The sequence below is a fragment of the Erpetoichthys calabaricus genome, chromosome 4, assembly GCF_900747795.2.
Source record: "Erpetoichthys calabaricus chromosome 4, fErpCal1.3, whole genome shotgun sequence".
Lineage (NCBI taxonomy): Eukaryota > Metazoa > Chordata > Cladistia > Polypteriformes > Polypteridae > Erpetoichthys > Erpetoichthys calabaricus.
The window spans coordinates 177,604,921-177,749,099 of NC_041397.2; the positions used below are offsets into that span (position 1 = coordinate 177,604,921).

At 39.2% G+C, this 144,179-nt stretch overlaps 3 protein-coding genes across 3 annotated transcripts; 1 reads left to right on the forward strand and 2 right to left on the reverse strand.

The window, feature by feature from the left end:
• Positions 1 to 12,443: 12,443 nt before the first annotated feature.
• Positions 12,444 to 42,836, reverse strand: LOC114651169 (F-box only protein 36-like). The gene is made up of 4 exons (XM_028801123.2): positions 42,649 to 42,836; positions 39,586 to 39,694; positions 27,736 to 27,908; positions 12,444 to 12,681 (listed from the first exon to the last, which is right to left on the reverse strand). The coding sequence occupies exons 1-4, from the start codon at positions 42,742 to 42,744 to the stop codon at positions 12,502 to 12,504; spliced, it is 558 nt and encodes a 185-aa protein (XP_028656956.2). The 5' UTR covers positions 42,745 to 42,836; the 3' UTR covers positions 12,444 to 12,501.
• Positions 42,837 to 71,492: 28,656 nt separating this feature from the next.
• Positions 71,493 to 86,119, forward strand: LOC114650388 (chromosome alignment-maintaining phosphoprotein 1-like). Its single transcript, XM_028799978.2, has 2 exons — positions 71,493 to 71,603; positions 84,580 to 86,119. Exon 2 carries the CDS (start codon positions 84,646 to 84,648, stop codon positions 85,681 to 85,683), a length of 1,038 nt encoding a protein of 345 aa, XP_028655811.1. The 5' UTR covers positions 71,493 to 71,603; positions 84,580 to 84,645; the 3' UTR covers positions 85,684 to 86,119.
• Positions 86,120 to 91,532: 5,413 nt separating this feature from the next.
• Positions 91,533 to 115,725, reverse strand: LOC114651170 (eukaryotic initiation factor 4A-II-like). The gene is made up of 10 exons (XM_028801124.2): positions 115,660 to 115,725; positions 106,206 to 106,338; positions 105,472 to 105,611; positions 104,178 to 104,346; positions 103,855 to 103,964; positions 99,741 to 99,884; positions 98,764 to 98,901; positions 97,537 to 97,626; positions 93,213 to 93,292; positions 91,533 to 91,741 (listed from the first exon to the last, which is right to left on the reverse strand). Exons 1-10 carry the CDS (start codon positions 115,723 to 115,725, stop codon positions 91,597 to 91,599), a joined length of 1,215 nt encoding a protein of 404 aa, XP_028656957.1. The 3' UTR covers positions 91,533 to 91,596.
• Between the last annotated feature and the right edge of the window lie 28,454 nt (positions 115,726 to 144,179).

The window sequence follows — 144,179 nt, forward strand, 5'->3', positions numbered from 1 at the left end:
TGCTGAGTTCACCAGTGCTTGCTTTCTTTCTCAGGGTTTACCAAACTGTAGATTTTGCCACTCGTAATATTGTAGCAATTTCTCAGATGGGTTTTTTCTGTTTTCGCAGCTTAAGGATGGCTTCTTTCACCTGCATGGAGAGCTCCTTTGACCTCATGTTGTCTGTTCACAGCAAAATCTTCCGCATGCAAGCACCACACCTCAAATCAACTCCAGGCCTTTTATCTGCTTAATTGATAATGGCATAACGACAGACTTGCCCACACCTGCCCATGAAATTGCCTTTGAGTCAATTGTCCAATTACTTTTGAGCCCCTGAAATGAAGGGATTGTGTTAAAAAATGCTTTAGAGTTGCCTCACATTTTTATGTAATCGTTTTCTTCACCCCACTGAATTAAAGCTGAAAGTTTGCACTTCAACTGCATCTGAGTTGTTTCATTTAAAATTCATTGTGGTAATGTACAGAACCAAAATTAGAAAAAAGTTGTCTCTTTATTCTGAATTTCAAAAATGTCAACTTGTTCAGTCAAAATTGTGTCAATCCCCTATCATATCTAACAGCTGTTTTTCCAGCTTCTCATTGTTGGATGATCCTGCAATTCCTAAGCTTGTCATGACAAGCAGGCCAACTACCTATACTCTTGACCCCATGTCTTTGTTTTTGGTTAAGGCTGCTTTGCCTTTTCTTCTAACTTTTATCACCAGTATCGTCTCTTTATACTGGCTTGGTCCCTTCCAGCCTAAAGATGGCTGTTGTTGTACCTTTCTTCAAAAAACCTGGACTTGACCCTGAGGATTTGAAAAACTATAGGCCTATTTCAGACCTTCCTCTTTTTTAGTAAAATCCAACAACGTGTTGTTGTGGGTCATTTAAAACACCATCTTGCCTTTGGTGACCTATCTGAGGAATTTCAGTGTGGTTTTAGGCCCAATCACAGTACAGATACAGCACTTGTCAAGGTAACTAATGATCTCCTAATTGCAGCTCATCATGGTCTTTTAATACTAATGATCTTTTTAGACCTTACTGCTGCTTTTGATATGGTGCATTATGTGTGGCAGGCGGCCGGGGTCCATGCCCGGTTGGGACGCCCCTGCACACTATATCCAGGGGGAGCAGCCCTGGACAGTGCAATACCTACCCCTGGACGCTAGATGGCTGCCCCCTGGGTTGGAGCGATGCCTTGGTTTCCCACAGGGCTCCATGGGAATTGGAGTTGGGTGCAGCCCTGTTGGGTTCTGCAGGCCCCGCCAGGGGTTGCTGTGTTGGGGACTCCTGAGCCCATGTGGGTAGCATATCCATCATACCCGGAAGTGCCCCCAAAAACAGGTGATCAAGCTCCTGAAGCACTTCCAGGTGGGCTATAAAAGGGGCCAGTAACCACCACTCAAGAGCCAGAGTTGGGAGGAGGAGGTCAAAGCTAGATGGGAGGAGTGGTGGTGCCAAAAGGGAGGGTTGTGTTATTTGTGCTTATTTGGACTGTATTGTGCCTGTGGGGTTCATGGGGAAGATGTGCCCCACAGGTGAAGAAAATAAAGTCTTGTGTTTTTACACATGCCTCAATGTGAGTCTGTGCCAATATAGCGTCTTATATCACATATGACATTCTTGTGTTTAGACTTGAGAATGAGTTAAATATTGCTGGAAAAGTTCTTGCTTGGCTTAAATCATACCTTAAGGACCGTCTGCAATTTGCTGCTGTCGGTAGGTTTAGGTCTGATCCATCTTATTTGTTCCAGGGTGTCCCTCAGGGATCAGTCCTTATGCTTCCTTTCAGTGTTATTATTAGATGGTACTGTCTACGGTTTCATTGTTATGCTGATGGTACACAGATTTATTTACACACAGGGCTTAGGCAAACATTATCTCCTCCTGCTTTAGTTGACTGTTCGGCTGACATCAAACACTGGTTGCCTGAAAACTTTCTCAGAATAAATAGTGATAAAACTAAGGCTTTAATTATTGCATCTCCAGGCACTTTAAATAAAATTAATAATTCCTCAGTTGAAATCCCTGGCTTTATTACATCCTTGCCTGCACAGGTTAAAAATCTTGGTGATATTTTTAATCCTACACTCTCCTTTGATCCTCATATTAATAATATTACCAAGGTTGCCTTTTTCCACCTTATGCAAATTTCAAGCCTGCGTCCATTGCTCACTGATACTGCAACTGAGACACTTATTTGTGCTTTTGTCACCTCGTGACTTAACTATTGTAATGCAGTGCTGTTTAGTATCCCTATTCGGAGTTCACAAATTACAATATCTACAAAATTCAGTAGCAATAGTGGTTATCCACTTAAAACCCTGGGAGCATATTACTCCTACACGTCTGATATTGCACTGGCTACCTGTTCCCATCCATATTCAATATAAACTTCTCCTTTTAATTTTGAAGGCTGTTTATGGTCTAGCCCCACCTTACTTGTCTTCTTTAATTTGACCCTATACTTCATCACGTACACTCCATTCTTCTGACTCTTTGCAATTAATTATTTTATTATGCAGATTGCACAATATGGGTTGCAGGGCTTTTAGTGTATCAGGGCCACAGCTATGGAATGCCCTGCCTTTGGAGCGCTGTGCATGTACAGCATTTTCTGTTTTTAAATCTAATATTAAAACCTGTCTTTTTAAAATTGCCTTTTGTTGTTCTCATTAATTTTGTTTGTATATTGAACTGCTTGATTGTATGCATATTGTTGTACAGTGGCCTTAGGTACCTTGAAAGGTGCTTTTAAATAAAATGTATCTATTATAAAAAAAATCTTGGAAAGGAAAACCAGGGAGACGAGACATGATCTTTTCGGAAAACACTTAAAAGATTCGTGAGACGAAAGAGATTGGCCATGGAGCGTCTCGCTGGGACCATAAACATGAGACTTGGTGCCAAGAGCTTGCCCGAGGACCATCTCGCGGGGACGTGGAACATGAGATTCATGCAAGACACACCGTACTTTCAACCAATATTAAATAAGACCATGAGGGAAAAAACGATGGTTCGATATACATGCAGAGAAAGGTAAAGAATATGAAAGCAGTAAAATTCGAAAGTATTGTAGCGTCCCAGCCAGGTTGAAGCCTTTTTCTTTTTTGAGTGACTGTTAGGTCCGATTGAGGGAGAGCGGAGTACAGCATGGAAGACTGACAACAGGGTATTGATTGATGCAGTAAGGGGGGGGACCCAGGACGGGAGGAGGAGGTTGGAGAGGGTGCTAGAAGGTTGTGTTTGGGGTTACGCAGTCGGCGTTCTTTTTCTTAATTGTTCAAGTAAAACTTTTGTGAGACTTAACTATGTCTGTCTGTTTTTTTTTTACTTCTTCTCTTTTCGAGCTGGACACGGAGGTTGCTATAGTATCAAAAAAAGATAGTAAAGATCGCATTAGCACAAACAAAAGGAAATTATTACTCGAAAAAAGGGAAAATAATCATTATGGACCAGGTGTAATTGAAAAAATAGCAGGACAAAGCAAGAGTAGAAAACAAAGTAAAACGTCATAAAGAGGTTCAAAAACGAGGGGGCGAAACACATGCAGAGCAGATTAGAGATAATGAAAACAGTGGAATTCAAAAGACACAAAAAAACGTAGGCGCGATATACATGTAGAGCAAGTTACAGAATATAAAAGCAGAAAAATTCGAAAATATCAAAAAAAGATAAAGATCGCATTAGAACTAAAAAAGAGAAATTATTAATCGGTGAAATAATGGAAAGGTGAATAGAGATCGAATATATGGACATGATATATCAGAAGTATGGAAATATTGTAAAGCTTTGAAGTTTAAGTCAGAGACTTGTAGATCGTCTAATTCATGTTGCCATTAGGGAAAAGTAGTGTTTCTACACAACGAGGAGGCGTATCCAAGAGAATTAAAAGATTTGATGTTTGGGGAAAGTGAAATCCACAAACAGTCAGTCAGTCATTTTCCAACCCGCATTTTCCAGGGTCACGGGGGTCTGCTGGAGCCAATCCCAGTCAGCACAGGGCGCCAGCCCACTGCTGAATCCACAAACACTACAGGCAAAATATAGGAGTCTACAATAATCTTTTCGCCTTCGCATCATTCAATGCTCAAAACGTAGATTTACACAATAATGGACCATACGCTATGAGAATCTGTGGTCCCGCAACAGTTAAAGCAACGACAAGTTTAATTTCGAAGAAAACACAATTCGGGGTGGTGTATATTTATGATCATGGAGAAGCGATGCAAATTTTAACAGGTGACAAGAAAGGTAATGTAGTATATATTCCGCTGATAACATTATACACCAAAGGAGATCTTGATATGCCATTTATATTAAAATGTTTACAGTTTCCTGTGAGAATAGCGTTTGCTATGACAATTAACAAATCACAGAGACAAACATTAGAAAAAGTTGGATTATTTATTAGAGAAATAGAAATGATATTCACTCACGGGCAGTTATACGTTGCATTGTCACAATGTATCTCCAAAAACGGAATCAAAATTCAATACGATCTTGAAGAAAAGGTAATTCCAAATATTGTTTTTAATGAAGCTTTAAAGTAAAAGTGCAAATAATGAAACTGAAACAATTCCAAGGAAAAAAACAAGCTTTTAAAATTGTACATCCGATTAACCAAACACGGGGGTTGGCGAGTGAAGCGAGCAGGGAGCGGATCCCCCTAGTTATTATTATTATTATTAGAAATATAGTTAGACAGACATCTAAATACCTATATTTATACAGTATACTGAATGTACACAACTGAAAACCAATAACTTTCTTAAAATGTCACTTTACGCGTTTTCTCATGACAATGATCTATCTACTGTGGGAGATGGCAGCAGGGAATTATGCAGCAGGGAATTATGGACAATGGAGTTTTTATTCCCAACCCTGCTGGACACCGTGGGGCCCACCAGAGGACGCTGCAGGGAGGCTCACGGACTGATACATGCCCTATAACCCGGAAGTACGTCGTGATCACATGACCAGAAGGAACGACGTGCTTCCGGATTGAAGAAAAAGACTTTTTTATCTGACCTGGAAGTGATAAGGAATCATGGACTGTAGGATGGGAAACACTTCCGGGTCAGGGAATATAAAAGGACTGTGGGAAAGCCCAGACGCTGAGCTGAGCTGAGCTGGGAGGAAGGGTGGCGAAGTGCCTGGGAGAGGAGGATTGATATTGGATTAAAGAGTATTGATTATTATATGTGTAGTGTGGAGTGGAGGGTGCTTTGTGCATGTAATTATTATAAAATAAAGAAGTCTTGGACTTTTACCTGGTGTTTGGTGTGGTACCTGAGGGTTTAAGAGGTCGATAACAGCCTCTACTGCTACACTGGCGTAGTTGGCAGGATTCTCTGGCCGTCGGTTGGCAGAGGACCTGTATTTAAAACAAATATTGTGTGGGCAGAAAACCCTAAGAAGGTCGCGCTCGAACGTACGGAGGTGGAAACACTACCCTCTACAGAGAGAGCTGTGACTGTGAGCCTTGCTAGACTTCGGACCGCGATGGGGAAGAAATCCGGCAAAAAGAATGGGAGTCGCCCAAAGGAGCAGACCCTAACGGACGCCGACTAAATGTGGACCTACCTGACGGGCAGTGAGGAAGACAGGACGCTGATTAAAGCTGAGCAAGCCCGAGCGGCACGACAGCAGGAATGCTGGACTGGCCTAAAGGACCTTGGAACACACCATCAAAAGCCGGAGGTATGTGCCGAGAAAACGGCCATTGCGCCGGGACCTTTCTTTAGTTATTTTGCAGAGGCCTGCCGGCGCGAAGCGCACTGTGAATTGGACACTTACCTCATACCTAGGCAAGATGGCCACAATTTGGAGAAGGTGAACCACTCTAGGAGTCTGCAGGGGAGCCTATTCGATGAGAACAGTCACGTGATCTCACGCGAAGGATGTCGGGAAGGAGAAGGTCACTTTCGGTCCTTCGGTGAGGTTGGTTATTCCCCGACGGATCTGAGCTCCCTGAAAGGGAAGGGGGAGGCGAGTGAAGCAGCGCCAACAAGGACAAAAGGTAAAGAGGAGTGGGAGGTGACTGAGCGGTCCTCCGATAAATTATAAAAGGAGGATTGCAGTCGGCCGGTAGCGGCCACCCGATCCTCTACAGACTCCAAGTCCCAAGAGCTTTGCGCGACCCAACCAAGCACGTGCCAGGAGCGGACGTGCTTATTGGCTCCCGGCCGGCAGGTAAGGAGAAGGCGGAAGCAAACTTACCTCCGGCCGAAGTAAATAACTTTGTGGACGTGCGGGCACTCGAAGAGGTAATCAAGCCCGTACGCAGTTTATTACAGATGCTGCTGGGACTGAAAAAACAAGTACAGGAGCTGGGAGCAACAGCCGAGGCGTCGCTGAGGAGAATGGAGGAGTACCTGCGGCGATTAGGCCGAGAAGCCCCGGTCCTGATTAATTCGGCGGTACAGGTAAGTCCAAACCGTACCGTACATTATAAGGGGACGCGGTGTGATTCGGGCCCGCAATTAATAAGTAGCAGGTGCCAAGTCACTGCGAACCCAACAAGGGAATGTGGTGTGATGATAGAAGGGGCGGAGGAAGCACCAGTCAAACCGGAGCAGCTGAAAAGTGCTGTCTCTTGGGGCGATGCGGTGCTGAAGACGCCGCCCCTAATTAGGGTAAAAGTGAAGGGCGTGCAGACAGTAAAAGGGCTCTCTTGTGTTAATAGAGAGACCCAAACTGGACACAAGCCCCAGATTAAACAGGAGATCCCTACAATAAAACGGGGGTTTCCTGACAGGTTGGGAAACGTAAGGGCGGCCGATAAACCTGTCTCAGCGGAGAGAAGGACGGAGCCAGAGGTACCGAGGTGCTTTCAGTCTCGCAGGGGGAGAATATCAAGGGGACCATGGCTCTGCTACGAATGTCACAGGCCGGGTCATCTATGGCGAAATTGTCCTTGGAGGACAGGGGATCAGAAGAGTTGGCGATACCACATTCCCCCTAGGTTCTCCGGGGAGCCTAGACGACGAAGCCCAAGCCCGGCACGTGGATCCTCTTGGAGAAAGACGTTCCTCTCGGGATTGGTCGCTCAGAAATATAATTCTTCGCTGAGGGGGGAATACTATGGGAGATGGCCGGCTGTTCATCCCGACCAATACCCCCAGGCCGCTAGATGGAGCCTTCCCTGTAGCATGGAAGTGCCCTGAAGACCAGCAGGGAATTATGGACAATGGAGTTTTTATTCCCAACCCTGCTGGACACCATGGGGCCCACCAGAGGACGCTGCAGGGAGGCTCAAGAACTTATACGTGCCCTATAACCCGGAAGTGCGTCATGATCACATGACCAGAAGGAACGACGTGCTTCCGGGTTGAAGAAAAGGACTTTTTATCTGACCCGGAAGTGATAAGGAACCATGGACTGTATGATGGGAAACACTTCCGGGTCAGGGAATATAAAAGGACTGTGGGAAAGCCCAGATGCTGAGCTGAGCTGGGAGGAAGGGTGGTGAAGTGTCTGGGAGAGAAGGATTGGTATTGGATTAAAGAGTATTGATTGTTATACAGTATGTGTCGTGTGGAGTGGAGGGTGCTTTGTGCACATAATTATTATAAAATAAAGAAGTCTTGGACTTTTACCTGGTGTTTGGCGTGGTACCTGAGGGTTCAAGAGGTTGATAACAGCCTCTACTGCTACACTAGTTACCTTCTCACAACAATTCACTTCCCAGTAGATTTTCTCATCACAATTCCCTGGGCTTGAAAGACATATTTGCCACCTGCAGGTGACCATCACCCAGTCACCTTTCCATTAATTCTCACATTCCTAATCTTGGGCTGTTAAAAATTGGTGGCATTTTAGTTAATCAGTTCTCACCATTTAGTTAGAATCCGGAGGACCCACAAGTGAAAACTGGACTGTACAATTGATAGTTACTTGTTGCGCACCAGCATTCCTCACTGCTAAAATCATAGGCAGTTAAGCCATTAGGCAGTAGCGCACAGCCTCACACTATCTCTGACTTGCCAGCACAGAGGCCAAACTGCTGGGAACGGAAGCAGCCAGCCTTGAGCTAAGAGGCATCTGCTTAAAAGAGGTGTGAACGGCGCTATATAGCGCCCGACCCAGCACAGACTCAGACAGAGGTACGTACTTAAATAAAGCACACTCCTTTATTTTTCTTCAGCCATGGGGCACGCCTTCCCCGTGTCTCACAGGCCCAACACACTCCCAGAACACTCACAATATCACAATACAATTCTCTCTTCTTTCTTTACCACCACTCCTCCTCAGGCTTAGTCCTCCTCCTCCTCCCGACTCTGGCTCTCCTGAGTGGTGGTGGCTGGCCTTTTTTATACCCCACCCGGAAGTATTCCAGGTGCTTAATCACCTGGGCCTAATTGCATTTCCGGGTGGGGCTGAGGAATTGACCAGCCGGGCTGCAAAGTCCATGCAGCTCCCCCTGGCGACCATCCAAGCCCCCAACCAGGCTGTGGAGGACTCCATGTCCCATGGAGCCATGCGCCAGGTTGGGGAATCATCGTCCGCCAGGGAGACTGCCACCAAGCGTCCCGGGGGAGGTATTGAGCTGCCCACGGTGGCTCCCCCGGAACAGATGCAGCAGGGGCGTCCCTGCCGGGCATGGGACCCGGCTGTCCTTTACAGAGGGAAAAACAAAAGCCTTTTATAATCAAACCTTAAACTTGTATAAAGCTCAAACCAGCTAGTACAATGTGTTTTGCTTTAACTTGATTGCCTAAGGTATTGATAAGCCTTGATATATTTAAATGCCATCTAAAATGTCTATATGTATAAATACTAACATGAAAGTCTGCTTAGTTTTCTTAAATTAATTGCTTCTGAAAGTTTGTAAAAGCTTGTTTAGTCTTCTTTTAGTTAGAGGCATCTGCAGCTGTGTTCCCAAAACAAAAATCTGCAAGTCTGCTCAGTTGCCTCAGAGAACACAACGTCCTTGACTCACTGAAGTGTAAAACATAACAAATGAAAGGACAGGCAGGATGCAAAAAACAGCGGCCCTTATGCTAATAAATTGTGACCTACAAGCATAAGCTTTTAATAAGTAATAGCTCTAAAACTAATAACAAAGCACTTTGATCCTTAATCTAAATTCTCAATACCAACTAAACTGACTGCTCTAATTATTATTGAAAATCAGTATGAAAATTTTCACAGACAGACAGACAGACAGACAGACAGACAGACAGACAGACAGACAGACAGACAGACAGACAGACAGATAGATAGATAGATAGATAGATAGATAGATAGATAGATAGATAGATAGATAGATAGATAGATAGATAGATAGATAGATAGATAGATAGATAGACAGGGAAATTTAATTATCAGTAGCCAAGAATTATACCAAGTTAAGATACAAATATTTAAGTACATACTATACAAATAACTTTAAGTAAGCACACTGAGGTAATGTAGATGGTGCATACAGCAATGATTTGCAATCGTGCAAATAATAATTAGTTTGGATGTATGAGTTTAGGAGTTCCCAGTGATGTACTGGCAGCTTGTCCAGAGTTAGTACCCATATTCTGGCAGATGCTCATCCCAGAAGTAAGATTAACCAGAAGTAGAATTAAGTTGGTTTAACAGACTAATAATATTTGTATAGTCATAATTTGTACTATAATGCCAACATTTTACATAAGGAAGATTGTGCATTTGTGGATTTGCTCCAAAACCAAATAATGATGTTCTCTGAAAGAGAGAGAAGTACTAATCCTGAAGAAAACTTAGTGGAATGACATACCAGTTGGTGTCTGCTTCAGATGAAACAGATCACTAATTTGATGTCATATCATTTTCAGTTCTGCTTAATCTAGACCAGGGTTGCAGAGGTTGCTGGACCCTAACCCAGATATTATAGTGCAAAAAGGCAGGAAAAAACCCTGGTCAGGGCACCAGTCTAGTACAGGGCAAACACACACACCCCAAACATACACTAGGGCCAATTTAGCTTTGCCAAGGCAGGTCTTCAGACAGTGGGTGGAAACGAGAGCCTCCAGAGGAAACCCTCATAGACACGGGTAAAACATGCAAAGTCCATGCAGGGAGGACCTGGGAGGCGGACCCTGCTTTCCTTACTGCAAGACAGCAGCGCTACCACTGCACCAACCCTCTCTGAGTTGATGACATTTTTAAATGATTTTTATAGCAATTTAAAAGAAAAAATTAAAATTAAATAATTTATTGCGATTGGATTTCTGCCAGATTATGAAGCATATACGGAGTTATTGAAAAAAATATTTAAGCTCTTTCAGAATTATCCATCTGTGATTTGCTTGTTTTTTTTTTTTGTGATCAAATTTTTATTGAAATACAAAACAAACACTTTAAAAGGGAAACTTAAGCCATTCTGAAATGAATTAGAATAAGGTATAACCCCATGTTCATCACCCACCTCAACACCCTAACACCCCATAACACACCCCAACTTGGCACAGACCTTGCTACATTAAAAATAGATAGCAACAACAAAAGAGTACAGGAGCCTATGAGTACTAGGAAGTGAGGGAACAGCAGCATCGCTCCATTAAGAAACAGAAGAAGAGCTAAGGTTTAGTGTCGCTGACAGGACCTGATTACATCCATGCATGCATTGCTTTTTCCATTAGAAGCTTTAAGGGATTTAGAGCCTATTCTGGCAGCAGTAGGCACAAGGGAGAAGAGAGCAGCACAGACCTACACTCACTCATACAAGAACAGTTTTTAGGGGACTTTAAAAACCAACAACACCATGCTGTCCCAGTGTTATACTTCACATAAATTAAATCCAGCCTGGCAAAACTCACCATCCTCGTACATTTACTGATGCCAAACATTATAGCAGAAATAAGCACGCCCATTCCCCTAGGTGACTCTCAAATAAGTTTCATACTTTCTTTTCACCTTCTATTCTGGCTGTTATATCTATTTTCCTTAAACTCAACTTCTTTAAATTTAGAGGCATCTTCTGAATACAGAGTACTCGCCTTTAAGTAATGTAGCACAGCACTCTGAATTCAAGTTCTTTTTAGAGAACACACTTTGGTGTTGGAGGAGTTATGTACTTTAGATTGTGTTTTGCACTTTAAATACACTGTACTTTTGTCTGAGTTTGGTTTTCTTTAAATATAAGCTGTAATTTAATCTATATGCTTTAACTTTGGTTCTTAGACTGATAATTAATATAGTGTCGCAACAATCTGCAGATTAAGCTAACTGGTGATTCTTTTTTGGCACTGTAGATGTGTGTGCATGTTGGTGTGTGTGTCCATAACTGTTTCTTGCCTTATGTACAGTTTTGCCAGCATAGACTGTGGCCTACTGTGACCCTGAAGTGGATTAAGTGGCTTTAAGAATCTTATGTTATTTTAAACACTGGAAGTCTTTGGGTTTGAATGTTGTATATACTGTATTTACATTTAAATTTTTTTTGCTTAGTAGACACTTTTATCCAAAGCAACTTACGAAAGAGGTTAACATAACCGAGTAACATCAGTCTGTGGGACTGTTTGGAAACAAGTGCTACAGTACAATGTTACAAAATTGATTATCATAAGTGGAGAGCTCACAATTCCTAGATAATAAAACCTACAGAGTCTTCAAATACTTCTTGAACAAACTGAGGAAGTCAGAATTCCAAACAGAGGTGGGCAGCTCATTAAACCAGCCAGGAGCTACACATAAAAAGTGTCTGGATTGAGATTTAATACCACACAGAGTTGGCAACATCAGATGACATTCATGGGCAGAACTGAGTGATTGAGAAGGAGCAAAGGACCTCACAAGTGTCTCCATATATATATAGCTGCTGATCCATTGATTACTTTGTAGGCAAGCATCAAGGACATGAATTTAATATGTGCCACTAATGGAAGTTGATGTGATCTGAAGAGAGGAGTTGCATGTGCCCACTTTGACTGGTTTAACACCAGACTGCCACAGTGTTTATATCATCTGCAGTGGCTTGGTGACATATGCCGATATTCTGGCCAACAGCAAGTAGCAGTAGTGCGTACATGACAAGACCATAGCCTGGACCAAGAGTTGGGCTGCATACTCTATTTGATACAACCTGATCTTGCGGATGTTGTACAAAGTGAATCTGCAAGGCCGAGAGACTATAGCAGCATAGTCTCTGAAAGACAGCTGGTCCTCAGTCCTCATCCTAAGGTTTTGTATTGGCTCTGTAGGAGTTAGCAATAACGAATCAGGATGAACAGATATGGGGTGCTGAGCAGACTAGCAAGCTGGGATGACAAGAAGATCTATCTTTGCCAAGCTATACTGGAGATGGTATTTTTTTATCTAGGTTACAATATCAGTGAGACATGCAAAGATTCTAGCTGACACCATGGAGTGCTCTGAAGGGAATGACAGGTACAGCTGTGTATCATCATCATAGCACTTACAAGATTACAATTTATTAACATCAAAATATTTGAATTGAACAAATCCCATTTGAAGAATGAGTATTATTTAGAGTAACATGAGTATTTTATTGGAAGTAAATGAAATAAACAAATATTTTCTAAATGTATCCCTTTGTGCTCATTCTTCTCTGGGTCCTTGCCAGGTTCATCAGGGCACGTTTCCTGTGAAAAATGACCAGCTTCCTCTGGATTGCTGAACTCACTCCCTCCATGGCCACATTGGTTTTGCTGTAACAAGCGTGTTCTGCTTGTTCCCAAAATGCATCACTCTTGCACACCTAATTGAGAAAAAGTGAATTTTATATTAGCTGAAAATCATAACAAAGGAAATTTGGTCACACTTTACTGTATGTATCAAGCTGGCCCTGCGCTTTGACTTCCAAAGGTCAAATGAGAAAACAGTTTCCCCATGTTAATTAACAAATGAGAGAGAGAGAAGGTTGGATAATGTGGAGATAGTGAATCAGGAAGCAGCAAGGAGGACCCACAAGTAAAACTGGACTGTACAATTGATAGTTACTTGTTGCGCACCAGCATCCCTCACTGCTAAAATCATAGGCAGTTAAGTCATTAGGCAGTAGCACACAGCCTCACACTATCTCTGACTTGCCAGCACAGAAGCCAAGCTGCTGGGAATGGAAGCAGCCGGCCTTGAGCTAAGAGGCATCTGCTTAAAAGAGGAAAAAACGAAAGCCTTTTATAATCAACCATTAAACTCGTATAAAGCTCAAGCCAGCTAGTACAATGTGTTTTGCTTTAACTTGATTGCCTAAGGTATTGATAAGCCTTGATATATTTAAATGCCATCTAAAATGTCTATATGTATAAATACTAACATGAAAGTCTGCATAGGGCGGCACGGTGGCACAGTGGGTATTGCTGCTGCCTCGCAGTTAGGAGACCTGGGTTCGCTTCCCGGGTCCTCCCTGCGTGGAGTTTGCATGTTCTCCCCGTGTCTGCGTGGGTTTCCTCCGGGCGCTCCGGTTTCCTCCCACAGTCCAAAGACATGCAGGTTAGGTGGATTGGCAATTCTAAACTGGCCCTAGTTGGTGCTTGGTGTGTGGGTGTGTTTGTGTGTGTCCTGCGGTGGGTTGGCACCCTGCCCGGGATTGTTTCCTGCCTTGTGCCCTGTGTTGGCTGGGATTGGCTCCAGCAGACTCCCGTGACCCTGTGTTCAGAATCAACGGGTTGGAAAATGGATGGAAGGATGGAAGTCTGCTTAGTTCTCTTAAATTAATTTCTTCTGAAAGTGTGTAAAAGCTTGTTTAGTCTTCTTTCAGTTAGAGGCTTCTGCAGCTGTGTTCCCAAAACAAAAATCTGCAAGTCTGCTCAGTTGCCTCAGAGAACACAATGTCCTTGACTCACTGAAGTGTAAAACATAACAAATGAAAGGACAGGCAGGATGCAAAAAACAGTGGCCCTTATGCTAATAAATTGTGACCTACAAGCATAAGCTTTTAATAAGTAATAGCTCTAAAAGTAATAACAAAGCACTTTGATCCTTAATCTAAAATCTCAGTACCAACTAAACTGACTGCTCTAATTATTATTGAAAATCGGTATGAAAATTTTCAGAGATAGATAGATAGATAGATAGATAGATAGATAGATAGATAGATAGATAGATAGATAGATAGATAGATAGATAGATAGATAGATAGATAGATAGATAGATAGATAGATAGATAGATAGATAGATAGATAGATAGATAGATAGATAGGGAAATTTAATTATCAGTAACCAAGAATTATACCAAGTTAAGATACAAATGTTTAAGTACATACTATACAAATAACATTAAGTAAGTACACTGAGGTAATGTAGATGGTGCATACAGTAATGCCATTGCAATCGTGCAAATAATAATTAGTATGGATGTATGAGTTTAGGAGTACCCAGTGATGTACTGGCAGCTTGTCCAGAGTTGGTTCCCATATTCTAGCAGATGCTTATCCCAGAAGTAAGATTAACCAGAAGTAGAATTAAGTTGGTTTAACAGACTAATAATATTAGTATAGTCATAATTTGTACTATAATGCCAACATTTTACATAAGGAAGATTGTGCATTTGTGGATCTGCTCCAAAACCAAATAATGATGTTGTTCTCTGAAAGAGAGAGAAGTTCTAATCCTGGAGAAAACTTGGTGGAATGACATACTAGTTGGTGTCTGCTTCAGATGAAACAGATCACTAATTTGATGTCATATCATTTTCAGTTCCGCTTAATCCAGACCAGGGTGGCAGGAGTTGCTGGACCCTAACCCAGATATTATAGTGCAAAAAGGCAGGAACAAACCCTGGACAGGGCACCAGTCCATTGCAGGACGAACACACAATCCCCAAACACACACTAGGGCCAGTTTAGTTTTGCCAAGGCAGGTCTTCGGACAGTGAGTGGAAACGAGAGCCTCCAGAGGAAACCCTCATAGATGCGGGTAAAACATGCAAAGTCCATGCAGGGAGGACCTGGGAGGCAGACCCTGCTTTCCTTACTGCAAGACAGCAGCGCCACCACTGCACCAACCCTCAGGAATCAGGAAGCAGCAAGGAGGAAATAAGGACAGCTATGAAGAGGATGCAAATTGGAAAGGCCGTTGGTCCAGATGACATACCTGTGGAAGCATGGAGGGGTTTAGGAGAGATGGTAGTGGAGTTTTTAACCACATTGTTTAATGGAATCTTGGAAAGTGAGAGGATGCCTGAGGAGTGGAGAAGAAGTGTACTGTTGTTGATATTTAAGAATAAGTGGGATGTACAGAACTGTAGTAACTACAGGGGGATAAAATTGATGAGCCACAGTATGAAGTTATGGGACAGAGTAGTGGAAGCTTAGTTAAGAAGGGAGGTGATGATTAGTGAGCAGCAGTATGGTTTTATGCCAAGAAAGAGTACCACAGATGTGATGTTTGCTCTGAGGATGTTGATGGAGAAGTATAGAGAAAACCAGAAAGAGTTGCATTGCATCTTTGTGGACCTGGAGAAAGCATATGACAGGGTGCCTTGAGAGGAGCTCTGGTATTGTATGAGGAAGTCGGGAGTGGCAGAGAAGTATGAAAGAGTTGTACAGGATATGTATGAGGGAAGTGTGACAGTGGTGAGGTCTGTGGTAGGAGTGATGGATGCATTCAAGATGGAGGTAGGATTACATCAGGGATTGGCTCTGAGCCCTTTCTTATTTGCTATAATGATGTACAGGCTGACAGATGAGATTGGAATAGGTGGAGTAGAATATCAGAAGTAATTTCTGACAGATGGTTATCAGCAAGAGTGAAAGGGAAAGTCTACAGGACGGTAGTGAGACCAGCTATGTTATATGGGTTGGAGAAGGTGGCACTGACCAGAAAGCAGGAGATAGAGCTGGAGGTGGCAGAATTAAAGATGCTAAGATTTGCACTGGGTGTGACGAGGCTGGATAGGATTAGAAATGAGTACATTAGAGGGTCAGCTCAAGTTGGACAGTTGGGAGACAAAGTCAAAGAGGTGAGATTGCGTTGGTTTGGACATGTGCAGAGGAGAGATGCTGGGTATATTGGGAAAAGGATGTTAAAGATAGAGCTACCAGGTAAGAGGAAAAGAGGAAGGCCTAAGAGAAAGTTTATGGATGTGGTGAGAAAGGACATGCAGGTGATGGGTGTAACAGAACAAGACAGGAAGATATGGAAGAAGATGATCCGCTGTGGCAACCCTTAACAAGAGCAGCCGAAAGAACAAGAAGACTCAAATCAATTTATATACTGTATATATAAACAAGCTTTTAAGAATCTATAAAATGTTACTAGCTGTACTATTAATAATAATACTGTAAATCATAATGAATAAGGAAATGCAATTTTTCATTGTTTTACATCATATTAAAAATGCTAATAATATGTTTATAACATTAGGACTATTAATACCTGCTTATAATGGAAACATAAACTAAAGTGTTACTGACAGAGGTTATCATTTTTCAATTTTTTATATCCTGTGAAGCAGAAGAGGTATCGATCCACCTCTTGAACCCTCAGGTACCACTCCAAACACCAGGTAAAAGTACAAGTCTTCTTTATTTTCTTATAGTACAGTGCACCAAACACCCTCCACTCCACACTACTCATATAACTACTAATCACTAATCACAATTACCAATCCTCCACTCCCAGACACTTAGCCACTCTACCTCCCAGCTCAGCTCAGTGTACTGGGCTTTCCCAGAGTCCTTTATACTCCCTGACCCGAAGGTGTTCCTGTTCCATTACCCACAAGTCCTTATTCCTTCCGGGTCAGGGTAGAAGTCCTTTTCTTCAACCTGGAAGTACGTCATCTCTCCAGGACGTGACCAGGACGTACTTCCAGGTTATAGGGCACATATGAGTCCATGGGCCTCCCGACAGCGACTCCCAGTGGTCCCCAAGGTATCCAGCAGGGCTGTGTATAAAATCTACATAGTCCATGAGGCCCTGCTGGAATTCGGGGTACGTCTATGCTGTTGGGAGAGCTCATCCTGGTGGCTTGGGGGTGAGGGCCGGAATATGAAGCCAGCAATCCATCACAATCCCCCCCCCCCCCCTTAGCGATGACAACTGGGGCAGAGCGTCCAGCCCCGCGAGGGACGTCCTCCTCCAGGAGGACGCGTCAGTCGGGCCTCGGCCGTGTTGTCTAGGTCCCCCAAAGAACCTAGGGGGAATGGAGTAGTGGTTGTTTCTCCGTTCCCCTGTCCTCCGAGGACAACTTCTCCAAATGTGGCCCGGCTGATGACAGTTGTAACACCGCCGTCGTCCTCCCAGTTGTCTTTCTCCCCAAGACCGGAAACGTCTCTGGAATTCTGTCAACTCCACCCTTTCCTCCGCCAAGGGAGGTTTTACGGCCGCCTCGCTGATCTCAGCCTGTCTCTCCATCTTGTCAGGAGACCTGCATTTTACTTTGGGGATCTCCTGCTTACTCTGGGGCTTGGGCACAGCTGGGGACTCTACTGGAAAAAGAGAGTCCCTTTGCTGTCTGCACGCCCTTTGACTTATGCTTCTTAGGAGGTGGTGTCATCAGCACCGCATCGCTCCGGGTAACAGCACTTTTCAACTGAACCGGTGTGATCGGCACTTCCCCCGCCCCTCCGGTTACCAGCGACACCTCGCTCAACACACAGGCCGGAGTCTGGAGGTTCGATTTGCTCTGGGAGGCCGCGTCATACGCTTGCACCGGCTCGTTCGTTCCTCCCCCCGACCACTCGGTTATCTTGCCACAATCCCTTGTCGGGTTCGCTGTGACTTGGCACCCGCTACTTTTGAATTGCAGGCCCGGATCGCACTGCGTCCCCTTATTATATACGGTACGGCTTAGGCTTACCTGTACCGCCGAATCCATCAAGACCGGGGCTTCTCGGCCTAATCGCCGCAGGTATTCCTGGAGTCCTTTCAGCGGCGCCTCGGCTGTAGCTCCCAGCTCCTCCACACGTTTTTTCAATTCCTTCAGTCCCTGAAAGAAAGTATATACGGGCTCGAGGTACTTCTCCAGATCCCGTAAGTCCACAAAGTTATTTACTTCGGCCGGAGGTAATTTCGCTTCCTCATTCTCTTTACCTGCCGGCCGAAAGCCAATGAGCACGTCCGCTTCTGGCACGTGTTCTGCTGGGTCGCGCAAAGGCTCCTGGGATTTGGAGTCCGAAGAGGATCGGGTAGCCTCCAGCGGCTGACTGCGATCTGCCTTTTCTAATTTGTCGGCAGACCGTTCAGTCACATCCCGCTCCTCTTTCTCTTTATTTAATTTCAGCGCTGCTTCGCTCGCCTCCCCCTTCCTTTTCAGGGAGCTCAGAACCGTCGGGGAAATAATGACCTTACCGAAGGACCCAAACTGACCTTCTCCGTCCCGTCATCCATCGCGCGAGGTCACGTGGTCGTTTTCCTCGAATGGGCTCGTCGCTTCCCGACTCCTAGCCTCGCCTGCCTTCTGGGTATCGCGGCCATCTTGCTGAGGTATGAGGCAGGCATCTGACTTACCGCTTGCTTTCTGGAAGCAGGCTTCTGTAAAATAGGAAAAAAAACTTCCCTGCACTTCGGGCGTTTTCCCGGCACATACCTCCAGAGTTGGCAGCAGTGTTCCCAATCCATTTAGGGATTCCGGCGCGTCCGATGGCTGACAGCGTTCCTGCTGTTGCGCCACTCGAGCTCATTCAGCCTTTATCAGTGCCCGGTCCTCCGCACTCCCAGTCAGGTAAGTCCAGGTCATCTCGACTTCGGTTAGGTTCTGAACCCAGTTGGTATTGCCCTTCTTTTTTCCGGATTTCTTCCCCATCACGGTCTGAAGTATAACAAGGCTCACTAACGCAGCGCTCTCTGTAGTGGGTGGTGTTTTCACCTCCGTGCTTTTGAGCGGGACCTTCTTAGGGTCGTCTGCATACACACTATTTATTTGAAATTCAGGTCCCCTGCCAACAGACGGCCAGAGAATCCTGCCGACTACGCCAGTGTAGCAGTAGAGGTATCGATCCACCTCTTGAACCCTCAAGTACCACTCCAAACACCAGGTAAAAGTACAAGACTTCTTTATTTTCTTATAGTACAGTGCACTAAGCACCCTCCACTCCACACTACTCATATAACTACTAATCACTAATCACAATTACCAATCCTCCACTCCCAGACACTTAGCCACCCTACCTCCCAGCTCAGCTCAGTGTACTGGGCTTTCCCAGAGTCCTTTATACTCCCTGACCCGGAGGTGTTCCTGTTCCATTACCCACAAGTCCTTATTCCTTCCGGGTCAGGGTAGAAGTCCTTTTCTTCAACCTGGAAGTACGTCATCTCTCCTGTTCACATGACCAGGACATACTTCCAGGTTATAGGGCACATATGAGTCTACGGGCCTCCCGACAGCGACTCCCAGTGGTCCCCAAGGTATCCAGCAGGGCTGTGTATAAAAACTACATAGTCCATTAGGCCCTGCTGGAATTCGGGGCACGTCCATGCTGCTGGGAGAGCTCATCCTGGTGGCCTGGTGCTGAGGGCTGGAATATGAAGCCGGCAATCCATCACACCTGTTAAAAAAGTTTATAATGTATTTTATACCATGCAGACTGTTAATGCCTGCTTTTAATGAATACTTTAACTAAAACTCATTCACAGACTTGAGCTTAAGGTTATTACCAGTGTTATACTATACATATACATTAAGTAAGGTATATTTCTTTAACAATTTATAGTTACCTGAGGGTTTACCCCCACAAGGTTTCATGTGATATGAGCATAGAAACAGGAGGAAGGAGTATATCAGGTAAGTTTATTTTTCTTTTTTCCATCCATCCATCCATCCATCCATCCATCCATCCATCCATCCATCCATCCATTCTCTTCCGCTTATCCGAGGTTGGGTCGCGGGGGCAGCAGCTTGAGCAGAGATGCCCAGACTTCCCTCTCCCCGGCCACTTCTTCTAGCTCTTCCGGGAGAATCCCAAGGCGTTCCCAGGCCAGCCGGGAGACATAGTCCCTCCAGCGTGTCCTGGGTCTTCCCTGGGGCCTCCTCCCGGTTAGACGTGCCCAGAACACCTCACCAGGGAGGCGTCCAGGAGGCATCCTGATCAGATGCCCGAGCCACCTCATCTGACTCCTCTCGATGCAGAGGAGCAGCGGCACTACTCTGAGCCCCTCCTGGATGACTGAGCTTCTCACCCTATCTTTAAGGGAGAGTCCAGACATCCTGCGGAGGAAACTCATTTCAGCCGCTTGTATTCGCAATCTCGTTCTTTCGGTCACTACCCATAGCTCATGACCATAGGTGAGGGTAGGAACATAGATCGACTGGTAAATTGAGAGCTTTGCCTTGCGGCTCAGCTCCTGTTTCACCTCGACAGACCGATGCAGAGCCTGCATCACTGCGGACACCGCACCAATCCGCCTGTCGATCTCACACTCCATTCTTCCCTCACTCGTGAACAAGACCCCGAGATACTTGAACTCCTCCACTTGAGGCAGGATCTCACTCCCAACCCTGATTGGGCACTCCACCCTTTTCTGGCTGAGGACCATGGTCTCGGATTTGGAGGTGCTGATTTCCATCCCAGCCGCTTCACACTCAGCTGCGAACTGATCCAGAGAGAGCTGAAGATCACGGCCTGATGAAGCAAACAGGACAACATCATCTGCAAAAATCAGTGACCCAATCCTGAGTCCACCAAACCGGACCCCCTCAACACCCTGGCTGCGCTTAGAAATTCTGTCCATAAAAGTTATGAACAGAATCTGTGACAAAGGACAGCCCTGGCGGAGTCCAACTCTCACTGGAAACGGGTTCAACTTACTGCCGGCAATGCGGACCAAGCTCTGACACTGGTTGTACAGGGACCGAACAGCCCTTATCAGGGGGTCTGGTACCCCATACTCCCGGAGCACCCCCCACAGGATTCCCCGAGGAACACGGTCGAACGCCTTTTCCAAGTCCACAAAACACATGTAGACAGGTTGGGCAAACTCCCATGCACCCTCCAAGACTCTGCTAAGGGTGTAGAGCTGGTCCACTGTTCCGCAACCAGGACGAAAACCACACTGTTCCTCCTGAATCCGAGGTTCGACAATCCGATAGACCCTCCTCTCCAGAACCCCCGAATAGACTTTTCCAGGGAGGCTGAGGAGTGTGATCCCTCTGTAGTTGGAACACACCCTCCGGTCCCCCTTCTTAAAGAGGGGGACCACCACCCTGGTCTGCCAATCCAGAGGCACTGTCCCTGATGTCCATGCGATGTTGCAGTGACGTGTCAACCAAGACAGCCCTACAACATCTAGAGTCTTGAGGAACTCCGGGTGTATCTCATCCACCCCCGGGGCCCTGCCACCAAGGAGTTTTTTGACCACCTCGGTGACCTCAGTCCCAGAGATGGGGGAGCCCACCTCCGAGTCTCCAGGCTCTGCTTCCTCATTGGAAGGCATGTTAGTGGGATTGAGGAGGTCTTCGAAGTACTCTCCCCACCGACCCACAACGTCCCGAGTCAAGGTCAGCAGTGCACCATCCCCACCATATACAGTGTTGACACTGCACTGCTTCCCCCTCCTGAGATGCCGGACGGTGGACCAGAATCTCCTTGAAGCTGTCCGAAAGTCGTTCTCCGTGGCCTCCCCAAACTCCTCCCATGCCAGAGTTTTTGCCTCAGCAACCACCAAAGCCGCATTCCGCTTGGCCTGCCGGTACCTATCAGCTGCCTCCAGAATCCCACAGGACAAAAGGGACTGGTAGGACTCCTTCTTCAGCTTGACAGCATCCTTCACCGCCAGTGTCCACCAACGGGTTCGGAGATTGCCGCCACGACAGGCACCGACCACCTTATGGCCACAGCTCTGGTCAGCCGCCTCAACAATAGAGGCACGGAACATGGCCCATTCGGACTCAATGTCCCCCACCTCCCTCGGGACATGGTCGAAGTTCTGCCGGAGGTGGGAGTTGAAGCTACTTCTGACAGGGGGCTCTGCCAGACGTTCCCAGCAGACCCTCACAACACGTTTGGGCCTACCAGGCCTGACCAGCATTCTCCCCCACCATCGAAGCCAACTCACCACCAGGTGGTGATCAGTTGACAGTTCTGCCCCTCTCTTCACCCGAGTGTCCAAGACATGTGGCCGCAAGTCCGACGACATGACCACAAAGTTGATCATCGAACTGAGGCCTAGGGTGTCCTGGTGCCAAGTGCACATATGAACACCCCTATGCTTGAACATGGTGTTTGTTATGGACAATCCATGATGAGCACAGAAGTCCAATAACAAAACACCACTCGGGTTCAGATCGGGGGGGCCATTCCTCCCAATCACGCCCTTCCAGGTCTCACTGTCATTGCCCACGTGAGCATTGAAGTCTCCCAGCAGTACGAGGGAGTCCCCAGAAGGTATGCCCTCTAGCACCCCTCCAGGGACTCCAAAAAGGGTGGGTACTCCAAACTGCTGTTTGGTGCATACGCACAAACAACAGTTAGGACCCGTCCTCCTACCCGAAGGCAGAGGGAGTCTTCCCTCTCATCCACCGGGGTAAACCCCAATGTACAGGCTCCAAGTTGGGGGGCAATAAGTATGCCAACACCTGCTTGCCGCCTCTCACCGGGGGCAACTCAAGAGTGGCACAGAGTCCAGCCCCTCTCAAGGAGATTGGTTCCAGAGTCCAAGCTGTGCGTCGAGGTGAGCCCGACTATATCTAGCCAGAACCTCTCTACCTCGCGCACTAGCTCAGGCTCCTTCCCCTTCAGAGAGGTGACATTCCACGTCCCAAGAGCCAGCTTCTGTAGCCGAGGATCGGACCACCAAGGTCCCCGCCTTCGGCCACCACTATTTTTCTTCTTTACTAATTAAATATGGGTTATCTATTTTAATAATTTCTTGTGTTTGATGGTACTGGAGAGTGTCAACATGTTGCATGTAATGGACATGCAAGTAGGAAATTCACTATTCTCTGTACACATGACAAAATTACTACATACTATACTATACTGTAAAACGTTTTGTATTATTTAATGTAACCTCTGAATGTTTAAGGCTGAATGCGTTCCAGCTTTTTTACATATACTTAAAAGAACTGTGGGATAGAATTACCTTCTTCAGTCATATTTTTGATTTCTCATTTTCTCTTTGAAGGGAATGAGTTTTATAGTTAATTCATTTTTTATTATTATAATTCAACTTGAATGATGTATCCCGCATTGTTGATTCAGTTTTTTTTCCATGGTTGTGGTATCTCCATCCATCCACCCATCCTTCTTTGGAACTTTCAATTTCAATTACAGGTTTTGTGGCAGAATTTTGAAACAAAGCAAACATTATTTTTCCCACTGATATCAGGGCCAACACACCTAAAATGCACATACTGTACTGATTTTTGGGATGTGAAACCAAATCACATTATCTGAAGACCCTTGCAAATGTGTCACTGTGATGCACTTTTAGGCTTCTTAATAAATGCAAATGTGCAATTTCTACTGTATATGACTGAATTTTTTATAGTGTGTTACCTTGCAAATTTAACTTCCCTAATGTACTGTTTTTGTAGACTATTAATAAATGAAAATAATTATCACTGCAGAAAGTTTTTTTTTATTGTAACAGGGAACACCAGACTTAAGTACTCTGAACATTTCACTAAACAAATGACCTGGTCATTTATTAACTAAGAGTGTACCTTAGTAACATTGTTTTGTAGAACCTTTGAAAGTCATAAATGATTTGTTTCTACACAAAGTGCTCTAGTTACCTAAGGATGCATTTGTTGACTAAGCTTTGTTGGAATGTGAGATAAAATACACCACTTACATTTGGGTGAGTATTTGCTTCCCTTAATAAAAGTATAACATGTCATACATGAAATATAACACTCTGCTGCAACCACTATTTTATTTTCATTTCAACTAATAGTTACCTGACCAGTGGCGAGGTGACACACTGGTTATCATTTCTGGACTCAAATCCTATGTTAGCCACCATCTTCAAGGAATTTCCATGTTTTGCCCCTGCTTGTGGCTCTTTTTTTTTCCTGGTGAGCTGGCTGTCTTTAAATATCCCAAAGATGTGTGTGTGATGTTTTTGTGTGCGTGTGTGTGTGCGTGTGTGATGTATTGGCAACTCCACACTGACCTGGTATGAGATGAGAGGGTGAGGGTATTTGTGAGCATGCCCTGTTATGGAGTTGTTCTCTGTCCTAGATTGGTTACTTCCTTGAAGAAGACTTCAGCCTCCTGTGAGCCTGAACTTGATTAGCAAATATGGAACGGTGGATGCTCAGGCAGCACAAGACAGTAGTGTGAATTAAAAATAGACCCAGCTTAAAAAAAGAGATATAGAACTGCCTATTGTTCATTCAGCCTGCTGTGAATATTTAATCTCTTTGTCTTTTCTCTCCTGTGCAGCTAGTGTTGTGTGAATATATATATATATATATATATATATATATATATATATATATATATATATATATATATATATATATATATTCTCCTTGTAAACAGTTTGTTAAAGCAGTAAAATTCATTTAAACCTTTAACAATATTTTATGTTCTGCTTCCACCTGATGATAAATGAGTCAGATTGGGTCATTTACAGCCTTTATCAAGGCTGAGCTGGGTTGACTAAAATTTTTTTTCCCATCTCCTGCTAGATTCCCAGGTTAGCTGTGAGTATTTCATTTAGCACATCCCAAGCTGTGCTGCATTTTGTGTAAAGCTGCCATGTGAGATCATCAATCATCAAAAGTGTAAAATGGGAGTTAGAATAATTCTTGTCAGGGCAAATACAAGTATCTTAAAGCCAAAAATGTATTGTTTTGATAGACCTAGTTACATGAAGGATAACTTATTAGATAGATAGATAGATAGATAGATAGATAGATAGATAGATAGATAGATAGATAGATAGATAGATAGATAGATAGATAGATAGATAGATAGATAGATAGATAGATAGATAGATAGATAGATGAGTAATGGATGTTTTTTCAGTAAATCTTTTGCATCAATGAATATTACTGGTATCAAAATTCTAGAACCAACCAAAATATTTTTCTTACAATTCAAAAAATGTACATTGAACCTACTCTCCTTATACAGTCGTGACCGAAATTATCGGCACCCCTGGAATTTTCTCAGAAAATGCACCATTTCTCCCAGAAAATTGTTGCAATTACAAATGTTTTGGTATACACATATTTATTTACTTTATGTGCATTGGAACAACACAAAACAACAGAGAAAAAAAGCCAAATCTGACATCATGTCATACAAGACTCAAAAACTGGGCTGGACAAAATTATTGGCACCTTTTCAAAATTGTGGGTAAATCGTTTTATTTCAAGCATATCATGCTCGTTTGAACTCACCTGTGGCAAGAAACAGGTGCTGGCAATACAGCAATCACACCTGAAGCCAGTTAAAATGGAGAAAAGTTGATTCAACCTTTCTGTTGTGTGTCTGTATGAAGTTATCAAATTTCATGGTGCTAGCAAAAGTTGTGTCAGTATAGGCTCCCTTCTCTGTAGCAAAACACAGCTAACTGCTGCCTCCAACCTCTTACCTTCATTTTCATAGACAGAGAAGTAGTTAGGTGAGGATATATCAAATATATTACTTGTGTTCTGACAACAAACTCATTTGTACATTTGCATCACAATGGAGGGATTATGATACATTATTCTATCTGTCACAAAACAACATGTGAAAAAGTAAGCATACCCTATCATGTTTTTTTTCTTTTTTAACATATATGGAAATATCAAGATGTGATCTTCATTTAAACAGTATCTTTAAACAAAGGTGATGTAAAAATGTTTCTGCAAGAACTTATTTCCTGTAACTGTCTACCAGTCTCTGACATTGAATGGGACAAAGACATCCCCATTCCTCCATGTAGAATTCTTTCTGCTGTACAATGTTTGAGGAGTGTCTTGCATGCACAATCCATTTCAAATTCCTCATCTTTTCTTGATGGGATTTAAATCTGGGCTTTGGCTAGGCCATTCTAGAACCTTCCATTTCTTTCTTTTCAGTCATTTCTTGGTAGATTTACTGTTATGATTTGACTCGTTGTGATGTTGCAAAGTCTACTTTCATTTGAGCTTCAACCTTCTGACAGTCTTGCATTATCCTCAAGTAATACAGTGTACAATAAAGAATTCATATTGGATGGCCCCAAGTCATAAAATTTCCACCACCATGCTATACAGTTGGTGTCAGGTTCTTGCGGTCAAACACTGTCTGGTTTTTACCAAACATGTCTTTTGGCACTGTGGCCAAATAACTTTATCTTGTGTATCCACAGCACATTGTTCCAGAGGTTCTGGTCTTTGACTACATGTTAGCTGGTGAACTTTGGTCTTGCCCTGATGCTCTTTCTGGACAGCAAAGGTTTCCTCCTTGCACACCTCTCTATGTAAATCTAATTTGAGTAGCTTCATTCTACTGGTAGACCCCTGCACTTTGACATCAACATTGGTAAGAGCTACATGACAAATTCTGAGGTTCTTAAAGACTTCTTTCAGCATTCCAAGTTCTGCTCTCATGCTGAAGTTGCAGATGGTGGCCTGGTCTAGACAGGTGGACAGTTTTTCTTCTTCTCTACTTGTAGATAATCTTGCAGACAGTAGAACAGTTTTCAAAATCCCAAGCATCTATAACCCTCTTTCTGATGGCTCCTGACAGCTGTTTTGATCTACAGTACACTCTACATTGAAAGTGCCACTGTGGTTACTTCAGAAAAATGCTAAATGATGCATCTATACGAAGGTTTCAAAAGGAACCTTAATTTAATAAGATACGTAATAGGCTGCATAAATAATAATGATTAGATGGTATCAGATCTATGAAAAATCAGTGTGTTTCTGATTGTAAAAGGACTCACGCTGCAAGCAATCACACAGGCTAAGTTCAGATTTTCCTGACTTGTTTAAATCCTGCTAGGCAGCCCTCTGGACATTAAAGGTTTCGGTTTTGTTCACATATTAAGGAAATTTTCAAAGCCCAAAGAACCAATGTCATATGTAATGAACTAATTTTAGAATTAAATGATTCTTTATCAAGAAGTGGAGCTCTGAGTAACCAAATAACCCAGGAAAGCACCATTAAAGAACTGTTTTTTTTTAAAGGGTAGGCATGGTGATAACACACATTTCAATAGCAAAGAACAAAAAACACTAAGTATCTGAGGTTTAAATAAGACAAATTCAAATAAGATCCTCTCTAATAATGTTCTAATCATTTGCACCTGATCTGGTGCATCTGATTCTTATTTTAGGTATTTGAGATGGTGATAAATATACAGTTCTGCTTACTTTTTCTACATGCAAACTTTGCATTTATGTTTATTTAAATTATACAATGAACTACAAAATATACAGTATATGCAGTATGCTGTTTTTATATTATATCACCTTATAAATACTGTTTTAATGAAGAATATAATCTTGCTGTGTGTGCATGTGTTAAAAAAGAAAAAACATTTCATTGGACGTACTTACTTTTTAAGATGACTGTATTGAGCACTCTCTGATATATTTTTGATGATTTTGCTTAGTCTTTTATTGTGGCATAAATTTCAGTCCAGACAGAGATTCGGCCTGGTATTTGTGTATATGTGTAAATGTGTTTGTGTGTGCAGGTTTATGTGTGCATGAGTGTGTGCTTTCATTGACAACCCATCTAGGGCTGATAGCTGTCTTGTTGCCAGTGTTGTAGTTTCTAATGGACTATTTTGGCAGTCAGAAAACAAATACATAGATTTCTGGATAGCAGTGGCCAATAGATTAAGCATACCCCAAGGTAATGATTCTTTTTAATAGGCCATTATTTAATAGTTATTTAGAAGTAACACATTCTGATGAGAAATACTCATAAAAACCTACCTTCTGAAACTTTTTACAAGTCTTGGATACCTGTTTTACATCTTGCCAATCCAAAAATGAAAAGATGTGCATAAGTAAGGCTTCAGGTAGACGGACAATGTAATCAATATGCTTCTGGCAGAGGTTAGTGACATATCTCAGCATGTCATCACCAAAGACTCGCTTTATGTGTTCTATTGGGAAAAAAAACAAAACATACAGCAGTTATAAAAATAAAGTTAACTTATAGTCACTGACATATTAAAGAAATTTGTATGTTTTTAACTCGATATTTTCATTCTAGTGCCTTTTTCCAAGAATATAACGTCACACAAAGAAACAAGTTTGCAATATACTTCATTGTGAAGTGCAGTAAATGAGTTTTTCATAAAATAAATGAGTATCTAAACTGCAGGTCAATGCTATCACTATACAGTGCATCCGGAAAGTATTCACAGCGCATCACTTTTGCCGCATTTTGTTATGTTACAGCCTTATTCCAAAATGAATTAAATTCATTTTTTTCCTCAGAATTCTACACACAACACCCCATAATGACAACGTGAAAAACGTTTACTTGACATTTTTGCAAATTTATTAAAAATAAAAAAATTGAGAAAGCACATGTACATAAGTATTCACAGCCTTTGCCATGAAGCTCAAAATTGAGCTCAGGTGCATCCTGTTTCTCCTGATCATCCTTGAGATGTTTCTGCAGCTTAATTGGAGTCCACCTGTGGTAAATTCAGTTGATTGGACATGATTTGGAAAGGCACACACCTGTCTATATAAGGTCCCACATTTGACAGTTCATGTCAGAGCACAAACCAAGCATGAAGTCAAAGGAATTGTCTGTAGACCTCCGAGACAGGATTGTCTCGAGGCACAAATCTGGGGAAGGTTACAGAAAAATTTCTGCTGCTTTGAAGGTCCCAATGAGCACAGTGGCCTCCATCATCCATAAGTGGAAGAAGTTTGAAACCACCAGGACTCTTCCTAGAGCTGGCCGGCCAACTAAACTGAGCGATTGGGGTATAAGGGCCTTAGTCAGGGAGGTGACCAAGAACCCGATGGTCACTCTGTCAGAGCTCTAGAGGTCCTCTGTGGAGAGAGGAGAACCTTCCAGAAGGACAACCATCTCTGCAGCAATCCACCAATCAGGCCTGTATGGTAGAGTGGCCTGACGGAAGCCACTCCTTAGTAAAAGGCACATGGCAGCCCACCTGGAGTTTGCCAAAAGGCACCTGAAGGACTTTCAGACCATGAGAAAGAAAATTCTCTGGTCTGATGAGACAAAGATTGAACTCTTTGGTGTGAATGCCAGGCATCACATTTTGGGGAAACCTGGCACCATCCCTACAGTGAAGCATGGTGGTGGCAGCATCATGCTGTGGGGATGTTTTTCAGCGGCAGGAACTGGGCGACTAGTCAGGATAAAGGGAAAGATGACTGCAGCAATGTACAGAGACATCCTGGATGAAAACCTGCTCCAGAGCGCTCTTGACCTCAGACTGGGGCGATGGTTCATCTTTCAGCAGGACAACGACCCTAAGCACACAGCCAAGATATCAAAGGAGTGGCTTCAGGACAACTCTGTGAATGTCCTTGAGTGGCCCAGCCAGAGCCCAGACTTGAATCCGATTGAACATCTCTGGAGAGATCTTAAAATGGCTGTGCACCGACGCTTCCCATCCAACCTGATGGAGCTTGAGAGGTGCTGCAAAGAGGAATGAGCGAAACTGGCCAAGGATAGGTGTGCCAAGCTTGTGGCATCATATTCAAAAAGACTTGAGGCTGCAATTGCTGCCAAAGGTGCATCGACAAAGTATTGAGCAAAAGCTGTGAATACTTATGTACATGTGATTTCTCAGTTTTTTTATTTTTAATACATTTTCAAAAACCTCAAGTAAACTTTTTTGCATGTTGTCATTATGGGGTGTTGTGTATAGAATTCTGAGGAAAAAAATGAATTTAATCCATTTTGGAATAAGGCTGTAACATAACAAAATGTGAAAAAAGTGATGCGCTGTGAATACTTTCCGGATGCACTGTAATAACATAACACATTATTCTCATACCTGCTTAATCCAGTTCACGGCCTCACTGACCTGGGGCCAACATTGGCCACAAGGACAGCCCATGAATGGCTCCAGTCCACCTCAAGGCCCAACATATATGTAATAACAAGTTTGTTTATTTTTTATCTTTCAAGAAAAACAATATATTGTAGACACAATAAAAAAGCAGTTTTACAAAATTAATTAGTGGGTGCATTTCCAAGTTTTTTTTTTTGTTATTTTTTTATGGAAAGCAAGAATGCCACATTCTCCACAACCAGTGTTCACTGCTTTGTGACAAGCATTTCCAGAAATGGAGATACAGTATATACTATAGATGTTTAGAAATGTATGTGTGTGTGTGTGTATGGTGGGGTTGACCATTCAAAGAGAAATGAGGGCAACATGCATTGTTACAGTTTGTGAAATATGCCCTAATATGCTCTAAAGAATCACAATAACTGAAAGTTTACATCAAAATATCTATAGCATCTGACAATATGGTAAATGTTACAATTTATGATTTCACCCTCAGAAGAAAACTAAACAAATATGGCTTTCATAGAAGGGTAATTAGGAAAAAAAAACTTTTCTGCAAAAAGAATATTGCAGCATGGCTTAGGTTTCAAAAGAACTATTTGAACAAGTCACAAGATGTCTTGAACAATGTAGTCTGAACAGATGAGACAAAGTGGAGTTATTTGGTCATTATGTACAACTAGCTGCTTGTGATCTTCGGGACAAAGAACAACCCAAAGACTCCCTAGCAGTTTTACTATATTGATGAACTTACAGAAGTGTCAGCTAAGTGGGCTGGGACAGGTTGCATCTTGTCCGAGACGAACGTGTAGTCAAGTGCACAAACATACATATCTTTCGTAGTGAGAACTGAGGTACATGGAAGCACCGAAAAAATTTAAAAATGCATGCATGTGCCATCTAGTGGCTGTGGTTAAGCATGAGTAGAGCAGACACCCACACACACACACACAGGTCTTTTGTTTGTATATGTCTAATGCCAAGCATGGCAAAAAGAAAGCATAGCATATTCAAACAGGAACTTCATATCAGCCATCGTGAAGGGGTGATGACTTGGGGTTGTTCTGCAGCTGCAGAATCTGAATGTCCCACCATCCATAGGTTCATCATTAACTATTACTAATACCTGAGTATTTTAGAAGAAAATGTGAGGCCATCTGGCTGAGAGCTGGAAAACTGGATCTTGTGAAATGATAATGTTCCTAAACAGGCCAACAAATTGTCAAAAATGGCTTTACACATAATAAAATAAATACACTGAAGCAGTTTCAAAATGATTAGTGGACTAAATCTCCCTCTGTATAATATATGAAACTGATGACTCATGGAAGAAATGATTAATTCATGGATCCTGCTAAAAACTACTGAATACTTGTAATGGGGAAAACTTTCATTTTTCCATGTGGCTGTTGAATACAAAAGTGATAAAATAAAGCTGGTTATGTGTTGGTTGTTCCCTGAATTTAGATTTACTATGCTTCTCAAAAAAATTAAAGGAACACTTTTTAATCAGAGTGTAGCATCAAGTCAATGAAACTTCTGGGATATTGATCTGGTCAGTTAAGTATCAGAGGGGGTTGTTAATCAGTTTCAGCTGCTTTGGTGTTAATGAAATTAACAACAGGTGCACTAGAGGGGCAACAATGAGATGACCTCCAAAACAGGAATGGTTTAACAGGTGGAGGCGACTGACATTTTTCCCTCCTCATCTTTTCTGACTGTTTTTTCACTAGTTTTGTATTTGGCTATGGTCAGTGTCATTACTGGTAGCATGAGGCGATACCTGGACCCTACAGAGGTCACACACATAATCCATCTTCTCCAGCATGGCACATCAATATGTGCCATTGCCAGAAGGTTTGCTGTATCTCCCAGCACAGTCTCAATGGCATAGAGGAGATCCCAGGTGACATGCAGTTACTCTAAGAGAGCTGGACAGGGCAGTAGAAGGTCCTTAACCCATCAGCAGAACTGGTATCTGCTCCGTCAGGGAAGGAGGAACAGGTTGAGCACTGCCAGAGCCCTACAAAATGACCTCCAGCAGGCCACTGGTGTGAATGTCTCTGACCAAACAATCAGAAACAGACTCCATGAGGGTGGCCTGAGAGCCCGAAGTCCTCTAGTGGGCCCTTTTGCTCACTGCCTGGCACCGTGGAGCTCGATTGACATTTACCATAGAATACCAGAATTGGCAGGTCCACCACTGGTGCCCTGTGCTTTTCACAGATGACAGCAGGTTCACCCAAAGCACATGTGACAGACATGAAAGGGTCTGGAGAAGCCATGGAGAATGTTATGCTGCCTGTAACATCATTCAGCATGACCGGTTTGGTGGTGGGTCAGTGATGGTCTGGGGAGGCATATCTATGGAGGGACGCACAGACCTCTAAAGACTAGACAACGGCACCTTGACTGCCATTAGGTATCGGGATGAAATCTTTGGACCCATTGTCAGACCCTATACTGGTGCAGTGGGTCCTGCGTTCTTCCTGATGCATGACAATGCCGGCCTCATGTGGCAAGAGTATGCAGGCAGTTCCTGGAGGATGAAGGAATTGATACCATTGACTGGGCCCCACACCTGAGCTAAATCCAATAGAACACCTCTGGGACATTATGTTTCAGTCCATCCTATGCCACCAGGTTGCACCTCAAACTGTCCAGGATCTCAGTGATGCCCTGGTCCAGATCTGGGAGGAGATTCCCCAGGACACCATCCGTCGTCTCATTAGAAGCATGCCCTGACATTGTCAGGCATGCATACAAGAACATGGGGGCCATACAAACTACTGAGTATGATTGTGAGTTGCTGCATTGAAATTTCAGCAAAATGGTGTAGCCTGCCACATCATATTTTCACTTCGATTTCCGGGGTGTCTTCGAATTCAGACCTCTGTAGGTTGATAATTTTCATTTACATCAAACGATGTGGCATCCTTTCATTCATAACACATTACTCAGTCCATATCAGTATAGATATCCAGCATGATTTTTTTTCCTGTTGAGATCTGCTGTGTTTTCAAAGTGTTCCTTTAATTTTTTGAGCAGTTTATATTTAAAAACTGGGTGGGGACTAGATGATTTTAAGATGTATCCTGTGTCACACATGCAAGTCGGAGGATCTCTACATGAACTCAAACGAGGTATGCAATAACTCCTTCTCTTCTTGCGGCACAGAGGAACTGCCCAGTAATGGCATGTAGCCCCACCCCATCTGGTTCACCAGCTGAAAGGAATGAAAGATAGAAGGAGGCGTCATTTAAGACCAGAGTGATCCAATGGGCAGTGCTCCTGTCTGATAGACCCTAAATCTTTGGCCATAGCCAAATTTATTTGTTTGCCTGATGCCAAGAAGCCTAATCGCCAAAAGGTGTTATTGTGTTGGGCATTTCAGTTAGTTAAATTGGACAACCCAGATGGTGGTGCGGCATGGTGGGGCAGTGGGTACTGCTGCTGCCTCACAGTTAGGAGACCCATGTTTACTTCCCGGGTCCTCCCTGCGTGAAGTTTGCATGTTCTCCTCGTGTCTGTGTGGGTTTCCTCCGGGTACTCCAGTTTCCTCCCACAGTCCAAAGACATGCAGGTTAGGTGCACTGGCAATCCTAAATTGTCCCTAGTGTGTGCTTGGTGTGTGGGTGTGTGTGTGCCCTGCGGTGGGCTGACGCCCTGTCCGGGGTTTGTTTCCTGCCTTGCACCCTGTGTTGGCTGGGATTGGCTCCAGCAGACTCCCGTGATCCTGTGTTAGGATATAGCGGGTTGGATAATGGATGGATGGAACCCAGTTGGCATTTCAGCTTTTACTTTTGCGTGACCTGTCATTCTTACACCTGGCCACAACTGATATGTGAAGTCATATAACTGAAAGAGGATGCATTTTCTTTTTCATATCATGGCGAAGAAAGTTGTTGAGCTTATATGTATCATAGCAAATGAGAGAACACAATATATAGGATGGAAATGTAGAATTTCATGAGGAAGCTAATATACAGAAGAGAAGGGAGCAGAGAAGTGTCCTATCTGCTTGGTTAATTAACCTATGTAAATCCAAACATTTGTAATACCATCATAATTGCATTTAGGATGTAGAAATGCCAATAGTGTAAGTATTCATTTATGATGATATCACACGTGTTGAAGTTAAAAAAAAAATGTATGTCACTTAATACCATAAAGTAGTCACTTCCATGGTGTACTCTGATATACTGTATATACCTCACTAATTATACACAGTGCCAGAGTGTGAAAGAGAGCTCTACAAATCCAGGCAGTTATTGTACAGTTAGGTCCATAAATATTTGGACAGAGACAACTTTTTTCTAATTTTGGTTCTGTACATTACCACAATGAATTTTAAATGAAACAACTCAGATGCAGTTGAAGTACAGACTTTAAGCTTTAATTCAGTGGGGTGAACAAAACGATTGAATAAAAATGTAAGGCAACTAAAGCATTTTTTTAACACAATCCCTTCATTTCAGGGGCTCAAAAGTAATTGGACAAATTAAATAACTGGAAATAAAATGTTCATTTCTAATACTTGGTTGAAAACCCTTTGCTGGCAATAACAGCCTGAAGTCTTGAACTCATGGACATCACCAGATGCTGGGTTCCCTCCTTTTTAATGCTCTGCCAGGCCTTTACTGCAGCGGCTTTCAGTTACTGTTTGTTTGTGGGCCTTTCTGTCTAAAGTTTAGTCTTCAACAAGTGAATATACATGATCAATTGGGTTAAGATCAGGTGACTGACTTGGCCATTCAAGAATTTTCCACTTCTTTGCTTTAATAAACTCCTGGGTTGCTTTGGCTGTATGTTTTGGGTCATTGTCCATCTGTATCATGAAACGCCGCCCAATCAATTTGACTGCATTTAGTTGGATTTGAGCAGACAGTATGTCTCTGAACACCTCAGAATTCATTTGGCTGCTTCTGTCTTGTGTCACATCATCAATAAACACTATTGTCCCAGTGCCACTGGCAGCCATGCGCGCCCAAGCCATCACACTGCCTCCACCGTGTTTTACAGATGATGTGGTATGCTTTGGATAATGAGCTGTTCCACGCCTTCTCCATACTTTTTTCTTGCCATCATTCTGGTAGAGGTTGATCTTGGTTTCATCTGTCCAAAGAATATTTTTCCAGAACTGTGCTGGCTTTTTTAGTTGTTCTTTAGCAAAGTCCAATCTAACTTTTCTATTCTTCAGGCTTATGAGTGGCTTGCACCTTGCAGTGCACCCTCTGTATTTACTTTCATGCAGTCTTCTCTTTATGGTAGACTTGGATATCGATACACCTACCCCCTGGAGAGTGTTGTTCACTTGGTTGGCTGTTGTGAAGGGGTTTCTCTTCACCATGTAAATGATTCTGTGATCATCCACCACTGTTGTCTTCTGTGGACGTCCAGGTCTTTTTGCGTTGCTGAGTTCACCAGAGCTTGCTTTCTTTCTCAGGATGTACCAAACTGTAGATTTTGCCACTCATAATATTGTAGCAATTTCTCAGATGGGTTTTTTCTGTTTTCGCAGCTTAAGGATGGCTTATTTCACCTGCATGGAGAGCTCCTTTGACCGCATGTTGTCTGTTCACAGCAAAATCTTCCACATGCAAGCACCACACCTCAAATCAACTCCAGGCCTTTTATCTGCTTAATTGATAATGACATAATGACGGACTTGCCCACACCTGCCCATGAAATTACCTTTGAGTCAATTGTCCAATTACTTTTGAGCCCCTGAAATGAAGGGATTGTGTTAAAAAAATGCTTTAGTTGCCTCACATTTTGATGCAATCGTTTTGTTCACCCCACTGAATTAAAGCTGAAAGTCTGCACTTCAACTGCATCTAAGTTGTTTCATTTAAAATTCATTGTGGTAATGTACAGAACCAAAATGAGAAAAAAGTTGTCTCTGTCCAAATATTTATGGACCTAACTGTATATGAGCCCAATACAATAGTCCTTAGCACTAGGAATGGGCAAAGTAGCATGAAGGAGACATACAGACTGAGCACAGCCACAAAGTTAAACTACAGAAAATGGTACAAATGATAAATGGAAATATAATATACTAGTGGATGGAATTAATGTGCAGTGATAAAGTGGCAGAACAATGAGTTTGGGTCCAGACAGCAATTAAGAAATCAGCCAGTACAGAATAATCTGAGACAATTGTGGAGTTTAGTTTCATTTGTAAATCATGTTAGTGTGCACCTTGGCCACCTGAACATCCCCTATGGCAACCTAATCATCCCCCAGGGCTCCCTCTTTGTTTTCCTCCTGTAAATCATTCCATTTTCAGATTTCTGAATGTAAAATAAACAAGGCTTGTATTAACACAAGTCTGTTAGCTGGCATGTCAGCTTATCAGTTAGTTGTGTCATTAAGTAAACAACCTGCATGGCTGCACTTTAATGCTGTCTAAGGGCACTTGCCATAATGTACTACAATACTTGAAAACAATAATTTTTGTTCATTCATGGCCAAAGTCTATTCCAGCAAAATTAGGTACAAGACTTAATGATTTGTTTAAAAACAAACAAGTTGGTTGTTTTTTCAAGTGATAAGAACACAAAAGGAGTATAGGGTACTGACTGAATTCATGATAACATGAATTCACTTTTAATTTCGATCTTCACCGCATGCACTGCCAGGATTCATTGTTGACTTGTGAGCTTATCTTTATAATAGTCTAATCTTCTTAAATTTTATAGACAAATAATGGCAAGAGATATATTCTCCTTAGGTCAATAACTTGTCAAACCTCATTCTCTAATAATAGGAGGGTTAGGATTTGTCCAAACATGCTTGTAGTAGAATTATTCAGTTATTTTCTGGATACTGCATTAGGACTCTTTGTCTGCAAGGACATAGTATATTGAGTTAATAGTGTTAAAATTACACAGTATACGTTTAAAACAAGACTTTCTTTTATGTGGCATGTTTCTACAGTAAACCTTCTCTCAAAGCCCTCTACAAATATAAATCTATAGCACAATTACACAAGGTCAGTGGTCACTTCATTAGGTACACAATTAGGTACACAATTACACATTAGGTACACCACAATAATTAGCATACACTCAGTGGCCTCTTCATTAGGTAGACAAGATCAATAACACAAACAGAATGCTTCTCTAAATGGCCCACCATATGGCTGTAGTTTAATATTTACAATGTACCAGACATGGTCAACAGTTAAATTTTTGTTCAACCAAAAGTAAGATGAGTAACTTTGACTATGGTAAGATTGTTGTTTCCAGACATGGTAGTTTAGCATCACAAAAATCCTGTTATTTTCACACACACACTACAGTTTCTACAGTTTAGAGACAACTGTATGATGAATAAAAAAACATTCATTTAACAGCAATGCTATTGGCAATAACACCTTGCTAATGACGTAAAGCTGAGGAGTATAGCTTAAGTCAGTCAAGCTAATAGAAAGGCCACAAGTACTCAAATGACAGTTCTTTACAAAAGTGGTGTGCAGAGAAGCATTTCAGAATGCACAACATGTAGGTCCTTGAAACAGCAGAGGATCACACTAGGTTCCATTCATGTCAGCTAAGCACAGGAAGACAAGTCTACAATGGATATGTGTTCACCAAAACTGGATGACTGAAGACTGGAAAATGTCACCTGGTCTGATGATCTGTTGATGTTAATGTAAAGCTACATGGAAAGTTTTCTTGGTATACATTACACCTCCTAATACCAATTGAATTTAATTTGAATGCTCAGGTTACCAAAGCATTGCTGTTGACTTTGTTTCATTCCATTATGGGCACAGTAGATCCTTTTTCAAATGGATATCTCCAAAATAATATTGTGCCACATCCAGTGCCAGTGCTAGGTTCTTTTGTGACCTAGGCCAAGCTTACTTGGCCCCTTATGACCTGTGCCCTAGGTGAATGCCTAATTCATCTTAATGGTGGCGCCGGCCCTGGCCACATCAATGAACATACATTATCTCGGTCAGATTGTACAAATGACACTACTTTACTTGTAAAGCCTGAACTGTATGTAGATCTCAATCCAACCGAGGGCTATTGGGATAAAGAAGAATTGTGTGATGACCTGTCAGTTCTCTTTATTATAATTGTTTCTTTACATTCTTGATATGTTCCACTCTCGCTATGATCTAAATTGTTATAATTGTTGTTTACTATTAGTTTCTTTGTTGCTTTCTCTCTCAGTTGTCATCATGGGAATTCCATTTCATGGCAGTTGCTTACAATGGCAATGTTTATTGCCATGAATGTTAAGAAAGAATTCGCATGATGTTTTAAATAATTACGTTCCACCTATACAAGATGGCAGAATGCAGGGCTTTTGTATACAAACTGTGGGATTAAAACAAAAAAATCTGCTCAAACAATCACTGTTAGTTAAACTGGAATGTCTTACCAGAATCATAGGTCCTTGGGCAATGTAGTGCCCTGGGGCCCCTGTTTTGATAGCAAAGCAGAAACATACATATGCATCAGAAACATTGTGGGCTCCTATGCTCCTGGAGCCCCTGGCCATTGGCCATTGTGCCCATACATTAAGTCAGCCCTAACTTGAAAGGAATTCATAACTATGTTTAGGACCTTTTTCTCATCTTTTGATCTTCTGTTTTATTGCCTCATGATAGTGTTTGTTGTTGGTTTTTTTTAGCCATTATGTTCACTTCTTACAACTTGCTGCCAATTTTGTAAGGACCTTTATCTGTCTCAGGTCACAGTATATTGATAGTTCTTGGCATGTGGTTGAAAGATTTACAGAAATGGTTTGATCCTGTTGAGTCAGTAGGGACCAAAATCCCTAAGGAATGTCTCCAGCAGTTTGATGAATCCAAGCCTTAATGATATTATGCTCATTTGGAGACTAAAGGGAGCATCCATTGTATGGAATTTACAATTTTGAACATATTCACATGGCAACTTAGAGGCAAGGACAGAACTAGCAGATTTGTGCTTTGAAGAAAAAAAATGTTAACCATAAGGCTAATCCAGACTGCCTGCAAGAATTTTATATAACATTAAATTATTACTTTAACAAAAAAAATATTATTTAACTAGGTGGCTTATTTTCCGTTTGTTTGCGCTAATGCGATCTTTACTCTCATTTTTTTGAGAGTTTCAAATTTTCCTATTTCCATTATCTCTAACCTGCTCTGCATGTGTATCATGGGACTTACTTCCAAAGGTTGTAAATATGGCATGACTTGTCCATCTTGCGGGACATGAAAGTGTCTCTCTCTGTCTCTCTTCCAAAGTTCACATTCATCGCAGGAAAAAAGTCTTGTATTGTTTTTTATAATAGAGAGATTACACAGATGAATTTGGTTTCAGGAATGATTATTGAAATCATACTATTTTATAATATAGTAGCATGCTGTATATAATTTATTTCATTTTATCATTTTTCTTGATGCAATTAGAAAAAAAAACAGCTTGCTGGATAAATGAAAGCCAGTGGTATACAGTACAATATCGTTGATTTTAATTTTAGTAGTGTCATATCGTTATTTTTAAAGCTCAGATAAATATCCACACTTTATGAGAGCACATCTTGTTGCTTGTTTTAGATTTTGAATGTAAAAAAGACACTTTCTTAAAGATGATTGTGTGATTTGATGCAATCTTAAAACCAAAAACATTTCACAAGCAAGAGAAAACCATTTGATGAATCAAATTCATTTAGATAAGCTACCCCATTAAATAATTCAGCTACTGAGGAGGAAGCTGTTCTCCACATTTTAATTGAAATTGTTAACTAAAGAAATGTAAATACTTGCCCTGTAAATAGTCATCCACCAAAAATTCATTGTGGAATTTTTTGTCTTCTGTTGGCCAGACCTTTTCCCGTTTACAGGGGTTGGACACTTTCCAAGTTCTTAGAATAACCTGTAAGTAACATCCAAACATGTCATTCTAGTACTTTTATAACAATAATTTGCATAACCTTTGATATCAATCTTTCCTTTGAATGAAACTTTCCCAGCATTTTAGAAATCTGAAGAGATAAAGATGAACTGTCAGTATTATTACCATGATAGTAGCTGAGTCATTATCCAGATGACCCCCTTCATCACATTAATGACCTGCCTAATACACTGAATATTCTGTTATTTTCTACATTTTCATTATTAAGCTTATCTCTAATCATATTGTTAGTTGTATTAAACCCTTATTCCCAGTAAGTTTAATTTTGGAACCTTTGACTACCAATGGATCTTTTTATATTCTGGGCAGTAGATGATCAATTTGTTTTTGACATATCATCAGAATTGGTACAATCATTTTTTGGAGTCCTAAAATACATTTATGCATTTTTATTTTGGAATGTATTATTTACATTTTGCATCACTTTATCTTTATTTTCGTGACTTCACTTCAGCACCATTTTGCCCAGATTTTTCTTGTGGGCGCTGCTGTTTTCTGATTTTTCATTTCATGGAAGTAGCCAATTTGCTCATAGGAACTACAGTATGTCCACGGCCACAAGGTAGCATGATGTCATATGGGTGAGGTGTGAGACATCATTACCATGCTATTATAAAAGATGGAAATGCACACACTCTGCCATCCAAGATTTGGATCCCTCTCTCTCAAATCAAGTAACCTTTCAATGTAATTAAGGCTAAAGATTTTAAGAGTTTTTGGAGCTTTTTGGGTTCTTTTTTTAATTTTGTCACACAAATTTGTTTTTGTAATTGCACCATTGATAATCTGTTCTGGTTGTCTCTACAAGAAATACCTAATTAATTGCTTATTTTCTTGTTAAAAAAAAGAAAAACATAGTCCTTTAGACACGCCTTTTCCAATTAATCGTAATAAAAATATCCAAATATCCATGTGGAACCTATATACTAGATACTAGTGGCTGCTCTACATAGTTATGCATACGTTAATTTTCTTGGCAGTTCTGTTCTGTGAATAATGCAATAAGCAAGGACCTCACTGCATCCTCAGTTACTTAACAAAGATGCAGTAATGTACTGTTTTCTTTTCAAGGTCATGTTATCCACTAATGCTTTCCATTGTTAATAACCTCAGTGAGGTTTGGTGCTGTTAGACTACAGATCCAAATAGATCCTCCTAGAATTGACACATTTATGCTTGCCCTTGGCCAACCAGGTGATTAGTTGTGATGGGTGGTTAGGGCTCTTACCCAGCTGGGACGCCTCCATGATGGAAGGACCAATGGAGAGAGCTTGCATGGGGCATTACATCCCCCAGAATGGAAGAGGGCAGCCCCCATGAGTTGCAGCAGTGCCACAAACTTGGTGCCTGGAAACTCAGCCCTGTTGGGGTCCGTGGCTACTGCCAGGGAGCACAAGAAGAACTGCAGAACCCTTCTCCACAGGACTGCTGCCACACCTGGAAGTGTGGCCGGAAGGAGTTAACGGGACATCTGGAGCAATTCTGGGAACCCTATTAAAGGAGCCTCCTCACTCCATTCGGGGAGCCAGAGTCAGGAGGTGGAGGACTAAGCTTGCTGGAAGAGGCGCAGAGGCGAACAAGAGACAGAGAGAGACAGAGGGAGAGAGAAAGTGCTTTGTACTATATTGTTTACTGCTTATTGTGCTGGGCTGCCTTGGTGGGAAACGAAGGAAAAGCGTTTCCCACAGCTGAATAAAAACTTTGTGTTGTGCTGCACTTGTGTCTGTGCCTGTTGTGTCCAGTGTTTGGCAAGCTGGCACATACTTGGTGGTCACATAAATGGCATCTGGCGATACCACTTTTTTGTGGCATCAAATCTCAATTCAGACTCTTTTCATGTCTAGCTCCCAGCTGGTGAGAATAAGCTGCCTAATTCCATCCAATCCATTATCTCCCTTACTGTATTTAAGAAGCACATGAAGTCCTTCTTGTTCTGAAAATATCTTTTTAATTGATAATAGTTTCAATGCTATATTCTTAGTAGCTAAGTAAAGAGTAACTAGTCTCGTGTTTTGTCTGCAATACTTGGATCAAAATAGTCGAGAAACTGATGCATACTTGATTATGAGCAAGTCGCTTTAGATAAAAAACATCCACTAGTTAAGTAAACGTAAATGTAACAAAAGAAGGATACTGGGTTGAATAAACATCCATAAAACCTATTGACTTTTAATAAAATTAGCGAGAGTGGGAGACGTTTTAGATTTTGTGGTCAATTTCCAGGTTTTTGTCTCCTACCCTATGCGCAAAACACACAGAAAAGAAGTTGAAAACACTTTTAATAGCTTTCAAGTCTGATTACTGACAAAATATTTAATAAGATTGTTAAGTTTTAGCACTATGCATTACTATATCATGTCAGTTGATATTATTTAAGCAGCATAAAACAGAAATAAAACTATACATACAATATATTGTACATGCATGTGGTGATATCTGTGAAAAATAGGAAAACAAAATAAAATGAATATATATTTTTAAATTGTTTCCTGGTAGCTTTCCAATATTGATTCAACATTTCATGCACCCACTTGCTTACCTCTCCTTCTAAAAATGTTCCCAATTATTGTTACTTTAGGTATGTAATAATTAATGCTGAAATATATGTTAAATCTAAAGCTGTTGTCAGAGCTCACAGGAAATAAAGATGTACTGTAACCCAGCAATACATTAATAACTAAAGTCATAACAGATACTTTAGTATAAGACTACATAGAGCTAGAATGTAATTTACATTGTTGAATTTGCAATTTTTGACAGTAATTCAAATTGAAGAAAATAAACAAAACAAAATTACATCAGTACATAGCAACAGAAAATAACACTGCCAAAGTTGTTCTGCATGTGATTTTTCCTGAGAAATGGCACACAGTATACTTGAAAAACAATAATCCACTCATATACACAATTCCTACCTCTTTCTTGGTAACTAAAAGCTGGTAGAAATCTTTGCAAGGTGCTGTTGCTTGCTGACTGATTTCAAAAAGTTGATCTTGCAGTAACGCTGCCATGGATCTGATCTAAACTAAAGTCAAAGGCAAACTAACTGCTTGAAGTTGTTTCTCTCTTATCAGTAAGGAGAGGCAGTTTCAGTAAAATGCAAACAACAACACACAACCATGACAATTCAGTGCTATTCACCTACTGTAACTCGTGTTACATCCAAAACCTATCTATCTATCTATCTATCTATCTATCTATCTATCTATCTATCTATCTATCTATCTATCTATCTATCTATCTATCTATCTATCTATCTATCTATCTATCTATCTATCTATCTATCTATCTATCTATCTATCTATCTATCTAGTCGAGACAGAGAAGCAATTCAATAGATATAAAAATATTATACACTATACTATGTGTTTTAAAACTGAAGAAAATAACTCAAGTATAACTGCCCAAACTGTACAAGTCTCCAGTACAGGACTTGTGCAGTCCTCCCATTATAAACAAGATACTGGCATTCAGCATTTCAATGCACTTCATAGGGACCTGTCTGAGTTTTGACACTTTGCAAAAAACATCAACAGAGTGAAAGCTAATGCATGCAACTGTGGACGCAAATTTAAACAAACGAAAACAGAGATAATGTCACTTAGGTAGAAATAGTAAAACACAGTCATGTTTTTGATCTTGAGATCCTGACAGCAGACCCAAAAAGGTATAGTATTTGCATCAGTTAGCTACTAAGGTTACTAATGTGACTATTCCTTATGTATTTTCTTGCAATGATTGTTTTCATTACAATGATTGCTTTATAATGATATTTTTATTTAATATTTATATCATTAAATGAGATACTAATGTCAAAATGTACCAACATCTTACATGTGCTATTACAATTATCATTTTTCTTGTTTAACCAACTCGTTTTTTGAGGTGTAATATACAAAAGAAATGAGAAATGGCATTTATTCTTTAAGTGAGTCAAACCTAGCAAATTCCTTTGAAAAGGAACAAAATGTAACATTCAAAAATGTCATTGTTGTCTGTGCTTCACATGGGCCTTCAGGACAGTTACAGTAGTTTAGAGCACTTAGTAGGGTTGACCAATATTTTATCTGATTGATTGCTGCATTAAAAGTAAGCTCACTTGTTGTCAATTATGACTTTCCTCTTTCAAGAAGTTATTTCAGTTACTGATGTAATTCTATATTTGTTTTTATATTTCAATTAGTGGAAGCAAACATTGCTGCCTAATTCTTTAGAAATAAAATAAAGCAATTATTATTGTCATTACATCAAATATTGGTAGTTAATTGCTTAGTTAGGTGCTTTATGTATTGCATGTCATTAGGGCATCAGAATTCTTACTCGTGCTCTCTTCACCATGTTATTTGATGACATTTGGGTGCAGGCTAGGTGAAGAGCCATATATCTCCTTGTTGATTCAAAACCCAGTTTCCCTATAAACTTAGGCTAGGTTATCATAACCACTGACTATAGTCTTTAATAAATAGAACAAACATTTTATATGAAAAATAAAAATGTAGTAAATACATTTTGCAATAATCTCTTAAAGGCAATTATGGTATTTATTCACTCATTTTCATTTAACATTCAGCCTTGCATTACAGAGTATCATAGTCATCCAAACCAGTTGACATTTGCAGAAATGAAGATTTATTAATGACTGGTGTTACTGCGCCCTCTGCTGCACCCACAATTTATTATTCTGAATTCATCGAGATACATTTGGAATATAAATGTAAAATAAATTGTCTATCAATGCGATCTGTGTAATACAAAGACAATGTGTGTGCTGTAGCAGAATATGTCACAATGAATCTATAATGAACTGCTATCCTAAAAATGTAAGCTTTTATTATAGATAGATAGATAGATAGATAGATAGATAGATAGATAGATAGATAGATAGATAGATAGATAGATAGATAGATAGATAGATAGATAGATAGATAGATAGATAGATAGATAGATAGATAGATAGATAGATACTTTATTAATCCCAGGGGGAAATTCACATCTATCTATCTATCTATCTATCTATCTATCTATCTATCTATCTATCTATCTATCTATCTATCTATCTATCTATCTATCTATCTATCTATCTATCTATCTATCTATCTATCTCTAATTCATGACAGTATCATCTTGTTGCTTTAAACTAACAGAAATGTTTTAAGTTCTGTCTACATTATTCTTGCTGTTTGCCATAGTTCTTTGATAGATTACTGTAATTTCTTTCATAGGTATCATGTTTCATCCTTACCATGACTACAGTTAGAATTTCTGCTTAACCTTTCTTTTGCAGATACTATATATTCATTCATCCAATCACCAAGAGGCAAAAAGGTTTAAATTTCAAGAATTCAGTTACACTAGTTGTCTTGGTAAAAAAAAAAAAAACTATTCAATTACAATAACAAAGTAAATTTAATAGGTGTATGAGAACCCTTCCAGCTATGTTTTTGTTCCTTGAAACATATCATATGCCAGACTCACAAGCACAAATGGACAAAAATTAGGCAGTTGTGAAAAGGAAGGAACACATTTAAAGGCTTTGTGATCTTTAATATGTTAAATGCATTGTTAATGTGTCATGTAAGTGCCTGACCCGCCTGCATTGACTGGATTCTCATTCATTGAATGAAGTTGAACATCCTCTTTTCAAACTGAAATGCAGCCTGATAGATTATCACACAATCAAAAGTATATAGTATCTACTGGTAGTCAGCAGCATTCTGCGCCATGCCTGTCACAAGGCCATTTTTATCATTTTTTAAATGCCTTTTATGCTGTCATTAAATAGCTGATCACTACTGGGCTCATTCATTTACTTTCCGGAATTCCTGGATTGAGGGTTTTATAATTCTGGTTTAGAGGTATTTCACATAATAGTTTTATTGTGTTTGAATACATTGACCTATGCTTGTGTTTGACCTAGATGTTTAACTTTTCTTTGGTATTACTTGTTTACTGTTACCTACTGTTATGTATTTGTATTTAATTTTTTTCTAGCTTCATTTTTTTTCTATCCTCTATATTCAAACAAATCATTTTAGGAGACCAGATGAAAATGCAGAACGATTGTTTATTTGCACATAGATATGTACAAATGTCTCAGTCTATGGAGTGATCAATCAAAAAAACAATTAATCTCCTTTTATGCTTTTTTGTTACATTTTATTTAATATATCATGTCATCTGACATTTAATATGCAAAATTCTATCATCTTAGCCAATCGTTTACAGTCACCAGTAACTTCGTATACATGTCAATTCTTCCATTATTCTAACCATTGCTTCATTAATAGGGGTGTTGTAGGGTTTTCCCATTGATCTTATCACTGTTTCATAATAGAGTTATTTGGGCTTTCTCACTAGTTTGTTCTCACTTTTTAAGGGGGTCTTCATACACGTCTACTTCATTTTAACGTTAGCGACTATCTTGGTAGCTCCTTTAGATGAGGCAACACTCACGTGCCGCGATTTGTTAACCCTTTAGTTAACTTCAGTCATTTCCCTTATGCTTTTAATAATCCATTGTTACAACTTCATTTAAGTATATGCTGTGATAAAGGCGCTATATGAGCGCCGACCCGACACAGACTGACACTGGAGGCACATGTAAAATAAATAAACTTTTCATTTTTCTTCACCTGGGGGCCACATCTTCCCCCAGGCACAACACAGTCCCACAAACACACAAAAATACAAGCACAAATCTTCTCCTTTAAATCCTCCACTCCACCCCGGCAGCTTTGTCTCCCTCCTCCTGACTCTGGCTCCTTGAGTGGTGGCTGCTGGCTCCTTTTATAAGGCACCCGGAATTGCTTTAGGTGCTTGATTGCCCATTTCCGGCTGCACTTCCGGGTGTGGTGAAAGCACTGCTCATAAGGGTTCAGCAGCTCCTGCTACAGCACCCCCTGGTAGCACTGGAAATGCGGCTTCCAACAAGGCTGCACCAAACTCCAAATTCCATGAAGCCCTGCGAGAGTCCGAGGCACCAGGGGGGTTGTCATCTAGCTTCCCAGGGGAGGTATTGGGTAGCCCATGCTTGCTCCCTCAGAACATATACTGAAGGGGCGTCCCGGCCCGCCACAATGCTTATATTATATTGTAAAAATTACCATGTATTGATTAGAAATATTTGATTAAGATTCTATATATTTAACTTTTTTCAATCTTTTTGTTCTTCTGTTAGAGATTTTGGTACCTGTAGATTTCATTTCTGCTCTTAAAAAGTAAATTTAAACAATACTTTACAATGTTGAATTTTGTTCACATCTTTTATCCTTGTTTTTTTGTTTATTTATTTTGCAGGCACCAATATTTTGTGGTGCGGTTACTACTGCGTTGCTATGAAAAACAACTGAAAGTATGCAGTGAGTGACATCACTGTCACTATGGTGTAAAGTTCAGCATCATATACTTCCTGTTATCTCAGATCAAACAGACAAAAAAATCATAAGTGTGCACTTTCTTGTTTCACTTTCTGGTTAGAAAAGACTCCTTGCATTGATCTCTGACTTTGATTTTTCATTACAGTTTCTGATTCTGGTGAAAGAAAGGGCAGATTTTAGGTTGCAGAAACAATGATTTGCTGAAGTTACTGTTTCATCTTCTGGTCATGCTACTTTTTCCTGCTTGTCTTATCATAAAAATAACAGCCTACTCTAAATGTTTTATTTGCCAGTGTCTTCCCTGTCCTTCTGTTGCCAGACTCACTATGAATCCTTACACTCCGCAGCCTCACCCCCAATGTGGGATTAGTCATAAGATGGTGAGGATCTATCATGGGCTTTACTGAGCCTCCAGCAACATGACAACTGTAGTTTATTTGTACTCACAGGAACCCCAGTGACAAGTGAATTGCACCAATTCATATGAGACATAATAAAAACATGGCTATGGTCCAGTGACAGACAGATGCAGTTGCTCTATATTATTGATAATACACACTATGGTAAATCCACTTCAGCCTTGGAGAAAAACATGTTTTGAAGCCAAAGTTTTATTTATAGACAATGGACATGAAAATCAACTTATTGTTTTACTAGTTATTGTTTGTATAGAGTGTTATATAGAAAATTTAATAAGACACCATGTCACTGACACAAAGGAATTGAATTGTAAGCATTAACTAAAGTTGTCTATTATTGCAAAATAATTGATTACTATGGAGTAAGCATGGGAGTGGTATCATTTTAAGGCTTAAAAATAACCAGAAATGCAAGTAAATGCACTTTAATTAAAAAAAAACATTATGGTTAGAAATGTTATTTCAAAGCTAAATTCTGAACAAGACATTGTACCTCTATCAACGTAAGTTACCTATACCCTTAGTGAGCACAACCAATAACCATTTTCCAATTCAAGTCAAAATGTTAAGTTCAGAATATCTGTTTAACAAATTTGCTTATTTTGTGTATAAAGAAAGAGAAATACAATTTGCTTTACCTTTTTCTCCATCCCTGCTAAGTAAACTGTGAGGAAATATTTAAAGAATGTGACTTGAATGAATGCCATATTATTAGCATACCTCAGTTAGGCTCTGTTTAACAAAAGCAAACAGCAAAATTGCCAATGCAAATGAACTGTTATGGTATTAAATTAACATTCAACAATCCCTATATGAAAACATTGTTTTCATATATACACTTTCAACTTTTAATTTAACATCAGAGATTTTAATGTCACGGTGGTGCAGTGGTAGCGCTGCTGCCTCGCAGTTAGGAGACCCGGGTTCGCTTCCCGGGTCCACCCTGCGTGGAGTTTGCATGTTCTCCCCGTGTCTGCGTGGGTTTCCTCCGGGCGCTCCGGTTTCCTCCCACAGTCCAAAGACATGCTGGTTAGGTGGATTGGCGATTCTAAATTGGCCCTAGTGTGTGCTTGGTGTGTGGGTGTGTTTGTGTGTGTCCTGCGGTGGGTTGGCACCCTGCCCGGGATTGGTTCCCTGCCTTGTGCCCTGTGTTGGCTGGGATTGGCTCCAGCAGACCCCCGTGACCCTGTGTTCGGATTCAGCGGGTTGGAAAATGGATGGATGGATGGATGGATTTTAATGTGCACTTAAGAGTAAATTTGGAAAAATCTACTTTTCCAGAAGAAAACCACAAGAGAAGACAAAGAAATGTTGAAACTGTGAGAAATGTTGGATGTGTGTTATTATTGTAATTTGTTTCATTAAATGTTATACTTTTCAACAAAATATACCATAGTGGCTACACTGCTATTGGAGGGAAGGAAGGAGATAGAAAATATCACCAAGTTAGGGCAACTGTGCTTTCTGTGATTTTATTCAATACATAAGGTTAAAAGTTAACTTTGTATTATTTGTGTTCAATTGTTAACTGCAGGAAGAAGCAGAAATTCTAATCATGCAAAATTCATTGAGAGGGTTACTAAGATGGTGTTCAGATACGTCAATCCTTTATTACAACTAAAGCATACTTTTGCAAATAAAAAGCTGTGCAGAATACAGGCAGTAGTGTTCTGAGCAATGGAAAAATGTTGTACAGTCAGATAACTCATCCTTCACTTCAGTCTCAACAAGTAGATTTGTTTGTGCACATTGCAGACCAAAAGAATTCAACAAACCCAAATGTTTTGTCTAACAACAAAGAGTTGTAGTGGCTCTTTTATTGCATGGTGAGCAATTTTTTGGCGTGGCTTAAGGACACGGAGTCCCTTAGAGGGGAAGGTAAATGGCAATGAATACAAAGCAGTTGTTGTGAGCTGTCTGGTGGCAAGATGCTCAAAGAGTTTTATATAAAGGGAACACAAATCAGGAAATGTAGTTCACAAAGTGACAGCTCAAAAGATGAGATTTTAAAACAGACTGGGGTTTGAAAAACCCAGAAAGACTAAACCTGAACTCATCATCAAAACCAAACAAGCAAAACAAGAATCAAAATTTAGGTGAACCTAACAAAGGGCCTTCAACTAATGTATTTTAATTTCCTTTGACTGACAACAGGCTTTATTTCATAATTTTTTTTTAGTTATTTATTCAGTACAGTCCTCCTGCAATGCCCTCTTAAATTAAGTTTTCAGTGATGACGTCATGTGCAACAGTGATGCCCAACCTCATGCCTAGCAATGAACATCACAGTAAACAACATCACCATGGCGGTAATAGGAACATAGAAAATGCATGTGAAAGACCCTCTGGCACGCATCTCTCTGAAGCACTATGCAGTTTACAGACCAAGATGAGGACAAATGGAAGGAATGACGGAAGTCAAAAAACCTCAGCTAACCTTGGGGAGCTTCAATAACTTTTACTTTCTTTCTCATCTGTCACTAATAGCAACAAAGTCATCTTTGATGGGAGATGGGATTAGTAACACCTCTGACATATGTAGCTTGTTCTTCCCCCTCCTCAACCCATCACTACCTCTACTTCCAATCATCTTAATTGTTGATGACTTTGTTACCTTCTTTCATTAAAAAGTAATTGCTATTAGTGGCCATTTCTCACCATCTTAGACAGTTAGTTTGTGCTCTCCCACTCACAGTCCCACATTTTCCACTTTCTCTCTGTCTCTCTACTTTCTAACTACGGGTGCATTCCCACTGCAAGAACTTTTTCAAGAACCAAGGACTTTTTAGAAATTCAGGAACTTTTGTAGCGGTCCCACTGCAGGAACAATTTGTAATACCTGGCCTTTGTTAGTGCAAACTGTCTGATCCTCCATGTTACCATCTGTAACATGGGTAACACTAAGACTTCTCTTAAATGTACAACTTTGGCAGATATTATCGAGTGCAATAGAGGGGAGAGGTGTTAAGCACATCAGGTAAGCACGTGGGTGCGCTGAAGATTGGTGTAGGGTGTTTTCTTCTTCTCCTTTTACACTTACTCCTAGGTTTCTATTATCTATTATCCAATCTTATAAATTCTCATATCACTACTATGCTGATAATACTCAGTTGTATCTGTGGTTCCCTCCTCAGGACAGCATGACCTTAGGCAGAGTTTCAACATGTCTTAGTGACATCTCAGCCTGGAGGTAGGAATTTTATTTCCAACACAACCTGTCAAAGACTGAGCATCTAATTGTCCTAGCCACTCTATTGATTCATCATTACATCTCTGTAAAGCTTGCTTCATTATCATTTGAACATACCAGGTCAGCACGTTACATTGAGGTGATGACTGATGACCAGCTAACTTTCACCGATCACACTGTGGCAGTCTCACGTTCATTCAGACTCACTCTGCACATCATACGCAGGTTCAGACTGCAATTGGTGGATTATACTGCTCAATTTCTTGTCCAGGCATTGGTCTAGTTATGCCTTGACTACTGCAGCTCCTGACTGACAGGGGTGCCTGCATAAACTGTCAAGTTATACAGATGCTCAAAATGCCGGGAAATGTCTTGTTTTCAGCTAGCCGAGATGGGAGCCTGTCATTTTCCTTCTCAGGTCATTACACTGGCTCCTGGTTGCAGAACACATTAAGTTCAAGTCATTGATACCTTGCAGCAGGGAAGTCAGTGGCTCAACACATACAGTATTTATTTGGAGATTCTTAGTAAGAACTATGCTCTATCTGGCATACTCAAATCAGCCAACGAATGGCATCTAGTGTTACAACTTCCACATGACATCAGTATTCTATCTATCTATCTATCTATCTATCTATCTATCTATCTATCTATCTATCTATCTATCTATCTATCTATCTATCTATCTATCTATCTATCTATCTATCTATCTATCTATCTATCTATCTATCTATCTATCTATCTATCTATCTATCTATCTATTCAATACAGACGCTTTTCATGTATAGTCCCTTGAAGGTGGGTTATGCTGGCCACATTCATCCAAACAACTGACTTACTCAGTGTATTTGAAAGACTATTCTGTTTTTTTAGATTCAATTCCAATTGCAAATGGTTCTGTTGCTAGATTCTTCTTTTAGTTAAGGTAAGGTTTACTACTCTAGAACTTTCATTTATTTAACGATTGCTTACTTATAAGGCCATTTTAATGTTACTTTGGTCAATTTTTGTATTTTAGTCTTGTACCAATTGTTTCAGAACAGACCCGTAATGTTGACTCGATTATGTTTAACTCATTTGTAAGTCACTTTGGATAAAAGCATCTTCTACATTAATAAATAAAGGTAAAATATAATAAATGAATTAATATTCTAACATCAGCTCTAAACTTAACTGTAGGCTAATGACATGATTTATGTCCTAGTAGTATGTAGTTGTACTTCTTGTTTCTAGTTCTGAACTTAGTTCTAGTCAAGATCCAGGTTGTTCACTTTTAATTAACTGTATATTGGTAGCCAAATGATTTGAACAGGCTGAAAATAAATAATGACAGAAAAATTAGCTTTACGTGAAACAAATGGATGAACCAGATTTTTAAAAACCAGTTATGAAACAACCTATACTTTCCACTACTTCTAAGATTGAGAAACCAGGTGTTAGGAAGTGTGGAAATGTAATGAGTAAAAGATGAATCTGTCCCAAGGAGGCACCAAAACTTCAGCTTAATTCAGCAAAACAAAATTCAGACCTGTGTATTTAAGAGGTGTTAGTATTGCCTTACTATTTGCAGAATTACCATCCAATAAAAGAACCTTTTTTATTTTTCTAAATTTAAAGACATATGGTTTTCACTCTTTTTTTCTGACTTATGGAAGCAGGTACTTAATGAAGAAGTGTTATTTGATTTAACTGATAAATAAAACTAAGTTACATCAGGATATAAATGACTGTTCATATTTTTCTTTCAAAACAAATCTCTTAATGACAAAATACGTATATAGAGAAAAGGGAATTAGTCTCAGCACTAGCACAATGAGGGTTGTCATGTCTAAGTGAAAACAGGAACAAGAATGAACTGTTATCAGACTTACTTATGAACTCAAACATATTTAAAAAAAATATAAGGTAAACCAACCAAGAACAGAGGCTGTCAGTCTGACTAAATTCTCAAGCTTTTGTGGTATAAAGCATCCAAACTGGGCTTAAATCTAAAAGAATAATGATGGTGGCACTTTCTGCAATGAATAAAATAATTTACAACACAATGTAAGGTTGTTTCCATGTTGTGACTGGAACCTAAAATTTTCAACAAATTGTTTAGATTTGTGCCTAAAGATTGGCAAAACTTTTTATTTTAGGAATCACTAGGGGGCTTTGCCCCCTGCTTGCTTTGCTCACACACCCCCCTTTCCTCCAAGCAAGGTTATTATAGTTTTGCCTTTTTATATTAGTTTTTATTTCTATATTTTTTCTGACCTTACTTGGAAATTCAGTTTAGTTTTAGTTTTCCTTCATCGTGTATTTTTAGTTTTAGTTTAGTTTTTATTTCACAAAGACATTTCTAATTTATTTTTATATATATTAGTTTCAGTTTTAGTTTTAGTAATTATGACATGGAGCGCCTACAGAGTTAGTTTTGTGTCACAATCAGACAGAACTGTAAACTTAACAGATTTGGATATGAGTTTAATGTTAGTGGAAGCTTACTACACCACATAGTTTATTATCTGGTCTTGCTTTTGTCTGATAAAAACAAGCATAATCAAAACTAGACACTGAATATGAACAATTTTACACAATTTTATACTTTTTAAAATATTTTCTCATGAAAATCACAGGGGCTTAGGAAGAACAGGGCTCTTAGACGTGAATGAGTGTGCTTGCCCCACCTAGCTGTATTGAGGGAAACAAAGAACAACAAGCATATAGTGTGAAGGTTAAGGGCAGTGAGTCTTGAATAGACCACCATAAAGGACAGTAAACCCATAATGAGCAGAGCAAGAGCAGGTAATAGGAGTACGGATAGGCATAAAACAACAGAGACAGCGTCTGAGATTAAGAACAACATATACATTATCTAAACCTGTTTATCCAGAGCAGGATCACAGGAAACCTGGAGTCTACCACAGCAGGTTTGGATGCAAGGCAGGAAAAATCCCTGGTATGCAATATGTATGATAAGGCTGATGTTAAGAACAAAAAGAATATGATGATTTCAACTATCTATTTTGAGAGAGGGAGAGAAAAACATTGAAAAAAGGGAGACAAATATTTTAAAATATAATTCTGCTAATGGATTACTTTCACAATATCAGGTATTGTGAGTTGTGAATATGAACTAAAAAAGATAAATTAATAAATATGGAATAAATACAAAAACCCATTAGTATGTTTAGTTTTTCATCACTTGTCAGACTCTCTACCTTTGTTTGTATCGCTTTGTTGTTAAATGATGTTTTTAAAGCAAAAGTGATTGATCAGCAACAATATGCTGATCTTGTATGATGACCTAGTCAGTCTCGATCAGTGCCGTTTTATTTTCAACAACCGGGAGTGGTCTCCTCGAGACTTTCTTGTATACTCAGATATGGGGATGGATATTTGTGGAGTAAACCGCAAGACAATGATTATATTTTTATATTATGTACATTAAGGAACCATCAACAACAAATCAAATTAATAATATATTGAACAATTATTATAAAAGTAAAATTGAATAAATCGGACTCTGCAGCTGTATTTAAAAAAAAAATTGAGTATGTGTTCAGGTAAAGTACCACTTCCGGGTGATGGATTTGGCCCAAAAGTTAATACAGATCTATGGTGTAACAACCACATGCCGAATTTCATCCATCTATCTAGTTGCATTTTTGAGTTATCGTGTTTACACACACACAGACACACACACAAACACACACATGCACGTGCGTACACACACAATTCCAAAAAATAGTATTGTTGGACACTGGTTAGTCTATAACGTCAAGATTCATCAAAATATCGAGGTTGAATTTTTTCATGATTACTATACTTTCTCTATACTTCATATATGAGAAAGTAAAAACGATTTCTCCTTTGCGAAGAGGCAGGTGAATCGCTGTCAACAAAAAGCATACACCTGAGAAATAAACTGAAATGTTACTCACTCGTGATTTTTCTGTCCATATAGTAAACATTTTGTTGACCAGTACATTCTGATTTCAGCCGTTTGAATTACATCTTGATATACAACAAGCACAAAGAAAGGCGGCACGCATATCGCTTTCTATTTCACACGCTTTATGCACCCGCACTCAGCTTGCTCTGTCACCGCAAATGCTGTGTGAACAGCTGCCCTCCGTCACCAGCCACCGTTCACTGGATGAATATGTGCGGGCGGTTCGTGGTGGATGACTTTCTGTTTTAGAGTTAAAACTTACAAGGGTTAAAGACTAACGGCAAGAATATTCATTCAAAAACGAAAACTAAAAATATTTTAGTAAATTATTATTTTATTTCAGTTAGTCTTTCCAGCTACTTTAATAGTTTCGTTTAGTTTTAGTTTTTCATTTCGGTTTTGTTAATTATTTTATTTCAGTTTACGAAAATGTTTTTTTAATAATAGTTTCAGTTTTGATTTTAGTTTTAGTTAACTATAATAACCTTGCCTCCAAGGGGAGTGTTACGCGCCAGCCACTTCGTGTCTCTGCCTCTCGTGTTGTGAAGAGGGGGGCTGAATGCACACTAAGGAGATGTGGTCGTTCCTCCGAAACCCCCTCTTAAATGGTGATACAATGGGAAACAAATACATTTCTTTTTACCTCCTTTATGCTCAATTAGCTGGCTTGCTGCTGCTGCTGCTGCTGCTTGAGCTGTGCTGCGTGATCTGCATGTCGCACAATGCTTCAAACATTAAAAAGTCTGTACAGCAGCTTTCCTCCTTGTCTCATGGGACATTAAAGTGTCTCCAAGAAAATCACGTCTTGACCCAAGATTTTTTTATATAATAGAGAGACATGTAAAATTAACTACATTAAAAATCTACTTAGGCAGTAACTGGAAACAGTAACTATAAGGGCCGGTTTATACTTCACGCTCAGAACGTGCACGTACACGCACACACATCATGGCTGCCACGCGTTTGCAGCATTCATTTGACACGTCCTCTGAGCAGATCCTCAGAAATTAAAGTGACGCTTGCACGAGTTGCAGTACCAGAAAAAAGTCGGAGGGTGCAGTGTGATCAAGTTGGAACGTGACGTCAGAGTCTCTATTTACTATCTACATGTGACAGAAAGCCACTTTGTAGATCGTACAGGATCGATGTGCCCACTTCGATGTTTGATGAATGGTTCGATGTGGTGAAACAAAATGCTGACATACAAATGCATTTGTGGTGCTTTTATATTCAAGCGTCACATATTCCTCAACGTAATAACCTGATACATTTTAAAAGTCTCACATACCATCTTCTGTGCCATCTTTTTTTTTTTGCACCTTCACAACAGCATCAGAATGTACGGCAGCGTATTTGAGCCACAGAGAAAAAAATTAAGGACACAGTGAAAAGCTCTATTTTGTGATTAAAGTGGAAATTTCGTCTTTAATTATGAAATGTCCACTTTAATCCTGTAGATTATTTTATCATTAAAGTAGACTATCGTAAACATCATCTTAAAACCGACCCAGTTGTTAATCGCTACATGCTTCTGGGGCTTCCTTCTGAACTGACAGCAGCAGAACACTGATATTCTAGCACTCTGCACATTTAGAATCCTTTGATTTATATTTGATATCACTTTCATGATGGAATGCATTACAGTATGTATGTTATATTATATAGATAAGTCGTTAACTTCATCTAAATAATGAATACTGTTAATAATTACACATGTGGGGGCAGCACATAGCGGAGCGGTAGCGCTGCTGTCTCACAGGGAGTCACGTCGCTGGTGTTCCCTGCCTGGAGTTTGCACATTTTCCTGGTGGGTTTTCATGGTGTGTTGTGGCTTCCTTCCAATGACATGAAGGTTTGGGAATTTGGTGACGCTAAAATTACACTAGTGTATGTGTGGGCTTGTATTCACCTTGCGATGAGATAATGCCCCGTCCAGGGATTGTTTCTGTCTCACGCCTGATGCTTGCTGGAATGGGCGCATCCCTGTATTGATGGATGTAATCATTAAACATTCTTTTCAGAGATATTGTGGCAAGGAGTCCTCAGAATTTAATGGATGTTTCAGACAATTCATAACACATCGAAGCCGAACGTTTTCTCACTATGATGATATCTCGTACTGCCACGTGGTGGAATCTTCCAGATTTATGTAAAGTACGTGCACAAGTATAAACAGTACAACGCTTGTGTAGCAGCAGCATCCGCTGGATCATGTGTCGTGTCACGTGAAGTATAAACCTGGCCTTATGATACCATGCCACTAGATCTAGAATATGACCGTATATTAAGTATTAAGTATATTAAGGAGGGCATAAGCACTCTCCAAGCTGACATTAAAATCCGTCTGGCATCCCTCCGTAGAGCAGAGAATCTACGGAAACGAAGAAGGAAGAAAGAACAAACAAGAAGTCAGTTCTACAAAGATCCCTTCAAATTCCTAAAGACTCTCTTCACCAAGGAAAAAAGTGGAGTTCTAAAAACAACAAAGAACAACCTGGAGGAGCACTTGAGAACAACACACTCTGATCCATGGCGCTATGAACACCTGGCCATCCCCTCAGACATTCCACCAATCGACCCCCCAGTACATCAATTTGAGATTGGCCCTCCAACATGGAAAGAGGTGCAGAAGACAGTCCATCGGGCGAGAACAGCATCAGCTCCTGGGCCAAATGGAGTCCCATACAAAGTGTACAAGAATGCACCAGATGTTTGTAGGTTTCTTTGGAGGCTCATGAGAACAGTATGGCAGGAGGACCATTCCCAAAGTGTGGCGTAGGGCAGGTGGAGTCTTGATCCCAAAGGAAAAGGACGCAATGAACATCAGCCAGTTCCGTCCAATTTTCCTGCTTAATGTGGAGGGTAAAGTCTTCTTCAGTGTCATTGCATGGAGGATGGCCGAGTATCTGCATAGAAATGAATACATTGACACATCTGTACAGAAGGCGGGGATATCGGCTTCTCTGGGTGTCTAGAACATGCTAGCATGATCTGGCACCAGATCCAAATGGCAAAGCTGGAGAAAAGGGACCTACATGTAATCTTTTTGGACCTCACTAATGCCTTTGGCTCTGTGCCCCATGAGCTCCTTTGGTCTGCGTTCAGCTTCTTCAACATCCCAGACACCATCACAACTTTGGTTAAAGCCTACTTTCAGGACTTGCAGTTCTGCTTTTACAACTTCATGGCAGTGCTTGGAGGTGGGCATTATGACTGGATGTACAATCTCTCCCTTGGCGTTTACCATGGCAATGGAGATCATCATTTGAGCCTCAAAATGGGTCGTAGGGGGGGAAACGAGTTAGCTCTTGTCTGCACCTCTCTCCCCTCAGAGCCTACATGGATGATATTAAGACCTTAACTACCATCGTCCCATGTTCCAGGAGATTGCTCAGAGAACTGGAGGAGAATATCAGTTGGGCCCGGATGAAGGTAAAGCCATCTAAGTCGCGCAGCATCTCAGTGGTGAAGGGAGTGCTTGCTGACCAGAGGTTCTTCATCGGAGATGAGCCAATCCCCACAGTATCGGAACAGCTGCAAAGAGCCTCGGAAGGTGCTACGAAAGGCCTGAAAGACAGAGACCAGGTGAAACAAATGCGCAAGAACATTAATGCTGGCCTACGGTCCATTGACAACACCCAGCGACCTGGTGCTTCCAGTTTGGTCTCCTGCCCCGGGCATTGTGGCCCCTTTCAGTTTATGAGGTCCCCATCTCAATAGTAGAGAAGCTGGAAAGAGGAGTCACAGCCTACATTAAAAAATGGCTCGGAGTTCCGTGGAGCCTCACCACCATAGGCCTCTACGGAGACGGTGTCCTCAAGCTGCCCCTCACCAGCCTCACTGAGGAGTACAAGTGCACTAAAACATGACTGCAGATGACATTGAATGATTCTCAGGACAAAGTGTTGAGGAGCAACGCACCAACCTTGGCTACTGAGCGAAAATGGAGACCAGCAACAACGGTGAAGGAGGCAATATCAGCTCTCAGATATGCTGACATTGTGGGGAATGTTCAGCATGGAAGAGGAGGCCTTGGCCTTACAACTAGCCACTGCTCAAGCACGGAGGAGGATGGTGGTGGAGGAAATACGTCATCAGGAGGAGGCTGCAAGGTGGGCCAAGGCAGTCTCCCTTGGCAAACAGGGGCAGTGGACATGGTGGGACAGTGTCATTAGGAGGAAGCTTAGCTGGAACGATGTGTGGGGCATAGAGGCGAGGAGCCTGAGCTTTACCATCAGAGCCACTTATGACGTCCTGCCAACACCAACTAATCTCCATCAGTGGATTGGTGAAGATCCAGGGTGTGCCCTTTGCTCCAGGCCAGCCTCCCTCCGGCATACACTCACAGGGTGTAAGGCCAGTCTTACCCAAGGGCGATACACTTGGCGCCACAACCAGGTCCTAAAGAGCCTTGCGTCCACAATGGAGGAAAAACAATCTCTCATTAATGCCCTTTCACCATCAATATCTAAGCACCCATGGACGACTGCCTTTGTCCAAGAAGGTGCTACAGTTACCAGGAGCAACTCCACATCATCGGAGATAGGCCAGCTGTGCTTAGCACGCGACTGGAAACTGCTGGTAGATATTACCCAACAGTTAGTGTTTCCTCCGGAGATTACCACTACTACCTTGAGACCTGACATGGTGCTCTGGTCCCCTTCCTTAAGGAAGGGTTACATTATCGAGCTCACCGTACCCTGGGAGGATTCCGCGGATGAGGCATATGAGCGGAAATATATATGCTATGCTGAGTTAACTGCTGAAGCGCAACATCGCGGCTGGACCATGGAAGTTCGCCCAGTGGAAGTTGGATGCAGAGGGTTTGTGGCAACATCTACCATCAAACTGCTGAGAGACCTGGGAATTAGGAGCCAGAGCCAGCGCGCAGCCATCAAAGCTGCATTAGAGGCAGCGGAGAGAAGTAGCCAGTGGCTTTGGATGAAGAGGAATGCCCCCTGCTGGGCCCCCAAGTAACAAGCTTAGGCTGCCATACATAGGTTCATGAGATGTCAGTCATTTGACACCAAAGCGACTCTCATGACTAAGTGGGCATGGGACGCAAGCTTAGGGCTGATCATCCTATAGCTGGCCGCCTCTGGTGAGGGTGTATAGTGTGAAAGGCCGAAACACCCCATGAGCCAGGGGAACACTACTGATGATGCGTCCCAATATTCTACAAACTACTCCAAGTCTACCATTCACCATTCACCGACAAGCGTAACTGAACCTATTGTACGTGCTTGCACAAGGATAGTAACATCTCATTCTGTGTTTCATAATCTGATCAGTAATATTATGTTAACTTACTGGAACTGTATTTCATGTACAGTCATGCACCAACTTACGGTTCCATTTGGGAGCTAACTAACCATATGTCGGTCACAAATTGTACAAATCAGACCAACCTCGGGACAGCCAAAAGCAAATGGAGGAAGTCAAAGGCACAGAAAGATCTGGCTAAGTAGCAATCCCTTCTTGCATCTTTTACTTCTGCCACCATCAACACTAAGGTAATGTTTTATCACACTAGAATTAACAGCACCCCCAACACACACTCTCTGCTTTCTGGATTCACTTCCCTTCTTAACCCTCCTCCACTTCCTCCCCCATCCTCCTTGTCTGCTGATGACTTTGCCATCTTTGTTCAGGATAAAATGGCTGCCACCAGCAGTCAGTTCTTTCCTTCGCTGCTACCCATTATGCCTTCATCCAAACATCACCCAACATTATCCACATTCTCTCCACTCCCTACCACTGACATTTCCAGGCTCCTCTCCAATCACCCCACTACCTGTCCACTTGACCCTATCTCCTTCAGGCCATCTCCCCCTCACTCATTCCTGCAATTGTACACATCATTAACACCTCACTCAGCTCAGGCTTGTCTCTCTATTTTCTTTTCTTTCCAAAACACTTCAATGCGCTGTTTCTAATCAGATCTCTTCCTTCTTTGTACAGAATGGATTGCTCGATACCAGCCAGTCCAGCTTCAAGAGGAAACTCAACTGAGATGGCTCTACTAACAATGGTCGACCAGCTACCACTTGCTAGAGCTACCAACATGTCATTGGTCCTGATCCTTCTAGATCTCTCTTCACAGTCAACTATGACATCTTTCTTGCTACCCTCTCTGACACTGGCATCACTGTAAATCCTCTCAGATGGTCTGAGTCCTACATCTCGGGCAGATCCTACAGCATGTCCTGGTGAGGAGAGTTGTCAAAGGCACACCAGACATGCACAGCTGTATCCCAAGGATGGTAATGAGTCATCTACTTTTCTCTCTGTACACCACCTTGCTAGGCTCCATCATCCAATCCCACGGGTTCTCTTATAAGGGCTATGTTGATGATACACAGCTGTACCTGTCGGTCCCTCCTGAAGGGCAATATGGTATCAGCTAGAATCTTTGCATATCTTTCTGATTTCTCAGCCTAGATGAAGGATTCTCAGCCTAGATGAAGGACCACCATCTATGGCTTAACCTGACTAAAACCGAGACTCTTGTGATTCTGGCCTGCCAGTCTGTTCAACTCCCCATTTCTGCACAGCTTAGCTCATTGTCACTAACACCTGCCAAGTGTGTACTCGATCTTGGGGTGGTGATTGATGAGCAGCTATCTTTTTCTGACCAGATTTATACTGTTTCTCATTCATGCAGCTTCACTCTGTACAACTTTTGCAAGATCAGAACTTATCTGACCGTGTATGCTGCACTACTTCTGGTCCAGGCTCTGGTCTTGTTGCGTCTGGGCAACTACAGCTTGCCTCTGGCGGGAGTACCCGTATGTGTTATCAAGCTGCTGCAGATGATCCAGCATGCAGTGGCCTGTCTTGTATTTAACCACCTGAGACAGGCACATGTCACTCCTCTCTTCAGGTCGCTAACATTGGCTCCCTGTAGCAGCACACATTAAGTTCAAATCCCTGATGCTCGCCTATAGAGTAATCAGTAGGTCAACACCTGTGTATCTGAAAACACTGGTGAGGTGCTATGCTCCTTCTCGTCCAATCAGCTCTGCCAGTGAACAGCATCAGTTGATGGTACCACTGTGTGATATCAAATCCCAATCCAGACTCTTTTCCTGTGTAGTTCCCAGTTAATAGAAATCACTACCAACCTCCATCCATACTGCTAGCTCCCTTAATCTATTTAAGAAGCAACTGAAGACCTTCTGTTTTGTGAATATCTGTATAATTGATAGAAAGAAAAAAAAGACATGCTCAGTGATCGTTTATATTGTTGGTTAATTTGTTGTTGAAGTTTAATCACCTTATCGATTATAATCTATGTTGTGTGGCGGGGGAGGAAGCGTGGTCAGAGCATTACCTCCCCTGGAACACTAGGTGGCAGCCCCCCTAGGTTGCAGTGGTGCTTCTTACTTCCGCGAGGCTCCATGGGAGTAGGAGTTGGATACAGCTCTGTTGGGAACCGGGGGCACCGCCAGGGGGTGCTACAGCTGCTGCAGAGCCCGTATGGAGAAAGAGAGAAGGGACTGAGCTTTATTGTGAAGAGTTGTGTGCATTGTGTACTGTAAGAGCAACAAAAATGATTAAAAGGTGTGATACTTTTGGACTTGTGTCTCTCTACCAGTCTGTGTTCAGGTTTGGCGAGCTGTATGTCCCCGATATACCACAGTTGTAAATTATTACTATTACCTATTTTTATTTGTGACAATTAGCTTCTGTTACCTGTCCTATTACACTTGCTCACTAGCCTAATGTTACTAGATCATGTTTACCTCTGTTGTAAGTCACTTTGGATAAAAACATCTGCCAAGCAAATAAATGTAAATGTAAGATCATTGCAACTGAGACTGTGTGGTTCTGGTGTGGGCCACCAGTATGTGTAGTTTTACTGCCATGAACAAACCAATTTTTGAGTCTCTGTGTCCTTTTTTCATAGTGCCATGCAGCACTTTTGAACCACCACTCACCTGTTATCATGCTGCTTGCTTCTGATTAATGATCAATTCTTCATGGTGGAAAGCTCTTGCAGTGTAGTGGGATTGAAGAAATACAATTAATCAGCAATTAAGATTAATTAAGGTAAAAACAATACTAAAAACCCAAACCCAACCCAAGACAGACAGCTAATTTGTAAAAAAGACCCATTATATTATACTTGCTTAAAGTAATCAAAACAACAGGTGTTAAACCAAGACATTGGCAGGAACCCAGCAGACTTATTTTATAATATCATTAATTAATTCTTGCCAGGTTCCAGGTTCTCAAGATGTTCTTCACAATTTCATGGAAAGTAAATGTGATTTTTTTGTAATTTCAGCTAATACTGTATAAGATATTGATTTCCTATAGAATTCAGAGGATACATTAGGATTCTTCCAACTGAACTAGATTAATCAATGTACTAACAAGTCACTAGATAGTCTATTCTCATTCCATATTACTCCCAAAACTCTCTAAGAGGATTTGCTATTAATCAGACACTATCTGATAAATAGGCAGATATCTTTGCCTGTGAAGGTCTTAATTTAGACCAGTCCCAAAACATATGACCTAATGATAATAGTCTGCAAATGTTACTACTACTAGATTATTTTCCAGCATGGACATGGTTATATAATTAGGAACGTTAAACAGATTCTTCTTAACAAAGTTTTCCAAAGGCACTACTATTTGCTATGCTAAGTGATAACTTATTCAGTTTGTCTATGGTTATCTGTATGAAGAAAAACCTTCTAACATTTGCGTAAAATTTGCTCTTGACAAGTTTCCATTTGTGTGCTTGTTTTCTTGTTTAAAAATTAATTTTAAAGGAACAGTTGGGATTCACTGTAGTAACATTCACTTCTTAGTTTTCTAAACTCTTCAATCATGTCAACTCTAAATGTTTAATTACTTAAATGGAACAGGTTCAAGTCCTTCTGTCTCTCCTCATCACTCTTCTCTAGACTTTCTCTTGCACTGCAATATTTTTTTTGAACTATGGAGATTAAAACTGCACATTGTGTTCCCACAGAACTGAAGTGCAGTAGATAGATAGATAATGTGGACACACCAAGAACATGTTTATTTTTGTCAGGCTCTTTACAATACGCTCTAGCACCACAGCCACAAGTAAACAGGCAATACAGCTCACAGTTATTCTTTCTTTTTTTCTTTCTTTCTTTCTCTCTATTTCTTTTATTTTCTCCTCCATAACTCCCAGCAAGCTTTGTCCACCTTCCACCCAACTCTGGCTCGTCAATGGGGTTTAAGGCGATTCTTTAAATATTGTCCAACCTGGAAGTGCTTCAACTCTTCTACCCCCACATGACCTGCCAGTACTTCCGGGTCAGGCGGATACCTCATGTCCCCCGGTTCATTCACAGCAATCCCTGGCGGCACCCACAGCACCCAACGGGGCTGAGATACAAAACTTCAACTCCCATGGTGCCCTGTGTGAATCCAGGGCACCACTGTAAACCAAGGGAGCTGCCTTCTAGTGTCTTGGGGGAGGCAGTACCCTAAAAAAGCTGCATTCCCCCATCCTTCCATATCCAGGGTGTCCTGGCCATCTCATACAATAGATAGATAGATAGATAGATAGATAGATAGATAGATAGATAGATAGATAGATAGATAGATAGATAGATAGATAGATAGATAGATAGATAGATAGATAGATAGATAGATAGATAGATAGATAGATAGATAGATAGATAGATAGATAGATAGATGCACTGAGGTGAAATCACTGTTAACGTAACTAAACACAGTAGTACAATAAATCATTATAGCAGTTAAACCACTCTTTCATAAATATACTAAGTAAAACATACTAAAAATGTTGTAAGTGTGAAATTGCTAAAACCGATTTTAACAGCTGTACCATTCCTTAATTAAACTCCTGTTAGGGCAAATTTAGCCTTTTGTAACAAAAATACATTGGATTCAAATAACTGTGCAAGATATTTCTACTAAAAACATTAAAATGCTTCCTGCATAAATAATGGGTACTGTCTGATAAAACAACAAATTCTTACACTGAAGAGACGACACGTTTTTGATATTTTTGTAAGAAACCATAATTTGTTTTCAGTCAAATAAAGAAAGAAAACTGAAATACTGCATAATTAAATTTTATTTTAATAAGAAAGGAAGTAACATACTTTTTGTTCTGGAAAACTGTGGGTTTGTCATGATGTAAATATAATTATGGTTTTCTCATGTAGAGAAAAGCCAAGCAAATAGACACCTTTTATTGGCTAACTTTAAAAAGATTACAATATGCAGGCTTTCGAGGCAACTCAGGCCCCTTATTCAGGCAAGATGTAATCAATTTTCTCATTTAATTCAGATAAGCTTTTTTTCTTTCTTTCATTTTTTCGGAGAGCATAACAGAAACACATCAGTGCTAAACAGAATTTAGATTTAGAAGCCATGACAGATGATTACATTTTTTTACTTTTTACCAATTTTAACGTAATACACAGTAAACTAGAGCTTAATACATTTTACTTCACCGTATCTAGGATTAATGATTATTTGACATTTCCTAACAGATATGATTCATTCGTTCATGTATATCTATGAAAAACTCCAGGCATCTATACATATTAATAAAAGGCAAAGCCCTCACTGACTCACTGACTGACTGACTGACTGACTGATTGACTGACTGACTGACTGACTCACTCATCACTAATTCTCGAACTTCCCGTGTAGGTGGAAGGCTGAAATTTGGCAGGCTCATTCCTTACAGCTTACTTACAAAAGTTAGGCAGGTTTCATTTCGAAATTCTACGCGTAATGGTCATAACTGGAACATATTTTTTGTCCATATACTGTAATGGAGGAGGCGGAGTCACGTATCGCGTCATCACGCCTCCTACGTAATCACGTGAACTAAAAACAAGGAAGAGATTTACAGCACGAGTCAAACGCGGGAACGAAGGTAAATGACGTTAATTTTTGACTGTCTTTTAATACTGTGTAAGCATACATATTAACACATGTGCAATTAAACGTGTGCATTTACGGGGTGATTTCTCAGGCTTAAAAGCTCGCCTTTTATCAAACGCGGGAACAAAGGTAACTGACATTGTTCACTGTCTTTTAATACTGTGTAACCATACATATTAACACATGTGCAATTAAACGTGTGCATTTACGGGGTGATTTCTCAGGCTTAAAAGCTCGCCTTTTACTAAAAAGGTAAATGCAAAACTATTTTCAATCAGTTTATTGAAACGCTCCCGTTAAGGATTGCAATAACATATTCACGAGATAAAAGAACGAAGTAGGGGGAAATGAAGGAAGAGCCGCAAACAGCGAAGAGCAAAAAATTCATTAAACAATTGAGAAGGGAGCGAGTGAAGCATACAAGCATGTTCATAAGGGAAACAAAGCACGGTGTAAAACGTAAGTTTAAATTAAGTTTATAGAAACGCTCCCGCTGCAGATTGCAATAACATATTCGCGAGATAAAAGTTTAATGAGAAGACACGAGGTATAAACGAACCACACGCCGTGGCGCAACGTTAGGGGCAACAGTTTCAACCATTCTATGATCTGCTTCTCGCAACTGAAAGACGGCACATGGCGGATGTTAGCCGACTTGCTGACTGCAACGTTAGGGGCTTCAACTCTGGCGCTGACGATAGAGATTCGATTCACGAGAGGGGATGCAGCGAGTGTGTATGCCTGATGAGCCCAGAATTAGGGAGAAACACATGTCGCATACTCTTTGCATTATTTGAAAGTAAACTATTAAAACCATTCTATGATCAGCTTCTGGAAACAGAAAGAGGGCACGTGGCGGATGTAAGGCGACTTCCTGACCAACCACAAGCGTTACCTGGCAGGTAACCACCCATACAGTCAGATTGTGATTCAGAAAACGAATGCCATGAATGTAATTACCACGATCTACATACTGTCAAATAAACGAAACACACGCCGTAGCGCGACAGCTGTGAAAAGCGAGGTTCAGAAAAAAACAGATCCTTAACAAATTGTTATTGGTATATTTTCGATCCATTTAAAAAGGTTTTCTTTTCTTATTAAAAAATTAAAAGCAGTACTTCGCCGCAACGAACCGCGAGAATTTGGCTATATATATCTGCTTCTCGCAATTAAAAGAGGGCACGTGGTGGATTTTAGACGACTTCATGACCAAACTTAAGTGTTACCTGCCAGGTAGGGTTACCACTTTTAATAAAAAAAAATAAGGGATGCATACTGCAGCGGGTGCCACATCTCAGTGCCAACAGTTTGCAGACTCTACTTAAAAGACCCGCCCTCCTCACTGGACAGTTAAAAAGACCAATCAAACTAACGATGACATCAAGTATTACCCAATCAAAAGTAGGAAAGGAGGCATCTTCATAAAATGCGTGTGGGATGATTTGCATGAGACGCTGCTTTAAAAAAAATGATAAAAAAAATACGGGACAAATCCCGTCCCGTATTGATTCAAAACGGGACGGGCAATTTCATTCTCAAATGCGGCACGATTCCGTATTTTAAAGGACGGGTGGCAACCCTACAGTGCCAGGTAACCACCCATACAATCAGATTGTGATTCAGACTAGGAATGCAATGAATGTAATTACCCCGATCTACATACAAGGCGAAAGTCTTGCAACATTCAAAGATGATGGTTTGGGATAAGTACACCATACAACATAAAAGAGCTTATGAAGCCTTGAACCGAAAAAAGCAAGATCTCAGAGATCGTAAAAAAAAAAATAGGAGGTAATGTCGTTTTACTCGCTGTAGATTTTAGTCAAACATTACCAGTTATTCCACGAGGGAGACCAGCAGATGAACTCAACGCGTGTTTAAAATCCATGCTTCTCCCACGCTCGGTTATATGTTGTGTGTTCTCGGGTAGGTACACCAAAAAATGTATACATTTAAGCATGTAATGGGCAAACAAAAAATGAGGTATACCCGAAGGCACTGCAGTAGTACTTAATGTAACTTTACTTCTTAAATGTTAATGTTTTACTGTTTAATAATTTATACGCTTCTTATATGTTGTTCAAATTCTTTTATCAAAATACCAGTGACAGCGCAATGCACGATAACATGGAGTGAATACACCATACGCATCCGCCCACGGCCGCCCTGGTGTGCGCAGATAGGAGTTGATTCTACAATAAAATAAAATAAAGATAAAAAGAGTAATACAATCATCACCCATAAAGCGGATAGTAGACGTGACGTACTATATGTGTACCAGATTTCAAGTCAATAGGTGAAACGGTTTGCGAGCTACAGGTGATTTAAAATCCTGGACAGACACACAAATTGCCACAGTAGCAAATTACAGAAGAAGATTTTACTGTTTAATAATTTATATTTATATGAAATGTGCTTCTTATATATTACTTCATATTCTCATATGATAATGATGTTAATGTTTATATTGATTTCTATGTTATTGAAACTGCATGTATGTGTGTATATGTATGTATATATATATATATATATATACTAGCAAAATACCCGCGCTTCGCAGCGGAGAAGTAGTGTGTTAAAGAGGTTATGAAAAAAAAGGAAACATTTTAAAAATAACGTAACATGATTGTCAATGTAATTGTGTTGTCATTGTTATAAGTGTTGCTGTCTTTTATATATATATATATATATATATATATATATATATATATATATATATATATATATATATATATATATATATTATATATATAATATACACACACACATAAACATTTATATACATATACATATATATACATATCTACATATACACATATCTACATATATATACACACATACATAAACACACACATAAGACTTATTGACTGAAACGGGCTTTCACAAAAAAAGTTACGGCTTTGCTACAGGATACACCCTCCACAAGTTAAGCAAGTAAAAATAAAATATATATTTCTGTTTTATTTAAACCTTTTAAGTTCATAAGCAAAGCCCCATTTGGCTGTTTAATTTTTTTTTCTTTCTTCAGTAATATTTAATCTCCTTAATGAAAAAGAACATATCCATTTTACTTTTTTTGTATCTCTTTAGTAATATTTTACTGTAAAAGGATAACCAGTATTTAAACCTTTTATGTTACTTTATACATTTATTTTACACAATGTTGAAAAATTAATAAGAAAGCTACATATTTTGGCAGCTGCTGCTTTCATTTTCAATGAAATGAAAAAAGCTCTCCAAGAGAAAACGTCTAAAAATCAGAAACCCTCATTTATAAAAGTTTGCTGCAGATGACTTAACTGAAAATAAATGAATAGTTCCTATGTGTATAATATATATTATTCTATTTTACTTATGCCTTTATTCCACCAACTTACAACATCTGAGGTACAATTTGTTACATTACTTTTGTTTTTTGCAGCACAGGCAGGTGAAGTGACTTCCTCAGGGTCACACAGTGGTGTCAGTACCACGATTTGAACTGACAAGCTCCGGGTTTGCTGAAATATTATTGAAGAAAGAAAAAAAAACGAAAACGGGCAAATGGGGCTATGCATTCAAATGTCCATCCGTCCATTATCCAACCTGCCATATCCTAAATACAGGAGCCAATAAGTAGATATGTATATATATATATATATATATATATATATATATATATATATATATATATATATATACAGTATATATATATATATATACAGTATATATATATATGTGAATGTATGTATGTATATATGTATGTCTATATATATATATGTAGATATGTAAATTTGTATATGTATATATATGTTTATGTGGATGTGTATATACATATGTATATGTAGATATGTGTATATGTAGATATATATGTATATGTATATGTATATATATGTTTATGTGTGTGTGTGTGTGTATATTATATATATAAAAGACAGCAACACTCATAACAATGACAACACAATTACATTGACAATCATGTTACGTTATTTTTAAAATGTTTCCTTATTTTCTTTTCATAACCTCTTTAACACACTACTTCTCCGCTGCGAAGCGCAGGTATTTTGCTCTATATATATATATATATATATATATGTATGTGTATATATATATGTGTGTGTGTGTATATATATATATATATATATATATATATATATATATATATATATGTATGTGTGTGTGTGTGTGTGTGTATGTATGTGTATATATATATGTTGATATGTGGATGTGTATATGTATATATATATGTAGATATGTATATGTATATATATGTTTATATGTGTGTGTGTGTATATTATATATATAAAAGACAGCAACACTCATAACAATGACAACACAATTACATTGACAATCATGTTACGTTATTTTTAAAATGTTTCCTTTTCTTTTTCATAACCTCTTTAACACACTACTTCTCCGCTGCGAAGCGCGGGTATTTTGCTATTTATCTATATATATAAAAGAGAGTTGGGATCCGAGAGACTGTGTTTGTGTGTTTGTGGAGGGATGGAGAGTTAAGGCGGGTGTTGGAGTCACGTGATCATCTCCCCTCCCATTCACCTCATTTCATTCACTTCATTTCGCTCCGAGCTGAGCTCCGCAGCTGGCGCGGTCTTGCTGTTCTTGATTTGCTTTTCACATGGCCAAGTAAACGTTGCATGCTCAAGAGTAAGCTCAGCGCACAACTTGGTCATATTACAACCGGGGGGGCGAACTGACAACATGGTATACAAAGAGATCCTTAACAAATAATTATTGGTATAATTTCCCTCAGTTTATTATTTAAAATTTTAAAGCAGTACTTCGCCACTGCGAAGCGCGGGTATTTTGCTATTATATATATATATATATATATATATATATATATATATATATATATATATATATATGTGAATGTATGTATGTATATATGTATGTCTATATTTATATCTATCTATCTATATATATATATATATATATATATATATATATATATATATATATATATATATATATGTGTGTAGATATGTAAATTTGTATATGTATATATATATATATATATATATATGTATATGTAGATATGTATGTATATATATGTATATATGTTTATGTATATATATGGTTACATAACCTCTTTAACACACTACTTCTCCGCTGCAAAGCGCGGGTATTTTGCTATATGTATATATATATGTGTCTGTATGTGTATATATATATATATATTTATATATATATATATGTGTGTATGTATGTATGTGTGTATATGTATGTGTATATATATGTTGATATATGTATATATATGTGGATGTCTATATGTATATATATATATATATATGTAGATATATATATATATGTAGATATGTGTATATGTAGATATGTATATAAGTATATATGTTTATGTATATATATGTTTACATAACCTCTTTAACACACTACTTCTCCGCTGCGAAGCGCGGGTATTTTGCTAGTAATGAATATAGAAACAGCTTCTGATTTTGACAGTAAAAATCTACCAGTGATTTTTTTTAATGCAACCATTCATTAAATGTAACTTCAGCTACATCTTCCCTGAAGAAGGGGCGTGCGTTGCCTGGAAAGCTTGCATATTTTAATATTTTTAGTTAGCCAATAAAAGGTGTCATTTTACTTGACTTCTCACTACATTCATAATGGCTAACACGGTACAACCTAGTACTGAAACTCAGGAAAAAAGTTATGATTCTCTTTCTCATTTTCATGAGCTAAGACACAAATACTAAATGAGTAGTAAGTTACCACTTATAGTGTCGATAATATAATGAATGATACAATCTAAGTACATTTTCCAATTTCATACAATTTATGTATAAGTTCAGCCAGCGAAGCAAACACAACGTCTTCAAAAAACAGTTTCTTGTATTTTCTTCAACTAAACCCATTTAGGTGTTAACGCGCGACTTCCGGCTACGCGCGCCTGACGTGCTTTCCGATTGGCTCGCAAGTGATTACAACGTATGCGACGACAGGCCTGAATGTTACGTCTTTTTGGAAGCGTTGTTCGGTTTGAGTTTATTATTTTGTTAGCTAAATTTAAAAGGTAAGAGTATCGCTCTGGTAAGTCTTTATTTTCGCCGCAGTTTGGTATGAGTTCTTCCTCTTTGGTGCTTTGTAGAGAGAAGCTTCGTATTTACATCAATGCAGAGTCCGCATTACACGCGAGCTGCAGGAGCCGTAGAAGATTCGAACGCGTGTTTGTGTCCCGTACGGCTCCCGGTCAATGTGACCAATTTTCTCATATGGTTGCTGTTAAGTTAATCTGAATCATAATGCGATTCCTGTTTTATGAACGTGGCTGTCACACGAAACCGCGCCGAAATTGAGCTTTGATTGATACAAGCAGATGGAGTAAATAAGTAAATGTCTTTTGACGCGAACACAGAATAAAGAACTGATCTTTGTGCAGCGTGCATCCCCCTCTTCTGTCTGGTGCTGCACTGCGATTTAACAGGCATCAGTCGATTTTCTTCAATTTAATATTCATCCTTCGAACTGAACACAATACATTATATGTTGTATATATTGGGCGGGTATTTCTTCTCTTTTTTTGGTGAACACGAGCTCACACTAAACGATTTTAACTTTACCCTGATGCACCCCGTGTATTAGGAAATAAACTGCATTTGATTAAAGGCTATGTAACTGTTTAAGCCAGTGTTTAGACTCTTTGGAGCAGAAATGACTCAAAGAAGAATACAGATCCATTGAAGCGATTGAACTCGGTACACGCGTGCATAGCTAATGGAGAAGATATTTAGTGAAGTGACAGACTAAAATGATTCGTTTGGTATATATAACATTGTACCTTCTTTGAACTTATCATGTAGTTCAGTGTGGTATAAATATTAGAAAAGCCATATATTTATTTTTGTAACAGATAAATATGCTTTTTGTTTTTATAAAAATATCAGAATCTCGCGAGTACTTGATATAAACGGCTCAATTCTGTAAGCATTTTTTTTGCATTGGCTTAGAAAGATGATAGATGTTACATTTGTACATCACATATATTATGTTATTCTTTATATAATCCTAATAATCAGCTGTGCAAACAACCTTTTTTAATATTATCACAGTTAATTTAACTAAAAACATTTAGAGCTTTTTAAATTTTGTGGCTATTGTTACTGCCTAACACTTTGCTTTATATGTCAGCATTTCATTTTTTCATTCTTTGCTTAGTTGGATTATGAATCAGATCATTTATCCATTTGTTTAAAAGTCATATTAAAAAGATTTTTTTTTTTGTAGATGACTAGGGGGCTCTGCCCACTGCTCGCTTCGCTTGCCAACCCCCAGGTGGGCGCAATGCGCTAGCCACTTCGTGGCTCTGCCGCTTGCGTATGAGGAGGATTTATTTAAACAGATTGTTATTTTCGTGGGAATTGTTACATATGCATAATAGAACTATTTTATATTACAGCGTGTAATTAACCATAGTAAAAAATAGTAAAACGTGTTGTGTTAGAGGTATTCGTTGCATTATACATTGTCATTCTCTATTGCTTTGAAATTAACACACACATACTTTTTAAACTTACACTTTTATTGTAAAACTTAAGTAAAAACAATATTTGGAATTAACTTTTCATCATTATCACATTGAATATTGATTCCGTGTTTGGACTTGCATCGTGAAAAATTCAACATATAACTGCCCCTGAGTGAGTATCGTTTTTTTCTCTCTAATAAATAAACCAACTTTTTCGAATGTTTGTCCCTGGGATGTGTTAATTGTCATAGCAAAAGCTATTCTAACAGGAAACTGTAAACGTTTTAATACGAATAGCATCTCAAGATCTCCTTTTGGTGTCTAATGTTATCCACGAAAGGTGTACTACATTACCTTTCTTGTCGCCTGTAAAAATTTTACATTTCAGAATTGTTTGACCAATTTTGAATACAACTAATCTTGTCCTATTGCATAGCCCATCACTTATGCATAAATTATGCAATAACATTACGATACATCCTTCTTTCAAGAGTAACTCAGCCTCAGCTGGTGGAAAACCGGACAGTGTTAATGCTTGTAGATATTCCATTGGGATATTGCAAGTGGATGTTTTCATCTTCAGCACCATCACCACCAACTGTTTCAGCATAGTCTATTGATGTGCATTTAACCAATTTGCCGTATAACCGATCCACATTTTTCATGTTAGTTCGTTTAACTTCATCGTTTCACGGTGCTAGGATCGCCTGTGTACTCATTTCTTCTGTTGATAACCCTTCGGGATGAAATTCTTCAATAAGATTTGAACATAAAAAGTCTTCTTCTATTGTGAACTTAATGTGAGGAAAACTTAAAAATTTATAAGGGCTGAGAGCGCAGGAACTGTGTCTGACAAAAGCATTCACACGAATGAAAGGTGAGAGGACCGTGGACGTGGGCTGTTAATTGAAAATGGTTGAGAGGAGGGCAGGACTTGGAAAAAATCTCTTGGCAATAATCTCGTCTCAAGATTTTCTTTTATAATTGAGAGAAATGGTTTTATTTAGACACACCTGATCAGTAGGATAATTTTAAGCTCATAGTCTATTTTATTGTGTTGTAGTTATGTCAGAATTTCAATGAATGTGCCATCAATCCTTTCTATTTTTTACTTATATGTAACAATAATTTAGCAGACCTTAAACTAAAGTTTCAGATAGGAAAAATGTCCAAAATTGTATGCTTTGCTTAACATTTATGTGCATTCAGGGTCCTACTCAACTGATGTGAAATACTGCGCATTTTACATTTTGTTAGTACTTTGTTAAACAGTCAGTTACTTTGTTTTAAGTAACCTCTGTCTAGGTATATTTGAAACAGTAAACTAATTCGTAACTGAAATTGCAGGGAATGGTCTTCTGTTTTTATGATAGACAAGTATGCAAATTCACCAATGCTTTTCAGTGGAAAGTTTTTAAAATTTTAAAACTTTGCACAGCATGCTGTAGTTCAGATATCTCAGTGAAACTAGTAAATTTTCTAGAAGAGGAAGTGTGCTAAATTTCAACAAAATTGGTATACTGGGAGCTGTGTTGTTTCATCAGGAGGGACAAAGAGAAAGAGAGAAGGCTTACCAAATGCTAAGCATATCACTTAGCCTTAGACAACAGTAATATAATATATTTGGATAAGCCAGTCATGTGATCTTAAAGTCCAAAATGCTTATACTATTGTTAAAATATTTAAATTTGCTTTTATTTATGTTAGGGAATCATTATCTGTTTGTTTATGAAACAAAGTTTAATAACAAAATACATAGTAGTTGAAGTTTTGTCTATTCTTTCACAGTCACAAAATATTTACAACCTTGTCAAATAGGTTTTCTGTGCAGTGTACATTCTTGTATAGACTTGTATATACCCTAAGTTCTTGTCTATAAGCCGCGGCTTATCTAAGGAAAAAAGTTGTGAAAATGAAAAAATAGAATATCGGCTTATACATAAATCCGGCTTATACAGTAATCCCTCCTCCATCGCGGGGGTTGCGTTCCAGAGCCACCCACGAAATAAGAAAATCCGCGAAGTAGAAACCATATGTTTATATGGTTATTTTTATATTGTCTTGCTTGGGTCACAGATTTGCGCAGAAACACAGGAGGTTGTAGAGAGACAGGAACGTTATTCAAACACTGCAAACAAACATTTGTCTCTTTTTCAAAAGTTTAAACTGTGCTCCATGACAAGACAGAGATGACAGTTCTGTCTCACAATTAAAAGAATGCAAACATATCTTCCTCTTCAAAGGAGTGTGTGTCAGGAGCACAGAATGTCACATAGATAGAGAAAACAATCTCTAGCAAACAAATCAATGGTGCTGTTTGGTTTTTAGGTATGCGAAGCACCGCGGCACAAAGCTGTTGAAGGCGGCAGCTCACACCCCCTCCGTCAGGAAGAGAGAGAGAGAGAGAGAGAGAGAGTTTGTTTTTCAGTCAAAAATCAATACATGCCCTTCGAGCTTTTAAGTATGCGAAGCACTGTGCAGCATGTCGTTTCAGGAATCAGCTTCACAAAAGATAGCAACGTGAAGATAATCTTTCAGCATTTTTAGACGAGTGTCCGTATCGTCTAGGTGTGCGAACAGCCCCCCTGCTCAATCCCCATACGTCAGGATCACAGATAGTCGGCGCAAGAGAGAGAGAAAAGTAAGCAATCTAGCTTCTCAGCCATCTGCCAATAGCGTCCCTTGTATGAAATCAACTGGGCAAACCAACTGAGGAAGCATGTACCAGAAATTAAAAGACCCATTGTCCGCAGAAATCCGCGAACCAGCAAAAAATCCGCGATATATATTTAAATATGCTTGCATATAAAATCACAATTTAAATGACCGCTACGCGCGCGTGTTGAGTCGGCGATGCCCAGAGCAGAAAGAACGCGCTCCGGCCGCTCCAACCGCGCCATGCGGGGAGTGAGAGAGACGCCAATATCTCACACTCTCTCCCCCCTTAAAGAAATTAAATGGGTGCGAGTGAGACCACTGACCTCCCTCCCTTCTATTAGTTATAGGTTATAGTACGTTCGGCTTATCCATGAGTCCGGCTTATCTATGATAAGATTTTATTTTAAAAATTCGTATGATTTTTGGTCTCCGGCTTATACACGAGTCCGGCTTATAGACAAGAACCTAGGGTACTTATCTGTTTTGTAGCAAGCAATTAGTAAACACCACTTGTAATAGTGAGGACTTTCATCCCTTTAACTTAAAAAAAAAAAAAAAAAAAAAAAAAAAAAAAAAATAGCCTTTCAGGATTCACAGAGAAATTAAGTTAACATATTGTTTTTAAAGGTGTTAAGGCTGGGTCACCTCCAGTACAGTCCAAGTCAGTTGTGCTGGTAAAGTTGTTCTGCAGGAATGTTCATAAATGAGATGATATAACTGGAATAGACCCAGGTGCTCAGGAAGCAAATCTGTATTATAATGAGGATAAATCCAGAAGATGCTGATCAGATGAATGTATCCTTTTGTGTAACACACATTTATAGGTCTTAAATAGTTTTGAAAGAAACACATTCAATCGAACTGTTCAAGGCTGAATCAGTTAGATATTTATCCCAGATGCATAGCTAAATGGACAAAAGCAAAAAAAAATATAAATCAATTTCCTTGAGCAATGTGAGTAAAGACATATGTTTAACACACACATCCATCTATCCTACCATTAACATGCTTATTCTATTACACATAACTATAGCTTGTCACTGCACCATCAGATGCAAGTTAGAAACCAGTCCTGATTGAAACTTGTATTGTCAGGTTTTCTGTACTGTTTAATTTTATTATAATTTTGTCTAAGTATGTTTTCCATAAATGACACTTTCATTTTCAACCACATACCATTTAATGATAAAAGACTTTTGCCAAATTATAAATGGTATTTATTCCCAAGTTTTCTTTGTTATGTAGTTTATCTTAACATTTGGCTCTGGTAATTTTGAAAATATGGTACAGTGTAACTTCCCTTATTGAGCACTGGTGTAACAGTAAGAAATTTTGTTTTTAACTAGTTCCAGCTGTCATAAAGTACAAAGAAACATAAAATGATCCAAGGGCTTTGTCATCTTCTTCTTTCGGCTGCTCCCGTTAGGGGTTGCCACAGCGGATCATCTTCTTCCATATCTTTCTGTCCTCTGCATCTTGTTCTGTTACACCCATCACCTGCATGTCCTGTCTCACCACATCCATAAACCTTTGCTTACGCCTTCCTCTTCCCTGGAAGCTCTATCCTTAGCATCCTTCTCCCAGTATACCCAGCATCTCTCCTCTGCACATATCCAAACCAACACAATCTCGCCTCTCTGACTTTGTCTCCCAACCGTCCAACTTTAGCTGACCCTCTAATGTACTAATTTCTAATCCTATCCATCCTCGTCACACCCAGTGCAAATCTTAGCATCTTTAACTCTGCTACCTCCAGCTCTGTCTCCTGCTTTCTGGTCAGTGCCACCGTCTCCAACCCATATAACATAGCTTGTCTCACTACTGTCCTGTAGACCTTCCCTTTCACTCTTGCTGATACCTGTCTGTCACAAATTACTTTTGATACTCTTGTCCACCCATTCCACCCTGCCCTCTTTTTCACCTCTCTTCCACAATCACCATTATTCTGTACTGTTGATCCCAAGTATTTAAACTCGTCCACCTTCGCCAACTCTACTCCCTGCATCCTCGCCATTCCACTGACCTCCCTCTCATTTACACACACATCTATTCTGTCTTGTTCCTACTGACCTTCATTCCTCTCCTCTCTAGAGCATATCTCCACCTGTCCAGGGTCTCCTCAACCTGCTCCCTACTATCGCTACAGATCACAATGTCATCAACAAACATCATAGTCCACAGGGACTCCTGTCTAATCTCGTCTGTCAACCTGTCCATCACCATTGCAAATAAGAAAGGGCTCAGAGACGATCCCTGATGTAATCCCACCTCCAACTTGAATGCATCCATCACTCCTACCGCGGACCTCACCACTGTCACACTTCCCTCATACATATCCTGTACAACTTTTATGTACTTGTCTGCCACTCCCGATTTCCTCATACAATACCACAGCTCCTCTCGAGGCACCTTGTCATGTGCCTTCTCCAGGTCCACAAAGACGCAATGTAACTCCTTCTGACCTTCTCTATACTTCTCCATCAACATCCTCCATTCTGACCTTCTCTATACATCTCCATCAACATCCTCCATTCTGACCTTCTCTATACTTCTCCATCAACATCCTCCATTCTGACCTTCTCTATACTTCTCCATCAACATCCTCAGAGCAAACATCACATCTGTTTTGCTCTTTCTTGGCATGAAACCATACTGCTGCTCGCTAATCATCATCTCGCTTCTTAACCTAGCTTCCACTACTCTTTCCCATAACTTCATGCTGTGGCCCATCAATTTTATTCCCCTGTAGTTACTGCAGTCTGCACATCCCCCTTATTCTTAAATATCGATACTTCTCCACTCCTCAGGCATCCTCTCATTTTCCAAGATTCCATTAAACAATCTGGTTAAAAACTCCACTGCCATCTCTCCTAAACACCTCCATGCTTCCATAGGTATGTCATCTGGACCAACGGCCTTTCCATTTGTCATCCTCTTCATAGCTGTCCTTACTTCCTCCTTGCTAATCCGTTGCACTTCCTGATTTATCTCCACATCATTCAACCTCTTCTCTCTCTCGTTCTCTTCATTCATCAGTCTCTCAAAGTACTCTTTCCATCTGCTCAACACACTCTCCTCGCTTGTGAGTACGTTTCCATCTTTATCCTTTATCACCCTAACTGGCTGCACATCTTTCCCAGCTCCGTCCCTCTGTCTAGCCAATCGGTACGGGTCCTTTTCTCCCTCCTTAGTGTCCAGCCTCTCATACAACTCATCATACGCCTTTTCTTTTGCCTTCACCACCTCTCTCTTTATCTTGCGCCTTATCTCCTTGTACTCTTGTCTACTTTCTGCATCTCTCTGCCTATCCCACTTCTTCTTTGCCATCCTCTTCCTCTATATACTCTCATGTACTTCCCCATTCTACCACCAGGTTTCCTTTTCCTCCTTCCTGTTTCCAGATGTCACGCCAAGCACCCTTCTTGCTGTCACCCTTACTACATCTGCTGTAGTTTCCCAGCTGTCTGGTAACTCTTCACTGCCACCCAGTGCCTGTCTCACCTCCTCCCTAAACTCAAACTTGCAGTCTTCCTTTTTCAACTTCCACCATTTGATCCTTGGCTCTGCCCTCACTCTCTTCCTCTTCTTGATCTCCAACGTCATCCTACAGACCACCATCCTATGCTGCTTAACTATACTTCCTCTGCCAGCACTTTGCAGTCTTCAGTCTCCTTCAGATCAACTCTTCTGCATACCTGTGTGCAGCTTCCTCCACTCTTGTATGTAACCCTATGTTCCTCCCTCTTCTTAAAATACGTATAAAATACATATATTCACCACAGCCATGTCCATCCTTTTGGCAAAATCCACTATCCTCTGACCTTCTTCATTCTTCTCCTTGACACCATACCTACCCTTCACATCCTCGTCTCCACTGTTCCCTTCACCAACATGCCCATTGAAATCTGCTCCAGTCACCACTTTCTGTCCCTTGGGTACACTGTTCATCACTTCATCCAACTCACTCCAGAAATCTTCTTTCTCACCCATTGCACACCCAACATTCATCATCACACCTCCAATTTCCAGCTTCATAATCATTACTCTGCCTGACACTCTTTTCACCTCCAAAACACTCTTGACATACTGTTCCTTCAGAATAACTCCTACCCCATTTCTTCTCCCATCCACACCATGATAGAACAATTTGAATCCAGCTCTGATCCACCTGGCCTTACTCCCCTTCCATTTAGTCTCTTGCATGCACAACATATCAACCTTCCTTCTCTCCATCATATCTGCTAACTCTCTCCCCTTACCAGTCATACTGCCAACATTCAAAGTTCCTACCCTCAGTTCCACTCTTTACTTTCCTCTCCTCCTCTCCACCTGCCAAGGTCTTCGTAATTATAATAAATGTGAGTCTGTGTCAAGTGTGTGTGCCTATATGATTAGCTCTATGGGATATAGCATCTAAATTTGATACAATGATAGCAGACAGATTGGGGCACAAAAGAAACTTGATTCTAGGGTTATGCATCATAAAATGTCTTGGATATGTACTGTAAAATCCTTTTTGGGGGAAATTCCTGAAGCACCACATTTTTGTTTATTTTGGTTGAGAATAGTGATTTTAATCATATAAATACTTTTAAAAATTTGAAGTGTTGTACCTGGTACTCTTCAGCCATTTGCAGCTTCTTTATTCCATTAAACAAGTACAGTGGAACCTCTAGATACGAGTTTAATTCGTTCCAGCACTGAGCTTGTATAGCGAATTTCTCGTATCTAGAACAAACGTCCCCATTGAAAATAATGGAAATCCAGTTAATCCGTTCCGCATCCCAAATATATTAACATAAAAATCATTTTTCCTAACAAATAACACTGATAAATTATATATACTGTAGTCTACCTTTAATAAATAACACTGGTAAATAATATAACTGATTATTAAAAGAATCAAAACAGGTGTCCAAAGTGCAGTAGAGCATTCAATAAATCTTTAAATAAATAATCCTTAAAACAGTTGTGAAGTGGAGGTTTAAAGTACATAAGAATAACAATCCTTTAACACGAGGTTAAAACGTCAACAGGAAGCAGTCTTCAAAAAACAGATGACAATCCCCGGTGCTTCTTCTCTGTTAGCGTCTCACCTGCTTCTCCCATGCGGGCTCTGCAACAGGCGAGACACTTAATGCAGCTGACCTTCTCTACACCGTCCTGCTTCAGCTGTTTGGCTCGCCTGTTCAGCTACACGCGAGCCTGTACTCGCTCACTCTCTCGCACCGACTTCCTACTGCTGCGGATTCCTGCCTCCTCCTGCAACCTCCGTTCTCTCTCCTCTCCTCTCTTTTCTTTTACTTCTTCTCCCCCTTAACCAGCTCGCGCTTCTCTATATATATGCGGGGAAGACATAGCAGCTGCTAGGGTTACCACTTTTAATACAAAAAAATAAGGGACGCATACGTATTGATTCAAAACGGGACGCGCAATTTCATTCTCAAATACTGGACGATTCCGTATTTTAAAGGACGGGTGGCAACCCTGCCCAGCCCATCAGCCACAGGACAAATCATGGATGTGGGCAGTTTCCCACCTGTGCACTTAGGTGAGAAACGCAGACACCGCAGATCGCCCTGCGGCTCGCTACAGCTACCACGCCCCCTCGCTAAGCCGCGAGCTATACCCACAGCCTGGCACGTGGCTCGTAACGTGAGCCAATGCTCGTATTTAGATCTGAATTTTTCGCTCATACTTTCCTCGTATTTTGAATTTCTCGTATACAGAGGTGATCGTATCTCGAGGTTCCACTGTAATAGCTATTTAAGTGTAATATTGCAAAAAAAAAAAAACCCTTAATGCATAAGGGTTTAATTAACAGTTATATCCTAGCAGGTTCACTCTATGTAGTGCTTTTAATTCAAGAATTTTGGGCAAGCTATGTTGTCAGTATAGTTGCACATCTGCCAGTAATTCATTAAATTTATTTTCTTAACCTGTGTTTTTCACCATGTGGTTGTAGGCATCTCTCACTTATCCTAACAACATCAAGTTCATGTCAGAAAAATAACTCAAGACTGGATGTTCTCAGTCATCCGGCTATCCATACTGCTGTTTAGACTATTCAATGTAGTCATCAGTCAATTCAAAATAATGTCTTGTGAATGTGAGTGAAAGTTGAGATTTTGCAGGAAATTGAAGCAGTTTTTTTTTCCCACAATTTTTACATTGAAATCATCAGACATGGAACAGTATTATGCTATAAGTTCCCTATCCCTCTACTGTAACTGTCTAGACAATCAAACTTTATTTCATACAGCTTCTTTTAGAAAACTTGCAACTCCAGTTGAGCACAATAGGACTCCAACTACAGTAGTTTTGCAAATTAGTGCCCTTAACCATTTTTAGAATATATAATAGTAGCTTGGCAATTCATGTTAAAAATATAAATAAATAAGGCACTTAAAGCAATGGTTCTCAACCTTTTTGGCCTTGAGACCCAGTTTCTAATGCATTTATTATAAATAATCACCCAACAAGGAGTTCCTTCGTAAAATGACTGTGATTAGTAGAAAGATGATATTATTGAGTTTATTATTGTATGAGTGGTAATCCGAATAAATATGAGCACAACCAAAAGTGTTAGAGTTACTGCTTAAGCAAAGCTTATGCAACAAAATGCATTGATTTTTAATTAAGGTGCTGATTGTTAGGCCTGGTTGTAGTATATTGACTGAAACTATTTACCTTTTTGTAGCATGTTTTATGATGAAGAACCTTAGCAAATCTGAAAGACTAAAATAAAAATAATTTACTTTGTTTTCTACTGTTCAGTCTGTGCTTTATGAAGTTAATGGAACTCGTGCACATTGCTTAAATGAAGCAAAGCTTATCTTTTAATTTGCCAAAATCATTTAATGTTGACTGTTTTTATGCGGATGGAGATCCATTTGAAAGTGTGTAGGTTGTTAAGGTTGTTAACACAGATTAGTCTGATGCCATGTCCTTTTGGTCAGACCTGTTTAGCACTGTCATTGTAGTTTGTGTACTCCATACGATTCATTTTTCTGGCTGTAGTCATACTGTCACATATACAGAGTATAGTCACATTGTTACTTCTGTGGCTTAGCAACATGCAAAATGTGGCCACTTTAAAATATTCTTTTTTATCACAATATTGGAAAGGACACAACATCATTTTGTTTAATAGAAAACGCATATCCACTTGTATGTACTCCTTACTCAAATGGCGAGAAATGTATTTATTTATGAAAGATGAAATCACGTTGTTTGTCCAATACATTGAAACAGAAGGTCATTTTTCATATTAACTAGGGTGGCTATTAGCATTACATTGTCCACTTTTTAAACTTGCTTAGTTAGTTTTGGTGCCTCAAAGACCTATAGCCTAACTTTTTTAGCACTTTGTCCAAAGTAGAGCCATTCTGCAACAATATCTCCATATAGTATCTACAGTGGATATAAAAAGTCTACACTCCCTGCCAAAGTCACAAATTTTGTGTAATTAAAAAATTAAACCAAGATAAGTCCTGTCAGAAATTATTCCACCTTTATTACAAACTTTTAGTCTATACAAATAAGGTGAGAACAAATCTGAAACTGTTTAGTGAAAAAAGGTAAAAGAATTATACAAAACTGCTTGCATTAGTGTGCAAACCCCTAAACTAATATGTAGTTGAAGTCTTCTTTTGATTTTATTGGCCCACTCAGTCTTTTTGGGCAAGAGTCTTAAATCAGTTTGGCACATCTGGAGTTTGTAATTTTTGCCCACTCCTCCTTGCAAAAAATTTCTATATCAGATTATGAGGGCATCTCCTGTGTACTGCTCTCTTCAGATCATCCCACAGATTTTCAATTGGATTAAGGTCTGGGCTTTAGTGTGGCCATTCCAGAACATTGATTGTCCTTTAATAAAGTCATTGCTTTGTTGATTTTGATGTATGCTTTGGGTCGTTGTCATGCTGAAAGGTGAAGTTTCTCTTCATCTCCAGCTTCCCAACAGATGCTTGAAGGTTTTGTGCCAAAATAGACTGATACTTGGAGCTATTCATGATTTCATTCACCTTGAAAAAGCTCCAGTTCCAGCTGAAGAAAAGTATCCTCAAAGCATGATGCTACCTCAACCATGCTTCACTGAGGGTATGGTGTTGTTTTGAATATGTACTGTTATTTTTGCGCCAAACATACCTTCTGGAATTCTGGCTAAGTAGTTCAACCTTGGCCTCATCAGACAATAATACATTTTTCCACATGATGGAAGTCTGGGTATACCTTTTTGCAAACTTTAGCCGGGCTTGAATGTTGTTCTTTGTGATAAGAGGCTTTCGTCTGGCTAACCTACCCCACAACCCAGACATATGAATGATATGACCGATTGTTGTCACATGTAGGGAACAACTAGTTCTTGCCAGGAAATCTTGCAGCTCCTTTAATGTTGCAGTAGGCCTTGTTGGTGGCCTCCTTAATTAGTTTTCTCCTTGTCTTCTCATCAGTCCTGTAGGGATTTCCTAATCTTAGTAGAGTAACTGTTGAGCCATACTTTCTCTACTTATTGATGACTGTTTTCATTGTGCTACATGGGATGTTTAATGCTTTGGATACTTTTTTATACCCCTGTCCTGATTGATACCTTTCATTATTTTAAAAGCTGTTTGCAGACCATGGCTTTAAAGGAAGCCACAGTGACATTGGGCAAACTTACAAACTCAATGATCTGCCTGAGAAATGATCATAAAAAAATTGGAGCTGTGAGGTACTAATGCTAACAACCAATTCTTCATGTAGACTAGTACATTTTTATGGGGGCATTAATTAAGCATCTTGCACAAACATTGTATAAACGTTTTAACAAAAAATCTTACCAAATCCAATAATCAAAAAATTTTTCTTTTTTCTTTTGCAGAATTTTGACACATTATATGGATTTGTAATCTTGTGCTGATTGGCCATTGTGCATATTGTACACAAAATGGAGACAAGCAAACAAGTGCTTAACATAACTGGGCATTTACAGTGCGCTTATTGTAGTTATCAGTGTATAAGCAATGAAAACTTTCAGATTCATATTGGTACTTATCACCCAGTGCACTGTGAAAATGTTGATATAGGCAGACTTGGAAAGGTCATCTTTTATCAGAGAAGCCCCAAGCTTTTCCATTGTCAGATGTGCTTTTTCACTGGTAAGACATATACAAGTGTGTATGACCATGTTATAATCCGACACTCCTTTTCAGGAAGTGCCAACAATTCAATGTCCAAAAATAAAGGCAAGGAGAATGAGGTGCCCAAAGTTACACCTAGTGGCAATCAGGTGGCACTAGTTAAACCGGAAGGTGATAAGATGAAAGTCACCAGTGATCCAAAAGAAGAAAAAAATGATATGGAGTCAGAGTTCTTTTGCAGCACACCAGCAAAGTTTACACCACTTAACAGCACGAATGACAGTGAGTTGGAGATTTCAGATCTGGGCAGTCCTGATGCATCAAAAACTGAAAATAACCTAAAAAGAAAGCGAAATGACAGCAATGAAGAAGATAATTCACAAACTGAGAAAGAAGGTGATGACAGCAGTGCCATGCTAGATGATAGCTCGGCTAGTTTAAAAATGCAAGCTGAGCCTGATGAAGCCAAAGAGACTGCCCAGGATGAAGAAGAGGAATTTTTATCGAAATATATTCGTCGGAATGTAGGCAGGTACTACTGCAAAATCTGCAACTGGCGTGGCAAAATGAAAGGCTTTGTGCTGTATCATGTAAGCAGAAAGCACAATATTCCCAAACCTTATGCATGCAAAGAATGTGACAAGTCCTTCTTTCTGGAAAGTCTACTAAACAATCATGTGAACCTTCACCACAAGCAAGGACTATACAAATGCCCCTACTGCAATTTTGAGTCAAACTTTCTCCGAGGCATCCGGAAGCATCTGAAGCACTGTAACTCCCAACATGGGGAAGTAGTGGAACATGAGACTTGGGAAAGTGATGAACAGATGGAGGACTTAAATTAAAAGATCATTACTTTTAAGCATAGTATTGCTTTCTTAGATGTGCTTTTTTCTTTTGTGTTTGTGTGTTTCATTAATTGAATATTTAGTCCAAATAACATGCTTACACAGAGTTATGCTTCTTGACTTACCTAAGTGTAAATCGTTGTAGGAAATCAATTTAGAAAGTGACTTAAAAAGTATTTTTTTATATTCCAAATGTGTTACACAACTAAACATTGAAATACATTTTAGTAAGCATTGCATGATTGCCTTTAGTTTCATTTATCTCACATAGTTGTGGTCAACTTTGATACAAGGTAAAGAAATTTTATTGGAATATGTGTAAAAGAGAAATGGATTTTAATGACAGAGATACATGATAGACCTCTGCCAACTAGGAAGATGTGTCAAGTGAAAATGTATGTATTATGCCATTATTAAAGAATTTTTAACTTGATTTTCCTCTGAAATATCCGAGTGTTCTGTTCATTTTCTCTTGGTTTCACCAGCCTAGTAGGAATACTCTTCAACGTTTAATTACAGGACAGTTTTAAAATAACAGCCATTTTATATTCCTAATATACAATGTATGTAGTGTTTCTTTTATACATTGAAATAATTAAAGTATGATGTTTTTATTTCTTTAATATGTTGGAATGCTGTGCATTATTCTGTACAGTGCAGCTGTATTTAAAAAAAAAAAAAAAAAAAAAAAGTAGGTCCCAGATATGTAACAAACTTCTCCTTATGGTGGCTTCACTGTGTATGCTTGAGCTATGTTCAGCAGGTCTGCAGTTTTATTCTAAATCTTTCCTTCTGTCTTTTAGGCCTGTTAACTTTCGATATTTAATTGCCACAGTTATCCATTTTCCATCCTCTGGGTTCAGGCTTCCCTTATTTGATAAGTACAGAACCAACTTCTAGTGAAAAATCTTTTAGGTTGGTTAAGCAGCAGTTGGGGCAAGAATCTGCATCTGCTTTACTGAAAATCACTCGCTGCTGTTTAGTCAGTCTGCTGTTTGTTTTCTGTAGAAATATTCCTTTTTTCATTCCATATTTGTGATTCAGCTGAATTTCTGACAAGTTCTAAGGAAGAAATTACCATTTGTAAAACATTCTTTATAAATACAAGTAAACTGCACCAAGCCATGATTGCTTTCATTATATGCGTGAGCTGTACCAAAGTGTTAGAAGTTGAATTTTCTTCATTGATCATGTTAACAATAAAATAATGCAAATCAGTGCTTCCCAAACTCGGTCCTGGGAAACCACTGTGGCTGCAGGCTTTTGTTACATCCAGATTCATAATCGGTGACAACACCTGATAACACTGATCTCATTTAATTAGCTGATATTTTTTGTCTTATTCTACAGCAGCATGATTTTTACATTTATAATCCATTTAGAAATAGTTCTGCTTTTGCTATAGATTTAAATGCTTAAGTCTCTTTTGTTGATTTCATTATATTCTGCCGTTTCTCTGTGCAGTTTTCCAACTTTGTTGTATCTTATTAATGACAATTAAAAACAAGCAGGGCAGACACCCAGGCAAACAACACTGAATAATCAAAGGCTGCAACTACTTTAGCGTCAGACCAATTAATTAGTAAATAATGGATTAATTAAACAATTAGAATACCTGGAAAAGTAGAATAAAAATCAAGATGAAAATATTGTTAAAAGGAAAAAAACACATTATTCCCATATATATACACTAGGGGGTTTCATCCCCTGCTTGCTTCGCTCACCAATCCCTGTGTTTGGTTTTCCAGATACACACTTCTAAGATTTTTTTTCTTTGAATTGTTGCTATTTCATTAGTTTCACTTTTATTTCAGAACTTCTTTTAAAACAATATTTGGAATCTTTCGAGTCCCAACATGCTGAATCTTTTAAATGAGGTATGTGAGATGTGTTTAATGACTTTGTACCATAATTCAGGATAGGTTTCTCTGTTTGGAATTTCAGCACAGACAAAACGATATACATCATCAGCAGTTAATATTTTTTTTTTGCAAAGTAACCAATAAATGCATGTGAGGTAAACCCCGTTTTTGAAATTCTCTGACTTAAACTTCAAAGCCTTACAATATTTACATCAGACATATCACCCATGTCCATATATTTGATCTCTATTCGCCTTTTCGTTATTTCTCCGAGTAATTTCTTTGTTTACTTTCTTTGTTTTGACACTTTAGTTTTTTTCTGCTTTCATATTCTGTATCTTGCTCTGCATGTGTTGCGCACCTACGTTTTTTTTTTTTTTTTTTGAGTCTTTTGAATTCCACTGTTTTCATTATCTATAACCTGCTCTGCATGTGTTTGGCTCCCTTGTTTTTTAACCTCTTTATGACGTTTTACGTTTTTGTTTTCTACTCTTTGTCTTCTATTTCTGACCTTTGTACTGCTATTTTTTCAATTACACCTGGTCCGTGATGATTATTTTCCCTTTTTCGAGTAATAATTTCCTTTTGTTTGTGCTAATGCGATCTTTACTATCTTTTTTTGATACTGTAGCGACCTCCGTGGTAAAGTCTCACAAAAGTTTTACTTTAACAATCAAGAAAAAGAACGCCAACTTCATAACCCCAAACACAACCTTCTAGCACCCTCTCCAACCCCCTCCTCCCGTCCCAGGACTCCCCAACTTTACCGCATCAATCAATAACCCGCTGTCAGTCTTCCGTGCTGTACTCCACCCTCTCTCAATCGAACCTAACAGTCACTCAAAAAAAAAAAAACCTTCAACCTGGAAGGGACGCTACGATACTTTCAAATTTTCCTGCTTTCATATTCTTTACCTTTCTCTGCATGTGTACCGCACCATCATTTTTTTTGTTTTTTTTTAGCCTTTTGAATTCCACTGCTTTCATAATCTCTAACTTGCTCTGCATGTGTATAGCGCCAACGATTTTGAACGTCTTTATGAAGTTATACTTTGTCTTTTAATTCTGAGCCTGATTTGGACGTGCTTTTTTTCCAATTCCACTTGTTCCGGACTGATTATTACTTTCCTTATTTTCTGAATTTGCACCTAGATTATTCTTTTCCTTTTTTGCATTTTTTTCTCTCCAACGCTTTTGAGTCTCTTTTCTCCACGCTGCTCTTTCTTCTTCGCTTAGTTGTCGACATTTCATCTATAGCGTATTGTCCTTATATGCTTTATATGCGCTGAGGGCCCTGGATCTGCCTTGTATGCTTTATATGTGCTGAGAGCCCTGGATCTGTGTGTGCTCAAAGCCTTGTCACGACTGAGTGTTTTGCTGCCCGTGGTCATATTTGATATTGGTTGTAAGTGGGGCGTGTCTTGCAAGAATCTCATGTTCTTCATCCCCACAAGACGCTCCGTGGCCAATCTCTTTCGTCTCGCGGATCTTTTAAGTGTCTTCCATGATCTTCACGTGAAGATCACGTCTCGTCTCCCTAGTCATTCTCTCCCAGGATTTTATATATATATATATATATATATATATATAAAGACTTGGTTTCTAATTTCTATATTGTTCCCAAAACATAGGAAATAACAGTTCACTTAATTAGCCCAGGAGTCCAATTTAAAACAGAAGTTGGTTGGAACAAAAACCTGTAGCCGGTCCCCAGGACTGAGTTTGGGAAGCACTGATATAAGTAGTACCTTGCATCAATTGTCCTTGCTTTTCCACATGTACCTAATAGGTTATGTGGATCATAAGCATATCTCTCTGTAAAGTTTTTCCACATGGTGTGGTCCTCCTACTTCTTTAAATTAGACCTCTGTTTTATATGCACTCTTTCATTCTTTCCTCGTAATAAATGAATCTTGCATTATTTATCTAAATACTGGATGCTTAGGTTCAAGTTCAGACCTTGTCTGAAGTGCATGTGGTATGTTAAGCCTCTTAGGAATTGTATTGTCATTGGGTACATTGATGTTACTGAATTTTATGAGGTCTCTGAGCAGTACCATTATTTTTGTATGTTCCTGAGGCACAAACTGATCTTTTCATGTTGTGTCCAGTTACTAAATTATTATTACTAATGTGGGCATTGATTTCATTACAGGGTCCAAAGTCTTCATTCCAAGTCTTGGAATAGGGTGTGTGGAAAAAAAAGGGTTGCAGTTATTATAATGTACATGATTTTTTCTGTTCCCTTTTGCCTTTTTATTTATTTTAAAAAGTTGTTGAATAACTCACTACCATTTGTTTTTCCAATGGTGTTCTATGTCCATGAAAAGGATATTTTGTTCCTTCTTCAAAATTATAGACATTGTTCCATGTGCAGCCTTACTATTTCCATCTAGAGCTATTTTGAAGCAGTGTGTCTCAGGGGTGAGTAAATGGTTTTTGTCCCATGAAACCCTTATTATTTGTATTTCTTTGTAAGCACTAATCTCATTGTCCCTGTAAACATTTCCTATGATGTATTTTTAAAAAAGAGCTGTAACTCAATTAGTCTTAAGATATTTGTGTAATGTGCATTCTTTTTGTTCTTTGGGCACAATTTCAAAGACTTGAATTTCTAGGTGTTGATCCTCTTTTAATGTACTACTCTAAATTATAAATTTCAGGTTTTTGCTATTTTTAATACGTAAAATTTGAGAACTTCTTGCTTATTTCGCATATCCATATATCAAATTTCCTACCTCGAAAGGTTCCAGTAATATGGAAGCAACTGCATGTTGAGTTGGGGATTGCTAGGAATTTACGGGACTGGATTGCACAAGTATAAAGAATTATCTTGCTGGTACATCTGGGCATGCTCCTGATGAGATGGCAGATAGCGTCCTGGGGAATCTCTTCAGAGTTTCCAATGCAGATTCAGAATATAAAGGGTTAGTGAACTTTGGATGAAGACATAACAAAATAACATTCAGATAGTGTAAATGCAATTAGCAAAGGATTGGTATAAAATGAAGTAATTACTGTCCACACTGCAAAGGAAAAATTTGAAAATGTAGCATAATTAAATAGTTTTTCCACGGTCCAGTCCAAATCCATTAACGCAGAGATGGCAATACCCTGGAGAATCGTGGACAATCGTCAAAGCATGGTGGTGGTCCTCAGTGGAGTATTCGCTCGTCAGATCACTGGAGTTGGGGGAGTGTCCCCCTCAGAGAAATGCTGCCAGTCTTCAAAGCAGGGGTATGGGTGTTCAGTCTTGGAGTATCTCTGCCACTCCTTCGGGTTTGGAGCAGACTGTTGGTAGTGGGAAAGATTGAGGATGATAGAGCAATGTCAGTTACTTAATAATCCACCTGCACAACACACTTTGCAAGTCATCAGTGACCGGTTCCCAATAAAAATAAAAGTGACTAGCAACTTAACTGAGGCAATGCTCGACTAATAGTTTAAGAAGCCCTACAGTAGGAAATAACTTGTGTGCACGACTTTTGTAAAACAGGTTTGTAGAAGCTACCCAGTAAAATACAGCATACTTTTTCAGAGAACAGACACACAAATTCATCAGTTTTTGAAGGCTCCAGGAAGTATTTACATCAGAGAAATTACAAATCTAGCTATATTGGTTGCACTACTTAAAAAGTTACACAAAGAGTAATAGAATAACATGAGATGAATATGTAAAAGTCAGTGATTGTGTTCAAAGATACAGTATTACTGGTTACTTTTTTTTCATTTACTTCTCTTAGAATAAATCACACTTAAAGTAAAAATTACAAATAATACAAACAGCGTAATAGATATTTATTATGCAAAGTATTCACTGTACAGAAATTCTGCCAAAAAATCAAGTTTTAAAAAGATTTATACATTTTTTTTTCCTGTTAGATTTTATATTATATACCTAAATATACATTCTTGTAAGAAAGTAAAAAAAAAAAAAAAAATCAAGTCTATCCCCAATATTTGAAATTATATATTTTCCCTGGTTTTCTGTAATTTAATTATTTGTTTCAGTAAAGTTTTAAAATCTAATATAGTTAATAGTTAATATTTAGATGAGGTCAGCTACATTCATTGGCATTTCTTCAACAGCAGTGTTGTAGAACATCTCAATATCATGCAGAAAGCGCTTATCCTCCTCTGTCACAAAATTTATTGCAACTCCTTTTCTTCCAAAGCGACCTCCACGACCAATTCTGAGGGGAAACAGTTAACTTTTTGATTAATTAGTAATCTGAAGAAATCTGAATGAAAACAATAATACAGTACTACCGGATTATTAATAAACTATTCTTTCCCAGAAGTGGTCACAAGGGGGCACTATAATTGAATAAATAATGATTGAGATGTGTTTGCAATAAAAGCCTTTGCTTACCACTCATGTATTATTAGTAAAGAAAATAAGAATATTTATTTTTCCGGTACCCTAAGGAAGTGTTGTGGTTTTTTATTTAAAAAAAAAAAAAAGATTGATTGCAGAAAGGTTTATTGATTTAAGGATGGAACAGAAAGTTTCTGTAAACATTAACACTTTGTAAAACTAATTTTTAAATTATTTTTCAAATAACCTCAGTAACAGGAATAACAGATATATAATAAAATGTACAAATTTGTTTATTTAGTGTCTAAACTCATATCTAGACCTGATCATGCAAGGAAAATTAAGTTGGTTTCATCAAAAACACTGGAGTAATAATTACACCATTATTTGAAGTATTTCATTCAAAAGTTTGATATTTTTTTTTTTTTAATGAAGGCACTGCAGCCATAATTAGATTGGTCCCTAATTGGTCCTGCCAAGTAACCAGTACTTAAAATGGTGGTACTTGTCATACAAGCACTGGGAAAACATTAGCAAAATATTACAGTTGCCACTTACATCATTACACATTCACTGTTTGGTACAATATTGCCACCACTTTTGTCCTAACGAGGTCCAGTTTGTCACCAAACACCATTTGATAACACCATATTTGATAACCTAAACCATTACACCACCACCCCAAAACTGCACTGTTCACCCCAACAAAGATTAATATATTAGTTCATACAGTTTTCACCATGTTCCAACACCAGTATGCTTTTCTACTCCTCCAGTGGCCTGTATGTGCGCTGCTCACTTCACTTATGTCAATGGAAAATAAGCAGGTATGGTTTCAGTGATCTTCTTTTGGCCTGCCTATAGTCACACAACATTGATGCACAAGGAATACTCCTGTTTCCTTTTCTCTTCACCCTGTACACCTCAGACTGTAATTATAACACCAGGGATCTCCTTTGTAAAAATTTACATGGATTTAAGCCAGAAAATATGCATGTGCCAAAATACAGGAAAATGTGTATAGCAAAAAAAATCAGATTAATAAAACCCACCGTGCACACATTTCTATGCGATTTAGTAGTTTCTGCCCTGAAACAACCATATATGGAGCGTGCTAATGAACTTATACAATCATGATGCTGCAGAAATTCATTGACTGGTAGAGCAGTTATATCTAATTGTGAAATAAAGCCTTCCTCTGACCAAAATAAGCACAACATAATAATTTTAGTAGTTTTTTTTTTCTGCACATATTTTTGATATTTAAATTTTTTTCAGTTTTCTGACAAGTACACAAGCAGGATATTGTTAGCATCATCTTTCTTAACAAGTGTTAAGTAACTCACCTATGGATGTAGGTTTCTCTGTTAGTTGGGAGATCATAGTTAATGACTAATGACACTTGTTGAACATCAATCCCTCTTGCCTTCAAAAAATAAGAAATACATTTTAGACAAAATCTTGATAACGTGTTACAAGCTCATCTCTTTTGAGGTGTTTTTATTTCATTCCATTTTCCTAAGTCGCTTATCCAGGGTAGGGTTATGGGGTAGCTGGAGCCTAACACAGCAGTCACTGGACACAAGGCATGAACAACACTTGATCAGGGTGCCAGTCCATCTCTGATGAAAATACAAACATGGGCCACATTAGCAACTTCAGTTCACCTAACCTGTATATCTTGGGACTAAAGGAGGAAACTCCACCTAAGGACCTCCTAGAATATTAACCCAGGGCTCCTTGTTGTGAGGCAGCAGTGCCAGAATTCCTGCTGCCTTTTATGACTTATTTCTTGTTAATTGCTTGTGAAACAGCATCAATTAGCACCAGATTGTGCAATATGTCTTAAGTCGCATTAAATGCGAAACATTGTAACACTTTGCAAATACAAATGCAAAATTATGGTTTACTTTTTATGGTTATGAATGTATTTGTGTATTTTCCTAAAACAGTAAACATTAGCACCAAAGTGTGCTTTGTGACGTCCTAGGTAATAACCAGCAATAAAAACATTTTAAATTAACTAGGGGACTTTGCCCCCTGCTTGCTTCGCTCGCCAGTCTCCTGGCCTGCGCCACGTACCAGCCACATCGCGTCTCTCCCGCTCTACTTTTCCCTGATGTCAACACGAATTAGACGATCTACAAGTCTCCGACTTAAAGTTTAAATCTGAACAATATATTAGATCTCTTTTCGCTGTTCCGTTATTTCACTGAGTAATAATTTGTTTGTTTGCTAATGCGATCTTTACTATCATTTTTTTGAATTTTAGTACTTTCATTATCTCTAACCTGCTCTGCATATGTATCATGCCAACATTTTGGAACCTCTTTACGATGTTGTACTTTGTCATCTACTCTCTTTTATTTCCGGCCCCGGGCGTGGTTAAATCTCTTGGCACAAGGTGTCATCTCACGGGACTTGAAAGTATTTCTCTGAAAAAGTCTCATCTCATCCCTGGGTTTTTTTATATAATAGAGAGAGAACGCTGTCACTGTTATACAGTGTTACAAGTCATCTTTGTGGATATTGAAGTTATCAGGGCTATAAATATGGCAATAATTAAAATCTATCTTTTTGGTAATAACTACATATTTTATAATTGTCTCTGAAAATGGCTTAACATCATATAACTGTAGGTGACAGGAAATTAACAGAAGAAATATGTGGAAATTAATTGCTTCTCATGACTCATGAGAATTTCCTATGTAATAAAATTTATTTTATTTTCCTTTTTTTATTGGTGAAATGAAACTCAAAAGTTTGTAATAAAACATGCAAAAAAAATAAATAAAATGTATTTTTTTCCCCTACCATTCAGCTGATAAATTACTTTTGTGCGTTTGGTGGATCCCCTTGATGTTTCAACAGACTGAGAAATCTATATTACGGCAAGAATGGGGGAATCCCCCTTAGTGTAGTATTTCTATATTAGCACTATAAAGTTAAAAAAAATTGCTGCCACCCCAAGCTTTTACTGCCCCAGGTGACCACCTACTTCACCTAAAAGGGAGATCCAGTCCTCTGTGTGTGTGTTTATGTATGTATAGTAGACTATAGTATGCTCATATTTGGTGGACAATATATCATTATATCTAAGTTATTTAGAAATATTTATGTCCAATGTATTTATTGATGTATATGAAGTAATTGAAATAGTTTTACCCTAGGTTTTAGGTAGTTGTACAATGCAGTACATTCAGATTGCTAAATGTAGAAAAATGCTTATTTGCACATATTCACACATTAACAGAAAGACTTAATAAATATTAACTGATGTGTTGATTACCCAGAAACAAGTTGAAATGGCAGATTGACACCACTTCTGCATTCCAATCACCAGGGGTCATTGTTATGCAGTGATCTCAGCTGGTTACTCCACACTGCTATACACCTAGTTAACTCTACCACTGGCTTATCTGTTTGCAAAAATTTTTTGTTTATATTTGTTATGTGACTGTGTTCCATTTAAACTGGGTATATTTGTTTTGTATATCACTAACCAAAATATATACAGTATACAGCTGGATAATACAAATACTTGTGTGACACTGAAATGCTTTTTTTAGCTAAACGTGTGTGTATATATAATATACTGTATATACTCTGTTTGAATTAGGTCTTGTCTCGCAGGGCTTGAAATTTTATCTCATGGGATTTCACTTTCACCAAACAACAAATCTTTTAATTCTCGCAGATATGCCTCTTCATTGGGAAGAAACACTACTTTTCCCTGATGGCAGCATGAATTAGACGATCTACAAGTCTCCAACTTAAAGTTTAAATCCAAACAATATATTCAATCTGTCTTCGCTGTTCCGTTATTTCACATATTAATAATTTCCATTTGTTTGCACTAATGCAATCTTTACTATCATGTTTTATTATTTTCTATCAGACTTTTTAATTTTCGTACTTCCATTATCTCTAACCCGCTCTGAATGTGTATCATGCCAACGTTTTTGAATTCTTTACGACGTTCTACTTTGTCATCTACTCTGTCTTTTATTTCCAGCCCCGGGCGTGGTTAAATCTCTTGGCACAAAGTCTCGTCTTGCAGGACGTGAAAGTGTCTCTCTGAGAAAGTTGCGTCTTGTCTCTCTTCCCAAGGTTTTTTATTATAATAGAGAGATATAACAATACAATATAAGCTTTTCATATAATATATTTCGTGGAATTCTGTGGCCAAGAAACACCAGGAAAATTTCAGTTTTAAAAGTAGTATGTAATTGTTTATGGAACAGGAAGGTATAGTAATAAAGGATTTAATATGTTTGTCTTCCAGCTCTATGAACTGAACTTCTTTTATTGTCTGTGTGGACATTGCATGTTCTCCCCCATTCTAAGGGAGTTAACTTTGGGGAAACTCAAATTTCTTGACTTAATCCCAAAGACGTGTTTATTATGCTAAGTAGTGAACGCTACTGCTTTCTGCAGTCTCATGTAGATTTACATTATGTATTGTGCCCAGTGATACAAAAAAATACTTGAAAGCCCCACTTTAATAGCAAAAAAATGGAAAGATAGTTTAAGAACAAAATATTTATTGATGCAAGGTGTCTCTTACAAATACATTAAATCAAAATAAAAAAGGATATACGTTATTGTGGTTTCAGTTATTAAAAATCCTAAATAAAGTTGTGGAACAATTCCCATTTCTTGAAAAGAACATGAAATTGTGACTGCTGTTTTAAAATATACTTGTGTTCGAGTACAGTTTGTTAAACTGACATGCTGAACAGTGGGAGATATGTGAGGACTGAAACCAGCAACCTTTCAGTTTTCAGTCCTACATGTCATAGCTGTAGCTTACACTGCCTGTAATAGTGATGCTTTTGATAATAATAGGAGCAATTCAAGCTAGCATACTTTACTCTCATTAAGGCTAGGCTATACTGGTGGGTATTATGTCAACTGAATTTTTAATTTACAAAGATTTGCATTTGAAGATTTTTTTTATTTTTAATGTCCTGTATTTAGCACAAAAGTAATATATCAATAGACTGAAACAAATACATTTAATAATGGAAGCATTGGAATATGCACCTGAGAATCCATTTTTCTCTCAAAGTATACCTCTGATGTTATTTCTGTTACATTCAGGTAATCTGGTAAAGGTGTCTAAAATGTCAATTCTGGCAGTTGTATTGGCAGAGAATGCCTGAAACAGCAGCAGGCCAGGAGCAACACAAAGGAAGAGGAGAGAGAGGTTAGGAGCATGTGCTGATAGTGCGTTGCCACACCCACCACATCATGAATCACCTGGATTCAGACCCAAGTGCAGCGGGTGACACCACCGGAACAAGTTTTTTATGGTGGCTGGAGTGCCAACCCTGCCACCAACCCCCACGTTTTCCCTGCAAATTGGAGGACCTGTTTGCAGGGCTGGTTACAGATTAACGTCATACCCAAGATGAAGCAATTGCAGATTAAGGGCCTTGCTCAAGGGCCCAGTACAGTAGAGTAGAGTCACTTCTGGCATTTTACAGGATTCAAACTGGCAACCTTCCTATTGCCGGCACAGATCCCTAGCCTCAGAGCCACCACTCCACCTATACAATGTAAGAGGCTGGTGATTTTCAGTTAGGTTGAAATTTGGCATCTGTATGGTCATTAATTTCAACAGGTGAAAAAATCATTTAAAAAGCAAAAAGGTAAAATTTTATTTACCAGCAAATCAGTCGTAATGAGGACTCGACTGGAGCCAGATCGGAATTCTCTCATAATAAGATCCCGTTCTTTTTGATCCATATCACCATGCTGTTATAAATAAAAACGCACACCTAAACATTAAGAAGTTTCCATGAGTGAAATAATGAGTCAGAAATTAAAATTTCAAATACTAGGGAAACACCACAAAGTGTTGTGCAAATAAAAGGCATTATTATCCCATGGCTAAGCAACATTTAATAATGTATCTTTTTGTAGTGAACACTATTTCCTGTGCTTTACATGTACAGAGCTATTTTAAAAATTGCTTACTTGTACATTTTTTTTTAAAACTGGTGGTTTAAGAGATGTGCTCTGGAGCACACAGTGACAAGTCCTTTGGTGTATACTGTATTTCAACATTGTACTCGCTAAGCCTGCCTAAGTAGTCTGTAAGCAATTTAACAAGTAGATACTAAACTGCTCATGCAGTTCCAGGGGGTGATCCAAGTTTTGATCTTTCTAGCTAGGTTTTTGGCAGATGGAATTTAATGTACATTATTACATGTAGGAAGTAAAATGTTAAATTTAAATACACCTTATGAGCAGGATGTCACTATGCATAAGACAGTTTACAGAAGAGGTCAAGAAGGTTAATAGGATGTTGGATTTTATAGCACAATGTGAAACATACAAGTCATTGGAGGTTATGATTAAGCATTTGTGAAACCCCATCTGGGATACTGTATACAGTTTTAGTCTCTATATTACAAAAAAGTGCAAGTCCAGGGGAGACTGACTAAGCTGATTCTGGGACTGAGTGATATGAACTATGAGGACAGACTTGAAGGAGTTGAACTATGGAGATTAAGAGTTAACTTTAAAGCTCTTCAATCAGGACACTGGGACAGAGACGGACAAAGTGAATAGAACTGGGTAACTTCTTGGTTAAGATGACCTGTTCTCATAGTGTTTGAATGTTTTTAAAAAAATCCAATTAACTGCCATAAACTTTTCTTCATCAGCTCATTTATAACACAAGCACACTGGAGACCATTACATTTTGAGACTATTTGACAATAACATACGTGAGGAAAAACTGCAGACTTTTACATGAGATATAAAGTGGAATTGTGACATGTTGTGAATGGTGTGTGTAAATAAATAACATTGTCTATCTCCTTCTTTTAATACAGAATTCTTTGTAAACATACTGTAGATAAGCCATCAAGCAGAAGGCTGTCATACCAAGGCTGAAACTGTAAAATCACGAGCGTGCATTTTTTCTGTAAGCCAATCCACTTTTCTTCTTGTGTTCACAAATATCACCGCCTGTGTGATTGTCAGAGTTTCATATAAGTCGCACAAAGTGTCCAGTTTCCATTCCTGAAACAGACAAAAAACAGTAAGCTCATTTGAATATATTTTCTTTGAGTGTATTTGAAACCTTACCGAGATAACATGGTTTCTCAAAATCACAAATGATAACTGATGTAAACTTTACATTTTAATCCATTTATATAAATACTGTAGTTTTTAAACAAAAATAATGATTAAGTCTCACCCAATGTAGAAATCCATTTTTAATGTTCTATAGATTGTGGGGTTAGTGGTGGTGTAATAATTCTTGCTGTCACCTTACCAGAGTCCTGGGATTCAAATCCCAGCCAGGTCATTATTCTTATTATTCTGTTTGAAGGTGACACATTCTTTTAGTGTTTCTGTTGTGTTTTCTTTGAGTGATTCATTTTCTTTTTCTTCAACAATCTAAAGTTACATTACTTGACAATTCTAAAATTGGGTGGGTGTGTTCCTGATTAGTGTTGGACTGCAGTGACCATCAAGGGCTGGCTCCTTCTGTTCTACATTTTTTCCAAGGGTAAACTTTAATAAACAGAAATGTGGTAAAATATAGAGATTCACCTGAATGTTTGATTCATGTCAGAAATGTATTCTTTGATATGAAAATAATTGCATAAAAATTAATAGCAGTGAGATGAGGAATACACGACAATAACTAGAAAACAGCATTTGTTTTTTCTAGGGTAATTTACAAGAGACGTTCTTGAAAAAAATGTTAATTCAGCTGAAGGGTAGATATGATGAGTTTTAACTTGTAAATGGTAATAATTTCCTTCTGTTTTAGTGAAATCATTGCTTAGGTTTCTCTTTTATGGTACTGTATGGCCATGTCAAAATCAGTCATGTAATAATATAATAATTACCTCTCTTTCTACACTAATGTAAAATTGTTTGATACCCTCCAAGGACAATTCTTCTTTCTTTACAAGGATTCGAATTGGCTCTCGCATGAACTTCTTTGTGACATCCAGCACCTCTGCTGGCATGGTAGCAGACAGTAATACAACCTGGATTAAAAATAAAAAGTTATAAATATGTTACTGTATGCACAACTTTATGGGTCTGACAATAGAGAGAATTATTATATTATTTATATTTACCCACAAAACAGGGGGAAAATATTTAAAGATGCATTTGCAATATTAGTTTTGTTAAAATATTCTTTGTATTAAAAACTAATTAAATTTTTTGAACAGTGCTGAAATCTCAACTCAGGTTCTCAACCACAGGTTTGTTTGCCATGCTTACCATGACTCTGAATTCAATCAGCAGTAAAGATAAATTCATAAATGGTAAGCCTGGGCAGTGCAGCTGTTGACCACAAATGGTTTACCAACATTCATTTCACTCATCACTGTCCACTAAGTCCAAAGATTACAATAGAGTTGTAGATATGTAAATTATTCTTACTTTTTCATCTTATATAAAGCACAATACTTGCTAGGAAGAACGAGAATAAAAAGTAAATGTTTGTACAGTTGAATGAATGGATTGCAGTATTGCATCACAGCAAGACGTGCAAAAGTCTATTTCGGACTCTTAGTACTTGCAATTTTAGTTTAATGTGGCTTATTTCTTTTTGTCTCAGATTTATTAAAGGCAATTTTAATATTCTTGCCTATTTAAAAATACCATTCACATAACTATATAAAGTCTTTCATCCATCCATCCATTATCCAACCCGCTGAATCCGAACACAGGGTCACGGGGGACTGCTGGAGCCAATCCCAGCCAACACAGGGCACAAGGCAGGAACCAATTCCAGGCAGGGTGCCAACCCACCGCAGGACACACACAAACACACCAAGCACACACTAAGGCCAATTTAGAATCGTCAATCCACCTAACCTGCATGTCTTTGGACTATGGGAGGAAACCGGAGCTCCCGGAAGAAACCCACGCAGACACGGGGAGAACATGCAAACACCACGCAGGGAGAACCCAGGAAGCGAACCCAGGTCTCCTAACTGCGAGGCAGCAGCGCCACCGTGCCTCCCTAAAGTCTTTCATATGCTCATAATAAGTTAATGCACTGTCATGCATCAGAGGATCACCTTCTGGGCTCATTTGACTTATGTAACACCACCCCGGGATGAGAGGGGGCGCTGTTGCTAATAGTGTCATTTCCTTTTCTCTCCACAGTGCCTAGAAGATCCCCATTGAGGGCAACTGACTCAACCCCTTCCTGTCTGACCCCTATAAAACCTGGTCCCCGCCCCAGAAGGTGGGGTTCTACTCTTGGACTGAGCGCACTGCATGACAGAGCTCCTGACCACCTAAAGATAGATGAGTGAAACAGCCCAAAGGGTATGTTTGGTTATTTTCTGTTCACACCTTTTGTTTTCCCATGCCAAAAAGCAATTGTTTTGCTTTAAGTGATTTATTTTAAATGGGATAACCCAATTTGTGTTCCCCACATTTCTTTTGGGTTCAGTGATTCCCTCACCTGATGTTCACTCATATACTTTACAAAGTGAGGTGGTGCTATTTGCATTTCTGATTTTCTTTTTTGAAATTTGATGCTACATTTTTATATGATCCAATTATTAAAAATAAAGATTTGTTTTTACAGCAGTACAACAATTTTTTTCTCAAAGTTCAGCTAGTGCTAACATATTACAGCTACTCATTCTAATTTTCATGAGACTGGATCAGAGGATTTATGAATGAATGTAAAGGAATGAAAAAATGACTATTAGTAATGTTACATTTTAATGGCTGATCCTGCAAGAAGAGGAAAAAAGCAACATCCATCCATTATCCAACCCGCTGAATCCGAACACAGGGTCACGGGGGTCTGCTGGAGCCAATCCCAGCCAACACAGGGCATAAGGCAGGAAACAATCCTGGGCAGGGTGCCAACCCACCGCAGGACACACAAACACACCCACACACCAAGCACACACTAGGGCCAATTTAGAATCGCCAAACCACCTAACCTGCATGTCTTTGGACTGTGGGAGGAAACCGGAGCGCCCGGAGGAAACCCACGCAGACACGGGGAGAACATGCAAACTCCACGCAGGGAGGACCCGGGAAGCGAACCCGGGTCCCCAGGTCTCCCAACTGCGAGGCAGCAGCGCTACCCACTGCGCCACCGTGCCGCCCAAAAAGCAACATGTTTGACAAAAATAAATTCTTTAAAAAATACAATGGACCTATCCATCCAACTAATTTTGAAATTCAGGATTACTGGTATTTTAAATGAAAAACATATCCCACATTTTCAAAATCTCAAAAGAGTGTTCTACATAGTTGTATACGTAGATAGTTTAAAATTGTTTTTAGTCAAAAACCACTAACTGTATCTCCTTTGTAGCTTTTTTAAAAGAAGCTCATAAATGTGTATCACTCCTCTAGATACTTATACAGTTCTAGATATACGTAAGGAAGTGTGAGCCATGGAGTCCTTGCACACTAGTGTTGATCGGCAGCATTTGCCAAAACAGTTTCTGCTGTGAAAATGATGTGTTCACCAGTGACCTTGTTTGCAGAATATTTTCCTGGAAACTTGCTATGCGGCTGGCTTAGACAAAGTTTTTTTTTTTTCTCGGTGCCCCATGTTACTTTACCAGGCCACTGTGACATCATGGATCTGTAGAAGCCAATGTTGGACAGGGCAGCACCCTGAGTATATAATTCTTATCCTAGTAGTGGGTTAAAAATTAGCAGAAAATATGCGAATGCAGAAGGAATGTGTCACTGTAATTGTGTCTTAAAGGTACTGACTTTTTGTACAGCTTTGTATGTAACATTTGTATAATAGGTGAGCGTACCCCTTTAACAGTATTACATAGAGTGCTGCATAGTTGATGCAAACTGGAAAGAATAAAGAATACATGTGCTTTACTGTTTGTGCTGATTAGGTAGCAGTGGCAGTGAACGAGGAAAAGATTCAGGGGAAGAAAAAAGAAAACTAACTGTACTTTTAGTGTGCTCTTTACTTTTTGAAGCCCTAGCCTAATGTTACTCGATTATTTAGCTCTTTTGTAAGTTGCTTTGGATAAAAGCGTCTGCTAAGCAAATAAATGTAAATGTAGTGTGTGAGAGGTGAGTACCTGCCATCAAATCTGTGCAGGGCAAGCCTTAGTGAAATTAGGTTTTGTATCTGCCAGAAATTTTACTGTTCTGATATTGAATACTATTAATGTTACCTTAGCACTGCTGCCTCACAGCTCAGGTTACATTTTTGGCCACAATAATCAGCCCAGCAGAGCTGGCAGATGTTTTCCCAGCCACACTTAATAGACCATTGCACCATTATAATCCAGTCAAAACCAGTTCTGTTCCTCCTTCTCCATTGACTTTAATGCATTTTGCTGCATTTGTCAAAGTTCCTGGACTTTTCTGTGATTTCACTGAACTTAAGGTGAAGTAAATTCAGCAGGGTTCATCCACTTACTATTACACACAGATCTGAATTCCAACAAATTGTTGCATGAAGGTTTACATGTACTCATTGTAGTTGTATCCATTCACATTCACAACTTGAGCATATCCCACCATAGTCGAATGTGTGACACAAATCACAAACATGTTGAAATGCTGAAAATGCTCATTTCTTTGTCATTTTTGTGCATCTTCTAATTTTGATTAAAAAATATTCATATTTTCTAAGTAGTTGCTTACATTTTCTTAATGGGATAATTGATTTTGACATCCATATGCAAAATAATTTTGCTCTAAAACATCTTCACTGAGATCTGTGTAAAGTATAGTCCAAGCTGCCTTCATTGATTTTTCAAAGACTTTAATAAAAAACACCATATTATACACACAAGTGTGCAATTCATTAAAAAATCACTACCAAGATCTGTAACACATTGTTAAAGAATTTCTGAAATGCCTTTTTAAAGAAAGTTTTTTTTTTCCCCATAGTGAGAACTCAGAAGCAAGCTTTCATTTTCAGAAACAAATATTTAAAATTATTCTATTTTCCCAGCAGCTTTCTTAATAAAACTGTTATACGTAAGGTACCTGAATATTTGAGTTTAGTTTCTGAAATATCTCATAGATTTGATCCTTGAATCCTCTGCTCAGCATTTCATCAGCCTCATCCAAGACAAATATTTTGATAAATTTTGGGGCTACAATAATCAAAAAGTAGGAAACAAATTAGTCCAGAATAACTGCACTATTACAAAGAGATTGGCTGAATCATCATGTCGTCTGCCTCACTGTGCACCAAATATGGAGTTTAAAAATGAAAAAAGCATGAAACAAGATAACGCAATTTGTATCCATTTTAATTACTTAGGATAATTGAACTTTAACTCAGTATATGTATATACTGTACTTACAAATGTAACGCCTGTTGAGCATGTCAAAAACTCGACCGGGTGTACCAACCACCACGTGAGGTGCTTCTGCTTGCAGTTTTTGCATTTCCGTGCGGACATTTGTGCCCCCAATACAAGCATGACACGATGCTCCCATATAGTCTCCTAGGGCGAGAACCACCTTTTGTATCTGAAAATAAACAAAACGGATACAAACAGAAGAATATTAATGCACAACAAAAATAGCCAATTTGAGGTACCAAGGTTAAGGAAAAAAAACTAGAAAAACTACTAATCAGAATCTGTGGGAGGCACGGTTGGACAGCTGCCTCACAACTCTAGGAGACTGAACTTGAATTGTGGATCTGATTACTACAATATGGGGTTTGTGTGTTCCTCCATTATTTGTATGGGTTTTTGCTACATTCTAGACATGTACTTAAGAGGGTGTAGTTACAGTTTCTTCCAACTCTGCTTTAAGACAGACAGAGGGTTTTTAAGTAATCAACAGAATTTGGAACACTTGTGCAAATTGTTTGCTTCAACTTGCAGGCTTAATTTACTTTAATTGCTTCAGAACATCTGTAGGTTGTAACCTATTAGTTGTTCCCTGAAGAAGGCCCATTTTTAATATTCTGAAATTTCCTTTTTTTCAGCTTTTGCTAACCTGATTTTTATATTTAAACCTCTGGCAGTTTATAGCTTACCTTTTCACCATTTTAGGTCATTCATTGCATTTCAACTGATTAAATTTGAAGAAAAGCTGGGGAAAAGCCAAGCAAAATGACACCTTTTATTGGCTAACTAGAAAGATTACAATATGCAAGCTTTCGAGGCAACTCAGGCCCCTTCTTCAGGCAAGATGTAATCTACATCTTGCCTGAAGAAGGGGCCTGAGTTGCCTCGAAAGCTTGCATATTGTAATCTTTCTAGTTAGCCAATAAACGGTGTCATTTTGCTTGGCTTTTCTCTACATTCATAATGGCTAACACGGTACAACACCCTAGTACTAAAGAAAAGCTGGAAAAACTGAGGTGTTCAAAAACTTGTGACCGGAAGTGTATGTTAGTTATTTGCAACTCAAAATTGACCCCATGAATGTTTTGGGTGTGTTCGAGAATTTGCTCTTCTCTGGACTGGTTCCCTGTCCAATGTACAAAGTGTATACTCTATACACACAACACATGAACCTGAAACTAGATCTTTGGAGCTGTTCTAACCACTGTGTCATCTGAGTGAATAGTTAATATAAGCTAATCATATCATTGTGTGTAAGCAACTGTGTTCCAAATGACAAAGAGCCTGTATGACTTACCTGTTGTGCAAGTTCCCGGGTAGGAGCCAACACCAGAGCCTGCGTTTCTTTCATATCTGTCTCCAGGTTTTGCAGAACAGCTATAGCAAACGTTGCCGTTTTGCCCGTTCCAGACTGAGCCTGTGCAATTACATCATAACCTATTAAAAAGAAAGACCTTTGAAAAAATAAAATAGCACCTAATATGAATGTACTTTTTTTTTTTTTTTTTACTCCATGCATTAAATCATGATCTTTATGTTGGTATAAGGATGACCAGTAAATCACCCAAGTGGCTCCAGTTAAACCCCAAATGCACTTTTAGCTTGTTCGGAAGTTCATTTTTATGCAATGAGTGTAGGACAAAATAATTTAGGATATGAACTCCCATACTTGAGTGGCAGTGTCCCACAGTGGAAATAATAAAAAAATAAGTATATATTTTCTTTTTGCATATAGTTTTGCTGCAGATCTAGAGGCATCATCCTATCATTAGACATGATGTAAAAATCTAGTATTGTTGAACTGGAGAATGAATTGAAACTAGACACAAAAGCACTCTGAAGTGAAATACAGCCAGAAAGATTCTCAATGTTTAACACTCAAAACATTTAATGGAAGATAAGGACCTGAGAGTTTTGAATGTCTCCATTGTTTTTCAGTAATATAAAAAAAGAAAGTTGGTGAGTAATCCTGCTCTGCAGGTGCCTTATGCACAGAAGTGGAGGATTATAAAGGAGAGCATGATGCCTTACCCTTGATACACGGAATGATGGCCCGCTGTTGGATAGCAGATGGCCTTTCAAACCCGTAGGCATATATGCCACGAAGAAGACTTTCCTGAAGGATCATCTCATCAAAGCTGTCAACTACTTCATTCCAGTTGCTCTGTGAAGTAAAAATGCATGTAATCCTTTCAGTCCACTGTACATAATGAAATGTCCTTTGTGCTACTTTAAACAATCTGTCCATCCTCCTATCCTGTTTTTAAAGGGTATGTGTAGCCAATTCTGGAAGCCTGAGGTACAAGTTCATAAGATGAAACACTTGCACTAGACCAGTGGTCTCCAACTACAATCCTGGAGGTCCGCAGTAGCTGCAGGTTTTAATTCTAACCCTTTCCTCAACTGGTGACCAGTTTTTGCTCTTCCTTTCATTTTAATTGAATTATTTTTTTTTTTTAGGATTTTTACCCCAGAATTTCTTCATTCCTCTGAATTGCTTCATTTCTTTCCTTAAATGGCACTCAAATAAAAATTAAATGGGAAGTGAGTGAGTGAGCCAATAGAAGACCAAATAAGTCGGGCTTCATACCCAAAGAATTCATTTCATTAGGCGCCGTTCTTGTTGTTAATTAAACCTGATCTTTAATTCCATGGCTTGATGGTGCTCTCATTGTGCAATAACACACGTTTCCAAAATTGTTGATGGTCTCTTTTCTAAAAGCGCTATTAAAAAGTTTTGGGGACCTGAGCAGATCAGCATTCCTGAGACCTTAATCTTACTTTATTTTCAGATATTGTAGGATGGACACAGTTTGCTGCTCATGTTTTGGCTCATTGTATATCTCATTATTGTTTGACAGCTAATTAAGGAAAAATAAACAATTAAGGGGTCTGAGTCTTCAGGAGCAAGTCAATTAAAATTAATTAAAAAAAATTTAATTAGCAGCAAAATTGGGTCACTAAATAAGAAAAGGGTTTGAATGAAAAGCCACAGTCACTGAGGCCCACCTAGACCAGAGTTGGGGACCCCTGTTCTAGACCAGGATTGTCCAACACACAACTATGACAAGTCAGTGCTATTCACCTACTGTACCTCGTGTTACATCATCTATCTATCTATCTATCTATCTATCTATCTATCTATCTATCTATCTATCTATCTATCTATCTATCTATCTATCTATCTATCTATCTATCTATCTATCTATCTATCTATCTATCTATCTATCTATCTATCTATCTATCTATCTATCTATCTATCTATCTATCTATCTATCTATCTATCTAGTCAAGATAGAGAAGCAATTCAATAGATATAAATACTATGTGTTTCAAAACTGAAGAAAATAAGTCAAGTATAACTGCCCAAACTGTACAAGTCTCCAGTACAGGACTTGTGCAGTCCTCCCATTATAAACAAGATACTGGCATTCAGCATTTCAATGCACTTCATAGGGACCTGTCTGAATTTTGACACTTTGCAAAAAAACATCAACAGAGTGAAAACTAATACATGCAACTGTGGATGCAAATTTAAACAAACGAAAACAGAGATAATGTCACTTAGGTAGAAACAGTAAAACACAGTCATGTTTTTGATCTTGAGATCCTGACAGCAGACCCAAAACTGTATAGTATTTGCATCAGTTAGCTACTAAGGTTATTAATGTGACTATTTCTTATGTATTTTCTTGCTATGATTGTTTTCATTACAATGATTGCTTTATAATGATATTTTATTTAATATTTATATCATTACATGAGCTACTAATGTTAAAATGTGCCAACATCTTATATGTGCTATTACAATTATCATTTTTCTTGTTTAATCAACTAGTTTTTTGAGGTGTAATACACAAAAGAAATGAAAAATGGCATTTATTCTTTAAGTGAGTCAAACCTAGCAAATTCCTTTGAAAAGGAACAAAATGTAACATTCAAAAATGTCATTGTTGTCTGTGCTTCACATGGGCCTTCAGGACAGTTACAGTAGTTTAGAGCACTTAGTAGGGTTGACCAATATTTTATCTGATTGATTGCTGCATTAAAAGTAAGCTGACTTGTCCAGCACACAACTATGACAAGTCAGTGCTATTCATCTACTGTACCTCGTGTTACATCCAAAATCCTCTCTCTCTCTCTCTCTCTCTGTGATTGGTGCTCTTATTCTTTCACACCAGACATGTTTAAAATGTGACTTTTTGTTTTAATAGCACCATCAAAATGTTGTGGACATTTTAACAAATAACATGACTGAGACCTTCACTCATCTTTATTTTCAGATATTGTTTAATGGACGCAGGTTAGCTGGTCATGTGTTGGCTCATTTTGTATGTTAATATTGTTTGGGTGCTAAGTAAGGAAAAATACATAATTAAGTGGTCAGAGTTTTAAATGGCAAATCAATTGCGATTAAGACAAAAGACCTAATTAGCAGCAGAAACTAGATGGTAGTTTAAAAAAAATGGTTAGAATACAAACTGCAGCTACTGTAGCCGTTAAGAATCAGAGCTGGATGTTCCTGGATTAGAGTAACGAACAGACATCTTTGACCTTTTGGGAGAAACCCAAGCACTTCTGTACTTCCAAAACATACAGATTCTCTACCCAAATTCTGTCTATCTTTCTATCTAAGAATAGCCCTCTAACACTGTTTGGCATATAAATTAGTCGAACAGCAGTGGGCACAAGGCAGGAAAAATAGCATGGATGGGGACAACTCCATCTAATAACAAACTTCTGCACAAGCCACTCTCAGCCTTACTTGGCTCATTTAAGGTTTGTGACTGGGAAGAAGCTTGTGTACTGAAGGAAACCAGTATAGATACAGGCAGAATATTCACACTTAAACAAAAGGTACCCATGCTGGGATTTTAATTCAGGTCTTGTGAGGTGTGTAGCTCCTGCTCTTTTTAATACAACTTTCTTTAAGGAGTTTTTCATTTTTTTACTATGCATGCATTTTTATCAAATATATTTTATATAGTGTAGTTCATATTTTAATACTTGTTTATCTGTATTTACATTTGTATTTATTTGTTTTATTTTATGTATTTCATTTTATTTTTCCTTTGTGGATTTTTTTTCTTACCTTCTTGTAAAGCACTTCGACTTGCATTCCTTTATGAAAATCTAAATAAATGTTGGTGTTGCCATTGTTTTAACCTTTTTCAGCATATGCTAATAGTCAGGCCTAATAGTTCACCACTCCAATAACATTCCTGTTGTGGGATAAATGTCTTCTGCCATACATTTTTCAACAATATTCCAACTCTCTTCATTTTACAGTTTTGCTCAGGAGACCTTGTTGGAATAGTTGTCTTCATCTATCCATCTTTTTTTTCTTTTTTTCTTTTTTTTTTTTTTTACCATTTTGGATTCTGTTGTCTATCCAGGCAGCACTGGGTACAAGGCATATGTTGCGTGCCAGTCTATCATAGGACACATTCAAACACACAGCTCTACATTCATCAGGCACAGCTAATTTCAAGTTTCCAACAACTCTATAAGGTTGTCATTGACATGTTTGAGAAAAAACAAAACCTGAAACTAATCCCTTGCAGAAAAATGTGCAAATATCACACAGGCAATGAGTAATCTGTGATGTGAATCCAAGACTCTGAAGCTGTTAGGTAGCGGCACTGTGCCAGTTCTTAAACACTTTTTTTGTCCTTTGAAAGGGACAACCAGTGCTTGTAAACTGTAGGTTTCAGTTAGCGTGCTTTTCTAAAACATCACTGGGATTTTGCAGTTAAACATGACTTGCAATGGAGGCTACCTTTCATTTTATAAATCTATTCATCTCAGACTTGCAATGGTGGCTACCTTTCTTTTTATAAATCTTTTCATCTCAGACTGCCTATATATAGACATAACTGGGTAATTGCATAAAGGTAGTTTAGACTTTCGCCTAATAATAATAAAGAATTAAAGACATTTGTATAGTGCTTTTCTCATTACCAGTTTGCTCACCACACATTAGCTATTTAGGGGTGAAGGGGTGAGAGAGAAAGCAGATAAGTAGGAGGCCAAAAAGACCATGATGGGCAATTTTAGCCCGGACATGATTAAAAACTCTACACTTTGAAAGTTGCCCAAGGATCTTTAATGACCAAGAGGAATCAGGACCTCATCTCCTGGAGGATGGTGCCGTATTTACAGCACAGTGTCCCTGTCGCTGCAGTACGACATTGGCATCCACCTGCATACCCCAGGGTAAGTGCCCCCTGCTGGCCTCATCGACATCTCTTCCAGCATCAAACCTAGCTTTTCCTAGATGGTCTCCCATCCGAATACTGGCTGGGCCCAAACATGCTTAGCTTCTGGTGGATATTCTGTTCTGAAGTGCAGGTGGTGTGGCTGATGAACTTAATTTAGTAGGCACTAATAATGTATCAAGACCTGGTTTGATGAGCACAAGGACAAAAAGTGGAAAAGGAATGGAGTGTTTAGAAGGGATTCTGAACTTGGAACTTAAAAGTGGAAAGTCTAAGTCTGGTGCGTTTGCCATGTCAACCTGAGTTGCTGCACATCTTTTCGATGGAAAGTATTATCTTTATCCATATAAGAAGTATGTTGCTCAGATTACCCAAGTTTGGTTGGCTCAAGGAGGAGGAGCAGCTTTTGTGTTGTAGGGAGTATGGCAGGTTTGTTGAAAACAACCTACCATAATTAGCTTCAACAACCACACAAAAGCCGCAGCCCTCTGAAAGAATGTTTTCTAACTGTTCTGTGGGAATCCCCAGAAAACCTTAGTAGCATTTGGTCCCCAGAAAAGACATTTTTATATGCACATGATGCTACTTTATGCAAATCTAGAGTTCTCTGCCAAGAAAATGCTGTCTGACTCTAAAAAAAACTGTGGCGTAGATAAAGGCAGCAGTGGCCATGACTATGCCTAAATTTAAAGCAATAAAATCTGCTGGCTTTGTTTCAATGTAAATTAAGCATGTTAATGTGCTATCCAAGAGACTAATGTCAGTATTTTTAGAAATGGCGACATAAAGCCAGTAAATATGATCATTTTGAGTTAAACCAAGGTAGTTGTGTAAAGAAAACAACTCCATGATTTCTTTTTTAATGTACTGTAAACAAATATATATTCTTCAATGTGTTAATTACACTGTTTTATTTCAACACCGCTATGAGTCTATGACAATACAACAGCTATCCACAAAATATTCCTGGACATTGAAACAATTGATATCAGCAGCTAAAACAGTGGTTAAATGTTAATTTTCGTACATTTATAGATTTTTAAAACATTTTTTAAATATTAATTGTATGACAGATTACTACTAAAATATTTTGTTAATTTAAAGTATTTTTATGGCAATTTAATTTTTACAGTATAGAAAGGTGCAATTTATGTTGTATACAGTTGTAATGTTTATAATGTGCTTTATCCTTATTATCTTTGAGTATTGGTGAAAATATGATTCTTCAAGATGTTGTCTGATGTTTTTATAGATGATGGGATGATCTTGCTGTGTGGTTGGAAGTGGTGGCTCTGGAAAATAGAAAGATCTCTGAATTTCCTAAAGGCTATTCTATCTGCCATCATTAAATACTCCCACCTCGATCTAAGTACAGTGGAACCTCTGTTCACGAATGTCTCTGAATACGTACAAATCGGTTTACGACCAAAAAGTTCGCCAAACTTTTGCATCTGTTCACAACCACACACTCAGTATACGAAAAAGCCAGTTTCCCATTCGGTTTGTGCGCGCCGATGATTTCCGCACGTGTTCAGTCCCTCCCTGTGGAGGGAGGGAGGGAGGGGCACGCCTGCACGCAAGAGACACACACACACACACATACAAGTGCGCAAGAGAGACACACACACACACACAGATGAGAGAGAGAGAGAGAGAGTGAGTGAGTGAGAGAGAGGGGGCTGGATGCATAAGGCAGAGAAGACAGTTAAAGAATACACCGGGCTTGTTTTTGTTTTCACTTCTGTTTACAGCAATCGGTTTGTAGCGTGCATTGTTGCAATGTTACATTTCTTGGTGGTTTATTAAATTATGGATTTTCAAATGTTCATTTTTTCCCTGTACTTAAAACTCATTAAAAAAGTGTTTTTAGCGAGCGGTTGGTAGCGCTATAGCGCGAGCTCTTGCAGTGTTAGTTTTCTCTGTTGTTCAAGGTTTTCTCAGTGTTGTTCAATGTTTTTACATTTAGTTTACTATTACGCTGTGCATTCTATGGTGTAATTAACTATATTTGTGCTTAAAAACTTAAAAAAATATATATTTACATAGGTACCTTTAAGGTGAACTAGCCACTCAGGAAAAACACAAAAGAAGCATCATGGTAGTTTCCTGGTAACACTCCTTCTGGGCAGTGCGGCTGTATATATATTTACATACAGTTCGTAGGGTCTGGAACGGAAATTACTTCGGTTCACGACCAAATCAGGTTACGACCAGAGTTTTGGAACGAATTATGGTCGTGAACTGAGGTTCCACTGTACGCGATAACCTGCCAGGGCAAGAGGGGGAACTGCTGCTAATGTTCTCTTCTCCTTCTCTCCTCGCATCTCGGAGGAACTGCCCAGTGCAGGCACTTAGCCATGGCCCTTCTGGCCTGCACGCCATAAAGAAGCAGAGCTGCCCAGAAGGTGTCATCTTCTCACCTGAGAGTGAACCAACAGACGGAACACACAAGAAATGACTTGTGATGCTTCTTTTGTGTTTTGCCCAAGTAGCAAATATTCTTTTTGCCATAAAGGTGCATTTTCATTTGGATGTCATTCAATCAAATGGGATGACCCGGTTGGTGTCCCAAATTTTCAGTATTGCCTTCTTGTCTTTCCTACACATGGCCACATTTGGCATAGTCAGTAGGATTTTTGGCCGAGGATATGGCAGATCACAGCAACCTCGCTGAGGTGATCCAGAGGCTATAGACCAGATAAACTAGCAACAGCTGCAGCATGCAGAGATGATCGGGGCAGAGGCATACCACAAGGCTGCCAACACTCACTACAGAAGAGAGCAAGGTTGAGAGCAAGGTCCTGCTCAATTGCTTGTCTCGATGCATCTGCTGGACAATGTGGATACCGTCCTCCTAGTCTTTGAAAGAACAGCCATCCGCCAATGCTGGCCTCTGCATGAGTGAACCCACCTCCTCAACCCAATACAGGTTATGTGCAATGCGCCTGTTATGATTTTGAGGGACTGATTACCCCACACTGAAGTGGGAGATCCTCGATAGGTATGGTTTCACCACGGTGTCCCAGGCTCAATGCTGCCATGAATGGCGGTTCAACCCAGAGCAACAAATAATGGATTAAATCAGTGGAGTGTGTGAATGATTCATGCAGCTCTGTCCCTTGGTGAAAGGTCATCACGAGGGAGGACAGCAGATACATGACCAGCTCTACAACAGAGGCTCCCGTCTTTGAGGGCTCTGTCTGGGTGACAGGGTTATGATCCTAATCCCCACATCCCACTCCAACAGTACTGGCAGGGGCCCTACAAAGTCTCAAAGTATAATGGGCTCATGGACTACCTGATCCACTAGCCCAACTGATGTCAGGGGTGTATATCATTTCAACCTCCTGAATCCATGGTTTAACTGGGATCCCAGCAACATGGTGGTCACTCATGTTCTATATCCTTTAAAGGACACTGGACAGCTAAACTTTGGATAGCCTTAAAACCAGGCAGAGGAAAGAGTTGGGAGTCGTCATTGCCTCTGTCACCTGTGTCATAGACCCCAGGTTGGACTGTACTAAGCTAATTCCCACAAGATTGGTGATATTGCCAGGGATGATGGTTTGTCAGCAGCCGTATCGCCTCACAGAGACAAAGAAGGCAGAGGTTGAGTTGGAAATATGTCAGATGCTGGAGCTCAGAGTTTTTGAAGCCAGCCACAACACCTGGTCCAGTCCAATCAGATGGAAGTTGAAGCTTTTATAATGACTATTGCTGGCTCAACCAGATTTCTCGATTCAATGCCTATCCCATGCCCAAGATGGACGACCTCCTCGAGCATGTGAGTAATGCCCAGTATCTGTCCACCCTCGACATGATGAATAGCTACTGGCAAATCCCCAGATGGACGCAGCAAAGGAAATGACTGCGTTCAGCATCCCTAGTGGTTACTGGCTGTATCTTACGTCTTACCCTCCGGGGTACATGGGGTCCCAGTGACCTTCCAGCATCTAGTTGATAGATTACTATGGCCCCATAATACTTATAGTGCTGCCTTTTTGTTTGATGTGGTCTCATATTCCAGCACCTATGATGAACATCTACTCCATGTTTCCTACATCCTCCGAATTATTCGCAATGCTGGCCTGCAGATTAACCCCCAAAAATGCTATTTTGGACTGACAGAGGCTAAATACCTAGGGTACATGGTGGGTGGCAGACGTATCAAACCCCAGTACTCCAAAGTTGCTGTCATACATGACTGGCCCCAACTGCAAACCAAGAGACAGGTACAGACCTTCCTCGAACTGGCAGGCTACTACCAATGGTTGTTCCCTGGTTTGTCAAATAAGGCCATGCTTCTCACACAACTGACGAAGAGGAAGGCATACCATAAAGAAAGCCGCACTGCCCAGAAGGAGTGTTACCAAGAAACGACCATGACGCTTCTTTTGTGTTTTTCCTGAGTGGATAGTTTTCTTTTCACCTTAAAGGTACCTATTTAAAATTATTACATCTAAACGGGACGACCCGGATAGTGTCCCAAATTTTCAGCATTGCCCTCCTGTCACTCCCACACATGGCCACACTATTTATCTTCACTTATTCTTCAAGTGGTGACTTCCACAACTAACTTCATTCATTTGCTGCAGTCTTCTAGGATGTGTGACAGAGTTTTAATGCTAAGTTCCACAACAGTGAAAACACTTCTTATAGTGTCCATCCAATCTGATTGTATTTGCCTTGGAATGATTTACTTTTCTTCTGGTTTGAAACTGTCTGACCAATAAGTCTTATCTCATATTCTACAGATTATACCCTTCATTATATTAACTATATATTTGGAGAAACGACTGAACTTCTTAAAGGCATTAACCCCAGCCTGCTTTCTGTGTTCTGACTTGGTTGCCACCTTCTCATCTTCTGACAAGATGCATATGGGAAGTGTTTGCACTGTTCAAATTCTTCTCTCTCTCTGCAGCCTCTTATCAAACACTGTGGTGCAAATACAGTTTTGAAACACAAACATATGTCTTTAACTCAGTAGTCTCATGTCAGTGAAACCACAAAGGTGCAAATATATATTTTGAACACTTGAACAATTTTCTTTCACTCAGCAGCCTCTTATTAACGAAAACATTAAGGTGTGAAAAAGTAGTCACTATTCATAAAACATAGATGCATATTAAGCACAAAGGACATTATTTGCCAAGATAATATAAACATCATTTAAAATCTGTAGCATGTTAAAATGACAAAATTTCTGGAATTAAAACCAAAATGTTGTAGTCGGACTTGAAGAAAAAATGTCAGAGAAGCTTTACCTGAATAAGGCCATCTGAATCAACTCCCTCATAGATATCAAAGTCACAATCATTTATGGGATCCATCCCTCTTTATCTTGGTCATCTAATTTAAAAGATCAAATTATAAACTGATGAGTAAAAAAAAATTATAATGTAGAGTATTCCATATGCATACATAATTTAACACAATTTAAAATCAATGTTATCCAATTCAGGGTTGTGGCCACAGCTTATCACAGCAGCACTGGGTACAAGACAGAAAACACCTCTGGGCAGTGCACCAGTACATCACAGGACACACACTATCCAACCCACCAAATTACTTGAAAAGGATGCCAATAGGAAAACCAGCTGAGCACACAGTTTGAATCTGGGACACTGAATGTCATATGCAGAAGCACAACCACTGCAACATTCTGTATTTAATTTTTTTCTTAGAAAAATGAAGTAATGATGTATTAATTTTATTAAGACGTTTACATACTAATGCCATAAATAAAGTCTCTATACTATATATGGTATACTACTACCATTATTTTGTAGGGAGCACTGATCTCAATAACCCAGTCATTCACCATTACATTTTGTGAAATTACTTATTAAAAAGTCAAAATGTATTTATGTTGCTTTGGATGAAAGACATAAAACAATCTTGGATGGATCACAGTTCATCACACAGCACATCTGTAGTTCTATGAGGTCAGTTTGGAGTCACAATTCAACTAACTGCAAGGTGGAGAAAAAGCCTAATAGTCACCTTAGACCAAAAGGGCTGTATAGGTTTATTTGGTCATTTAATATGTGCAAGTTCTTACTTAATTGTACCAATTAACATGAAATATGTGACCATTTACCAGCACCATGATAAATGAGTTCTCGTACCTTACCTTGAGACTTCTTTCTTCATTTCCTGAAATAACTACCTCACATCGTAGTGGACACAGGTAGAAAAAGTAAAATCCACCCACAAAGTAACTGCCCAGCAGCAGCTTCATCTGTCATGTTACCTTTATAATGACTATTAGTCTTGTAGCTCTTTGGACCAAACTGCATGTAATATTGCAGGCTAGGTGTCACAAGAGCCTTGCATAGCTTAACCATGGACCCTCTGGAATTGTACTTGACACAGTGTGTGCTATGCAACCCTTACATCCCACAATACTCTGGTTGTAAACAGTGACAAGTCTTTAATTCATTCTAAAATGGTCTTTAGCTCCAAACCTATCTGTGCACTCACCTCCTAAGCCTCTAGTTTATAAACCTTTATATGTATTTATGTAACTCATTTGTTACACATTCATTCAGGCCTCGACTCTGGTCAGGTCTATATAAGGAGATTATCCTGGCTCTAGGAGATATGCTCGTCTACCTTTTTGCCTGGTACATCAAGAGGGTGTGACAATTTGATGCATATTTATTTCCTCAAATATTCTGTGATATTAATGATTTTAAATGCCCCTCCAATGTCATTACCTACACCTATAATTTTCTGTTGTTGTAACTCTACAGAGGGCATAATGGTTTTTTTAAAGGAAAGTTTATCAAATACCATACACTTACCTCAGTCTGTCACATCCGGACTGGGAGGGGCTAAAAGCTGCCAGGAGTTTTCTAGAGTTTACTGGGCCATTCCAATTTTTATTCCAGTCTTTTACCAAGTTTATCAAGTTATTAATGTCTAATGTTGCGAGTTCCAGGAGTAGATTGGCATTCTGCATTGTCAGTAGACAACATAGAATGGTGATAGTAGTATATTTGAAATTCATAAACTTTTATTAGACACTGAGTTGTTTTACTGAAGCTAATTTCTTAAGCCCGTCTCCCCTCAGACTCTAATATGGTACAAACCAGGCAAAAAGCAAGAAAAAATTCAGCCAGCTAATGTCTTTTAAATGAGCATAACAGTTTATGTGCTGTGCGACCACTTTTCATTCAGCTTTTCCTTAACAACCAGAAGAGTAAAAGTGGAACTTCTTTGTAAATGACAGTCTTGTTTAGGTTCATCCTTTGCAGAAAAAACAGTGGGAGAGCCACATGGGAAGGAGACACAGACAGAGTTGGAAGCCAACACTGGTAGATGGAAAGTTCCTAAGCATACCAATGTACAGTAGGTGAACAGGACCTGCCACGTGGCATTATTTTGTGGTCTTGTAATGGGTTTCCTGGAACAGGAGAGCAAAAAGCTGTTTTGAGGGGGTAATCAAAATTTGTTTTATGGCCCCCATTCTTCAGGTATTTTACAAAGTAACATATTCATAGATGTCAAAAACTACATATGTATTCAAGTTCTTGTACTTATGTCCATGTTCTAGAGTAGATGTTTTAGTCTGCAGTAATACGCAAGCATTTTTGGACATGTGTGGCTCTGTTCCATTTTTAAACCGTATAACAAACCATATGATAAGACTGTATTTTTTCAATCAACTATTGTTATGTAATTCAAAGAGATTTTTTTTATTTAATTTGATAAGACCTGGATCCCAAAGAGGATAAAATGAGTGTTATTAAGCCATCATCTGGAAACAGTGGCATAGGAGTATTTACTTTTTTTCATGGGCAGGCATCCAGAGAGTAGTCTTGAATGCCTCATGAGATTAGACAGCATGTAGATTAGAGACAAGATAAGATAGGAAATGGAGATAAGCACACAAGCAGGTACACCTGGGGCCGGCAAGTGTTTATAGTACCACCCTACAATTTGAAGGGTCAGGGTAGAGTTGGAGGAATCCCAATAGTGCTTTAGGGTGGCAACTTGGTGGATTCAAATTAACTCTGGAAGAAAGGTGTCATACACTATATGGCCACAAGTATATGGACACTGGAGCAGTGGAAACAAGGTTTGGCAAGTTTGGTGTGGAGAGACATGAGTGGCCTGCACACAACCCAGGCCTCAGCCCTACTCAGCACCTTTGGAATGAATTGGAATGCTGATTGTGAGTTAGTTCTTCTTGCCCAGCATCAGTATCTGATCTGAATTTCCCATAGACACACATGAAAATCTTGTGGAAAGCATTCAAGGAAGAGTGGAGGCTGTTATAACTGCAACGGGAGGGATGACAACTCTATATTATTATGAATGGTTTTGGAATGGGATGTCCAACAAGCTCATATAGTTAGCTGTCCACAAACGTTTGACCATTTAGTGTAAATGTAATCTTTAATGGGCTACAAGAGCTTATATTTTCCAGCTTTGTTGCTCATATCTTGCTACATGTTAATTTACTTTTAATGTAGTGACAACTACATAAATTTGCTATGTGTGCATTTATTTTTATTATGGGCTCTGACAATTTTGTAACATGGTTTCTTTGACACGCCCATCTTATTAATTAGCAATGGTGTCTCTTACCATTAACATGATTGGTACGGGTATGTGTGATGTGATGTGATGTTGTCACATCATTTGCATTTAAGATGATGGCGTGGTAGTCTAAATGTCCTAGTTTTGGAAAATAAAAACTGTAAAAACAAGTCTTTTCTATAGCAATTAGGTAACAATTAGAAAAATAATTTGCAGCAAGAGGTGTTTTGCTTTGTAAAAAAACATTGTGCGACAAATAGAATTTCACTTCCAGCAAAATGTAGATCATTGATTCAGGAAGAAAGGTTTTTATTTTCTGTCTGGAACTTTTTCATGCATTAATTCCACAATACTGTCTTTTAGTACGACTTTTTTAATACGACTTTCGGACAGCTTCAAGGAGATTCTGGTCCACCATCCGGCGTCTCAGGAGGGGGAAGCAGTGCAGTGTCAACACTGTATATGGTGGGGATGGTGCACTGCTGACCTCGACTCGGGACGTTGTGGGTCGGTGGGGGGAGTACTTCAAAGACCTCCTCAATCCCACTAACATGCCTTCCAATGAGGAAGCAGAGCCTGGGGACTCGGAGGTGGGCTCCCCCATCTCTGGGACTGAGGTCACCAAGATGGTCAAAAAACTCCTTGGTGGCAGGGCCCCGGGGGTGGATGAGATACGCCCGGAGTTCCTCAAGGCTCTGGATGTTGTAGGACTGTCTTGGTTGACATGCCTCTGCAACATCGCATGGACATCAGGGACAGTGCCTCTGGATTGGCAGACCAGGGTGGTGGTCCACCTCTTTAAGAAGGGGGACCGGAGGGTGTGTTCCAACTACAGAGGGATCACACTCCTCAGCCTCCCTGGAAAAGTCTATTTGGGAGTCCTGGAGAGGAGGGTCCATCGGATAGTCGAACCTCGGATTCAGGAGGAACAGTGTGGTTTTCGTCCTGGTCGTGGAACAGTGGACCAGCTCTACACCCTTAGCAGGGTCCTGGAGGGTGCATGGGAGTTTGCCCAACCAGTCTACATGTGTTTTGTGGACTTGGAAAAGGCGTTCGACCGTGTCCCTCGGGGAATCCTATGGGGGGTACTCCGAGAGTATGGGGTACCGGACCCCCTGATAAGGGCTGTTCGGTCCCTGTATGATTGGTGTCAGAGCTTGGTCCACATTGCCGGCAGTAAGTCGAACCCATTTCCAGTGAGAGTTGGACTCCGCCAGGGTTGCCTTTTGTCACCGATTCTGTTCATAACTTTTATGGACAGACTTTCTAGGCGCAGCCAGGGTGTTGAGGGGGTCCGGTTTGGTGGACTCAGGATTGGGTCACTGCTTTTTTCAGATGATGTTGTTCTGTTTGCTTCATCAGGCCGTGATCTTCAGCTCTCTCTGGATCGGTTCGCAGCTGAGTGTGAAGCTGCTGGGATGGGAATCATCACCTCCAAATCCGAGACCATGGTCCTCAGCCGAAAAAGGGTGGAATGCCCTCTCAGGGTTGGGAGCGAAATCCTGCCCCAAGGGAGGAGTTCAAGTATCTCGGGATCTTGTTCACAAGTGAGGGAAGAATAGAGAAGGAGATCGACAGGCGGATTGGTGTGGCATCCACAGTGATGCGGGCTCTGCATCGGTCTGTCATGGTGAAAAAGGAGCTGAGCCGCAAGGCAAAGCTCTCAATTTACCAGTCAATCTATGTTCCTACCCTCACCTATGGTCATGAGCTATGGGTAGTGACCGAAAGAACGAGATTGTGAATACAAGCAGCTGAAATGAGTTTCCTCCGTAGGGTGTCTGGGCTTTCCCTTAAAGATAGGGTGAAAAGCTCAGTCATCCAGGAGGGGCTCAGAGTAGAGCCGCTGCTCCTCCGCATCGAGAGGAGTCAGATGAGGTGGCTCGGGCATTTGATCAGGATGCCTCCAGGACGCCTCCCTGGTGAGGTGTTCCGGGCACGTCTAACTAGGAGGAGGCCCCGGGGAAGACCCAGGACACGCTGGAGGGACTATGTCTCTTGGCTCCCGGAAAAGCTAGAAGAAGTGGCCGGGGAGAGGGAAGTCTGGGCATCTCTGCTCAAGCTGCTGCCCCCGCGACCCGATCTCGGATAAGCGGAAGAGGATGGATGGATGTCTTTTAGTATTTAAATAAAAATCCCAAGTAGAAAGTAAAATCTCATTTCCTGTGTCATGTAGACATTCTCTTGAGCCATCAGATAGATGTGTGTTGTTTTTGTTCTGATAAGAGGATGCCTGCTTTGCAATTTATGACAACAACCTTGGTGATCACAATCCCCAAGATGCATTGGAGACAAAACTTTAAGCTAGCAGCTCCACGGTGTGTGGAATGTGAACACCTTCATCTTCAGGAATTAAGAAATGGGAGAATATGCTTTCTACATAACAACAGGGGAAGTGAAGAAGCTTTCCATATAGTGAATATTCTTGTGGAAAAACATAGTAATGTGCACACTGGTGCTTTTTGATGTGTCTTCTTTTGGAAAATATACAGCATCTTGCATTTTTTAAAAAAGCACACTGCATTTTTAAGGTGATGTAAATGAGAGGCATCCACCGATTTGATGTTACTAATGTGTAAGTGACTACTTGTGATAGGCAGAGAAGGCAAAGATGTGGGTGTGTGTGCGCAAAACCAGTTACATTTTTCTTTGTTTTCAGTGCAATAAAAACAGTATATGTGTTGGTATTATTCGTACACGTTCATTGTTATTGCCAATTTCAGGTCAGTTAATGCCAGCTTTCCTCCATTTCCTAAGGTTTTAGATGACTCTGCAGTCATGAGTTTCGAAAAGTGGTAGACTGGAAGAGCTAATTGCATTCTCTATACAGGCTTGTCTAAGGTATGTGGTATCACCCCAAAATGAAAGGGAGCGCTTTTGCTAATCGTCTTGTCTCATTTTTCACCTCACAGTGCCAAGAAACCATCCCTGGAAGGCAATGGAGCCTAAGAAGCCTGGTCCCTTCCGGTCCAGATGATATAAAGACAGATGCCAGGAAGAGTCATTCCCCCAGTACAGTCGGTGGCAGTGCTTCTCTGGTTTGGCTCCAGTTTAGGCACATGCAGGGCTGCATGGGGCTTGTAGGGGCCACTGCCAGGAGAAGACTCCTATATTGCATGATGGTTCCACCTGACCCAGAAGTGCTTTTTGGTGCACTTTTCTGGCACCATATGCACTCCCTGGTCTGACATAAAGGAAGCCCTCCTGCCTCTCTCAGGTGTGTTGAAGTCAGGAGGAGGTGGACAACGCTCACTGGAGAGGAGTGGAGAAGGAGAAGAAGAATAATTGTGTTTGTGACTTAGTCGGGGAAAAAGAGAAGTGTGAAGGTATTTTCTCTTAAAAAATACTTTTTTGAACCCACAACTATTGTCTGCATGGCTGTGTCTGAGGTTTAGGGGTCCAAGACCTCCCTTATTTATATACTGTATATATTGTGATGTCTTGTAATTAATATTTAGTATGTTTTCTATTTACTATGTTTAGGAGAGGCTCTGGGTTGTTATGAATACATAGAAAGACAGAAGGTGCATGCGCAGGAGGGGAGGAGACAGGAACGAAGGAGGTGTGTGTGTACGTGTGTGTATGGATGGATGGGGAGATGGAAGGGAGGTTTGTGTGCACGTGTGTGCATGTATGTGTATGTATGGGGAGATGGAAAAAGGAAACCTTGAAATTGAACAGAGAAAGTGATTAAAAAGAGCAGTGTACGAAAAGGGGTAAAGACAAAATAGTGAAATTTCGTTGTTTTAGAGTGTGCCTAGTAACCCTAAACAGCTGGCTGGGGACATTTTTTTGCTGTTTTGTTCAGTTGTTCTTTTCAATAAACTCAGCATCTTTGGAGCACCATGTTTGAAGCACCCAATTTTGAGCCTCACCCTCCTTAGTTGCTACAATATAAATGTGTGTGTATGTGCATACATGTTAAATTTCTCAATATGTAAAGACACTTTTTGAATATTTAAATTCTAAATATATGAAGTCAGCAACTAAATATATCATGTAGGCCTGGATATGTAAATTGAAATCCAGTATACTGTGTATGGAGTGAACTCTGAACTCAGAATTCTTTCTGAAGTGGTTACTTAGTTACACAACAATTTCTCTTCTCTCAAATGAATCATACACTGAGGTGTTGTATGTTGGCTCTATTTTACTCAAAAAGCACATTTTCAGGATTGTTAAGATCCTTTTCATAAAACCACAATGGCTAGTTCTGAAATCAATCAAGTGAACATTTGATTGCCTGCATCTCATCTACTCAGGGCTTCAATCACTCCACACCATGTATTCATTGAGGTTGTATCTTACATTTAGATATCAAATATAGCATGCAAAAGAAAGAGCAAGACCATGTAAGTCCTAAATGTTTATGGGCGTGTTTGTTTTTCTTCTCCTGCACATAATTCTTACAGATTTTTGGACCACACATTATGAACTTTTCATTTCAAATCTCCCCAAGATGTTTTATTAGACTAAAATCTGCGGACTTTGTAGGCCATTAAAGTAAACTGATCTCACTGTCAGGTTTATAGAACCAGATTAAGATAGCCCATGTATTTAGGTAGATAATAAAAGCTGATGTTTGGTGATGTGTTGCGTGTTCATTAGCACATGCAAGTAAGAATTTCACTAACTCTGTACACGTATCAATAATGACCCAAGAACCGATATACAGTAAACCTAAATTGTTTCATTAATTTTAAAGACTTAAGCCCAACCCTTGCAAACACTGTCCACCATATATTCATTTATCTTCCTTTTTAATGAGATTTACTTGAAAGTTGCATATTATGTGGCCCATGTTGTATCATTTTCCGAAAGGGCACTCCCAAAGAAGCTCTTTGTGGCCTTTCTTCTTCTTTGCTTGCCTTATTATCATCATATTATCCACAGCCCCTCTATTATATCACAGCGTGTTTGGGTTGCTTTTTTCTACCTCTGTATCTTCTTGTGTCTCTGTAATTCTCTGTGTGGTTTTGGGTCGTTCTCTTGCAAATACTCATATAGTTGGCCTTTCTTTGTATGGTGGAATATTATCTATTACGAGGTGGGGTGTGTGCACTTTTAGTGCCACTAGGCTTAGCTTGCTGACCCTTCCAGAAACAAGGAAAAGTCCCATCGATTTCTCTTATTTCTCCCTTTTTTGTCAATGTATGAGGGGTCTGTGCTGACACAGGATGATCATTAAACAGACAACAAGATCCCCAAGAAGGACACTTATGGATCACCATTTCATTCTGTCCTGGAAACATCACATTCCTTAAGATCTAAAAGCTCTTCCTAATATCAAATGCAGCAATTCAGAATTGGCTGATGTGACATTTTATGGCAATCGAAAACTCAGCTGCTTATTTCTCATTGTCCATAAAAATCTTGCCTTCTATCGTATTGGATGTTGCTGCCACATTCCTCATGTGTTTACGTCTTCCTCTCTATTTAAGATGACAAAGTTCCCCTCCAGAAAAAATAAAGAGGTCTCAAGAGACAAGATTCTAGTGGCTCTCATTTTCCTATAAAACTACCTAAACAACTTTCACATTAGGCTTAGAGAGAACTAAAACAATTTGATCCATATTTGACACCGTATATATATATAATTCATTACAAATCCACAAGAGACATGACATCATGAAGCCATGTTATGTAACATGATTTGTAGTTTTAAGAATGTCCAAACTTCGTGATAGAGTTGGCTGATCCCCTAAATGGAAGCACATGATTAAACTAATATTAAGTGGTGTCCCTCAAGGGTCAGTGCTAGGGCTACTGCACTTTATAATATGCAAAAACAACCTGGACATGAAAATAGTCGATAATCTGGTTAAGCTTGCATTACCAAACAAGGAGGAAGGGCAGATAATTCAGCTGAATTGTTACAGAGGGATTTGGACAATGTACTGTAGACAGCATCCAGACTTAAGCACATTATGGCAGATGAAATTTATTGTAAGTATATATAAAGTATAACCACTAAGGAGGTAAAATTTTAGGTTTGAATACACAATTGGAGGTTTGAAAGTACATCTTATGAAAAGGCTCTAGGAGTCATAGAGAACTCACCACTATTTACATCAAGACCGTATACAAAAGTGCTCAAGGAAGCTAATAGGATGTTAGGTTATATAACACCATACATGGAGTACAAGTCAAGGTAAGTTATGCTTAAGTTACAGTTCAGACCATTAGTGGGTATAACAGTGCCTCAAACCCTAGATACAAAAATACCATGACCCAAGTCTCGGGTTCAAATATAGGGTATTATTATCACAAGTACCTTAAAAAGGCTTCAAAAGTGACACAAACACAAGTATTCTTCTCCTCTCTCTCTTCATTCTCCTTCCACCCCTCCCAGCTAGCTTTGTCCTTCTTTCACTACAGCTCCCCAGATTAGGTCATGCAGCTCTTTTTATGCCAGACCGGGGGTTACTTCTGGAAGTCCCTAAAAGTGGGGTTTGTAAATCCCAGCAACTCCCCCTGGCCACCCCCATGGAATCCAACAAAACTGCCCAATGGGACTGCAGGTCCCAGCATGCCCTGCAGGTGTCAGTGTGGGAATCCTGACCCAGCGATGCTGCCATCTAGTATATATGGGGAGACAATTGCCATATCTCATTGTCCCGATCGTTCCTTCCATTTTGCTCACCACCAGGACGGGTAAATGCCACTTCTCCTTGCTAACTGGGATGCCAACACAATTTTTATATTAACGGTACATCCAATCACCAATCTCCTGAAGAGAACATAAAATATTCGGTTTCTCCTTCATCTTGGACTCTCAGCCAGGTAACTGACTAGCGTATGGGGTTCCAGCCCATGGGTGCTGTCCATCATACTGTATTGAACACACAAGTAAGGCCTCAGCTGGAGTACTACAGTATGTATACTTTTGGTCTCCATATTACAAAAAATATGTAGCAGTGCTAAAGAAAGTCCAGAGAAGAGTGACTTGGCTGATTGCAGGACTGAGAAGTATTGGCTGTGAAAACAGATTGAAGGAGCTGAATGTTTAAATGTGAGCAAAGACATTCTTGAAATGTGTAAAATTCTGGAAGAAATAGGGAAAGTAGATTCCAGCTGTTACTTCAAAATAAATTCTTTAACGGGTATACGGTAACATGTATGAAAATTTGTTGGCAGCAGATTTCGCACAAATGTTAGAAAGTTTTTCTTCATCCAAAGAACCATAGACACATGGAATAAAGTACCAAATAGCATGGAGGAGTGCAGGATTTTAGGGTCCTTCAGATCTCCACTTGATGTTATTTTGGACAATCAAGTTGAATTGGATGGATGAGCTTGTTGGACTGAACGGCTTGTTCTTGTCACAATTTTTCGAATGTTCTAGCGTTCTAATGAACAGAACAGAATTATCAGCACAAAGACTTAACTATTCAAAATAATAATGCATGTACAAGATCATACAATGTTACACAATAGCATAAACATGCATTGCAAAGCTTAGCAGATGTAAAGTACGCACAACACACTCAACAATACACAGCTTACAATCCAGCACACTTAGTACCATTATACTGTCCATAAAACATTCACAACTGTCAGTTGATGGGATGGGTGGCAAGAATGAAGAGTTTAAAAAGAATCCACATCCTTAACTCTAACAGGAGAAAATGTTTGTCCTTCTACTTTTATTCTTCTTCGCTTTTATTCATTTTCACAAACACATCTCTCTTATTATGCAATCCTTGCAAAAACTTTTTTTTTTTTTTTTTTTGTTCCAATCACACACAGACTACTTAATTGAGGCAGGCGTGTACTTTCCAGCCAATCGACTTCCTCTATTCTGTACCGCCTTCACCTCTGTACCACTTCTTGCTTTTAGGAACTTGTGGGTAACCAGATCTTCCTGATCAGTTCATTCTGTGTTCTTGGGTGCAGGTTACCATCTATAAATATAATGAGGAACATCACACTCCATGCATTACAGGGAAATAAAATAAGAAGGAGACGATTAAACATAACTTAGATATCTTGTTTAGACTTACAACTTCAAGTTTAGTCTTGCCCTGTGCTCCTTGTGTACTGACCTCTGCTTTGACTGACTATGCTTCTGATATATCCTTAAAAGAAAAAGTAAAAGAAAATTTCTGCTGCAGTCGTGATGGCCTGTATAGAAAGTTCATGTAATTCATAACAGCACAGTTACTGAGCATGTTAAAAATTCTTAGACTTGCTTTGCCCACAGCAGCAATAAAAAGTCCCTTAAGATGTAAACACTTCTATACCTTACTAATGCTCTATAATTCACTCAGCATCATTCTGATGTTGGCCCACACCCATTTTTTGTGAAGCTCACAGTACAAAAGAGCAGTATAAAATAATAATCTGTTGTGTAATCTCCCAAAATCACACAAGAAGCCTTCCCTAGCACAAAACGCAACAGTCTTTTCACATTTCCTAATGGTTTCTTAAGAAATCAACTCTTTCCTGTTGCTAACGCTGTCAGTATGTCTTGTTGAGTTGACCTGCTGGGAAACCGTCGGTGCCAGTCATTTTGAAATATTTTTAAAAACACTTGAAGTTTAGTTCACGTGGGTGGATATCTGAGTTTCTCAGCAAATTTAAAAGCATTAGAATTTCCATTTGTGCCTGGGAGTTTATTGACCCCTACTGCATTGGAATATTTTGACCAGAGTGAAACTTCTTGAATGTTAATTAAGTTAAGAAAATGATTGCTTAAAAGTAACTGTCTGTAAGGTCTGTTCTAGATTTAAGATATTTTTTAGTTTTTGATTGTGTTTAGTTTTTACTTACTTTTAGCTTTTAACCATTTTCTAGTTTTATTTTTAATTTAGTTTTGGGTTCTTTTTTAGTTTTTATTCTAGTTTTTTAAGCAAGTAACTTTCAGTTTTTGTCACATTTCATTATTTTTCTCCACACACAGTTTTCTTTATACTTGTCAAATAGTACACCATTCAGATTTTACTTGTCAGCTTAATACATACACTTTCACTCTCTGTGACAGAGCTCAACTTCCTCTGATTGAATCAAGTGGGTAGTATGCTCTGATGTTATTTGTTACTTTAACCTGCAATACATTTAAGCAAATGGTTATTTAATTTCAAAAATGCTATTGTGTGATTCTCTTTGTGAGCAGTAAGATCACTGCACAGGCATAATCATGTTTTATATGTTTTTTTGGTATTGCCTGATGTTGACTATATGTCATCTACCCATTTTTTTTTTTTTTTTGTTCAGGAATTGTATCCAGCAGGGGGTGCATGCTCTCTAGGAAGAGTTTTATTAGAGATTGCATCCTTTGCTAAACCGATATATATATATATACAGTGGTGTGAAAAACTATTTGCCCCCTTCCTGATTTCTTATTCTTTTGCATGTTTGTCACACAAAATGTTTCTGATCATCAAACACATTTAACCATTAGTCAAATATAACACAAGTAAACACAAAATGCAGTTTGTAAATGGTGGTTTTTATTATTTAGGGAGAAAAAAAAATCCAAACCTACATGGCCCTGTGTGAAAAAGTAATTGCCCCCTGAACCTAATAACTGGTTGGGCCACCCTTAGCAGCAATAACTGCAATCAAGCATTTGCGATAACTTGCAATGAGTCTTTTACAGCGCTCTGGAGGAATTTTGGCCCACTCATCTTTGCAAAATTGTTGTAATTCAGCTTTATTTGAGGGTTTTCTAGCATGAACCGCCTTTTTAAGGTCATGCCATAGCATCTCAATTGGATTCAGGTCAGGACTTTGACTAGGCCACTCCAAAGTCTTCATTTTATTTTTCTTCAGCCATTCAGAGGTGGATTTGCTGGTGTGTTTTGGGTCATTGTCCTGTTGCAGCACCCAAGATCGCTTCAGCTTGAGTTGACGAACAGATGGCCGGACATTCTCCTTCAGGATTTTTTGGTAGACAGTAGAATTCATGGTTCCATCTATCACAGCAAGCCTTCCAGGTCCTGAAGCAGCAAAACAACCCCAGACCATCACACTACCACCACCATATTTTACTGTTGGTATGATGTTCTTTTTCTGAAATGCTGTGTTCCTTTTACGCCAGATGTAACGGGACATTTGCCTTCCAAAAAGTTCAACTTTTGTCTCATCAGTCCACAAGGTATTTTCCCAAAAGTCTTGGCAATCATTGAGATGTTTCTTAGCAAAATTGAGACGAGCCCTAATGTTCTTTTTGCTTAACAGTGGTTTGCGTCTTGGAAATCTGCCATGCAGGCCATTTTTGCCCAGTCTCTTTCTTATGGTGGAGTCGTGAACACTGACCTTAATTGAGGCAAGTGAGGCCTGCAGTTCTTTAGACGTTGTCCTGGGGTCTTTTGTGACCTCTCGGATGAGTCGTCTCTGCGCTCTTGGGGTAATTTTGGTCGGCCGGCCAATCCTGGGAAGGTTCACCACTGTTCCATGTTTTTGCCATTTGTGGATAATGGCTCTCACTGTGGTTCGCTGGAGTCCCAAAGCTTTAGAAATGGCTTTATAACCTTTACCAGACTGATAGATCTCAATTACTTCTGTTCTCATTTGTTCCTGAATTTCTTTGGATCTTGGCATGATGTCTAGCTTTTGTCTAGCTTCTCTGTGTCAGGCAGCTCCTATTTAAGTGATTTTTTGATTGAAACAGGTGTGGCAGTAATCAGGCCTGGGGGTGGCTACGGAAATTGAACTCAGGTGTGATACACCACAGTTAGGTTATTTTTTAACAAGGGGGCAATTACTTTTTCACACAGGGCCGTGTAGGTTTGGATTTTTTTTCTCCCAAAATAATAAAAACCATCATTTAAAAACTGCATTTTGTGTTTACTTGTGTTATATTTGACTAATGGTTAAATGTGTTTGATGATCAGAAACATTTTGTGTGACAAACATGCAAAAGAATAAGAAATCAGGAAGGGGCAAATAGTTTTTCACATATATCATTCCCTAGTGGTACGGCGGTGTTCAAAAGTATCAGTAACACTAACGGAAGATTATAGTTGCTTCTGTTTAATATTGATTTAACACTCACAATGCTATAATAGTCGAAGGAGAGCTATACCTAACCAAAACATGATGCAGTCGGGTTTCCTGTGATCGTTGCTTGTCCAGTCTTTGACAGAGTTTGGGAAAGCATTGTCTTAGGCATGGGCAGGAATGATGTCTTCCATCTGTCCGTTGGTAAGCTCTGGAGTTCCAAGTAGTTGTTCGATTTTTATACTTTTCTCTCTGAACATGCAACCTCCAAACATGGGTACAATTGGTTTACTGACAAGCATGATTACGGCAGAGGTCACTTGCTTGGGAAACCTTAAAACGGCTGTTGACCCTGGTAACCCTCGCCATTATATTGCTCATAACCAAACATGGCACATCAGCACTTCAGTGCTATGTAACACTTGACTCGTCTTATCTTCCTGTCATATTCACTGTGTCATTTAGATTCTCATTGTAAATAAATTATGTATATGAATAACCCTTACAGATCACAGTAGCACACTAAAAACCTTTGTCTACAGGGATTTCTTACTTTGGTTATTTTTAAGTATTCCTGTAGTTGCTACTTGAACTGTAGTAATAACAGAAATACAGATGAAGGTTTTTCCATGTATGTAGTGAGTTTCCACTAGCACATTTACATCAATTACTGAACATCTGTTATAGGAACATATTAAATCATTCACTCAGTCAGCAACATGTAAAAGCTGCTGAGCTCCATGTGAGCCTAAACTAGGTTATAACGGCAACTACTTGCTGTAAGGGAGCTGATATTTACAGTTTGTAATTGCTTTCATACTTAAATTCGGACTCAAATAACAGCATTTGATATTTTGCAGTTAAGTTATTATCATACACTGGATTGTTCAGGTTTGTATAGAAGAGGCTCGAACCCTGTTCAGGGACCTAAACCCTTCCCTGATCTAGGGGGACTTGAACCCCAAAGCCAAGGGTGCAACCCTTATTTTAAAACTGTGGACTTGAACCCAAGTTCAGGAATGACTCAAACTCTCCTATTCTCTATTTTTCCCAATTCTGCCAACTTTTTTTTTATAATCTTAAACACTAAAATGGACAAAGGCTCATAAGAGCAATCCTCCAACTTACATGAACTTGGAAATTCCCACAAGGAAGATAAGCCTCCAATTTTATCATCCTTTTTAACTGTCCATCCACAACCTTCTTTGACTACTTCTAAGCCTGGTGTCAACTTATAACCCCCCAGAGTCGAAGTAGCTGCAGACTGTAACCATGTCAGAGACTTTAACTCCATCAGAGGGGACTTTATCCCTCACCTTTGTTCAGATGGGACTTTAGACCTTTATTTCTAGACTTAAGACATTTTTCCCTAAAAATGATGAAATATGCACCTCTGATGGCTGCAGATGTTCCACACAAACACACCACATACATTTGGAAATTAAAAGGTCAGCAAAGCAATTTGTTTCAATTCTTGATATCATCAGTGTAGTGAAGCCACAAACAATGATATGAAATCAGTCAAGATGAATGCTTCTTTTGGTTTCTAGGCCTTAATACTTAATCTTAATCAAATAAGATAAAATGTTTACTTGTTGCTAAGAAAAAATGGCCGAGTTAATTCCCTGCTGTAATGTGCTTTCTGCAGATCACATGAGTTGTATTGTATGTCTACCTTCTCCGTTACCCTACTGGTCATGCAGCTATGGCAGGTGTCTTTAAAAAAGATGATGCATAGTTCCTTCTGGGTCCTCGTGAATAACAGAATGGTGCTCAGCAGAAAAATATCTGACTAAAAGCTGTGACATGAGATCCTGTGCTCTGCTCTTGGATCCTTCTTGACAGTTGTATCAAGCATAATACAGAAGGACTGTTGAATAATGTGTATTGTATTGAATCCTGTACTGAGTCAGTTATAACATTCTCAAACTCAACAAATTGTTCTAGATGAGCTTGTCTCTTCAAATCCAAAATGACATTTCTTCCCCAAAATCTAGCCCCAGGCTTCAGCTGAGGCCTAAAATTCAAATTTAAGTCCCAAGTTAAAATATCCAGAAGCAGGCCTGCTGCCCTACACTCAACCAAAATGAAGAGAAGAACTGTCAGACATCTGGCCCAAATGACAAAGCAATGATTCTTTAATTTTGTTAACGAAATTTTAAAAACTTCATCAAAAAAGATCAAAGCAGAATCAAAATGGTAAGCCTGTTTGTCTGTTGGACTTCAAAGACTCAAAACATCCAAAAAATACTAACACATACACAAAATTCTTAATCAAAAGTGAGCCAGAAACAAAACTTGAGACACAATATTGCTGTTATTGTAGGCTTTTAAAAATTGGGGGGAAAGAGTGGCAGTTCCTCAGGGTACCCACCCCTTAGGTTCAATATACTGGACATTGCTGAAAGCAGATGACCAAAGGAACAAATATTAAATTCATTAAATGCAATATAGTCTATATCAGTATATAATGATAAGGAAACAGAAGCATAATAAAAACATTTATAAAAAAAAAACAAAACAAAACAGTTCAATAACACACCTGAGCGAGGGAAGAAGCAGTGACTAAATCAATACAGAAATCAATGATAGGTGGAAAGCAAAGTCTTTGTTTTTTCTTTGTGATGATCTACTCCACTCTAGTGACTGAAGGGTAAAACTATTTAAAGACTGTGCAACACTCCCCTTCCTTTAACATTTCCATCCTTAAATCATTCACCATACTCATGTTTTTGCACTTCCCATGTCTGTATAGATTTTCCTTCAAGTGCTTTGGTTTTTCTCACACAGCCTCATAAATGTGTAAGTTAGGTTATAGTGGCAATAATGTGAAAAATGTATCTGTGTGTGTGCCCAGCAATGGGCTGGAGGTCAGTTAGGCTGCTTTGTGCCATGTGCTGCCAGAATAGGCTCCAGCCCTCCAGAACCCAAACTGGATTATAAACATTTAAAAAAAAAAAACTGCCCGAATGATTTCCAGGAAATAGGTAAAACTGAAAATGCATTTCTAAATTTCTGAACAGACATTCAAGACAGTATGTAGAATGTGGTCAGAGATTTTCCTTTAGTGGATTAGGATCAAAAGCCCAGTGCTGTTTTCAAAAAGTTTTTTTTTACATTATTTTGTTGTGGTTTCAATTTCTGAAAATACTTGGTGAACACTTTAGATGAAAGAAACTAGGGCATTAAAATCAAATAAAATAAGCCCAATTCTGGCTTTTATAAATTATTCATAACTACCCAGAAACTAGTCGGCTATTCATAAACTAAAGCGCTGTATAATTACTTTGTCAATTTTAGTTTGAAAGCAAAGAATATATATTGTTTATGAAGCCAACTTTAAAAGACTGAAAATGGAAGACAGGAAGGGCTGCCCTTGAAGCTACATTTAACACCTGTAATGATAGCAAAGAGGTCAAATGAATAAACAATGTTGTCTTTATTTAAAAAATAGCCATCTGTTAGGACTGTTCAAATAATGTCTTGTTTTCTTTGTTTTTGTTTATTTACTTGTTTGCATCCTGTGCTATTTACATGATCTTTGTCTTTGGATTTAGTTTTTTAGTGTATTCCTTTCATGAAGTGTGTTCTGTCATGCTATATGTGTGTATGTGTTGTGTATACAGTGTATGCACATGTATACTTGCACACGTGCATACACACTATACACTCAGTTTAATTTGCACATCTCCTTTATAATTGTACTATTCTGCAACTTTGTTTGACGTTTTTTATGTTATTTGTATGTGATGTTGTGTTCTGTTATACACAGTTCCAAATCTACCAAGTCAAATTCCTGTACATTAAGTACTGGTGAATAAAAGTGATTCTGATTCTTTGGGCATGGGAAAGCTTCCATATAAATAAAATGAATTATTATTATTGTGCATGATGTCATGGCATCCATGTTACAGTATATAAGATCACCTTGCAGTTTTAAGGATATCTGAGTCATGTGAAAATAAAAAAAAAAACTACACAATAGACTTAATGCTTGTGGAAAACCATTTACTGTAGAATTTGGCTACAAATTAAATGAATTTACAGTAAGGTAAGTGTTGTTCTATGAATTTTGGTTGCCAATTTCATCTTTAAGTGTACCAACCTCTGCGTCATGTGATGATCTTGACGATGTGCTCTTAAAATAAAATTAAATCAAGATCTGCAGCTATGCTAAGCAATAATCTGCTAAAATGTATGGAAAGTTTTCAATGTTTGTGACAAAAGAGCGAAAAAGAATGAACTCTGTAAAACAGAAGCAAAATAAAACCTAGCAGGAGGAATATTTAAATAAAGAACATATATTTTTTTCTGTTTACATTGTTGTACAATCTCTTCATCTGAAATCTATTTTAAGATCCCTAAGAGAAAATGCTAAAAAGTTAGTGCTGACAGATAATTATCTAGTACTAGCACTACAATTTCTGCTGTGTGCATAAGGCACGAGAGCTTGAGATATGCTGAGGATTTTCTTGCACACCTCTTTTTTCACATCAACATTTAAAAATAAAATCTACAGTTGAAGTCAGATGTTTACATGCACTTAGGGTGAATTCTGTAAAACTCACTTTACACACCTCCACAGATTTTATACTAACAAACTATACATTTTCCATATAGTTTAAGACATCTACTTTGTGCAGGGCAAACATATTTTACCAACAATGTTCACAGATGGAGTATTTCATTTTTCATTGACTATATCACAATTCCAGTGGGTTGCAAATTTACATACACTTTGTTAACTGTGCCTTTTAACAGTTTGAAAAATTCCAGGAAATGATGTCAAGCTTAAAAGGCAATTAGATAATTAGCTTTGGATAGCCAATTAGCCTAATTGGAGTCAACATGTGGATGTATGTTAAGGCCTACCTTCAAACTCACTGCCTCTTTGCTTGACATAATCGGAAAATCAAAAGAAATTAACCAAGACCTCAGGGGAAAAAAAACTGTGGACCCAAATCCGGTTCATTCTTGGGAACAATTTCCAAATTCCTGAAGGTTCCATGTTCATCTACACAAACAATAATTCGCAAATATAAACACCATGGGACCACATAGCCATCATACCGCTTAGGAAGGAGACACATTCTGTCTCTTACAGAAGAACATACTTTGGCACAAAAAGTGAAAATCAATCCCAGAACAACAGCAAAAGACTGTTTCAAGACAGTGAAGGAAGCAGATAGACAAGTATCTATATGCACAGTAAAATGAGTCCTATATCGACATAACCTGAAAGGCTGGCCGGCAAGAAAGAAGCCACTGCTCTAAAGCTGCCATAAAAATGCCAGACTGCAGTTTGCGATGGCATATGAGGACAAAAATCTTACCTTCTGGAGAAATGTCCTCCGGTCTGATGAATCCAAAGTCAAGCTGTTTGGCCATAATGACCATTGTTATGTTTGGAGGAAAAAGAGTGAAGCTTGCAAGCCAAAGAACACTATCCCAACCATCAAGCATGGGGATGAGAGCATCCTGTTGCTGCAGGAGGTACTTCACAAAATAGATGGCATCATGAGGAAGGAAAATTATGTATATATACTGCAGTAACATCTCAAGAGCTCAGCAAGGAAATTGAAGCTGAGTCACAAATGGGTGTTCCAAAGGGACAATGACTCCAAGTACATATGACCTCAATCCGACTGAAAATTTGTGGGCAGAACTGAAAAAGCATGTGCAAGCAAAGAGGCCTACAAACCTAGCCCAGTTATACCAATTCTGTCTGAAGGAAAGGGCCAAAGTTCAACAAACTTGATGTATGAAGCTTGTGGAATGTTACCGAGAACATTTGGGTCAAGTTTAACAATTTAAAGGCAATGCCACCAAATAAAGTGTATGTAAACTTATGACCCACTGGAATTGTGATATAGTCAATAAAAAGTGAAATAATCTGTCTGTGAACATTATTGGAAAAAATTACTTTTGACCTTCACAAAGTAGATGTCTTAAACGATATGTCAAATGTATTGTTTGTTAGTATAAATCAGTTATAAAAGTGATTTTTAAAGAATTCACCCCAAGTGTATGTAAACTTTTAACTTCATCTGTATTCTCAAAAGTAAGTATTGTTATATTTTTCCATTTCACTCATAATTTTCTGGGTATAGCTCCACACCTACATTATAAATTCTTATATATATGTTAGTCCAAAAAGCATCACATCACCACTCTAAAGAAGAAGATATTAAACTACTGCATATGGAGCCTCTCCCAGCAGCATTAACCATCAACTCTGGATGAGGTGCCAGTTCCTCACAAGGCGGACTCATGCATACATGAAGAGTGACACCTATTTAGATTCACAAATTAACTTCATGCACACTTCTTTGGAATGTGAGAGGAAAATATATTAATTAGAAAAAAATGCACAGATGTGGGAAAACATGCAAACTCAACATAGCCTTATCTTACTCTATAATGTAAACACAGGACTCTGGCAGCTTAAAGCACCAGTACTAGCGATTCTCCACCAAATTCTTGTACTAGATATCTTCAGCTATGTGTTGACATTGTCCCACACGTGTGCATGGGAGGCAGCTAAAGGGCTCAAAAGAGAATAATTCCATGTCGGACCAGGGGGTGGCAGAGTGCATCCTTTCTCTTTTTCCTCTGCAGACCAACCATGGCAAATTCCGCCTGGGCCAGATGACATCACCTCCGGTTCCAAGCCTGGTGACGTCATTTCCCCAGTCTGGCTTTAAAACTGACATGTTTTGTCTGTCACCTCAGTTCTGTTTTGGACTACAGTAATCCCTCCTCCATCGCGGGGGTTGCGTTCCAGAGCCACCCGCGAAATAGGAAAATCCGCGAAGTAGAAACCATATGTTTATATGGTTATTTTTAGAATGTCATGCTTGGGTCACAGATTTGCGCAGAAACACATGAGGTTGTAGAGAGACAGGAACGTTATTCAAACACTGCAAACAAACATTTGTCTCTTTTTCAAAAGTTTAAACTGTGCTCCATGACAAGACAGAGATGACAGTTCTGTCTCACAATTAAAAGAATGCAAACATATCTTCCTTTTCAAAGGAGTGCAAAGCAAGCAGTCAAAAAAAAAATCAATACGGCTTTTTGGCTTTTAAGTATGCGAAGCACCGGCCGGTACAAAGCTGTTGAAGGCGGCAGCTCACACCCCCTCTGTCAGGAGCAGGAAGACAGAGAGAGAGATAGAGAGAGATAGCGAGAGACAGATAAAAAAAATCAATACGTGCCCTTTGAGCTTTTAAGTATGCGAAGCTCCGTGCAGCATGTCCGTCAGGAAGCAGCTTCACACAGCCCCCCTGCTCACACCCCCCTACGTCAGCGCAAGAGAGAGAGAGAGAGAAAGTAAGCTGGATAGCTTCTCAGCCATCTGCCAATAGCGTCCCTTGTATGAAATCAACTGGGCAAACCAACTGAGGAAACATGTACCAGAAATTAAAAGACCTATTGTCCGAAGAAACCCGCGAAGCAGCGAAAAATCCGCGATATATATTTAAATATGCTTACATATAAAATCCGCGATGGAGTGAAGCCGCGAAAGGCGAAGCGCGATATAGCGAGGGATCACTGTAATGTCTGTAAAGACCATTGCTCAAATGTTTGCCTTTTTTACAGCCAATTCTCAAGTATACAGGGTGGCTGCCCCAAACCTTTTTGCAGTGTCATTTGCATCATTTCACAACATAGATGCCTTTTCTATTACATCAAAATTAGAATTAGCAATATTGATAATTCATTTGGAACAAAGATATCTAAAATGTAATTTTTACAACTATTTCTTCACTTCTAAAATAAACTCACCACTCTCACACTTGCAACAGACAGTTTGTCATTGTTTATTTTCAAACTCGTGTGGTTGTATTGCTGTGTTGAGCTCCACACCATTTGTTAAACATTTGTGTACTTTTTGAGTTTGAATGTGCAGATGTGAGTGAAAAGTTTGTCCATGTGGCCTAATGTCATTGAAATCACTCCTTTTTCATGCGTTTCTCTGCTTAAGGGGAAATGATAAGTTTATTCTTCAGCAGAGAAGTTGGATAATAGCATTCAATTGACTGTCTTTTGGTCTCTTGTTCAAATAAATGGGTCTATGTTTGATCCATAGCATTGACCTTCAGAAAAAGCTTTCACCTTCAGCTTCATAACAAACAAACAATTCTAAACATATCTTTTTTCCTCAAATTTTTGTCAAGTTAAGCTTTATGTCACAGAATATGCACACACTTTATAAATTGTAAATTGTAGACATTTCCTGTAAATTTTGAATGCAGTGTAGTTCAAATTCCAAGATACACTTTCTATATGCTTTTTAGATGGGTCTTTCAACATCAACTTCATGCACACTCGTCCAGGTTACTCCTACGGGATTGATCACATCTCAGCTTGCATCTCAGCAGCAACCTCCCATCAATCAGGTCTCTTGATCCATAGCCATCTAGTGGCTTTCTCTGTGGCATCTGTCACACGTCATATTGCCCTCCTGTTTGCAGCCACAATTATAGAAAGCACTGAAAAACGTTTGGTCAACACCTGCATGTCAGATAGAGTATGAAATATCACAGTTTATACAGTTTGTCAGTACAAGTTTTGGCATCTTCCTGATTTATTAGGGACATTTTTTGGATATGTTCATATTGTTATTTATTACTATTGTTATTTTTATGTCACTTTGTGCCATATGGGTACACCCATTTTGTAAGTTGGTTGCATGGATATACCAGTATGATGAGAAGCAATAACCCTTATAGGTAGCCATGTGGTTTGTGACCCGTACTCTCATCACACTTACACTCTATACCATAAAATAATTGTGTATGCAGTATTTTTGACAAAAAAATGTTCAATCTTCTTCAAAGAGTTACATAGGGAAACATTAGGAAAATAACTGAATTTGTTTCTGAATTTGTTTGGTTAACATCTTGTTTTTGATAGATAGATAGATAGATAGATAGATAGATAGATAGATAGATAGATAGATAGATAGATACTTTATTAATCCCAATGGGAAATTCACATTCTCCAGCAGCAGCATACTGATACAATAAATAATATTAAAGAATGATAATAATGCAGGTGAAAAACAGACAATAACTTTGTATAATGTTAAATGTTAACGTTTACCCCCCCAGGTGGAATTGAAGAGTCGCATAGTTTGGGGGAGGAACGATCTCCTCAATCTGTCTGTGGAGCAGGACATTGACAGCAGTCTGTCGCTGAAGCTGCTCTTCTGTCTGGAGATGATACTATTTAGTGGATGCAGTGGATTCTCCATAATTGATAGGAGCCTGCTGAGCGCCCTTCGCTCTGCCACAGATGTTAAACTGTCCAGCTCTATGCCAACAATAGAGCCTGCCTTCCTCACCAGTTTGTCCAGGCATTCCTCTTAATGCTGCCTCCCCAGCACACCACTGTGTAGAAGAGGGCGTTTGCCACAACTGTCTGATAGAACATCTGCAGCATCTTATTGCAGATGTTGAAGGACGCCAGCCTTCTAAGGAAGTATAGTCGGCTCTGTCCTTTCTTGCACAGTGCATCAGTATTGGCAGTCCAGTCTAATTTATCATCCAGCTGCACTCCCAGATATTTATATTTATATATATTTATGTTTATAGATATTTATAGGTCTGCACCATCTGCACACAGTCACCTTTGATGATCACGGGGTCCATGAGGGGTCTGGGCCTCCTAAAATCCACCACCAGCTCCTTGGTTTTGCTGGTGTTCAGTTGTAGGTGGTTTGAGTCGCACCATTTAACAAAGTCATTGATTAGGTCCCTATACTCATCCTCCAGCCCATTCCTGATGCAGCCCACGATAGCAGTGTCATCAGCGAACTTTTGCACATGGCAGGACTCCGAGTTGTATTGGAAGTCCGATGTATATAGGCTGAACAGGACCGGAGAAAGTACAGTCCCTTGTGGCACTCCTGTGTTGCTGACCACAATGTCATTTATTATCCTTATTATTATTATTATTATTTATTATCCTTCTGATAATTGTGTTTAAGTCCCTGTTTTTGGAGTATCTTTTTGGTTTATCCTTGGAAAGATTTCCTTGTTTGGATTCATCATCTTTCCAATATGTAGTTCTAAGTACTTCTGAAAACAAAAATGGGAAGGGATGTATTCCTTGTTGAATATTATAAAGGTATAAGATCATGAAAAATTGAAAAATGAGACGTGTGGTGTGAAACATGTATTTCTGTACTTTTTTTTCTAGGTACTCTGGTTTTCCTCTCAAAACCCAATGACAGTCTTACTTCTGTCATTAACTGGCCATCTGCTCTGGATTGGATCCTACTTTGCAATGGTGCATGGACAGGCTCTAACTCGACCACATTCCTAAGCAGGGGGCAGTTATTCCTTTTTATTTGATTTAGTCCGGCAGCTTTCCACCTAACATTTATTTAACTCAACATTTCTATGTAACACAGACAAATATGTTAATCTGATGTGTTCAGCGCATTGATCTTGTTTTCCATTGTATGAGACTGATCAAGCACTTTCTGAAGAAGGTGTGAAAACTAAACAAGAGTTTGTGGTTTAATTTTCAGTTGCAGGCTTATACAGTTTTTATTTTTTCTTTATAGACATATATCGTGCATCTACTGTACATATAAATCATGTTTATTAAAGTAATTTATTGTATTCACTTTTCTGAAAATCTAACATCGCCCATTGCTAAGTGTTATCACAACTGAAAAACTGTGCAGCCTTGCATTAACCAGAGCTAATTTATTTTACTTCAATATGTGAAATCAATTAGAAAATCCTTTATGGTCGTACTGTCACTATATTGTATTAGCATTTTATATTGCAAATAAGATAACCTACCCTTTAAATTAAACATGATCTTTAACCAGAACAGATGTATTACAAATCTAAGGTAATCCCAAACACTTAAAACAAAAGTATGCACTCTGAAAACCATACCTTTTAAAAATTTACACATCCATCCATTCTCGGTTGTCAGAGTTTTGTTTATTCACTCTGCTGTATGGCCATAAACAAACTACGGGACCAGCAATTAGGACACAGGAATTTACATCTGAATAGAAAGAGGTCAGTGTAGTCTGCATTCATGCCTCACAACAAATCAGTCTATTTGCATTGTAAGCACCTCATATTTGTACAGCTCCAGTTTGTTGGACTCACAATGTTGCTAAAGTTCTAAACACAGAAGCGATATGCTGAAATCACTGTAAATCTGACTGGTCAATGCTCAACCAACAGATGTTCAACAGAATTGGCATTTCTTTGTTAGTCGAGTAGCCTAAAGAACTTCATTTAAATTAGGTTATGTCCTCTGTATGATAACCAGACACAAATTTAGTGCACTTTAGAGAATAGGGCAGTTGAGAATGCAGCATTATGATGGCCCTGAAAGCCAATGCACAAAATTAAAAAAACAAAAATAAAATGCACACAAAAAAATTTTGAAATATTAAAAAAAAGAAGAAAAACCAAAAAAAACACAAAAAAGGAGACCTCAAAAACACAATTGCAAATATAAAGATACAAAAAAAGCTAGTCATAAACAAGAATTGCAAAAGGTACTTTAAAAAACTTTATATTAACAACATCTGTCAAAATATTGCCATGGACTAACTTCATGAATATATGAAAACAAATTAAATAAAAAATTTCTGTCACCAGTTATGGGGAAACACACTCCAGAATTTGTTGCAAATGCACCAAAATGTTTATAAAAGCCAAGCAATCAACACATTTCAGGAAGATAATAATTTCAGTGTAAACACACTAGAAAGTTTTGAGCTAGCTGCTACTACATTAAATACAGAAATCATCTTTAACATTCCTAGTGGCTGTTTGGCACTTGTTTCAAACATGGACAGAAAAAAGTAGAAACATTGTTTGTATCTTCTTTCAGCAGCAGTTTGTGGCAGATTCAGCATATCATGTCCATTAATTTTTTTAAACAATAAATCATATCCTATATCGTTCTTTTCCATGTAACCTGAACAGATGCCCTCCAACCTTGCTTAAAATCATTTTTTTCTAAGAGAACACAAGACCACAATAAAGATTTAGGGTACCATCCTGGTAATACCTTATAATTGAATGGTTTCAAACAAAAGAAAACATGCAGCAATTGTGGAAATGTCTTCTCAGACATTAGTTTATAACAGAACTGACTCAAAATGGTGGATCTTCCAGTTTTAATTCCTTCTGGCAGGAAGAGGTGGGTCCAGGTAGATGGACACCTCAAGTGATGGTGGTATAACAGTCAATCTTCCGGTCTGCAGAGGGAGGAAGAGAAAAGGCATTAACATATAGCGTGAACGCCTAAAGTGGTGAGGAGTTAGCATCCCCAGAGCCCTTAAGCTATGCACATGCGGGTGACACCGGTGTAATGTGAAGTCAGTAACATATATGAAAACAAACTTAAATTGGAAACCTATAAAATGATCTTCAATGGATCTAAACATTTGAAAAGGTACTTTGTAAAATGGGCCTTAAAGTCAAAGTCTAGATACGGTGAACTTCTAGAAATAATGAGGCAAACTCTCTTTTCCTCAAAACTCAACCCTGAAAGCTGATGTCTGAAACAAGCAATCCACAATCCAGGTAACAAATAAAAAAAAAACAAAACTAGGAAAACAGAAAAAAATCCACTAAAGTAAAGATGCTTCCACTACAAATCTCACAATGGCTAATCTGACATGTACTAATCAACATCACCACACCTGGGTACCATGATTAGCAAGTATAACAACTTACTTAGTGACTTATGTCTCCCTTACCAGAAAAATTATGACAGTGGTGTTCAACACTGTGAAAAATTAGGAGACATATTCAATTTGCATATTTTGGAAAATGATGATAAATATAATCATTGACCACTCAAGCCTAACAAATTGTTAAATAGTGTATAGTAACTATCCTAGATGCAAGTCAATAGTTAGATGATCAAAATAAATATATGCTTCCTTTATACATTTCCATGTGATATCAGTGACTTTTCACGGTTAAATGTTTTTTTAAGATATTCTGATTCAAATCATTACTGTACATCTAAACTTATTTTCTGTCAATTTCTATACAAACCACCCTCTATCCTCTTTAATAAATCTCTGTGTGTGTCCAGGTGTCCGTGTGTGTGTGTCTTCTGGTGAAGATGTGCGATATTACTGTCAGAGAAGGTTACAGGCGTTTTACGGAAATACAAACCAGTATTACTGCGAGAGGAAATTAAAGGTACACAATACAGTGACGCATATTACAGCCACATACAAGCCAGTATTACTGTCAGAGGAGATTAAAGGCATATTACCGATGCGCACGCCTGTATTACCGCCAGAGAAAATTAAAGGTATATTACGGACGTACAAGCCAGCGGACGTACAAGATAATATTACTGTCACAGAAAATTAAAGACACACAATACACGGCAGCAGCCCACGAAGAACGGTCAGCTCAGCAAGTAAACATCAACAAAAGAAAGGCTGAAAGACAAAGAAAAATACGACCAACACAAAGAATGAGGTCAAAGTCCCTTGCCATTTAATATAGACTGTTCCTACTAATGTTTATGCACTACTGTTCTAGCGCCTGTTATTGTAACGAGCTTAATGACTAGTCACTTTATAATTACATCTGCCTGTGTAGAACAAAGTGGGTATTGCCCATTCTGTTAGGCTTTCCAGGCACACAAAGCCTGTTATGAAAGCATATTTAATAGGGATACAGAGCTGCACCTTCCCCACTTGCATTCCAAACTAAATGACTGAACTCCATCTTGTATCAGGATCTGCCCGGACTTCATCTGAAAACAAAGCTGCAATTCAGAGGTGACCTGACATCTCTCTTAAGGCCCTTCTGTGAGAGAAGAAGGAGAGAATGGAAACTTAAGAGAAATTCTGGGATTCTCTCAGTAAGGGGGAACTCTCCAAAATGATACAAAACATCTGAATCCTGATATCTGAACCGACAAGCTATGAGCCACTTCTTTGGAGAGTCAAAGCCAACAAATTTTTCTTTTTCTGAGCATGAGAGCTGAAATTCAGTCTTGCAAGCTAAGCACTGAGCACTGTGTGCTTAGTAGCAGACAGTACTTCAGGAAAGGAACTTCAACATCTAAACTCTTGGGCCAGAATGAGTAATACCTTTTCCCTATGAAGTGGCAAACAACAACAGAAGGCAAGCTGAGGAAGCAGTAGCACAACACTGACAAGGATCATGCAGCAAAGAGAAAGAGTGCACTCCAATGCGAGAAGAGTCTTCAACTTGAACCCAGAGCAACAACAAAGCATCAACTCCACACAACATCGGACATCATCCATAAA

Excerpts from the sequence above, each read along its gene's own strand:
- LOC114651169 (XM_028801123.2), bottom strand. The coding sequence starts at position 42,744 with ATGGCAGCGTTACTGCAAGATCAACTTTTTGAAATCAGTCAGCAAGCA. Across the intron at positions 39,695-42,648 it reads TTTTAGTTACCAAGAAAGAG|GTTATTCTAAGAACTTGGAA; the intron begins GTAGGAATTGTG and ends TGTTACTTACAG. Across the intron at positions 12,682-27,735 it reads CTTGTAAAAAGTTTCAGAAG|GTGTGCAAGAGTGATGCATT; the intron begins GTAGGTTTTTAT and ends TTTCTCAATTAG.
- LOC114650388 (XM_028799978.2), top strand. The coding sequence starts at position 84,646 with ATGGAGACAAGCAAACAAGTGCTTAACATAACTGGGCATTTACAGTGC.
- LOC114651170 (XM_028801124.2), bottom strand. The coding sequence starts at position 115,725 with ATGGATCCCATAAATGATTGTGACTTTGATATCTATGAGGGAGTTGAT. Across the intron at positions 105,612-106,205 it reads CATCATTCCGTGTATCAAGG|GTTATGATGTAATTGCACAG; the intron begins GTAAGGCATCAT and ends TCTTTTTAATAG. Across the intron at positions 99,885-103,854 it reads AACTAAACTCAAATATTCAG|GTTGTATTACTGTCTGCTAC; the intron begins GTACCTTACGTA and ends TTTTTAATCCAG.